General features: G+C 35.8%; 4 protein-coding genes across 4 annotated transcripts; 2 read left to right on the top strand and 2 right to left on the bottom strand.

The window, feature by feature from the left end:
* Positions 1-43,487: 43,487 nt before the first annotated feature.
* On the bottom strand, positions 43,488-44,372 carry LOC120625878 (ubiquitin carboxyl-terminal hydrolase-like). Its single transcript, XM_039893130.1, has one exon. The coding sequence runs from the start codon at positions 44,262-44,264 to the stop codon at positions 43,578-43,580; it is 687 nt and encodes a 228-aa protein (XP_039749064.1). The 5' UTR covers positions 44,265-44,372; the 3' UTR covers positions 43,488-43,577.
* A 7,167-nt stretch (positions 44,373-51,539) lies between these two features.
* LOC120625580 (dedicator of cytokinesis protein 3) lies at positions 51,540-136,504 on the bottom strand. Its single transcript, XM_039892639.1, has 35 exons — positions 136,351-136,504; positions 134,338-134,421; positions 132,885-133,078; positions 129,577-129,725; positions 86,580-86,694; positions 81,257-81,541; positions 79,453-79,659; positions 78,995-79,094; positions 78,150-78,385; positions 77,039-77,198; positions 75,973-76,096; positions 74,691-74,845; positions 73,657-73,825; positions 73,041-73,175; positions 71,888-72,134; positions 71,237-71,423; positions 70,091-70,338; positions 69,075-69,236; positions 67,893-68,021; positions 67,091-67,232; positions 65,826-66,066; positions 64,149-64,305; positions 63,233-63,346; positions 62,859-62,987; positions 61,669-61,863; positions 60,737-60,878; positions 59,169-59,329; positions 58,168-58,275; positions 56,842-57,155; positions 56,051-56,140; positions 55,867-55,966; positions 55,392-55,567; positions 54,648-54,742; positions 53,562-53,696; positions 51,540-52,494 (listed from the first exon to the last, which is right to left on the bottom strand). Exons 1-35 carry the CDS (start codon positions 136,385-136,387, stop codon positions 52,328-52,330), a joined length of 5,589 nt encoding a protein of 1,862 aa, XP_039748573.1. The 5' UTR covers positions 136,388-136,504; the 3' UTR covers positions 51,540-52,327.
* Positions 98,448-128,041, top strand: LOC120625579 (innexin inx3). Its single transcript, XM_039892638.1, has 9 exons — positions 98,448-98,728; positions 108,538-108,719; positions 122,450-122,646; positions 123,511-123,633; positions 124,613-124,708; positions 125,019-125,129; positions 125,328-125,464; positions 125,744-125,891; positions 126,239-128,041. Exons 2-9 carry the CDS (start codon positions 108,557-108,559, stop codon positions 126,422-126,424), a joined length of 1,161 nt encoding a protein of 386 aa, XP_039748572.1. The 5' UTR covers positions 98,448-98,728; positions 108,538-108,556; the 3' UTR covers positions 126,425-128,041.
* A 1,213-nt stretch (positions 136,505-137,717) lies between the features above and the next one.
* Positions 137,718-140,221, top strand: LOC120626100. The gene is made up of 2 exons (XM_039893394.1): positions 137,718-138,054; positions 138,724-140,221. Exons 1-2 carry the CDS (start codon positions 137,881-137,883, stop codon positions 138,796-138,798), a joined length of 249 nt encoding a protein of 82 aa, XP_039749328.1. The 5' UTR covers positions 137,718-137,880; the 3' UTR covers positions 138,799-140,221.
* Positions 140,222-144,179: the final 3,958 nt, after the last annotated feature.

Genomic DNA, 144,179 nt, shown 5'->3' with positions numbered 1-144,179 from the left:
ATTGTATACAATTTCCTTTAAATGAATTGCTTATTTTGTGTAGTCTAGTGTACTGCACTGCAAGTTTATTTTTGCTTCTAACGTTCAAATTATTGCAGTCACATTTTCTTTTAAATTTTGATATATTTTTGTGAACATACATTAAATTTTCAAATATGTATTGGCTATAGAGTGTCATTATTTTAACATCTTTAAATTTATCTTTCAATGACTCTCTCGGACCCATTTTATAGATCGCACGAACAGCCTTCTTCTGCAGCACGAAAATAGTGCCAATATCAGCAGCATTACCCCATAGTAAAATTCCATATGACATAATGCTGTGAAAGTAACTAAAATAGACTAGCCTAGCAGTTTCTATGTCTGTCAGGTGGCGTATCTTCTTTACTGCATAGGCAGCAGAACTAAGCCTGTTCGATAAATTATTTACATGCGGGCCCCATTGAAGTTTAGCATCTAACGTTATTCCTAGAAATACTGTTGTATCCACCAGATTCAATTCCTCATTATTAAGTAGTATAGTGGTTTTTACATGTTTAACATTTGGTAATGTGAATTTTATGCACTTAGTTTTAGTTTCATTTAAAACCAAATTATTAGCTTCAAACCATTGTACTACTTTAGCGAGATAGTTGTTTACATCGTCTAAAGCTAATTCACGTCTCTTAATTTTGAACATAAGTGATGTATCATCAGCAAACAATACTATCCCGTGATTGTCCTTAACAAGGTAAGGCAGGTCATTAATGTAAATAAGGAATAGAAAAGGTCCTAATATAGAACCCTGTGGAACACCAATTTTCACAAATGACCCATTAGACCGCTTTCCATTAACGTCTACCATTTGCACCCTATCACGCAAGTAGTAACTAATCAAGTCGAGAGCTACACCCTGAATTCCATAGTGGTGTAGTTTTCTGACTAACGTTTCATGTACAACACAATCAAACACCTTAGACAAATCACAGAACACACCAAGTGCATCATGTGACTCCTCCCAAGCTTCAAATATATTATGTATTAGCTCAACACCAGCGTCGATAGTTGAGCGACCCCGTGTAAAACCAAATTGTTTAACGTGGAGTAAATCATACTTATGAAAATAGGAAAGTAACTGATTTAAAATAAGTTTTTCAAAAATTTTACTGAAAGTGGGCAGTACTGATATTGGTCTGAAGTTAGTGGGGTCAGAAGTACTACCCGATTTAAACAAAGGAACTATTTTACTATGTTTCATTAAGTCAGGAAACACACCACAATCTATACAGTTATTAAATATTAATGCTAAATCGGGTGCAACGATATCAATTAGTGATTTGAGAACTTCAACGGAAATGCCCCACAAGTCATTTGTTTTTTTATTATTTAATAATTTAAAGGCTTTAATAACGTCAGAGCCACTAACATGGCTGAATTTAAAAGCGTTTTTACACTCGGGCACGTTATTCTTCAATAGAGAGAGAGCAATATCTGGTGAAGAGTTCAATGATTTAGTGGTGGAGATAGGAATGTTAGTAAAAAAGTTTTCAAAAGCAGTAGCCACCTCGAAATCAGATGATAAGTCTTTATTATCTACATTAAGTTTAAAGTTACTATGCCGCGGTGGTACTCTTCCCGTCTCCTCATTAATTATTTTCCAAGTAGTTTTGATTACGTTATTGCTATTTTTTATTTTATTCTGTATGTATCGGGACTTTTCCAAGAAGCAATCGCGTTCAAAACTACTGGAACATAATTTAACACAATCTCTAAACTCAGCATCAGTATTGTATTGACGTTCTGCATAAAGTTCGTACATTTTTTGCCTACTCTTATGCAGTTCAATTGATGCCCACTCACTAAAAACTAAAGCATCAGTCACCACAACCGACTTACTAGTGAATATAGAATTAAATAGTCGTTGAAACGTGTTGAAAAAACAGCTGTACATCTCATTCGGACTTGTCCCCGATTGTAAGAACGGGAGGTCTTTGAGGCTAGTTCTCATTTTCTCTATGCGGTTTGATGTCACTGGTACAAAAGTAATTTTATGTTTGGAGACATTTTTCTTCACATTTTCAAATTGAATTAATTGACCACAATGATCAGAATCTAATTTATTAATTATGTGTTTACTTATTGGAATTATATTCGTAAAAATGTTATCCAAACATGTGGCGCTAGTGGCAGTAATTCTTGTTGGTTCCATGAACATATTTGTAAGATTGTATGTTTTAAATAAATTTAATAAATTAACACTTAAACAATTACGTTCTGAGAAGTTTACATTAAAGTCTCCGCAAACTATTAACTTTTTATTTGACTTTGATATTTTAAATAACACTTCATCCATTACCTTTTCAAAAAGTTCAAAGTTAGACAAGGGTGGTCTATATACAGTGACAATTATTAATTGCTCTAATTCGACCGAGGCTAGCTCTATTGTCCGTTCAACCGACAGGCTCACAATATCATTTCTGTTTTTAAATTTTAAATTTTTATTTAATAGTAGTATAAGTGCGTACTGCCAGTTGATGACTTACGGATCCGAAACTTGGTCGCAAACTATGGGCCTCATAAAAAGGCTCAGAGTCACATGGTAAGAGCTATGCTAGGAGTATCTCTACGTGATCAAATCAGAAATGAGGAGATCCGTAGAAGAACTAGAGTTACCGTCATAGTTCAGCGAGCTGCGAAGTTTATCAATGGCCGGGGTTCATAGCTTGGAGAACCGATTGACGTTGGGGTCTTAAGTTCCTGGAATGGCGACCCGGAATCGGTAAACGCAGGGAAGGTTGGCCCCCAACGAGGCAGACAGACGACATCAGGCGAGTCGCTGGGAGCCGCTGGAGGCAAGTGGCCAAGAACCGTGGATTGTGGAACTCCCTACAAAAGACCAATGTCCAGTAGTGGACGTCATATCGTATCGTTTGTTGCCGTTTGGTGATGGTAGATCAGAATTCAGTTGTCACCACCGTTTCTCTTCCCGCTAGTGTCGTACAAGGCGACTAAGAAAATAAAATAGAATATGGGCAGCAAAGTTCTCAGTGCAACTAATACTACGTTCTGCCATCATCAACCCGTCTGCCATTATGGGCAAATCCTTCCATAGAAACAGGCCGTTAGTCCAGCTGTGGACTGTAATAGGCTATTGATGATGACGATGTTTTATCTTCTATCAACCTAAGGCATCGGTATTAAGCTTGATATGCCTGTCAATACATCAGGAATCATGCCCTTCAAACTGGAACACAGCATTGCATCACTGCTGCTAAGTGGCAAAAATAAGCATGGGGGTAGAACTACCTCGGAGTTATTTATAAATAAAATTTTAAAAAGGTCCCTTTCCAAAGTTACGCTCAGGAGCTAGAGCAATATAATCTGGGTTGAAAGCGTCATACATAAAATGGCCTGATGTGGTAGTTGATTAAAGAAAACACCTCAACTCCTAGCCTGGAAACCCCTAAATACCACCCTGGTAATAGTGGATATATAACCAAGATTAGATCGAACAAGAAAGTGAAGTCTAGCTTTTTTATGAATTGTTTTTCAAACCTAAAATACTAAATTGTTAACAGTGAAGGAAATATCGTAAAGAAACAACCTGCCAGAAGGCGCCAGAGAGTTCTCTTTAATGTTCTCAAAAGCGAGGGAATGCTACCAATTTTTACTGGCTTATCTACCAATCTGTCCATCATGGTGGGTGGACTACGGCCTAAACCCATCTCATTCTGAGAGGAGACCCGTGCCCTATTCTAAGCCGGTAATTGATTGATAATGATGAAACATAAAAAGTTCAGTACAAAAGATACACAGTTCATGAAGTGCTAGATAGATTTTGAAACACAAACACAACACACAGCCTATATCATGGAATCCTTCAAATGCAATTATAGATTCTGAACACAGCAAAAACTTATTGCCTACATCAAACATCTATCAAAATATCATTATGAAAATTTTGAGCACCAAAAAGCGCCGGGGCATAACGCTTACGCGGCCACGACCGCCGGGCTCGCTGCGTGGCTAGCATTCCCGCCTTTTTGCCCACTACCAGACACGAATTCTTCGAGACAACAATCTTTAGACAGCATTTGATTCTATGAAAACTATCAAAATTTTTGAACATCTACACTACAAGCGCCGGAGACTAACACCTGCGCTATCTCGCTCTTTTACTGTCCACCAGAGAGTATTTGTTTGATCTCATTAAATTTTTGTCTGTGACGGAAATTTACTAATCACCTGAAGCATAACTTTTGAGTACATCCATAGACCAAATACATCAAGACATTAATTTTGGGACGGCCTCAAAACTGCTTTCAAATATATATTTTTTACTTTCCACCAGAGACTAATGTTTTATTTCGCTGTTTCTGGTACGAAATTTTAATATTTAACTCAAGCTGACTGACTTCACGATTCCTATTGACAATGACTTTAATCCCGAAAATTCTTAAAACAATTTTTACAGTATATAGTTTTAAAAATGTGACGTAATAATAAAATTCATGTCTGAGTTATTATAGAGTTTCATTGGGAGGCCAAGGATAATTTATAAGATACAACTTCATGGAAATGATTTTAATCTAAGAGAGCAAGCATTTCCAAAAAGTTTCAAAAAACTATTTTCTAATTGGCATTGTCACTTGCCGATATGTACCTATCATATGTACTATGCCGTGCCTGATCCGGTGACCCTAACGTGCGAGTACGATTTATAGGACCGTCGTCAAAGGATCTGATCCTATAATTTAGTTTTGTATGATTTTAGTAAGACTATCCCCCGACACTAAACAATTAACAGTGCAAGTCTAGAAAAATCCAGCCAGTTACAATGTCTACATCATACATCCCATTATTGGGCGCAGCCTTCCTTATAAGAGTGGTGGGTTGAAGCTCCAAATAAGGTCTGAACCATTAAGTTGCTTCAATGGGTATTGACGGATTATGTGTCAATGTTAATCAAGTTAATTTTCATCGTCTATTATCAAAGCAAAAAACGTTTTAGATGTGGTACTTTATAATGGTTATTCTTTTGAAATCGGTGGCGATACAGAATAATACATAGTACAAAGCGAAGGCGCGGGAACCATCAGAAGGAATAAATTTTATAAATATTTATCAGCACGCATTATGCCACTGCAGCATCGCGGCCGCAGCACCGCCCGGCGTCTAGAGGCAAAACGACAACGACACAAATACAGCATTCTGGACCGACATAATTGTTTTTGCAGATGCCCCGAAATCTTATCGTCAGAACTGCACACCGCGAGTGCCAGTTTTGAGAGCGAATGATTTATTCAGCCGGCCCGATGTCCTACTTTTTCGATGATTCCCTGTCAATAAAGGATGTTTTATATCCCCAGAACAAAGTAAAGTAGGTGAGAGTTCCCACTAACTTATTGTTATTCCATTACGGTGCATGACTGAGGACGGTGGAGGGTGGATGCTGCTCTGTTGGCGAGTAACTAATAAAATGCATTTTCGTTTTTGTTTCGGTCCATTTACTAACGTGATTGAACGAACGAATGTGGCCAAAATACTGTCTCCCAGAATCAGCCCTCGGTCACACGGATAATTTGTTGAGGTATCTACAGAATCCAGAACGCCATTTGTAAACCTGAACTAATAAGACTATATTCGGGATTCGAAAAAAGAGCAAGCGCTTAATGACACTGTGAACTGGATTTCGTATAGTTACTTATCGCAAGTAAATAATGCCAATCGATCTTGATAAGTCATTTAAGGTGTACTAAATTTACTAATTTAAATTGAAATGTGATTAAGTTTCAATGGTTCGCCTCGAAGTCGTATTAAGGGAAATATTTGTACACGTAACGCCATCTTGTTGTCACGTCATGTTCCTATCTTATCTTTGAATTCAATATTACTATTTGATAATATCTATTGATATTGGTCGTTTAACTAGATAGTATTATGATTTATATTACTTTAAGAAACAATATGGATTTAATACTGTTTTTTTACTTTTTTAATAGATCTCATTCTATACACACTCGATTTGAGCACTTTTAATAATGTGTAATGTTTCGGTATTACCAGCTTTTTGGGACTACAAATAGATCCTTTTGTGTTAATTTCACCTCGTTACTCCTTTCTGATTATGGCAGAAGCAGATAACAATAGGTAACGATTATTAAATAACAGTTTCAGGATATGACACTAAAATCTCGAATCGTGCAAAACACAATCTGTCTTCATCAACTGGAATTATTTCCACGACTTTCAATAACCACAGATTGTCTGAACATGATCCTTGCTGTAACAATTCTCCAACAATCCGCGAATCGACCGAACATGAGGCATTGTCAGCGGAGTCGCAATAAATCAACGCATTGCTCTATCCGTCCGTCGTGTCGCTTCGGTCGCAGGCGCCCTGCTGTTTAACCGCACAAATTTACGAGCACCTCTAAACATTACCCCGGCCCAGCACCGCAAGATGCCGATCAATTCCGCCGCGTTATTTTCAACAAAATATCGTGATTTATACAAAACTGCACGACTGACATCGACATTCGAACTTATGCTTTGCTTATCAGCTGCATGCACATCCTTTTACTCAAAATATGCTTTATTCAAGCCCTTTTGAATCGTCAAATGTCTCTCATGGGCATACTATGTTCCCGTGATTATAATTCAGCACGGTCTGCTTATTATTACAACGCATATGTGACAGACTTCCAGTTTTTGCATGAACCGATTGCCATCTGACTTCCGTACCCCGTTAATGATGAACCAGTCAGACGGGCTTAGAATAATTTTCATGTAGCATTTACGATGATTATCGGATAATAACCGCGACCAACAGTTTAACGCGCACTCTGTTGCTCAGAGATAAGTAAATGGCTATTTTTTGCCCCACCAATGTTTGATTATCCAGTTACTTGCTCAGATCAACATCTTGCATCAAACTATACAAAAGCTGCCAAAAGTTTATTTTTTTAGTCTGTAGTTGAACATGCATTTTAGATAGATACCTAAAGTAGTTTCTACAATCTGAGTTGGCCAGCTAGGCCATATAAAAAAGAAAATGAAAAGAGAGATCTTCAGTTATCTCTGAATGATTGCTCTTTGCGATCTGGTGATATACAATACCGTTCGGAAACAGAATACAGCTAAAGCAAGAATGTGAGAATGTTCACAATAAGCATCCAAAACCGAGGATTTCACGACGTCCTACACGAATAAATATTTCTTTTATTCCAATTTGTCAGCTAAGCCACTCTCAGCGGCGACTTATCTCCGTATTCCAAGGTAAGCTCCCGCCAAAACAATACGGCAGTATCGTTAAAAAACGTGCCCGAATACAGCATTTATCATCGTTGATTAAATACCATTGTTTTGTATCGGACGGAGTCGGGGACTCCGCATCTCTTCGTCCTTTTGCATCTTCCAGCGTCTCGCAATATGGCTGCCCGGAGACAATAAGTCTGTTAAATTGGCCTCCTCTATATAATGCTTGTCTGTGTATTTATTCTTGTGCAGGACGCGTGTTCGCTTGGTCGCTTTCGTCTTGTGAATTCTTTTGTTGATGAAAATTTGTTGTCCTAAAATAAACTTACAATGGAGCATTATCCAATTTTATTATTTCAATTTGTTACCATTGGTTTACTGTACCTTATTGATCAAGTAAAAATTACGCTTGACTATGAATAACTGCACTGATCCCCGGGTGAGGCTTCAAAATTTAGAGGTCTCAATACCTCGAATTTGTAGCCTTTTCAGGAACAAAATTCTCATTCAATACTAACTCGGAGTTAGAATATTGGCAATATCCATCGTACAGAAAATGCATGTTATAAAGTCGCTCCTCTAACCACTCACTAACCATAAGGCTCATAAATTCTCTATAGCTGATAGAAAAACGTAAATGTCACATCGCTAAGAAAAAAACTTTAACCCTACCCTATACTCTACCCCTACTCAGTAAGGACACCACACGTTTTACAAAGATGCAATCGTCAAAAATACTAAACTCACGTGCGTTTGAAGTACACCGACAACCACCGAGTCGTCACGTACTCGCCTCGTACGGTTTATTCTTGAAATAATGCCCAGTTTTAAGAACAGTGCCTATTCATTTTTCAATCTAGATATTCTTGTACGTGTTGTTGCGTTTTATTACAATGCACCATACTTAAACTCAGACATAATCAGATGAAGTATTTAAGTAAATTGAGAAATAGGCACGTTTTAGCAAATGTTGTACCAACGGTCCAATTGAATGGGGAAGAAAGTTCCAAAATACATCATCAAAACGTGTAGTATCTACAGAAAAGTCTTTTTATTTACGTTGTACATCTATTTCTATTTATAACTTTAACCACCCTCTCTCTTAAACTAACTAATAAAAAAAACACCTGAAGGAACTAAAAACTCATGAGTTCTAGCAACTAAGTTCTAAACGTCTTTTATTTATCCATAAGTGATGCACGGCAACCATACTTAATAAATACATAACACTGGCTAAATGACTCAAAGGTTAATATAACCTCTGTTAGAAAATTGCATGAAACGAAGTATAACGACGTACACTATTAATTCTTATTGCGAAAAAATATGTTATTCTTGATCATATTTCTAGCTTAATATTGTATATTATAATCTACTTGTGCATATATTTATATATATAATGTATGTTATATATTTATATATGTTGTGCCCAGGAGGATTTAAAACTTCCACCCACCACGCCGTTCTAATTGGCTAGCGAATGGCGGGCGTTGGCTCTCTGAGTCACAGTTAATGCTAAGTACTAACTCCAAGATATAGCATAGAATTTTATGACAGAAAAAATGAACCTCTATATTAAAATTAACTAGTTGACCCTGCCACGCGTTACTGTGGTTTTCTTGTATTTCGTTCAATTATTACGTACCTATTGGTAGGTATTAAGTAGGTAAGTGATCGGTAAAGAATGATGCACAGTTCAAAATATTGCAATTATAAATTAGTAGGAACAAGAGAAATTTCAAAGATAATGAGTTCATCCCGGACAAACATCGTGACACTGTAATTATATATAATCGATCGTCATCTAACCCCAAAGTAAGCGTAGCTTGTCTTGATGAATATTGTTATGAATAACATTCATGTTCATCACCCAAACATTTTTCACTTGTGGGAATCGAACCCACAGCCTGGACTCAGATAGCAGGGTCGCTGCCCACTGCGCCAATCGGCCGTACAATTTATTTTATGGCCCGGGAATCAACTCCTCTAGATCTTTAGTCAAACATGCTCACCGCTAAGCCAACGAAGCATTCTGATTTTTCTTATGTAGTACCTACCTTACTAAATAAATAAAACATTAACATGTAAGGACTGCTAAGATAGGTATCCGGATTAGAGGTTAATTACAAATAATATCCATAACATTGCTTTAATTAGTCGTTATATGAACCTTTCGAGTCCAAGGCAAGAAGCGATTGTCGAAATTCATTCAGGTATGTAGCCAACAATGTTTCAGACGCACCCGGCAAAACCTGCCCTTCAATGCCTTTACATTAATAAAGCGGAGATATCAAAATAAGAAAATATGACATAAATTATAACGAAATTCGGCACCGGTTTAATTATTAAAATATTAATGTTCATCATAACATGGTCCCAATTAGTGGTTCATCGCGATTCTCATTATAATTTTAATATTTTAATTATAAAATATTATATGAACTGCCTCGTTGGCCAAGTGGTTAGATACGTGCCCCGGGTTGGCTAAAAATTGTTGGACGTACACAGGGTTTTTTATCAGTGGAAAAATGGCGTAAGATGAAAAAAAAGCCGCCTCCTATACAAGTAGTAAAAAATATATATATTTATTTTTTAGGAAAGCAAACAGCTATAACATTTTACATCCTTTTTTTAACTTTAGTTTAGATAATTCCAATAAGCCAGTAAAGTTCTTACAAAAATGTAGATACTTATTTCGGGGGATGGTACATTCCCTAATCAGTTGTGCTTATTTTGGCTCGTGTACATTATTTGGGCAGACAGTGCTTTTATGCATGTATGAAATGCACGCCACTGCTCGTCATTCACGCCAGTGCCTCGGGAAGTATTTAGTATTTAGCATCGGCTTGTTTATTATCAGTCACATAAAATAAAAAAAAACATGTAATAATAATTGTCAAAACCCTCAAAGCCGCAATGAAAGAGCTTATAGAGTCATACAGTTAAATCTCTCTTTTATCTATTTAAGGAGACTTGTGCCCAGCGGTGGTAGAATAGCCTGATGATGACAATTATTGTTATTATAATTATTTAACTCTTTATTTTTACACCACTATGAAGTTAGGAAAATGAAAAAAAAAACAATAGAAATACAAAGACAGAAGTAGAATACAAAAGGCGGATCTCTGCCAAGCAACCTTTGGATTGGGACAAGATGAGCGAGAGCGGACAGGTGGTGTGAAATTATTATAAACCTACATTCAAATAGCTAAATACAAATATATAAACAAAATATAATAAATAAATATAAAATAATAAACTAATATATGTAAAGAACTCTTTTCTCGAGTTCATATATCGAACCTTTTCTGAAAGTCACCCATGTTTTTTACTGTGATAAGTGACATTTAAAAAAAGATGTTTAAGAGTTTATTTTTAAGAAGAAATTATTTTGATTTTAAAGACCTGAAGGCCCTTTGCTTGAAGTAAGGGCTTTAAATGTTGTTTCTTGTATTTCACAGAAACGCAATTTCGTCTTTATTTCAACTAACCATTGAAGGGAGTATTATAAACATTATTATATATATACTCAATCATACATACATACTTAAGAACATATAGATATTAAAAATAGATATAACCAAGATACTTAAAGTCGTCATTATTGTGCAAGATAATATGCTTTCACCGCGTTTTTAAATGTTTCAAGCGATTTTGCCTCACGTATATTTAGTGGACAATGAGGATACAAACGAAATTGCGCGTCGTATGTACTATGTACGTCGCGCGTCGTTTGCAGACCACCAAGCCATCCAGCAATAAGGGAGAATGCTGGCGCAATAAAAATGTATTACAGAAATAAAAACGTATGGGGCAGTAGAAAAACCGGAATCCGCTCATGCGTCGTATGAACATGGTTAATTAATTTATTAATTAGCATCAATTAATCGTAATACGGCGGCGCAAAGGGCCCCTTAGTCGCGCTTCAATAGGCTTTCCGGGGAAAGGTTTTTTGACGAGCGTAAGTCTGACGTTTAGGTATTATTAGAATGAGATTATAACGTAGTTGCGGGCATAAACGTTTGAGCGAGGTTTATTATACGCGATCGGTTATTGCAGAAAAAGCATGCTGCGACCGAGACGGCAACTAGCGTGCGGGCATTCCTTTGATTTCTTATTGCGCAATTCTGGAAACAATCATACAGGCATGCGATGCGATGGGATGGAATCAGCTTTGTTGGGCCGGGTCGTACAACTTTCTTATGTAAATTCGAATATTTGTCGATGATGCTTCGACTCTGGACGCGTTGTGGACGTTGATAAATAAACAGCTGTCAGTAGGCTGTCCAAGCGGCGGCGAAATTCGAAAATGGTTCGTATTCATTAATAACCGGAATGGATAGTGTGTCGCGAGCGAGATGATGCGATACGCTACCTGTGTTCGTGATTAGCCGGCGAGCTTCGGGTACCGCGGTTTGCTGGACCGGTCCTTGCCTGCGGAAAAAATAATAGAATAACTATTCTATTTTTAAAATCGGTACAGAGAACGAGAAACGCTGGTAGGTTATATGTCTACGCCACAGAATTAAGAACACACAGAATCCTCATTCAGCCATCATTCAATGCAGTGCATGGTTTCCAAAAACAGAGGAAGACGTTCCGTACACGGCACCCTTCGCACCCGCGGAATGTGCTAGCTCAAAAAACTTTTCCCATTTTCCTCCTTTTATGATAAACTTTTAGAACATCATAGTTAAAATAATTACTGTGGGCTGCTAAATAGTATGAAGTGACTAACATGTACACGGTTTCTGTATGCTCTTAATTCTGTGGATCGCAGGATGCTGAGTTCGACTCTTGGGTTAGGTTAGGCCATCCCGATCATTAGAGCAGTTTCCAAGATTTCAAGAGAGGATTTTTTTGGTATAGTTATGCGTATATAAGGAATTACGTATTAAATAAATTTAAGAAGCAAAACTAATCTAAGTAAACAATTTATTCAGATCGTTGGGGCCGTTTCCGAGATCAACATCTTCATCATAACAACCCATTTCCGGTCCACTCTCTCTCGGTCGGCACGGGTCTCTTCCCACAATGAGTGGGCCGTTAAAGGCCGTAGTCCACCACGCTGGCCCAGTGCGGATTGATGGACTCCACACACCTTTAAGAATAGTATGGAGAACTCTCAGGCATGCAGGTTGCCTCACGATGTTTTCCTTCACCGTTGAAGCAAGTGATATTTTAATTGCTTAAAACGCACTTAATTTAGAAAAGTTACAGGTGCGTGCCGGGATTCGAACTCGCCCCCTCGAGAGTGAAGTCGAAGTCCTACCAACTGGGCTATCACCGCTTCCGAGATACACGTAATATTATGTGTACCAGCTAAATACCGACATGATGTACCGGTTTACATGGTGATTGGCTTGGGGGAATCAGGCTTCGATTTCTGGCACGCACCTCTATTTTCCAGAACTATGTACGCTTTTTAATGTATGCAATTTAAACCCCGTAATGTGTTGATATAGCTAGGCGGCGCAGATGTGTTTTTGTAAATCAATCTCACTAAGATTGTGAAGATGAGAAAAAGTTACAACAACCAACTAATAACTAACCAATATTAATTGACCAAAGCCCACTAGAATACACAGTTAAATAAATCTAGTTTGGAAAGACAATGCCCACAAGGCAAGCCAAAGAGAGAGACAGTGGGAGACCACTATTTCTCTTTTCGACGGGAGGACGAGAACCAAATAGCCAGCCTAAACTGGGCTCAATCAGCCAATGACAGAGAAAAGTAGATAATGTTGGAGCCTAGAGGAGGCTTTTACCCAATCTAATGTTTTTTCAATTATCTATAATTCCTATTCTTATTTAAGTAAACTTCTAAAATAAGTAGACTAGCTTATGTAAATGTCATATGTAAATTAAGTTGCAAAAATAAAAGGCATTTTTATTTTTATTTAAAGGGCTGATAATGATGTTGATGGTTCAAGAAATACCGGTTTATACATGACACAAGTATTTTTTTATAAAGAGACAGTCGACAGATTATGTTTAATAGCAGTTAGGCGCTTACTTGTGCTTGATTTAAAAAAAATATGCTATTCTTACTCAATCGTATGAAATTAAGCAACTAATATTCAACAAGAATACCATAAATAGAGTCCAGAACAACATCAGCATAAATAAACGTACGTAAGTCGGTATCCACTCGTAGGTACGTGATACTTACAAAGTATGTTCTCCAATGATACAGGGAGAGTTATTAATCGGCCATTATTCATAATGCCCGTGCAATTTAAGTAATGAAAATGCAAACTGGCCAACATTATTAAATAATTATCTTTAAATGTTTTTTTGTAGCTATCATAATTGACGGGCCAAGCAAGGCCTGCATAAATGGGAAACCATGGCGAAGTGATGCCCTACGTCCACTGACCTAAAGCGTAGGTGTGATGCTTTATTTGCCTGTAATCTATATATATAAAAGAGAAAGTATGTGGGTATGTTCCGTATAGGCTCCGAAACGGCTGGACAGATTTCAATGAAACTTTCAGGGAATCTCCGGATTGACGTGGCGAGTAATCCTGTAAAGTTTGGTGACGATCGGAGCAATCCTATTTTTGAACTGTCAAACTGTCAAATACAGCTTATATTTACTGTGGTGATATTCTATTGTTGGGTGTACATGGGTGTAGATAATGATCTACACCCGCTCGAGAAGAGAATAGAAGAGAAATAAATGATTTAATATATTATGAGACTTAAATTAAAAACTAAATGATGTAAGTTTATTGTTTAAATAAAATAAAGTAAAATCTAGCACGGCGAAGCGGGCTGGGTTAGCTAGTTAAGTATAAATATAATTCATCATCATCATCAATAAATATACAATAAATAAATAAATATACTACGACAATACACACATCGCCACCTAGTCCCAAAGTAAGCGTAGCTTGTGTTATGGGTACTAAGATAACTGATGAATAATTTTTATGAATAATTTACATAAATACTTATAATATATAGATAAACACCCAGACACTGAAAACATTCATGTTCATCACACAAATATTGACCAGTTGTGGGAATCGAACCCACGGCCTTGGACTCGTCGTCAGGGTCAAACAGGGTCGCTGGCCACTGCGCCAATCGGCCGTCAATAATTAAAGGATATTATTTTAATTTCTTTTTCTTCTTAGCTAATAGCTTTTGCCAATTCCACGCCATCAAAATTTACGCTTTTCGTTTTTCTTATATTGGCCTATTTTTAAAATTGATTTGGTAATTTTGCAAATACTACATCTTCTGGAAATTTATTCTACAGGTATGTAAATATAAACTGAGATAGTTCTATCAAGGATTTGACGACGCTCCAAATTTAAATTTTTTGAACTTTAATATCATAGACTCTTCTTCTTTCAAATTTGAAACATTACAGAAGTTTTTATTATTTTATAAGTTTCTTTATGCGGGTGAATAAATGAATGAATGAATGAATACACTTTTATTGTACACCATATAAAAATACAGGAAAAAATATAAAAAAACTAGTTTAAACACGATGTATATAATTAGGCGGATTTTTCTTTTATTGTACACCGAAGAAAAAAAGTAGTTACAGAGATATAAACATAGGCCAAGAGAGTACAATTTGGTAGCCTTATCGCTAGATAGCGATAGCGGGTGCCTGGTCTTTATGAATAATATCGGATTGATCACTTCGTCAGTAACATGCACGTATTTTAAAATAGTCTCAATAGTGCAATTGAAGTAGTATAGAAGCAAAACGCAGCACTCTTCCACGCTAAATCTAGCATGTGGTAACTGGCCGCAGCGGGACGTCAAACAAGTTCACCGTTTTATTATATTTTTATAGACGATTAGCATAAAGTTTTGCCAGACGTATGTACCATTAAGTTTTATTGTGGTATTTTATGTTAAGCGCTGTTAATATTGGCAGTTTCTTCCTCTTTAATATCTGAGACTATTAAAAGTCGCGAGCACATATGCGGTGCGGCACGCATAGCGTAGCATAATAAAAATACTCATGTTTTTTACTTTTATATTATCAATATCGGATACCTATGTCTATTGCCTGTTACTTTATTTCGCAATTGCTGACTTTTTGTTGTTTTAGTAAAAAATGAATGTTGGAATCAATTTATAGGCATATTTTCGCTACTTTAAGGATTCTAGTCTTAGAATGTCTCTATAAAAATAAATATAAGTAGAATATTCAAGAAGATTAGTAACCATTGAAGATGGAGTCGTGTGGTGGGTGAATGGCGAACTGCCAAACGAACGTTGGCATAACCAGCACAAGGGTGTACAAGGGTCAAGGGTTTACTGTGGAAATAGGGATTCCTTTTTAGACACCTTGAACCAGTATTGGCTGTCCCTCGGCTAAAACAACGATGACAACAAGACGTTCTCCCGTATCGCTGCGGTTAAGTAATGGATGTGTTCTAACCATTAGGGCTTCAGCGGCGGCATTTTGTCGACTCATTTATGGGTCGTATACTTGCTTTACTGGGGTCGTTCTAGATAACAGTATTGACGGCTTTTAGATTAGACTACCGATCAACGTTACGCGTCCACTCTTTCATAAATTTAGCACGCATGTTTTCAGTGGTATTAAGTTTTATTTACAAATACTTAGAGACACTCGGTGATGAAGTGGTGATAACCGTAGGACTCGAATCCCAGCAAGCACCTCTACCTTTTCTAAGTAATGTGCGTTTTTAAGTGATATAAAGTTAAACCGCGTCATAGTTACCACTTTAAGGTAAAAACTCGTAAATATTTCCAAAACTATTTGTTGTTATGAATTCTAGTGTAAAAAAAGTACGGTAATATCTAAATCTATCACTTGTAAGTAATTTAATACAAAACAAAAATTACCATATTATATATTCTATTTATCAATTTTATATTATGATCTGTAAGAAGGTATTCAGAAACTATTTTTGAATATAGAGATGAAATATTTATCAAATTTAGCGATAAGCCATGTTTACATTATGTTAGTAGCATTTTAGTCCAGCTATCTGACTATCGCTGAATATATAAATACTACTTTTTAACAGTAAGTATAAGTAATTCATTGTGAATTTTAGCCCAACATATGGATTCAATACTTTTCATCACGCGAAACGATATGCACTGGATTATACTCTATTCGACCAATCTATGCACTTTACTACATTTGTAAATAAAATTGACTTAATTACTTAAATTTTCCAACAGCGGCTTTCAAAAGTTTATAGTACGTACGTTCTTGAGATTTTCCAAGTGTCTTTCTGATTGTCTTCTATGTTTTATTTGCATTACACTAAGAATAAGAACAATAGACAATTAGGATAGCTATAAATCATTAGAACAATATAATCGATGCCAGTTATTCTAGTCCAGCGATGGTGAGATCTGAAAATGGATCCAGCTACTGGAATAATGTAAACCGGCTATTAGTTACGTCGACTTTGTTTGTCTAGCTAAGTACATACATTCTTCAAAACGTTTGAAACCCACACGAGTATTCATCTTTCACTTAATGGCAGATATAAAAAGTTTTGACGCGAAATATTTTTAAATGTCATCTTAATGATTATCAGTTCGGTATTTGATAGATGTACATATATAAGGGCGGCATTAGACGGTTCATTATACGTTTCATTTTGGATACGGCCGGAAGATTTTATTTAACCTTTATGAGTTACAGACTTGTGTTTCAATGGCGTCAAGATTACGGATTTTGCATTTATACATTTCAAAATTCGTGACACATACTGTTTTTTTTTTGAGTGGTAACGAATTTTATGTAGTTGAGATTCGGTCATTGATTATATAACGATAAAGCTGAACACAATAAAAAATATTTACTTGAGTGGAACCGTCTAATTGCGCCTTAATACGTGGCTACTGTGGCTTACGAGAACCAGTAGCTGGTTTACTATCTAACCCATTACTTATCTTTTATCTAACCAAAACGAAACTCTCATCATTTTGTCGATGGTTAATATACTGGCTGCTTATTTTTTATGTGAGAAGTCGAAAAAGGTCCAATATCTTTAGTTTTAATCTATGGTCGTTACTAGAGGTTAGAATTCGAGGATTCCATAAATACACGGGGATGCCTCGGATGCTTTCAATGGTATTATGAGTAGTCTGATTGGAAATGATTGATTCTGTAGATAGTCGAGTTACCTGCCTACTCATTGTGTAATGTATAGGAATGCATATGTTCGTACTAAGTTACAGAAAATAAATCATTAAGAAAGTATTTTTACCTGATTGCACTGAGAAAGGCCATAGCGCGCACAAGGTTTTTGACCAGGGTAGGCACTACCTACAAGTAGCTTATAAAAGAGTACGTTCTTCATGTTCCGTAAACACACTGTAGCTAGTTAACTCTAATAGCGTTAGACTCCTGTTAGCACTTTAAAAATAATACAAAAAATCCTTCTCTAATGAGTATAGGTTCTATTCCTTATAAGTATTAACTTTATGTATACCTATGTATATATATGTTTATTTAGGTTTAAAGGCATTTATTCCTATAAAAAGACCTAAGTCACTTACATAGGATACTTAATTTTCTATAATAAATTAAAACACTTCGCCATTAGACTAAACTAAATTCAATTGAACTATTATCTACCCATACAATGTATTCGTCTTTAAATTTACTTATTACATCGGAAGCTAGTTAGCTAGAAACTAGAAGCATAGTTTTGAATACATTGAATGAGTTTATATTTTTTATAGGTATAGGTATTTTATTATAAACTTTGGCGCCTTCAAAGGTAAGGGATTTTTTATTATAATTTGTTCTAGTTTTAGGTAAGGTAAGGAAACTGGCTCGACGGGTTTTATTTATCTTTTTTGTAAAAGTGATATTTAAAGATGGTAGTTGCTTTTTCCCTACATACCTACTTTTTTTTGTTATGTGCAATTTACAGTTATCCTACTTCTAGTAGGTACGTGTGTAGGCTGCGTAGTCTTTGAGCTCATGCTTATACTCGTCTTGGTTTCGACAGAATAATATCAGCTCTCAGGTTTTCATTTAAAAAAGATGCAGCAGTATGCTATGAGTGGCAACCATTTTGTTTTATCGGTCTTTGAAATTTAAAAGGTGCTATCAGATGAAGTGGAACAGAAAACTGCATAACTATTCCGATTGTTTGGAATTGGTCAGTAGGCGGAGTCCACGCTGTGTCGATCAACGTACCTCGGATAGCACTTTAAACGTTAATATGGTAGTATGGTAGCTACCATGTAAACGATTACGTCCTTTATGTGACGGCCGACTGGCGCAGTGGGCAGCGACCCTGCTTTCTGTGTCCAAGGTCGTGGATTCGATTCCCACAACTGGAAATTGTTCGTGTGATGAACATGAACGTTTTTCAGTGTCTAGGTGTTTATCTGTATATTATAAGTATTTATGTGTATTATATTCATAAAAAAATATTCATCAGCTATCTTAGTACCCATAACACAAGCTACGCTTACTTTGGGGCTAGATGGCGATGTGTTTATTGTCGTAGTATATTTATAAATAAAAAAATATAAAAAAGTAAACTACTAGGTACGGCTATGATATTTCCAAACGGGTTGGTGTGGATAATTAGAAATGTTTATAAGGGATATTAATGGCCAAATGACAGGGGACCAGCAGGGGACCCACTACCGGCAGAGTGGACGACCCCCTGGTAGGACATCCTGAGATTTGTTTTATTGTACCTTCACTGTATGGTAAACAAACAATTGGTTAGGCATTCTTATTTTCTTAAGCTACTTTTTAAAATAATACTGCTATAAGCGATAAGGTAAGCTCTAATAATTCTGATATAATTTATTTTTCATCATCTGATGATTGTTATGATCATCATCACCGTAATTATAAACTCATTACCCACACTAAATATCTCCTTAGAAGGGTTAAGGCAGAAGTCCACCACGTTGGCTACGCGCGGGTTGGAATGTTTGGGGGTTCACATTCCATTGAGAACATTATGGAGATCTCCTATGTTTACCTTTACTGCTGAAGCCTGATTCCTAAAAATCAGAGGTCCGTGCCGAGTATCGAACTCTTCTCCTCGGAATGGAGCCTGAACTAACCACCACTTCTGTATACTTTTCATAGTAGTATTATGATCTTTTCTGAATTTCAAAACAGATACATCGTAAAACACTTTACAAATAAACATAGTATATACTACGACAATACACACATCGTCATCTAGCCCCAAAAACACTTATGTTATGGGTACCGAGATTATTATTTTTATGAATAAAATATGCAAATAAAGACCCAGACAATGAAAAACATTAATGTTCACCACGCAAAAATTTGGTATGAACATAGTGAAGTTGTGAGAATCGAACCCACAGCCTTGGACTTAGAAAGCAGGGTCGGCTCAGAAACCACTGCGCCAACCGGCCTTCGTAAAATGTCCACACTGTGTTCGAATGGGCAAAAACTTTATTGTGATTTATTGTCTTACACGGTGGCAAGAAACGAGAACACCTCCCAGGATCGCGCTCGCCAACCCAAGTAGTCCACATAATTACAATTGTTCATTTAAATACAAAGCCTAATTTAATAAGTCCGACTCCGAAATGTCAAAGTCGTTCAAATAAAAAATCACAAAAGGCATAAAGAAGGATGGCGTTTGGACGACGGCGAACGCCCAGACCGATGACATAGTTTACCAACCATACAGTTGGCCAAAAACATTATCTTTGGCGAACGACAAGATTTTTGTCAGATTTTTAACACGTTTAAACACTTTCACGGCCGTTTTGCAAGCTAAAAGTCGACTTTATAAAATGCAAATAGTAGCAACGACTTCCATACGTCGTTGCTTTCCTTAATTATATTGGTTGTCCAACTGTACGGTTAACAAACTGTGCCGGTGTCATGGAAAATGGGACTGTTTATACTTCAAATAAATTGGAAGTCATTTTTTAAAGAGACATTTTTTATATTGTTTGGGTATTGAGAAGTACAATGGGTGGACAAGAACGGCTGTTAGGTAACATTTTTAACATCATTATAAGTGAAAAGCAGTGACTGATGATGTCCCGGCGACGCTCGTTACATCGGAAGGCTTATGGATACTTCCAAGAACGTTCACGTAGGTGGCTATATGTACGGATAGTCTTTTTGTAATAGTGCAATATTCATAATGGATCCTCAGGTCGGAATATTAAGTGGGAGCCATTCGTTTTACTGCCTTTTAAAACCACCAAGCCTCACCTTCACCTACGTACATATGAGTGAGTCTATTTATATATTGAAACAACGCTTTAAATATTGAATAATAATAATATTATTTATCTAAAAAAAACTGTTCTAAATAAATAGGAGTGTACCTACTAATATAAATTAAGTATTAATAATACTTTTCAGTAGAATCTTGGCCTTGTACCCCCTTTATCTAATATTATTTATTTATCTATTATTTACTATGTATTTAATTTGTAAGTATATTAAATCGTTAATATTTGTTATTTTAATATAGTGTTTAGGTAATAAAGGAAAGGTAAAACACTTTACTTTATGCACGATACACTATCCACCTTATTACATTAGATTTGAAACTGCCTTTTTTTAAAGATGCCTTGTTTTTATTCGCATCCTAACAATAGTTACTTCCTATTTTTGTTTTCTTTCTTGCGTTTTTGTAGTAATAAGTAAGCCTGTGAATATGAGTACCTATTTCAAAACAAGTTATTTAAGTGGAATTTCTCTTATAAAAAATATTGTTTTTATTCCACTTCAAGTTAACCCGTGACTGCATTCTCGCCTGATGGTAAATGGTGATGGTCTTAGATCGTAGCGGGCTAACCTGTAGGGATTATGGCAGTTATATTAACCAATACGGTTTCTACGCTACATTGTACCGGAACGCTAAATCGCTTAGCGGCACTTCTTTGTCAGTAAGGTAACTAGCCACGACCGAATCCTCCCACCAGAACAAAGTAGAGAAAATTCAGTAATAAAAAATTTCGAACCCGGGACCTCCTACGTAAAACCACAGCGCTCACTTCTGCGCTATGAAGGTCGTCAAAAACCTCTCCATGGGAATGTGTCAAGGCGAATGAAATAAGGTTATTCAAATCTCTACAAGTTTTAAGTCTGCCTGGCTACCTTTATAATCCCTATCCCTATCCCTACTTCCCTACTTCCCTAGTAATATTATAAATGTCAATGTAAGTTTGTTTGTTACGCTTTCACGCAAAAACTACTTAACCGATCCTCATGAAACTTTGTACATATATTCCTGGAAGTGTTAGTAGTAATATAGAATACTTTTTATCACGATATTAAGCTCGGTTCCTTTGGGAGAGGGGATGAAAGTGTTTGACGATTTTACACCATAACTCCGACAAATTATGACCGATTTAAATAATTATTTTGTACTCTAGAGGTTATAATATGTATTTAATTTTGCCCAAACTTTGTGTAGATCTGATGAATGTCGTTGGAGATAGAGGACCGAACTCCTCAGCGGACAGCAGCAAATGCCTCATTTAAGGCTTAGCGATACTGAATACTTTAATTTTTTTTAGAATTACTACTTAATTGAATGCCACATCAAAAAACAAAATCAAACGCAGACGAAGTCGCGGGTAACAGCTAGTCGTTTATAAAATTGATGGATTGATTTGAATACTGTTTTTTATATCATGTAGGTACAACTTTACATACTTTTCTTTCTTTATCATTTCTGGAAAGGTTCTTGAATTTAGTTTTACGGATATAGACTTTGAAGGAGAGAGAGACTCCTATTATTTTTTTTTCTCAAAAGTAATTAGGTTCAACTCATATTTAAGTATATATGGTTTATTATGATATGTATTAGTATATTTATTTTTTATATTTATCAATAGTATTTTTTTATTTGTGTAGTCTGGTTTATGTATTAGTATGTAGATATTCGTATGTATGTACTAAACAGTGTACCCCACCTATTTGTTTTCTTTTTAGTTTTCCTAATCCTAAGGTTGCCTGGCAGAGATCGCTACTTAGCAATAAGGCCGCCATCCTGCTACATTCTTCATGTGTTTGTTCTTTTTTTGTCTCATTTTTCTCGAGTGGTGTACAAATAAAGAGTAGGAATAAATAAATAAACTACACTAGTTTATGTTTTAGCATGAAGTTATTCGCATGTATGTATTTTAATATTTTTACCACCAGCAGTCTATTCTCCTCTTCTTTTTTTTTCTTATTCAAAGGAATTGCCTGGCAGAGATCGCTATTAAGCGATAAGGACGCCTTTTGTGTTACTACTTCTTTCGATATGTTTCTGTTTTTGTTATATTTTATATATGTTAATGTTGTGGTATACGAATAAAGAGTTTAATAATAATAATAATAAATTAAAATCATCATCCACAGCCTATTACAGTCTAAAGGCCTCTCTCAGAATGAGGATTTGCCCATAATCTCCACGATGGACAGGCGGGTTGGTGATCGCAGTAGACAGTAGTAGTACCACAGCCCGCTCTCCGTTAAATTCTCTTAGTCGCCTCGTACGACACCCCCAGGAAGAAGCGGGGTGGTGACAACTGTAGTCATTGAGAGATAAATTTAAAGATTTTAAAATAATAATACAGTACATATTTGAAAATTTAATGTACGTTCATAAAAACATTTAAAAATTTAAGAAAAAATGTGACTGCAATAATTTATACATTAGAAGTAAGAATAAACTTACAGTGCAATATACTAAGTTACATAAAATTCATAATTCGTTTAAAGGAAATTGCATACAATTCTACAATAAACTACCAATTGACATCTTGGAGATGTCTCTTAAAAAGTTCAAAGTTTGTATTAAACGTAAGCTTATAGAAAAGTCCTATTATAGTATAAAGGACTACGTAATCGATAAAAAAGCTTGGGTGTGAATTATTACTCTAACGGGGTTGCTCTTCTAATAATTTTAAATTACATTGTGAGATGGTGATAACAAAAAAAAAACACCCGGCTAAGTTTGTTGGAACCCTCGTAGCTTTAGTTTTAAGTTTACGAATGTGATTATCGCCATCATCTCACTACCGTGTAGTTCTTATGTACGCATCAAAAGTGCCACCTATGGGCCTACTTGAATAAAGATATTTTAGACTTCGACTTTGATCTTCCGTCACCACACGGCAAGGTTTATATATTTTCACTAGGTATATTAATTAGTTTCTAAGTATATTCACACGACAATACAAAACTCCACAAATCTCACCCTTGATATCTATCGCCAAGATGAAAAAAATCGTTAGAAACTTTTTCTGTCACTATACTAATGTTTCCCACGCGGCGAAAACCATACCCAACGATTTATGTCGTGAACAATAAACGTTTTATAGACAACAGACACACTCGTTTATTTTATTCTATTAGATACGGTATAATAAATATGGCCCTCGTGATATATTTAAGTAGCTACCTTCTTGAAACCAACAGTCTGTCAAATATTGTTTGGTTTTGTTCTCGTTGACTCGCGATGGTGATGATCATTGCGATAACGACTGTTTTAGTGACCGTGGGATGACGGTGACCACGACGGTGACCACGGCTGCGACCACGCGGACGACAATAAGTAACTAAATATTATTATTATAAAATCATAATATCTTTGTTGCACACACAAAAACAAAATACAAATAAAAGAAAAGATTAACAAAACTAGTTTAGGTGAGCAAAGGCGGTCTTATCGCTAAAGCCAAACAACCTTTGGCGAAAGCAATTCTTATAAGGAACGGGTTGGAGAGTCAATAAGAAAGTTTGGCAATAAATAAAAATATTGCAAAATATACTACATAGTTATAAATTCTAATACTACACACACATATATATTATATATATAATACATATTGTTTATACATCTAACCAGTATAAACTATATACCTACTATAAGAAAGAGGCAAGGATTTTGACGTACCTATGTCAGCAGCTAGGGAATTCGAGTCTGACACAATTAACCGCAAAAGAGTTACTATAATATTTCGTGCGATTGTATGGAACCCGTAGTTTGTTGTATATTATGTTAGCACTAGATGTATGTAGCTTATTACGGGATCTATTCGCAGGACATGCGAAGACCCGTCCTACATAGGGCTGCCCTGTGTCTATCAACTTGAAGCGTCGGCGCTAAGTTTTATGTACCCGTAATGACACGGGCATTCAGACCCTTCAGGCCGAGACACAGCAATGCTTTGCAATGTTTGGAGGCAGAAATAAACATGGCGGTAGTAACCCGAACGAGCTCTGTCAGCAAAAGCTGCACTACTGCTTGCTTACATTCATGCGCACAGTGGCGTGCACTGGGTTTCTTACCAGGGTATTCCTACAGTAGGAAAATTGCATGAAACGGCAAAAAAATCCCCTCCAATATGACTCATATAAAATAATTTGGGTATGCAGTGCTTTTTGGATGTATGAAGTGCACGCCACTGCATGGGCAAGACCAGACGCAGTGTTGTAAGAATACTCTCAGCTTTAGTCATATTGCCCGAGGATTGCTCAGTAATCTGGACGCACCGTACCTGGACGACTATAATATAAGCTATAGTAATAGGCAAAGTAAATGAAAGTAAAAGCTCATACGGCTGAATATCTTTCTACTAATTGGACGAAATAAAGTCGAGCTACTAAAGCTACACTGGAATCCAAAAGCGACCTTCAGTAATAAATAATACGACAAAAAGAACATAAAAATAATATTTGTTTTATGTTGAGCATTAGATAAAGATATGGATACATGAAAGTGGTTTCAAATATTATGTGGGCCCAGCCTTAACGTAACCAGTAGCATCTGATATGCTTCGGAAGCCTCACTTACTTAGAAATCATTAGCACTATAACCTTATAGGCGACACTTTAAAGGTATTTTTTAGCAGTGCGGCATTGTTTATATTAATTAAAATATACCGTACAGATAGGTAGGTATCAAATTTAGAAAAAACAACATATAAACAATTGAATTAAGAGTCGAAATGCAAAATAATCTATTTTTAAATAACTTGTACTACTAACGATGTCTACTGTGATTAAATCAGGAGTGCAGAGACGACCTTTATAATATATGAGAAGCTAAAATGGCAATTGGCAGATTACGTATAGCTTGGAGGATTTGAGGATTGATGGACGTTGGATTTCCAAGACTGTAGAATAACAATCACGCACTAACGCTGCGTTGGAATACTTCCCATTGGGTGGACATCCAAGTGGCTGACATAGACAGACACAATCTGCACTGGCGTAACTGTTCAATCAAGGGTGTCAACCCCGCTCAAAATTGAAATTGGGATCCATTTAAACTAAATATTAAAACTAAAAATCTCCGCCATCAGCCCTCAGGGCTGCTGAGTTAGAAATGGTGTTGTCCCACCCTGTTTCTCAGAGAGCAGGTTAAGATTTATGTCCAGCTGTGGGACTGATTGCTAATAGGCTGTGGACGAAAGATGAACTTTCAATTTTAATTTATTCAGCACAATACATAATGTTACTTTTATAATACAATATTTAAAATAAATGTAATTATATAATGTAACTTATGTAGGTGCATTCAGTTTGGGCGCAGCCATATTTTTTTGATTAGATAGTAAGATATCGTATAGTAGGGAAACCGATTTTATTGGGGAGGCTCGAGATAAAAAAAAAACATTTACGGAATAAAAGCATTGCTCTGTGAGGTATTTTTTTTTTCATTCTCAGTGTTCCTAACAAAAATTGCCAAATTTAATGAATTAAGGTACCTACACATACTACTTAAAATAATTTAAGGTTGCAAAAGCATTTCAAATTTTTGTTATTTCAGTTGAAACCATTCGAACTTTATATATCAAGGGCCAAAAAGTTGAAAGTCCATTAACTTTTTCGAGCTTATGGTATCCGGGGTACTACTACCCTGCCCTAGGGTGGTATCGCAAAACTGTGGGTTGTTTTAATTTCTGCAAAAACCTATGTCCAGCAGTGGACGACCATTCCGTTGAGTTTAGTGCTGTCTCTGTACTTCCAAAATACACCTTAACTTACATATTATGGGTTGTCGTAGTTGGTGTATTCAATCAGCGTCATACATCGAAGTTCGATACGAATCAATCGATCTTGGCCACCGAATCGAGCGATTGTGTCCGCTTTCGATAACATTCGGTAATGAGCGCTATGATGAATGATGCTACTACGATAGCTTCCATTTTTCTATCTATTATTTATATTTACACCAATTACTTTGTTCGAACAGCAGTAGGTACCCAGGCTTAGTCGCCTGTACCAAACATTGTTTTCATTCCACTATAGTTATCCCGTAATATACTATAGTAGATCAGTAAGGATGCAATCTAAGATGGTATTGGGCTAACCTGTCAGTCAGTGGCGTGCAATAAAGGGTAAGCACAGGGTATGCAGATGATATAAAATGAGTTAAATTAATCCGGCTTTTTATAACTCTGACAATGCCTATCCTTAAGTTTTTTATTACTCGTACTGGATTTTTTTTTCATTTTTCATAATCGGAATACCATCTTATCATTTTATATAATCTGTATACCTTGTGCATACCCTCTATGCACGCCACTGCTGTCAGAGGTATGGTTATTTCAAACCTATACCTCCAATGGGTTTGTACGGGGCAAATGACCAGGTAGCGGAACACTAAACGCTTGGCAGAACGTTTTTGTCGGTAGCTTGGTAAACTAGCCACGATACACTTACACCAGGTCAGACATAAGTAAATTCAAAATTTATAAATTTCTAAACTTTCCCCACTCACTCCACTTAGGGAATACCGATTTTTCAGTATTTTCGTAATCACTTAAGCCACACCGTCAAACAATCAGATATACAAACATACAAAACTTTTGAGCATGTGTCTGGGACAATTAAAACAGATCGTTCCAATAATCCTCATATTACATGGACACCTATCAAAATAAGAGTCCACTCATTTCGCAATCATAGATGGACGCTTTAAATTAATCATTTATATATATGTGCCTAAAGTACATGTTTAAATACCACCGGCTTTAGCAAAATCATTGGTAGCTACCTAAAAAAAGATTGAAATTATTAATCAGTAGCACTAAGATCGTATCGTGTCGTAACTCCAAAGCCATTCAATATTTTGAGTATACCATTAAATACACGATTGCTATGACAGTCACCGTCAGTATTAAACAATGAAGCCTGTATGTGGGAGACATAAGCCCGTTTCACACATGCTCGTAATAAGGTTTTTGGTTTTAAGTCTTCTTTGTATAAATTTATGATAATTGAGACGCCTATAGCCTAATTGCTTGTGAGAAACACAAAGTGTTGTTATTGCTTTACCCTCGAAGGTAAAATCAAACGTTGGGCGTTTTGCTAACATAGCTCAGCGAGTCACAGAGCTAAACTAGTAATGGGCGGGTCACATAGCTCGGAGAACCGATGGATGTTGGGTCTTAAGGCGCTGGAAGGAAGACTCCGGTAAATGCAGCGTATAACGGCCCCAAGTGAGTTGGTGGTGGAAACAAGCGGCTCAAGACCGTAGATTGTGGAACTCCCTACAAAACACCTATCTCCAGCAGTGGACGTGAATCATTTGAATTATTTATTTATTAACTCATCACACGTAATATTTGACGGCTGATTGGCGCAGTGGGCAGCGACCCTGCTTTCTGAGTCCAAGGCCGTGGGTTCCATTCCCACAACTGGAAAATGTTTCTGTGATGAACATGAATGTTTTAAGTGTCTGGATGTTTATCTGTATTTTATAAGTATTTATGTATTCTTAAAGTTATTCATCAGTCATCTTAGTACCCATAACACAAGCTACGCTTACGTTGGGGCTATATGACGATGTGTGTATTGTCGTAGTATATTTATATTATATACATCACCGGTATTAATTTATAGGTACAACCATAAACTCAAAAGAATTTTTCCGTACTCCAAATCGTTGACAAATTTTTGCTTGGTTAATCTAGTATAATTGATGATGAGATGGGCATTCTGCTTGGCCAGCTGTTAGTGGGATTAATGGTATACGCATACAGATTTCTGATGTCAGACAATTACTATCAAAGTACCCAACTATGTTAACTAACCTAACTGTTGGCATGCGAGCTATGTGCCAAACTTTGATGAATCTGTTTATAATTTTTTTTTAGCTCACACAGCTCACCCAAGTTCGATATTAACTTGCTTCTGTTCGAAATCAGCTTCTAGTAGCAGGAGACTTCACTTGCATGCACTTCTATCTTTTCTAAGTTATTTGCGTTTTAAGTAATTGAAATTTTCTTGCTTCGACGGTGAAAGAAAACGTCGTGAAAATCCCTCCATACCTGAGAATTTTCCATGATGTTCTCAGCGGCGGAGACTCCACAATGCGCAATTGCCAACGCGGTGGACCGTTGCCTGAATCCTTCTCATTGTGGAAGGAGACCTGAGCCCCGTAGTGGGCCAGAAGTGGGTTGAAATAATGATTTGACTTATCCTAAATGCTTTTTTAGTTATATGACTTAATAGCAATTTGCTAGATGCTGGCCAGTAGAGTCAGATACTTAAGCTCGATTGGATCTGTCGTGCTTCTGTGCGAGCTACTACTATGTGTACCACGGGCTTTAAACAATGCAGCTTCTATGTAGGGGACACACGGATAACTGATGTCCGACATTAATCCTAATGTACCGATCTACTGGCTAAACGTCGCTTAATCTAAACAAAAATATTTCAATGCACCCAATAAAACTATGGCAGAGAAAAAAAGGTGGAATGGTGCACGGTGCTCGTAAGGTATTCGATGAGTATGACTTCTGGGAAGCAATGCCGTCCAATGTCATATCACGACGGGTAGTGTTGTGCGCCAGTCTGGAAAATAAAATGTGTTTATCGATGTTTATTTGATATAATATTTGTATTTTATTAAACAAACCTGTTAACCGTTCACTAGTAGTTTTAACCTTTATTGTTAATGAGTTATATATTTTTTTTTAAATAGATAAACAAGCTTGTATTTTTGTCACAATATTATAAGTCCTAGGTCAATGGATCCACGGTACTAATTAGCCTACAACCTGTCTTCTACATTACCAGACGGTAACATGTTAATACATTGTCAAATAAGTAATTTATTGGCTACCTAAATATATTACAAAATGTTTCTGTCATATAATATGCTTACACAGGGCTACAATGTAAGAAAAAAGCAGAATATATAACAAACTATTTTCATTGTGTATCTTTGTGCCGGTTTATTCATACCTTGTAATCTTCGAAACGGCTAAACCGAATTTGATGGTAACGCTATGCTTCAAAAAAAATAAACTTGCTTAATAAATTGGTTGAACTTTGTAGAACTTTTATGTACCTATAATATAAATAATTTAAGTTTACAAAATGAAACATATAAGTTTCCAATTGGATGAGTTTTGTACAATTATATATCGATATTTGGATCCATAGGTCGATAATAGAACATCTAACATCGATACGAATAAAAGGTTCCCGTCACTATACCTGCAGCGCAGGCGCACGACAGATGATCAGTCATGGCCCAGATGTTGCGATAAGCCAGCGGTAGCTGCTCATTAATCTACCCACTCTCCCCTTTCCCTCCACCAAACACCACTTCAATAATTAACTGGACATACACGGATTCTACGAATCTCAACCGGTGCTATCCGAATTTCTATGTAGTAACAGATACCTACTTGTCATGCCTTCCGATCAGATGAAAGTTTAATCCGTACGAGAGCGTTCACGGTGGCTTATGTCAACGAATGGCCGGGTTATGTAATAAAACTCTTCATCGATAATATTAAAATAATTTATTTTAAGCTTCAAACGGACTTGGCAAAGCGAAACTGGTTCTCGCTCTATAAGAACACGTCATAGGGTTGACGACACTGTTCAACAAAACAATTACATATTAGAAACTTTTATATTAGTTTCAGGAACCTAAATAGATCATAAAAACTTTCCGGTCGTGAAAATTATCTGACTTATTTTTAATTTTATTAATTTGCTACTGGTATTCGAGTTTGGAATCTTAGTTACTGATATTACCGTTAAATAACAATAAATAACAGTATCCACGATACCTTAACTACATTAACTCACATTAGAGCCAACTTGTGAATCCAAACTCTATTACCCACTCTTTTATGTATGAGAAGGCTTATGTATACGTATATCCAGCAGTCGCAGTCTCACTGCTGGATATAAGCTACTACGCTAATAACGCTTATAACCAATATTGATGGTTTATCACGAAATGAATTTATTCAACATTAAATATTTTATTAGAAGATTTAAGTTTAAGCTGTACTTGGCAAAGTCAGTTTCTTCTCTATAAGAACATGTGAAAGTGTTTACATTTACCACGTTTTATAAGTTTACAATAATATATAGAAAATTCTTAGAGAAATTCACAAGATAATTTCAGATGCATTAATTTATCAATGATAATATATAGAATATTAAAAGAATCAAATCAAAAGTCATGATTACAAACCGAAATAAATTATATTAAATTGTACTTTATTCAATATATTTTCTTATTTGTAACTGAAAATAGCTCTAAAAATAAAATAAGAATTTTGGTTTTTTCTTAAGCATTAGGTACCTTTTACCTTGTACTATTTTTTTTCTCATCGCGAGTGTCAACCCTATCTTATAAAAACCGCACTGATATTGCGGAGCTTAGCAGCCTACATAGTAACGCGATTTAAATGCCAAAAGCTGCAATTTCAGAGTAAGAATCGTAATAACCGATAGACTAAGAGCGCGACGGAAAAGTATTGAGGTGTTTGCGTGTAGCGCCTCAAGTAATGAAGGGCCTACGTTTCCTCTTAGTAAAGCAATAACGAATGTATTCAGAGTTCTACTAATATGCTTAAGAAGTACCTACAGTAGGTATAATCGACGAAAACCGTAGTAAGTAATTCTCCATAGCAGTATGGACAGAGAACTCTACTTATCTTAAGGAGAACAGTAACGTTGACGTTAACCTATAGGTAGTTACTAATTCTCTAAGTTGCTAGCTAGTCCATACTGTTATGGACGGTGAGCTGCAGGGACTCGCTCTCCAAAGCTTTATAGTGTAGACAGAGAGTTTTACTAAATGGTACAAAATAGAGATACTGCACTTAAAATTATATGCGACAACTCATTGGATCCGGAATCTATCCGGATCTATTAGCACATAAAAAATTGCAAAAGTTATAAAGAATTAAAGATGAAAAAAATTGGCATTTCGTTTTTTGCTAAGCTATTTAAGAAATTTCAAAAAAAGATTCTGAAAGAGGAGGAAACTCCCAACCCCCGGAACTCCGGGGGCGGAGAAGGAGTTCCGGGGGGAATTTATAATTATGAATTAAACTTGTCGACTAGACTACAAAGCATAAGTAGATATGTATAATTTATCTACGTCGCGGAGTGCACACAGATGTCAATGCGATACCAATATCGATGAATCTACAATTTTTTGCATCACTGTTGAGAACAGTGAATAAATAAGTAATTTCTAAAATCAAAGCAATGGGTTTAGTGAAGATAGAACTGTACCTATTAATTCTCTAAAGTGTTATGGTATGGACTGAGAACTGCACTAATTAAGCAAAGAAGAATAATATTATGAACATAGATACTTGTAAATTATTAGTGGTAAGAGATAATTATAATTCAGTTCAATTACTTTAAATTTTCACTCGTAAGCAGTCTTTCTTTTGGCGGCCGACTGGCGCAGTGGGCAGCGAACCTGCTTTCTGAGCCGTGGCCGTGGGTTCGATTCCCACAACTGGAAAATGTTTGTGTGATGAACATGAATGTTTTTCAGTGTCTGGGTGTTTATCTGTATATTATAAGTAATTATGTGTATTATATTTATAGAAATATTCATCAGTCATCTTAGTACCCATAACACAAGCTACGCTTACTTTGGGGCTATGTGGCGATGTGTGTAATGTCGTAGTATATTTATTTATTTATTTATTTATTTATTTATTTATTTTATTTCAATCAAGCCCGATATAAATAATCAATCTCATCAGATGGCAGATTTCATAGTTTCAAGTAGTGCCATAATCCTTCACCGTGAAGCAGTCATAGCGGATAAAGTAGGAGCTCGACTTCCACAACCGGTTTTAAGTAATAAAAATATCACTTGCTTCAACGGTGAAGGAAAACATCGTGAGGAAATCTGCATGCCTGTGGGTTCTACATAATGTTCACAAAGGTGTGCGGAGTCCACCAATCCGCACTGGGCCCGCAGGGGGGACTACGGCCTTAACTCCTTCTCATCTTGGGAGGAGATCCGTGCTCGGTAGTGGGCCGGTAATAGGTTGATGTGATGGTGATGATCATGATCCTTATCACTAATAAATTCAATCTGCTATCTGAGGATTCGGGATTAGATTGTTTTTTTTTTTATTAATTTCGGGTTTTATACAGCAAGCTCTTAGTCTGCGAAGACTCAAAGCATTTCGATGGAGAACTTTATGAGCATTGCAGGGGTAATGTCTATGTCATAAGGTTGTATTAAGGGCCTCCATCGAGCGCTAATTAAAGGAGTTAACGCACGACGGGCGGCCGCTGCCGTATTCACCCTTAACTGTTATTTGATTTTTATTTCTGAACTGGACGCTTACTATAAATTATCAGCGTGTTTAGGATTTTTTAAGATAATAATATTTTAACTTGTTAGTTAAAAGGTAGGTTTATTTCACAGCAGATTACGAGGACCTGAATTCGATTATCGGGTCAAGCCAAATATTAATTTTTTTTAAAGGTTGTATTATGTTTGTATTTAGTTTGCCGATAGGTTAGTTTAATTCATTAGGGATCGCGATTCCCTCAGTTCGATTCCCGGGTTGGACCATAGAGGTATAGGAAATACAATTCTTCTTTTCAGAAATTCTCAGTGACGCTGCTCTTACATAAGTATATCGTTGAGGTACGGTAGCTACCTAAGTAGAGTATGTAATCAGTTCTCTCCACCAATTATAATAGAAGACAGTACTCTAGAAAAAGCCCTCCTCTCAAATAGGAGAAAGCGGGTTAAATCATTCAAATGTGATATGGTGGGCCTAATACCTAATAATCTTGTATAAGCAAGCATATACGCGAGTACAAGTACCTACGCGACGCAAACTCACACACGCACAATCATACACTCAATCATCGAGACAACAATTATTTAAGGCGAGCACTGTAATACAACTTTTTACCTAAATAAGGGACAGTAGATTTTAAATTGCACCATTACATACACACCAATATAAGTTGTGAGGTACGCATTTGTTTGTATAATTATTATAATTACTTTACGTTACTTTACTTGTACATGTACCTACCTTCCTATGATTAATAAATAAATAAATAATAATCACTTTGACGGCCGAGTGGCGCAGTGGGCAGCGACCCTGCTTTCTGAGTCCAAGGCCGTGGGTTCGATTCCCACAACTGGAAAATGTTGGTGTGATGAACATGAATGTTTTTCAGTGTCTGGGTGTTTATCTGTATATTATAAGTATTTATGTGTATTATATTCATAAAAAAATATTCATCAGCTATCTCAGTACCCATAACACAAGCTTACTTTGGGGCTAGATGGTGATGTGTGTGTATTGTCGTTGTTTATTTATTTATTTATTCATTAAAGGCAACCAACACACATTATAAACGAACACACTATCACATGTTTTTAATTATACCGGGTGCGAAGACTTCACGTGCTCTTTGAGGCACCAGGTGGAAAATCCCAATTCGCTGACCATTCCTAACGATTTTAAGTATAAGTCTGACCTTGAATCAAACCCAGGAAATGTTCCCTAGTCGAGTTTGAATGAATGAATGAATGAATGAATACACTTTTATTGTACACCAAAGAAAAAAAGTTACAGAGTTATAAATACAGGGCAAGAGAATACAATTTGGTGGCCTTATCGCTACATAGCGATTTCTTACAGGCAACCAAAGGCGTAACAGGAAAAAACATAGAAAAGAGGTAGGTAGAAGTTATACAAATATATAACTATGATGTATATATAAAAACTAGCTGTTGCCCGCGACTTCGGCGGCTTTTGTTTTTCGAAAGACATGTGCCTCATAAATATGGCAGCACTTTATATATTTAGGATAGCCTGGTTTAAAATCGTCAAACACTTTCGTTCCCGCTTCCAAGAGAACTGAGCTTAATTTCGGGATAAAAATCAACCTATATTACTTCTAATACCTTCAGGAATATGTGTAAGTACAAATATAAATACAAATAAGATACAAACATACATGAAATTACCCATAATTAATGTAAACTACTAAAAATCATATACATCAAATTCAACTTATATAAATATGTAAATATATAACATAAATACTTATATCTTGACTATATTTTACCTACTACTTATACTTATATCGAGTTTGCTAAGTTTTAAACCAAAAAGCCAGTTATTATTTAATTTAGTGTTGATAACAGTTTATCAATTGTGCGTGTATCAAAACTACAACAATCCAGTAGGGCAAACATGGTCGCCACGATATAATAATGTCCACCATTTTCTCGATCTATTTATATGAGAAAAGACGAGATAATTATTTTCGTTGACCTGCCTGGCGCAGTGATCGGCGCTGGGGTCTTATGAGATGGAGGTCCCGTTCTCGATCCCCGGCGGACACAATTTGTGAATATATATTTTCTCAATATCCCTGATCTAACTACGTCCACTTTCTACTCAACCGATAAACAGGAAGGTATCGCCAAGCAGAGAAACCGTAGGAGTATTGGTGCCATATTACTTTAACAGGTTAGCCCGCTACCATCTTAGACTGACCATCATCACTTAACAGTTAAAGGTAAGATTCTATTAAACTACAAGTTAGCCCTTGACTGCAATCTCACCCGGTGGTAAGTTATGACGCAGTCGAAAATGTTAGCGGGCTAACCTGGAGTATTGCGCTTATATTAAGCCCCCCCTATTAACCCCTATTTATTATAACCCCTTATTGGTTTCTACGCGACATCATACCAGAACGCTTAATTGCTAAGCGGCACATATTATTCGTTAGGGTGGCGAATAACCACGGCCGAAGCCTCCAACCAGACCAGACCAGAGGAAATTCGGAAATAATAAGTTTCTAAATAGCCCCTCCCGGAATTGAATCCGGGACCTCGAACTTAAAGCCACAACCACTCACTCACTCACTCAAGATACCCGTGACTCGTATCTTTAGGTACAGTACCACGTGATCCGTTCCTAATCGTTCCTTCTAACTACCACTCGTAGACTCACAAAGCAGTTATTATTTAAATCCATGTTTAAATTAAGTGATACATAACAATGTGTTTTAGGTTAGAAAAATTACAAGAAGTGTCTTCACGATTCAGTGATTAACCGGCATGGAATGTCCATCTAGCATGTTTTACGACTTCCTACGTTAAGAGATATTCCTTTCAGACAACATCAATTCCGAGGCAGGTCACGAGTGCCACTCGAGTGGTCTCCAGCATCCACCTAATTTAATTTAGACAATTTACCGTTTTCATTGTCGTATCTTAGTACCAAACCACACTGGCGACAAGCGCAATGATTTGCCGCGATAAATAATATACACTCTTCTATGGAAACTGTCCCTGTAATTTTTTTTTTTTTTTAATATTAGATAGAAGCAGGCGTTACTTTGCGGAAATCCATGATATATTATGAAAATTAAGCTTAATTTTCTACACTCCGCGAAAAGCAGGAGAATCTGTGTGGTGAAATTTATAATTTCTTCAATCCTTATACTCCACACCTAACAGATCTTCGCACGTTTCGCTCCGAAACTGGAGCATCGTCAGGAGTTGTTGACTTTACAATGAAAAATTTTGAGGAGAAAACTTCGCCAAATGTGTCGCCTTTTTTTACCTGTGGCGTACAAAACATTTAAAAAGCAACATGGAAGCGGTCTCTGGAAGCGGAAATGAAGGCTTCCAATTTATCTTGAACTACGCTAAGTATGCAGCTCGGGATAAAAAAAGTAGTCTCGGCCCTGTGCACCACCAGGCAATGGCCAGGGTTTTTGACCAGGGAAAAAAAAATTGCATAAAGAAGGAAGATGCCATAAAATGGGAAAATCCTTCGAGTTATACAAAAATTTTAGGGTAGGCATTGCTTTTGTAGATGTATGAAGTGCACGCCAGTAGGTATTGAAGGACTAAAGGAAGGAGAACACAAAAAAAATATGCAAAACTTTACTTAACTACTGCGCCCGTTTTCACTAACGACGAACAAGACAATGCCTAAGTAAGAAACGCTTGATCTAAGGAGATTCCTAGACATACGAAAACCGTTCACGAATAGTTATCACCTAAGAGTTGGTGAAATGTTTTTTTTTCTATAAACATCACCTAAATGGTTAACCATTCGATTAGGGCGACGCCCAGGTTTAGTTGAAACGGAAATTGTCCGTCTAGTGCGTGATGCCAGTGACAATTTATGGCTCCGAAACATGGTCGCTAACTATGGGAATCATAAGAAGGCTTAGAGTAACTCAGCAAAGAGGACGCGGCGAGAGAGCTATGCTTATGTAGAACGTGTATCGCTTAAAATGCTAAATAGCATTACTGCCAAATGGCACTGTGGTGTAAGATTCTGACACTTATTTTTTCGAAAAGAGATGGGCAAAAAGTTGTGAAAAAGAAAGTCTCCATTCTGATCTCATACTAATCGGTAGTATCTTATAAGATGCTTCTTCTTGGAAATCGTAAAGGCTCCGTGGACGCAGGTCGCAAGGATCTTGTAGATATCATTCTGCTTTCTACGTAATGACGCCTACTCATTTTAGTAATTTTTTTTTATCGCTTGTGGGTTGGCGATCTTTTGATGGCCCTGACGATTAACATTGAACGCGTTAACATGTGCTTAGTTTTTTTTTTTTTTAGACAGTCTTGCGCTATTAACTATTATGCCTGACGGAACCGCTTAAGTACCGGCACGGGTCTCCTCTAATAAGAAGGGTCTCTGTAGTAGACACTGCACTGGCCAAGTGTGGATTGGTAGACTTCACACGCCGAGAACAAAACTATAAACACTATGTAAGTAAGAAACTCTATTTCTCTACTTATATTATGAAAATTAAGCTTAATTTGCTATACTCCGCTAAGCAGGAGAATCTGATTGGTGTAATTTATAACTTCATCAATCCTTACACTCCACACAAAACAGATCTTCGGCAATGTACCCTCTACGCAAGTTTCGCTCCGAATTCAAATTCAAATTCAAATTCATTTATTTCAAGTAGGCCTACTTTATAAGCACTTTTGAAACGTCAAGTATGCATGTTTGTGTGACTCTACCACCGGTTCGGAAAGCAGATTCTACCGAGAAGAGCCGGCAAGAAACTCAGTAGTTGCTCTTTTCCAACATCAATATTTACAATCATTTTGCTATCTTGCGGGAGATGAGAGCGAGGCTGGCTGCTTCCATTCTACCTTGTCATTGAGGAATTCATCAAATGTATAGTAACCTCGCTGTACTAGATGCGTTTTTACACATTTTTTAAATGTATGCATTGGTAGGTCAAGAATTTCCTTAGGAATCATGTTGTAAAAGCGTATACTCAACCCCACAAAGGAGTTCTGCACCTTACGCAGACGATATGCAGATATCACTAATTTATGACCGTTTCTGGTAAGTCGATTGTTAATTTCAGCTTTTGATTTATAAAGAGTAATATTTTGCCTCACAAAGACTATATTATTATAAATGTATTGCGAAGCTACTGTAAGAATACCTATTTGTTTAAATTTTTCACGAAGCGATTCGCGTGATCCAAGTTTATATATTGATCGTACGGCTCTTTTCTGTAGTATAAATATACTTTCAATATCTGCAGCTTTTCCCCACAGCAAGATCCCATAGGACATAATACTGTGAAAGTATGCGAAATAAACAAGCCTAGCTGTTTCAACATCGGTAAGCTGTCTAATTTTCCTGATTGCATATGCAGCTGAGCTGAGTTTACTCGCTAGGCTTTCTATATGGGTACCCCACTGTAGCTTACAATCTAAGGTCACTCCTAGAAAAACAGTGGAGTTTTCTATTTTAAGTGTTTCTCCATTTATTATGATGTTTTTATCAATTTTTTTTACGTTAGGCAAAACAAATTCCGAACACTTGGTTTTTTTTGCATTTAAAAGTAAGTTATTAACAGTAAACCAGTCTGACACATGTGACAAAGCACGGTTTACGTCGTCAAAATTATCTTTGTTTCTATCAGTCTTAAAAATGAGAGATGTATCATCTGCGAACAGTACAATCTCACAAGTGCCCCTGACATGGTGTGGCAGATCATTTATATACACCAGAAACAATAAGGGACCCAAAATTGAGCCTTGTGGGACACCCATTAAGGCAGATGATCCCTTAGACTTTATGTCTTTTACGCATACCCTTTGAACTCTATCACTAAGATAAGAGGCAATCAAATTGAGTGAAACTTTTTTGATGCCATAGTGGCTTAGTTTTAATAACAACGTTTTGTGTTCAACGCAATCGAATGCTTTGGACAGATCACAGAAAACACCAATGGCATTCTGCGAACGTTCCCAGGCATCGTAAATATGCTTTATGAGTCTTGCGCCTGCATCCGTTGTAGTACGACCTTTAGTGAAGCCGTACTGCTCCGGATGAAGTAAGTTATTTACATTAAAATGATTTAAAAGTTGATAAAGTATAATTTTTTCAAAGACCTTGCTAAGAGTTTGCAAGATTGAAATAGGCCTGTAATTGTTAAGGTCATTTTTATGACCGGATTTTAAAAGGGGTATTAATTTACTACATTTCATTAGGTTCGGAAAAATACCCATATCAACACATTCATTAAAAATTACGGCTAGATAAGGGGCAATAACGTCAATAATGTTAGAAATGACCATCACCGACATACCCCACAGATCACCGGTTTTTTTCAACTTTAATAACCTGAAATTCTTTACAATATCTATTGCAGATATATGTTTAAAATTAAATAAAACATTGCACTCTTTAACATTATCTCTCAATATACGCTGAGCTGCTATTGGTGAAGAGCTTAGAGAATCTGTTAACAAAATGGGAACATTCTGAAAGAAGTTTTGAAAGTATTAGCAACCTCCCTGTCAGACGTCACTTTATTGTTATCAACAAAACCGAAACCGGAGCATCATCAGAAGATGTTGAATTTACAATGAATAATGGTTTACTATTATTTAAATTACTTATAAATGTCACCATATAGATTCTTTTCGAGGAGTATACCAAATTGAGCTTAATTTCATAATTTATCATGGATTTCCGCAAAATAACGCCTTTTCTCTACCTCTGATCTTTGCTTCAAGCCCCAATCGTTTAATCTTATTTGGTGTTTTTTACTCATCTTAATTAACCTCAGGCATTAGGAATTGTAATAGTGTAGGTAAGTCCCTCTAGTTACTAACACGAAGAAATAAATCAACAAAGTCTAAGCTAAGACCACGGCTAAACGCCACTCTATTTCCATCTCATTAAATAAGTCCCTTCTAATTGGATCCGCTTTATTTTCTGGCAAATCAACAAGCATATCTATCCACGCTGAGGTTTGTAGCATTGTCGATATAATATAAATGTAGAAGCATGGAAATAAAGTAAAGTATTCGGCCAAGTCAGCATTAAGTAGATACGTAGAACGAAAAATTCTTGTTAAAATTAAGAAAATTAAGCTTAATTTGCTATACTCCGCGAACAGCAGGAGAATCTGTATGGTATAATTTATAATTTCTTCAAACCGTATACTCCACACCAAAAAGTAAAGGCAATTAATCATTGTAAAGTAAACATCTCCTGAAGATGCTCCGGTTTCGGAGCGAAAAGTGCGTAGAGGGTACATTGCCGAGGAACTGTTTTTGGATTGAAGAAATTATAAATAACACCATACAGATTCTCCTGCTGTTCGCGGAGTATGGCAAATTAAGCTTAATTTTCATAATATATTATGAATTTCCGCAAAGTAACGCCTGCTTCTATCCAATATCTTGTTAAAAATGTTTATGCTGGGCAGTGGCTGTATACATGTATGCATGTACATAGGTAGGTAAGTAAATCATTACGGGATAGTTACAGATAGGCACCAACGGCGAAAAATTTTCGCATTCTTCGGCATTAAATAGAATGAATGAATACTTACACATTTTTTTGTACACCAGAAAAATAACGTAATACGGCCAATATCTTTTGGCCGTATACGAGTATACGAGTAGGTACCAATAATCCACATAAACTAAGTAAAATGGTAAATTGTACATTGTAGCATTATATTATTGTACCTATCAGCCGATAGTATTAGGTACCTGTGCTACGCTACAGGTCTCTGCTATAGGTTACAATATCTTAATATTGTATCAAGCGACCTATAGCTGTATTGATTGATTTTATTTCTGATCCGCGTCTCTACATGTTGCCAATAAGGTCATAAGTTTATGTTACACAATAAACTTCTTGAAGATTGACAGTTCATCTGCAAACATGCAAACAAACAAAGCAGATATGTATTCTGACTAGCTATGGCCCACGACTTCGGTCGACTTTTCGGTCCTCTAAATTACTCCAGTCGTTTCCGCATCCATCTTTTTATCCGGTCCTCACTCTTACTTAAACCGCACTACGGATTTTGAACAATTTTCACCATCGTTAAAATAATTTATCACAGATATGTATAATTTAAAGAAAATCTCATTATACAGAAAATAATTTAACAAATAAATTACAAAAAATGGACAAAACATAAATTTACAATTACATGGCATTAGGTAGGTAACTTCCCTGTTTTTTATAATTTAAATCAGTGCGAAGCCGGGCCGGGTTGCTTTTTTATAATAATAGTTTAATAGTTGCATTCGTTGCGTTTAAACTTAGCAGGTCTCAAGTGGAACAAGTTAAGCATGGATGCAGTGCAATGCAGTGTTGAATAGACAGATTATTAATATCATCCGCCGGTCAAAAGTTAATCGGGTTTAAGTCGCTCGCATCGCCCACGAAGATCCATCACACTCGTCATTATTCACACACAAATTATGTAATTTCAATAAATGGAACTTATTGAATAGTGATGAACGTCGGTAGGCCGCCGTGGCACCCCCGTCGTGATCCCCCCAACCACTCATCATTTAAACACTCAAACATATCCCAACATCGAAATTGATCACCGTACATTACTTGTTCCCCAGTACCTTTCTAGAATGAAGTGAAACCAACGCGCAATGTATTTTTATTTTTCGTTAAGACTAGCAAATTGTCTGTAGTAAGAGGCAATCTCCAATAAGCACTTAGGTCCTCATTGTCTAAAATAAATGTATTTTGTTTGAATAAATCGAACTCTCGGATGGAGGTCGCGACGGGTGTTAATGAATCTTATCGTAATGGTAGGTAGGTACTGAGTATAGTAGGTACTGAGTATAGTATGTACTGAGTATAGTAGGTACTGAGTATAGTAGGTACTCAAGGAAAAAATACGTGCTAATAATGAATGGGGAGGTTTAGGAATCCAAAGAAACACGATCTCAGGAAATCGGGTACCTACCTATCTTACTACGAGATGCCAATTCTATCAAACAAAAAAAAATATTAATTACTTTGTTTTTAATTTTTTATATTCTATCTAAAAGATATCTGTAAATATACAAGCATGTAGCAACTTTCAATTGCAGAAATTGTACTAGGTTTACGATTGCAAATTTGAAAGCAACGCTTTCCGAGTGGGTAGATAGTATTTTAATATCTTAATGTAAGATTTATAAGATTTCAAATGTACGTACAACAATTGCAAGGTGAAACCTTGGCTGTGGCAACAGTCTAAGAATTGTAAGTGAATGTAAGCACGTATTGCACATAGATAAGTTCTCGGTACCTTCGTACCTGTTCGTACCTTTGAAGATAATTTATCAATACCGTAAAGAAAGGTACAATAATAGAGCGTTAAGCGGACTCGCCACACGTCCGTAATTGATTTATAGGCAAATATTAAATCTGTTCTCACCAGCCCCGCTGTGAGTAATGACCGTACCCAATGCTGTTTGAGGTTTTGTTGGACACTCGCTTCAATGTTGTGATTGACAGTGCATTTCGTATTTGAATAATGAGCATCGAAAAAAAAATGCAATCTAAAAGGATTTACTCAAATTAATTGACCCCCGAATCGATCATCTGTGTAGGGTAAATATAAACTGTCAACAAAACGTCTAAATTGAAAAGCATCACACTTATCAAAACAATACAAAATGCGGGATGTTATCGATAATGATCACGGGCACGACAAGGCTCTAAGTCCATTTTTTGTGGGTTGACATCGCGCTAATAATACTCATGAGAAAAATGCGCGCCGGACCCCCGTCATCCTCCTTTTGTTTTTAATTTCTACCTCAGTGGCACCGATTTAATTGGGCTCAAGTCGAGCGCGCGCACCTTCGTATTTCACCTCGGCTCGCTTCATTTGAATATTTAAAGCATTTCGGGTTCCCGTCGCATTATTTTGTTTATTTACACAAATACAATATTATATATTTATTTCAGGGCCGTCGTCATTTATTAGGTGACGTGACTTACCGATGTCGCGTCCTTCCCAGTATCGGCATAGTTAACGCGGTGGACCCACTCGCGTTCCATTTAAAAGTTTGAGGTTGTTTGTTTGAGTTTGTCTTTTTGTCCGTTCGCATCGCGGACGCGTGTGGCGAGTTGTACTCTTCGTTGTTTTCTCGCCAGTGCTTATCTTGGACAAGATTGCTCGTTTATAAATGAAGTTATATCGTCCCAATTGAACACAGAGCTACGGCGGCGAGGCGAATTTTTAATTAGTTTCCGAAGATAGGGGATTTTAAGAAGGCATGCGGGAGCGGTGTTCGGAGTGTTCGCCGATATCTTAATTGAGACGTAGACGTTGCGATGCTGGCGAAGAAAGACGATTTTTTCGTAAGCCGATTACGAAATTATTTTCATTTTCATCCTATCTATTATAGATACCCTGTGGTTGTCCCTGTCGTTGGCATTATTAAGGGGAAAAGGTCTAACATCTAAATTCCACGGCCTAACGATTAAAAGGCCTAAAGTTCTCGCTTAAGAAAGCTTATTTTCTTAATCATGGCTATCAATTAACTACTATTACTAATTTATTAATAGAAAAACCTAATAATTTTTGGCCTTTCATTCGGCATTCAAATCCAGGATCTCATGTTTGATGTTACGCAGCCAAACATGCTAATCAAAGCAGCTTTCAAAATAATTTACCAAGCCATTATTTATTTAGTTTTAAATTGGTTAGTAAAAAACATATAATGCCTTTAATAAGATGAGAAAACAAAAAGTATAATGAAAACATTTAAGTAAAGAAAAATTTTATAGGTAGGTTTTATCTATGTACATGGAAGCTATTGTATAGGAACAAGCGCTACCACATTAAAACCAATATTATCTGGTTCACGAGCGATGAAATCACGGCATATTTTTGCAGCGTCTTCCAGAAGACGTTCAGCAGTCGTCGGTCCATGGTTAATAGGCGAAGACTTACGCCCATCCAATTCGTAAAGATTTCCGTCTCTATGAATAAATGTTACAAAGTGATAATTAACCGGTTCATTTTCTTCTTCTATTGTCTTATCAGCTGACTCTGCAGCTTCCTTATAAGCTTGCAAAATATTTGCGGAATTCTCCAAAAGAGCTCCTTTGCCCGCAGCATCAAGACTTTTGGCGTCGTTTATATAATTCTTCAAAAGCCCATCTTCGAGGTCGATCTTGTTGGTGTTATTAGCGACGCTATGTACCAACGCTATGGCTCCGCAAACGTTGCTGAGGACTTGCTTCAAGTAAAAGACATCTTTGGGGGCTTCATTGCCTTTTTTCAGCAACTCACTCTCTTGCTGAGCACGATGTTGTTCGTAATTTGGGGAGAGCGGAAAGAGGAGTATCACGGCTAGTACGGGACGCGGTACCCAGCTTAAGGCGTCCTCCTCTAGACCCACAACGTCTACCATACGCCATTTACTTGGAACACCTAATTTTTGTAAGTATCGGTTCATAGTCTCGGGGTTAGACTCCATTGGTAATGCGACAGCCATTTTGTCTTCAGAGTGTAATAATAATAATCACAAAAACCGAAATGCGATGTGGGATATCGCCTCTCTCGTAGATAAATCAGGAAAATGAAACTCCAATAAATTCAGCGAACAATTTGTTGCTTTGACAAATGATTGACATTTACGAAGAAAGTACTGTCTTGGCACTGTCATATTAACTTTTTTAGCGGTTAACGTAAAAGTTTAATATTATACGTTAAATATAATTATAAAACTACATACTTACTTTTATATTTAAGTACCTGCGTATTTTGTGCATTCAACACAAAATATTTTTACTGCTAGTTAGCTTATATTATTTGAATAGCTTAATTTATATTAAAAACTAGTAACTCTGGCAATAAAGAGGCCTATTTAACAATAAGTGCTAAGCATTATAGGTTACTTGTGCACGCGCAGTGCCGTCGGCGCGATGTCATGTAAACCGATGATTTTATAATTAATTATAAAAAACATTTGGAAATAATAACGATAATAACGATAAAAAAGACCTTAAGACCAAAGTATAATAGTAAAATTTCAAAAATGCTTCTAAGTATTAAGAATATCTATAATTTAGGACTTCTCATTTACAAAAAAAAACTAACAATTATCTGCCTCACTAGTCTAGTAGCATGATCTTCTGCAATTCACGAGGGATTAAATGTTACGGTTGTTATTGTTAGGTTTTAGTCAAGATAATCTAAGTACCATCGGTTTTATGGTGTTGCCCATCCCGGTGCCCTTAGAGAGCACGTTTTGTTGGAGCCACCTCCGTCTTAAGCTCAAACGTTGCCGGGGTGCGAAAAAACAGCCTCAGCTTCTATAGTAAAACAATCCGTATGACAAATATGAAACTTACTATGCCCGCAGTACCACTCGCCTGGGGCAGCTAGCTCCTTACAAACTCCAGATCCCAAAACCCGCATGACGACCGGTGTTTAAATCTTCTACGCCCTCATAGATCTTCTAGTTTAACTTCCATCATTTTATTGGATTGAGGCATTTATACTCAAATAGACATAGAAAAAAGGACATCCTTTACTATGTTAAAAAAATAAAACAAATGAAAATTTCCATCTAAATATTTATTTCGCTCATTTGCATTAACATTTTGATTAAAATTGCATACTGTTTACATAGTCTATTCAGCGATTCACTTCCTACGGCTAACATCTAACCGCTTTTCTTTGTACTTAACGATTTCTTTTGGCGGCCATCTATTCTTTGTATTGTCAGTGATTAACAACGTTGTTTTTTTCAAACTATTAGGTACTACTCTACTAGAATTCACAACTTAGCTGGGAAAAGCCCGAAAGGTAAAAGGAAACGGGACCAAAAGCCCTGCGCAGCGTCTTTTGTGATATCTCATCATTTGTACAAGGTCACAACGTACAAAAAGGGAAACGTTAACGAGAGCATATTCGTTGAGGTTGTAATTGACTGAAAATCCTAGAACTTCGGAAGATGTATTGACCGTTGTAACTTTATCGTCTATGGCCCACACATAATCGGACTAATCAATCAGATCGAGGGTTAAAGTTAGTCGAAATGTCTCAAGAGAGAACATTGAGGAAAGGAAAACACGGCTAAATTGAACATAGTTCAACGGGTTCATGGATCCATGCAACTGGGTCGAAATATCGAAAAATCCAAAATATTATCGTGGTATGTACCCGGTGAACTATATTTAAGAAATGTTGATTAACCTCGAAAATCTTAGTTTAAAATCTTTAACTTATTAAAATCTTTTGTTACACTTATTAAATTTGTTTTATTTATTTAGTTAAGGCATATACCCAGAAAAATAAAACGCACTAACTAAAAGAAATGCACGACGATAATCACAGTAGTTATCTATATTGAGTTACGAAAGAACGTTAAATCCCCAATGATTTTCGCACTAAGAGGACTGGGTTGTTGGAAGGAAGTCAACACGTACTTTATGTGTTGTATCACATGTTAACTTGCGTGTACACATGTACTTGTTAACTTCTTTCTAACAACCCAGTCCTCTTAGTGTTTAACACTACTGTAAAATTTCTCAGGACGACTTAATGCACAAGATACGAAAGAGTGCGTTTCCACAAATCGTGGGAATTAAAAGGGGTTAGTAATCTGCTTAGGGTCAAGGTTAAGAAGAGCTCAATCATTATCATCCTAAATCTCCCACGTCTCTAGCTTGATTTGAACCTCCATTTCAACACCGACTTTGGAAAATCCAAAGTAAGACACATCATTCTTACATGTGAAGTGAGTTGACTTTTTAACTAACTTGCTTGCAACAGTTGGAATTGGCTCAAATCACATAACATTTATTTGCTATTCACTGACAATACATCACAAACATTCACGTACAATAACAAACATAGCAGAGTACAAATTGAGCCTTGCATGTTTTTTGTTTTATAATAATAATAATATTATTTTATGTAATGACGAAATAAATAAACAATTATCATACAATTCCATTTGAGATTATACGTTATAAAAATAGTCGAAAAAATTTTTGGTAGGATTACAAATTACATTAAATCGTATCGTATTGTTTTAATCGACTTAAAACTAGTGAGAACTATTCACGGAACGTATAGTTACGATGTCACAATGAAAAGTATAGGTAAATTTAATAATTAACTTTAGTATAATATTTATTATCAGTCAAAATGCTTAGGTAACTCAACACTGTAGTGTAGCAGACACTTATTTGGAAATATAAAAAAATGAAAAATTGTAAGAAAAAGTATTTAAAAATAAAAAGAGCACTCACTATGACGACGTCAATATATCATTATACACCATTGGCAACTTTACAATATAAATGGATTAAACTTTTACACACATCTGTAAAATAAATATATGTAAGCAATGCTTTGTTAATTGGGCCTTCTTGGAATAATGGTTGATAATAATGCGTGTTCTGGTGTACGAATTATAGACAATTATTTTTGTTGTACAACAATAACCCAGTTAATCTCTCAGTTAGTAGTTAATGTCTACTTGATATCTATTGGTACAAACATAAAGAAAATTAAATTAAAAGTTTGGTGTTTAAGAAGCATCCTTTATAAAATGTGTGCGGCGCGGTGAGGCAGCGGTATCAATTCATAAAATTTCGATAGTTTCAAGCAACAGAAAAAAAATCAGCTTGGTAGGTACTCAATTTTATTAGCTTGTTGCTTTGTAAAGGCAGAAAGAAGTAATGTTTTAATTTTGTATCACCGATTTAGAAAACTTCAATTATTTTGATTATTGCTTAGAGTTACAGTTGATCGTATAGATTAAAAGGGTACGATATACATGTATATTATTTATAAACAAATTCCCATTATTCGAAGGTAAGCTTCGTTATTCTATTTTATGTTTCCAAACAGTGTCCTGCTTCACAACCCCATCAAAACGTAACTGCACGATTAAAATACAAATGTAAACAAGCCCTAATGATAGTAACTAGTAGGTTAATACGATTAAACATTAAAGATAATAGCTAAAAACATTAAAGAAATTGTTCGTTGGAAATGTGACTTTATCACCTACGATTTAAGATCTATTTTATAGTAATTTTAAAAAGTTTACGTGTAAAATTGAAAAATATCACTTGGTTATTGGAAAGACTTGTATGAAAGACAACATCCGGAATAAAGGAGCCCTAAATCTATATTTTATTTTAGTATTTATTATAAACGTCTTATAATAATAGCAAAGAAAAGTTTTGACGAATACGTTGTGTATTTAGTATTGTGTTTTAATTTTTTTTTATTGCATTGTAATTTAAACCAAGAGACCATAGAGTTAAAGCCATATTTCTAAAAAAAATAGCACTGCATTTAAAAGCTTGCAAAGAGATAATACAATAAAATAAAATTACAATAATAGAATGAACGATAAAATTCTTAATTAAAATTGCACTTCTATAATTAAACTAAAATTACATCAGAATCTGCAAAATCGGTTAGGCAAAGACTGTAAAATCAGCCTCATTAAAAATGTTTTATGATACACTGGATAAATAAGATTAATTACTGTTATAAAATCATAAATAATACATAGTTGTTAGTACTATCAGAGTGTTAAAATTATCCTCAATTATTGTTAATAATATTTTTTAACTCTTTAGTAAAGGAAACTTAAATTGCATATAAAATGTTGAAGTCAATGACATAGCACGCATAAAAAAAGTTTCTGTAGTCATACGCGAATGGTGAAAATTTTCAACCGTAAACAAAAATGGTGCCAGTGAGAATCCGAAATCAAATAAGTCATAGGCATCAGCTAGTCTATACACCAAAGCAACTACAAATACATATCATCTGAATAGGTTGTAGAACATGATAACTTTATGCCATGTGCTCTTTTCAAATTTTTAATAAATTAACTTAGCGCAGGTTTATTAAACAGGAATTATTTTAACGACCCTATTAAATGAACAGGGTATTTTCGGAGGTAATTTTTTGACTCGCATTTTTTATATTATTTGAATACCCATCAATGTAGTGATGAATGGCTATGGCATTCATACGGACGGACAAACTTGAGTCTCCTTGAGGCTTCTTGTTTGACTACAGTAACCAAAAAAAAGTAATTTAAACTGTGCTTGACATGACACCAGTATTTAAAATGACTTCGAGCAATAAGATACGAAGCAAATTGTTATCAAAAATTAACACTCGCCAAAAAAGCTTGTGTTTCTAAAAATACTTTAAAAAAATAAAGAATACTTCACGTTTTAAAACTTTAAATATCGCGACTCACTAAATTACATTCATTACAGACTTAAAAAGTTTCATGAAAATCCCAAAACAAATAAATCGAATAAGGAGATATTGAAAAAAAAATTAATCCTATAAATAATACTATATAATAATCAAAGGATTTCACGAAAATAAAACTTTGTTTATGATTTGACACACAATTATCACCGATTTCAAGTATTTTAAATAAAACACGTTATCAAAAAAATATATATAACGTTTAGACGTTAGACACAAGAGTAAAGCACGACGATTCGACGAATGAAAAACTAAATGTAGCAGATATCTTCTGACGCTAACAACGGTTAAAGAAGTGTACACTGCAATTCTCACAAGCATAGATCGTTTTCGAGTAAGTATCGATACTCTGTTAGTGGATGTTCTAGGACTGATTTATCAATCGACAAATATCTCATCTGAACCATTAAATTGATAGACATACAGTAAGTTATCAAAAATTCGTTTTTTTTTTCTTTAGTTGACGATTATCAGGCGATTGAAACCTCGAACGCTTATTCTATCCCCACGTTATTAAATTATTTAAGTGTTAAAAGGCGTAGAGCATGATCGCTCGCTTGTTGTAAACGTCGTTGGATAGGGCGAACAGCTGCCTAGAGCGTTCTTGCTTGTTCTTGCGTGCTCGCTCCACGAAACGGTCTCTTCAAAGCGTTCTTATGTTCTAGCAATAAGCATTCGTTCGGCTGATTCGACATTTGTCCAAGAATTCTAGTTCTTAGTTCTTATTCTTGATCGTTGTTATTTTGGTAAAAACTCTTGCATATCAACACTCACTAAAAGTTCAAGAAAGAATGCTCTTTTCTAGTTCTGGCTTTTTTTCGTTTGGTGTAGATGCACCTTAAGTTGAATATTCCTCACTAACCATTCAAAAACTTACCGTTCCTCTAAAAGCAACAAAGCCTCGAAATAAAGCATTCTATCAAGAAGCATTAGGTGCTTTACCGAGTGTTAGTGTTTAGATTAGATCTTCCATCTGTAATGTACTAGATAATATGCTGCCAATCGTAAAAATGCCTCCGAGAAAAATAAATTTTAGCTTTTACAATTTTTCACGATATCACAGTAGCGTCCGAAGGAGCACAAATGTAATATATTTAAAGGTATATTCAATATTTATAATGCAGACATAAAAATCATGTTTCAACTATGAAGATATTTATCTTAAATTGAATATTTGAAGTATTCGATACTTAAAGCCTATCGACACTTGTGAGACGTTCTTTGTATTGACTATATATTTCATGTAAATTCTACGGATGCTTTCGGTTGTCACTCGATAACTTGTCTAACACTAACTAAAACATTTATCACCTGTTATATGGCCCCGATGTAAAACTAAATGCTTGAAGAAATCATATAATAATAAAATCATTAATTCGTCAATATTCACGAGTATCCTTACAATAACTTAACCTATTACCTATATAAATGAAATGATATGCAATTTAACGCGCAAAATAATATAGTATTCCTAAAAATTGCCTTTATTTATTGTTACAGCATTTTGTTTTAACAGATTACTTGCTACAACATTTCGGCAGGCGTTCGGAACAATCTAAGATCAGAAAAAGCGATTTACACAATCAACTTCATAAAAGAAGCCTCCTTCTTGAGGTAAAAGTAGAATTACGTGGGTAGTGACCGATGCGACAGTCGCAGCAGACAACATTACAATTTTTTTAAATGGTGCATCGTTATCACCAGTCGCGCCATTATTTTCAAGTATATTCGCATGTTAAGTAATATCGCATCAAACGCGGCGCGACCGTCGCAATACTTCTTTTCGGACCCAAAAAGGCCCACCTTGAACACAAATAAAATTGACACAACACGACCATTGTTTATATATGGATCAAATTTCGAGTATAAAGTCAACTTAGGTACAAATATACTATTTCAACCTATTTTAAAAGCACATAATGTAACTGACATGTCAATTACGAAATGTGAGAGTGTAAATCCTCTTTTTTGTTCAAATTCTTAGGCAAAATAAGTTTAATTTTTGCTTGCACTATTTTCTATATGCAGCAAATTATTATTACATAATGCGTCATCTAAACTTCTAAAGCAGTTTCTCTGAACTTTAATGTTCAGACATTGGAAGTCATACAGGAATTATTTTATTAATTACTATACGCGTTTATTTAAACAAGAGTTGTCTACCACTATAAAAATATAGATGCCACTATTCGGGTACTTTCATGTACTTATAAAAATTATACGTTCGTAATTCAACTAATAAAGAAGATGAATAATGTTTTTTTTTAAACTAAAGCTTCTGGTCGGATACACTTTGACGCAATACATAATTATCGACACAGTATTGGTTAGAAGCAGACATTACTTTGCGGAAATCCATGATATATTATGAAAATTAAGCTTCATTTGCTATATTTGACACATTGCCGAATATCTGTTTGGTGTGGAGTATAAGGATTGAAGGAATTATAAACAACATTAATACACATTCTCCTGCTTTTCAGAGAGTAAAGCAAATTAAGCTTAATTTTCATAATATATCGACACAGTTTATAAAATACCGACCCGTAAGGAACAGTCCCTGCACCCGTTAGGCACAACATTCTGAACTGATAGTCATAAGTATATAGTAATAAGTCTTTTAAAACTTCTGGTAACAATATTGGAGTATGAATACTAAAATTGGTCAATTTAGCCAAATATTCGCGTAATAATTCGAGCAGAGTAGAAACTACTCGAAATATTAATAATAAAACAGTATATACACGATTGTATTGATGAACCTTTCGAATTGTCGTAATTATCAACTAAAAATCCGTTGGTCATAATAAACGCGATTATGCTGTTTTCATGTTGATAATTGTTCTTAGTGGACTATTTTGCAGCGATAGGCTAAATTCTGTATAAAATAATACTTATGCTCGTTTTCACTAAACTTAGGAAACGCTTAAATCGGATGTCTAATGATTTGGGTGATGCATAGTGAACGTTTTACCAACTCTTACATTTTCGATGACAAGCAACGTAAGGCGCCATCTAAAGTCACAAAACCGATTCTTTATATAAAATAAATATAACTTCGTAAATGAAAACTATGATAATACAAACACAGAATACCCCACTTTGTGAAAATCAGTTGATGGAAGGTAAATGTATGTCTAGGAATCTTCTTCGATAAGGCGTTACATACTTAGGCATTGCATTGTTTGTCGTTAGTGAAAACGGGCATTAGTGTTCTTATTAAAAGTCCAATACAAAATATTGCGTCAGAGTGCATCTGACCCATTCGTCACGAAAGTAAACGCGCGTGGGTAATTGCTAGCAATGTGACTCGCCGTTCTCATGATGGCCGGAGTCGAAGCTGCTGAGGTGTCCGAGCCCCTTCGGTGGGATGGGCGGTGGCATTTCCTCTTCATCCACGCGTAAGGGCTCCGACATCATTGAGATTATCTCCTCGTAGCGCAGCGATTCTACCAGCTCCAAATCTAGAACAATGGATTCCAAATGTATGATGGTTGATGGTTTAATGAATATGTTTATATATATTTGCTTTAGAATAATACTAGAATATGAATCAATTAAAGTGAGCGTATTGTCAGTTATTTTATCCAAAAGGTTCTTCCTAGAATTGGAATATAATCCCTATCCCTATCCCTACTAATGTTATAAATGTCAATGTAAGTTTGTTTGTTACGCTTTTACGCAAAAACTACTTAACCGATCCTCACGAAGCTTTGTACACATTTTCTTGGAAGTATTAGAAGTAATATAGGATACTTTTGATCCCGACATTAAGCTCGGTTCCTTTGGGAGAGGGGATGAGTGTTTGACGATTTTACACCATAACTCTGATAAATTATAACCGATTTAAATAAATATTTTGTACTATAGAGTTTAATTTAGCCCAAACTGTGGTTGGAGATAGAGGACAGAACTCCTAAGTGGACAGCAGCAAAGCCCTCATTTAAGGCTTAGCGATACTGAATACTTTAATTTTTTTTTAGATCTACAACTAAATCTAATGCCACATCAAAAAACAAAATCAAACGCAGACGACACGGGCAACAGCTAGTAAACTTTAAATCTCTTAGTCGAGTAACTAACCATCTTTTGGATGCCCGAGGTAACAGAAGTAAAATTATGCTGACTTTGATTTCCTAAAACTTGTAAAGACATCTGGTGTTCGGACACAGTAAAAGCGGTGAAAGACAGCGGGTAGGATTTCGACATCACCCTACAGACCGACAGGGTCCATACAATAAATAAACAAAAGTGACGTTTGACAGCAGTGATGGCAAGATTTACGCCGGTCGCGAGATACGTAATCAGTAATCACCCTGCCGAACACAGCAATAAAAAACTGCCTAGCTACTGTAATAAGCATAGTGGCAGTTCTTCCACGGACGAGCTTTGTCATAAAAAGCTGTACTACTACCAAGTGTTAACAACTGCTAAAAGATTGAGACCAAGTCCAGAAACCCAGTTCTAGCAAAGTGAAAAAGTCGCTATTTTTATCATGCCCAGGTCTGACGTCAAGTTTAAGCATACATACCGTGGTTGTGTCTATGGTCGTCCGCGTTGGTGTAGTGATGTGCATCCACACTGACCCCCGAATCACGTTCTTCACAGGCCCCCCGACCGGCGCGTCTCGGTACTGCGGGCGCTTCGCCCCACGAACGTTTATCGCCTGGTAACAATTATTTTAAAATTTAGATTATGAAAATTAAGCTTAATTTGCTATACTCCGCGAACAGCAGGAGAATTTGTATGGTGTAATTTATAATTTCTTCAATCCGTACACTCCACACCAAACAGATCTTCGGCAATGTACCCTCTACGCACGTTTCGCTCCGAAACCGGGAGATGTTGACTTCACAATTATTCATTGGGATTGAAGAAATTATAAATTAAACCATACAAATTCTCCTGCTGTTCGCGGAGTATAGCTTAATTTTCATAATATATTATGGATTTCTGCAAAGTAACGCCTGCTTCTATCCAATATTTAAATTTTAGCGCGACAAATCTTCATACTCAAAATGTATTTAATTAGCGCTTTTATTTTTTAAATTATATTTGGCTTTAAGTTCTAAATAAAGAATGTCTGTTATGTTATGAATGCTGAGTTATCCTTTAAGTGGGGTGTACCAAAATATAAAACATTGTTAAATGTTTCCATATGTTTATTTATTTATTTATATTCTTATTATAACACTTATCATTACAGAATACTTAAACCTAATGCGATAGTGTAGCTTTTAAGAATAATTATCTTAATATCCTTATGCTATTGAATTATCTATTCCCGTAACAAAATAACCCACATTGCGATCCTTGTGAATTCACTCAGAGCGCAACAATACAAATCGCATTAATCTGATATAAACTTGAGTATACGGAGCGCTCAAAAAAGGTACTTTCAAAAGTAAAAACTTATTTTTTTCAATAGGCTATCATCCTTCCTTTCTGTCTCCTAAATCCTCGCATTATTTTTGTTTATAACTTCCAGATGTTTCTAGATTAGTTTGAACGAAAATTGGAGTAAGAAGCTTTACTAATCTGGATATTAATTTATACATTGCAGAGGATACGCTATTAGTTACTTATATATATATCGATAAAGGTCAAGGTCATTTACCAGAGACACGTGGAGGCAACGGCGGGGCGTCCCCTGGTTCACTCCATGAAGCACGACTGTGGCGCCGGGTCTCAACTTCTTCATCCACCACGTCTCTGCAATATAAAGTAGTTCATCCGCTTTTAGTTTCGGAATGTCTTTTTATCGGAATAAACCATAGTGGATTATATTTAAGATCATTTTTCCATATTTGCGTGTTGGTATAAAGTAACTATACTTATTGCCTGTGAAGAGTGTGCAATGTGACATATCCATTTGAATATTCATTTTGTGGTTTAATTCCGTGAGCCTTTTGTCGAGCTCCCTGGCGCAGCGATAAGAGCCGTTGTTTTTAGTTGGAGGTCCCGGATCCGATCCCCGGAAGGGGAGATTTGGGAATTTATTATTTCCGAATTTTGTCTGGTCTGGTCTGGTGGGAGGCTTCTGCAATGGCTTACTGACAAAGACGTAGAAAGGTAAATAAATAAATATACTAAGACAATACACACATCGCCATCTAGCCTCAAAGTAAGCGGAGCTTGTGTTTTATGGATGCTAAGATGACTGATGAATATTTTTATGAATAATATACATAAATACTTATAAAATACAGATACAACACCCAGACACCGAAGAACATTCATGATCATAACAAAAATATTTTCCAGTAGTGGAAATCGAACCCACGGCCTTGGACTCAGAAGGCAGGGTCGCTGCCCACTGCGCCAATCGGCCGTCAAGATGTAAAATAAATAAATATCTTACCGGTACTTTTCCAAAGGTGGTCGAGTTGGACTTCTCGGATCCCCAGACTTGGGACGACAAGGCAACGGCGGTGCCGACTTGATCATGGAATTGTCGTCGGGACAATCTCTATTATCGGTCACGGGTAGACTGCTTGACATTATGCTTTGCTGATCCAAATTGTCTTCTAAGGAATACTGAAATAAATTGAGATATCAGTACACCTTACCAGTTCGGACTTACAGTTCACGAAATCAAGGAAATAACTGTTGTTCTTTTATAGGTTATAAAAAAGTCGTTCTACAATTTTACTATAGTTTAATATTCATTATATCCCCCAGTGCCTGAAGACTAAAGTCTTCGAACAGTGCGTGTTGCCAGTGATGACTTACGGATCTGAGACATGGAGATTTTCCTCATTTTATATAAACTGCATACCCTTTGTGCACGCCACTGCTATCAAGGACTTAAAATTACAAAGTATGTTTGTACTTACAATCGGCTTGTTGTAAAGATGCCCTTCTTCATAATATCCGTCACTTTGTTGCACACTCAGCGACCGTTTGTCCAACGCTGGGACTGGAGGCAATGGTGTACTGAAAAAATACAGCTTTTATATAACTGGCCTCAAAATATTTCTAATGGCATTTTAACAATGATATAGTTAATTTTCGACTTACTTGACGATACTTTCAGATAGCTGACGTCGAGCACGCGCCAAGCCAGGTCCGAGATTCTGCCTTAGCTGGGTGAAACGTTCTACTAGTCGCCTGAAATACAAGTAACAGTTTTTAATAATCTCAAGGACGAAAATACTGTTTGCTATTGGAGATAAGACAAGAGTTTTATTGCGTAAGCAGTCATTCTGACACTGACAGATTTTGTGAAAAGTGTAGGTAGCATATTTTTACCACAAATCACGTATTATAGGGTAAGACAATCCCCTATCATCATGATTAGCGTTTATTGTATCTACTTTCTTGCGTATGTTATGTAGATACATAGTAGATACATGCAATTTGCCTGCAAAGTATCTACTAAATATGAACGATTGGTAACTTACCAATACAAAGGCTTATCTTACCTATAAACGATTGGTAACTTACCTACGCAACAGCTTAATTTGGCTATAAGCGACTGGTAACTTACCTATGTAACGGCTTCACTTATTTTTTAACGACTGGTAACTTACTTATAAAACGGCTTTACTTACCTATGCAACGGCTTAACCTAACTATAAGCGACTGATAGCTTACCTATGCAACGGCTTAACTTACCTATTATCGACTGGTGACTTACTTATAAAACGGCGTAACCTACCTATTAATAACTGGTAATGTACCTATGCAACGGCTTCACTTACCTATAAACTATCGGTAACTTACCTATGCAACGGCTTATCTTACCTATTAACGATTGGTAACTTACCTATGCGACAGCTTAACTTACCCATAAATTACTGGTAACTTACCTATGCAACGGTTTAACTTCCTCCGGTGCTAACCGACCGTGCAAAGTAAGTCCCGCTTCCACAACAGCTAGTTGAGAAGCCACCAGCCTCCTCAATTTGGCCGCAGCAGCCGCTTCCCTAGGGGTAGCGTTTCTACTGAAGTCAGCAGTCAAGAACGCTTGTTCGTATTTCGTTATACCGCCTTGTACGTTTGCGTCTATCGTGCCTTGAAGTCGCATCGAGAAGGGGTTTATGTTTTGTGTAGGGTCCGCGGTGTATTGGGATATGAGACTGCGGAGTTCACGTTCTGTTGCTTCCATGGTCTCGCAGGCGAACTACAAATAAATATCTCTTATAATAATTTCCATAATGAGGTGGCAATTACTAAGGCTATAATAAGAAAAACGTGACACATACAGAGCACAAACAGATGACACACGAGCACACGTGACAAAAACAGATTATTAAGGAGGTCCTTGATAATCTGTTTTAATTTAAAAAAAGTATTTTAGGTATTTTTGAAGTAAAGCTTCGATAGGTGCGACTAGGGAGTAACTCAGATTTTTTTCTGACGGAAGTAACGCTGACGTCAGACGTGTGCGTAGTTTCCGCTATTCAAAAATAAATTTGGATTGGTCATAAGTATTTGTGATATACTCCACACTTCTTGACTTGTACGCCAGCTAATAGCAAATATCATAATCAGTTAGGATTATTTATTTCCAATACTTTCAAACGGATCAATTGTGAATAGCCAAGTGAATAAAAATGCAACAGTTTTAAAAAATATATTTTAAATTTAAATTGCAAAGTTTTTAGAAAATCTCTAAATATACTTGTTTATTTATTACTTTTGTAATAAATAAATTATTAATAAATTTTCGGACGACTGCGACATTCTATAATATTCAATGACAAAATTTAGATCAGCACATGTCAATATATGACATTTGCTTATCTAAATTTTCTACCCTCAATTATTCTATTGAACAAATGAAAATATTTATAGAATGTGAAAGTTATAATGAATTTGATATAGATTATAAAATGAAATAGTAAATATATTTAAGGAAATGGCGGAGTCCCAGGAACATTTTACTCTTTATTTAATCATGAATAAATAATAATAAAAGTTCTACTTCAACCGCGCGTAAAGGTTACACGCACACACTTCTTTTTCTCGTACCCGTCTTATAATGTATGTTAATCATCTTTTTGTTACTTCCTTGTGTAAAGTTCAATTTGAATAGTTAAGACGATATCGTTTTATTTTATATTTTTAAAACATACTTTGCACTAAAAAGTAATGAAAAGATAAGAAAAGTTGGAAAAATGAAGTGTACGTACTTCAACTGGAGGTATTTCTTCCATAGATCTGGATATGACTTCTGACCATCTCAATATGCCTGGTAGCGTATTCTCCGTCACTAAGGTTGTTCGTTCTATCCATAGACTCTGTAAAATAAATAAATATTGAACTAAACCAGTGCATCCGGGTTTCATTTTTTATTCGCATGTTTTTGTTAAGTACTTCGAAACATTGCCCGTTACATAACCAAGACAAGTAATAAAATAGCCTTTTTTGTGTGCTTCTTTGCTTTCCTCACGATAATGCGTAGAATTCTTTGGAAACTCACTGGACAATGGAGATTTTTGATTTATTTATTTATAAGTATCGCAGATATATAAAACCCATATCCCTAATCAGTATCTACAGATCATCGTATCGAAACGCGAAATCGCTTGGCAGTACGTCTTTGGAAATAAAAGAATCTCACCAAAAAACATTAGAGAAAGCGATTTTCGAGTGAGGATATAGCCAAAACAGAGGATCTTTAGAGAAGTAAGACTAGATTGTCTATTATAATGATACATTTCACGTTTTTGACGGTCTATTGGTAGTCGTTATATTTTTTAACGGCCGATTGGCGCAGCGACCCTGCTTCCTGAGTCCAAGACTGTGGTTTCGACTTCCACAACTCGCAAATGTTGGCTTATCTGTATGTTATAAACATGTGCGTGCATACAGGGTATGCACTAACCGGGCAGATGATATAACATGGAAAAGTATCCAGTACGGGTTATAAAAACTTAAGTGTAGACTTTAGAAATTGACTAAAGATTTTTTTCCATGTTATATCATAAGCCCGCTTAGTCCATACACTAACCTTTATGGACGCTACTGGCTTATAAGAATTTATATATATTATTCACTAAAATATTTATAAAGATATTCATTTTAGTACCCATAACACAAGCTACGCTAACTTTGGGGCTAGATGGCGATGTGTGTATTGTCGTAGTACATTTATTTATAATTTTATTTATTTACATTTCGTGTCAAATACCTTAAACTCGTTTTCTTTGTCGATGGGCGGTTTGTGCAAAGGGCGGTCGCAGAGGAATGTATCAACGTCGTTGCAAGCGTAGAAGCGTTTAACTTGCTCAGGTGCGCCTGAAGGCCAGTTGCGGCGCGACGTCACCGGTTTCACGTTGCAAATTTGGATATCTGTGACCAATTTGATAGTTGTCCCTAATTTTGCTGTTAAAAATCGTAGAGCATGTATCCAGTCAGTTCGCGTTTAAAAATTATGACTCGTCAGTACAAAAAAGAGTAAAGTGTATACACAGTAAAGAAAACATTTTGTTATGTAAAACAAAAGATTAGGTTATTTTTGGATAATAATCAACTTCATCATCATCGTATCAACCAATAACCGGCCCTTTACAGTGCACGGGTCTCCTTCCACAATGAGAAGGGGTTAAAGCCGATGTCCACCACGCTGGACCGGTGCGGATTGGTGAACTCCAAACATGGAGAACTCTCAAGATAAATAGATAAATAAAACACTTTATTGCACACAAAAAAACCAAAAACAACATTAAGACAACTTTCTGAGTCGTGGCCGTGGGTTCGATTCCCACAACTGGAAAATGTTTGTGTGATGCATATGAATGTTTTTCAGTGTCTGGGTGTTTATCTGTATATTATAAGTATTTATGTGTATTATTCATATAATTATTCATCAGTCATCTTAGTACTCATAACACAAGCTATGCTTACTTTGGGGCTAGGTGGCGATGTGTGTAATGTTGTAGTATATTTATTTATTTATTTATTTATAATAAATTAAAAAAATATTGGTAAGCAAAGGCGGTCCTACTTTTGAAACACTCTCTCGCATACAAACCACGGAGAAAGTAAATAGAGGTATTAAGTAAAAGGGTAGCGGTGCAATATCTAAATACTAATGCATACTAAAATAATGCATATAAGTTAAAGCCACTGAGGCTTTTAGACAAATAAAATTATTTAAACCGACATTTAAAAATATTCAGATTTCTTTCTGAGCTTAAAACTTCTTTTGACAGAGAATTCCATAACATTCAGAATGCAAGTTTCTTCAGGATGTATTAAAATTTAAAAAAAACGCACATAACCTTGAAATAATAGAAGTGCGTGCCGGGGATCGAAATCGGGCCCCCGCAACGGTATCCGAACCCTTACCCACTAGGCTATCCATACTACACTTGGCTATCACACTGCCAATTAATATAATAAAAAATAAACTCCGATGTCTTATCTTTTTGATCAAAAGAAACGTATGTAAATCTGCTCAGATTGTATTGCGAATATACCAATACAATTTCGGATTTGAAATATTTGTTTTTATTTATTCTAACAAACATAATAAAGTAAGCACAATATTTTACAGATAACACATAAAGTAGTGGTTTCCACACTAGGATACCGTGTCGTGGAATGTGGATTACACAATTAATATCCATTCTATATTCACTCTATCCGCAATATATCGTATCCGTACAATTTTTAACAAATCAACTACTTTGCTAAGCAAATCATTACCAGATTACGGATAGATTGAATATAGATAACGGACACAAGTATACTTACACTGGCCATCCGCAGCGATGATGGAGTCATCAGGGGGCGTATTCCGCATTAGGATGTGCGCTGAAACGTACTCCGATTGCAAGCGCTGAGTGAACGCGCCTATACGCTCGTAATCCTGACCGCGGTACACGAACAGCTTGTTCTGAATGATAAAGGATTTTATTAATGTTTTTTCGGACGGACCGCAACTCAAAACCACTATTATCTTTCATTCCACTACAAGTTAGCATCTCACCTGATAGGTTCCGGGCTAAACTGTTAGTGATATGGCAGTCAAAGTAAAATAGTTCTTTATTCAAATAGACACGTCGATGATTCTTTTGATATATGCATTACATACAAGATTTGTACATAAAAGTGAGTAGTGATGGCAGTTATACGCCTTATCCCTAATCGTTTTCTATGCGACATCGTATTAGAACTCTTAATCGCTTAGCGGCACGTCTTTGTCGGTAAAGTGGTAACTACACGGCCGAAGCCGCCCGACAGACTACCTCAAAATTGGTCCCGTAGAACAGAACAAGATGCCGAGGCCGACCAACCCTTCCCGCATTTCAAATACTGACCACAGATAACAACAGATCGTAATTAGTTGTAAAAAGGAAAGGGCCTTTGCCCTTTTGCCCAACAATGGGACACATCAATTTTATTAATCTTTAAAAAATTAACAGTGAAAATAATCAGTATAAGATTTTTTTTTTTTTTTTGATTTTAGTGTGTGTGTATACCCAAGAAAAGTTTTTTTTCTTTCTTTCTTACATCAGGTTGCATATAATAATAAAAAAGGAATGAAAAGCTATTTATACTCGTCTTATTCAAAAATTCAATCAAAAAGAATCTGTGAACCGCACAATTCGAATTATTTGTATATATTATTTGTATAAGTTTCCTATAAAATTAGAAACATTAGAGAAATAATTAAATCTACTTACCCTTACAAACAAAGGGCAACCTTTTCCGTAGAATCCCACTCTAAAGTACTCCGGTTCGAGTCTCAATTGCTGCAACACAGAATCGAGGAAAGTGGCGTGCATCCGTAGGCAATGCGCCAAGCGTGCGTAATCGCAAAGTTTCACTTCGTACAAAGTTGCTAATTCACGAAGCAGGGGTAATCCTTTTTCCCAGCACTGCAATTTAATTAATTAAAATATTAAATATCAAAACTTACTCTACATTATATTGTCAAAACGATAAATAACTATGTGTATTTTTATAACTCCAAACTCTAAGTCTCTCTAAGTTCTCTTGCTGTAAGTCCTTTACAAAGGTTGCGTGTAAGAGATTGCTTGCAGCAATGAGGCCGCCATTGCATGCCTACATTGTGTACTGTATACTCCTTACTGTTTCTTTTCCTGTATGTTATACGATATTATTCTTTTCTTAATAGTTTAGGTTAATTTCCATACGCATTTATAAACGTTACTTTTAATTTTATTGCCTTCGACAGCACAGTATACAGTGTCCAAATAAAAAAATAATACAATATTGTGAATATGAAGTTTTTTTCCAGTAGTCGTTTTTTTTTATAGAGCTCGCATGAGGAAGTATGACGCCGTGCTTGTATCGCCGTGGTTTCCGTTGAAATAACAATCGCTTGAGACAACACATATTGATAAGGTTGATGGAAATAGGACGGCACTTTGTAGGTTGTGTTACGTGCATTCCCTGCGAAGAGTTGCTCTGTTTACACGCGATGGTTTAAAGTCAAAGTCAAAGTCAGAAATATCTTTATTCAAGTAGACCCATAGATGGCGATTATGATGCGTATAATAATGAGAATTATACATGGTAGTGAGATAATGGCGAAACCATGTTCGTAAAATTAAAACTAAAGCTACGGGCACAACAAACTTAGCCGGGTGTTCTTTTTTGCTATCTCACATTGTTATTTAAAATTATTAGAAGAGCCCAGGTGGCTCTTCTAATAATTTTAAATTTTTAGTAGTTGGAGCAATAATTCTCACCCAAACATTTTTAACGATTACGTTATCCTTTATACTATACTATATTAGGACATTTCTATAAGCTTACGCTTAAAACAAACTGAACTTTTAAAACGACATCTCCAAGATGTCAACGGGTACTTGTCCAAGATGTCTTACAATGGATTCTATGTGTTTACCTTTCCACGATCAAAATATTGGAGCACTTGGTTGTAGAGAGCCTCTTTACGCTTCCACTCCACAGCCTCGGGATGTTCTGGATCCACGCCGACTTGATCACTATCCCAACTTAACGATTCCGCGTACAGCTGAAATATTTTAATTATTTTTTTAATGTTATATTGTTATGGACCTAAAATGTAGGGCAATTTCTGCAACCGCCTGTTGTACTTGTTCTAGATATGGATAATCGTACACACCTCTTGCACAAATACATTGCTTAATTTACTAATAAAAGAAAATTTAAAAAATGATCTTTAAATACATACTATAAGTGTTATTTTCTTTACCTACTACTACTTATTTATAAATATATTTAAAAGTGTGTACTCACCAAAAGGGTACACCCAGCTTCTACCCAGTTATCGGAAGCTATGTGAAGATCGTGCAATTTGTAAACGTAACGCAAATACATCTCTTTGCGATCGATCTCGTTTTTGTAGAAATTCTGAAAGTTTTATACAATTTCAAACTTTAGCATACTACATTGTCACTATAGATGCAAATGTAAAATTCTCTTGCCAATCTATGCCTTGAAAATTTTGTTATATGATTCTATAAAAAGTTCTTTCTTTTTATGTTTATTATTTGCGAAAGATACTGAAATGCTGGGCCTTAATGGCTTCTAATCTCCCATAAAAGATAAAGTTTACTTAAGTAGTCAAAATGTGGATCTAGCTTTTCTTATTTTATTAACACTCCAATAGATAATGATTTCTGGCGAGTCTGAAATCCCGCGGGAACTGTTTCTTTCCATAAAAGTAACCCATGTCCGAAACTTGGGTGCAAACTGCAAGGTATATTAATCTAATATGTTGTCATCGTCGGTTTTGCCGCAAAGCCATAAATAGGCAGGTTATTTTATGGGTCGCGAGCGGTCATACGTTAAGTAGCAGTTCACCTCACCGCCTCTTATTACGACTTTCAAAGGCTTCTTGCTTTAGCAACATTTTCCGGACTTTGGTACATGAGGTACGGGGATCATTTTCTCCCGGGACGAACTAATAAGCGTTGTGAACCGGCGCGTTCTTAGGATATCCTGGAGCCTCCCGTATGTTGCTGCTGAGGTTGGCTAGCGAGGAGGTTTGTAATTGTTAGAAATCACACAAATAACTCGATCTCTCTCTTAGATAATCTTTTCTAGAATACTTGTTATTTTGTTTTAATTTCGCGAGAATAATGTTCGTTCAAGATCGGTGAAACAATCAAGATACACTTTCTCATTTATAATATAGACAGCATAGACTTACCAGTAGGTTGACAGTGGCAGCCATGCGTTTGTCCCTATGTTCAGCGCCCTGCATTACGGCGCGATAGTCCAAGAGTCGCTCTAACAATCTAGTTACACATCCAACAAACGCCGCGCCGGCTTCCCGCCAACCCTCAGTCGATACACGTTCCATTAGACTGTCAAGTTTTAAAACACAACAATGATGTCGAATCTGTCGTAAATAAATCTATTAACTAAATTGACAGGTGTTAAAGTAGTACCATCCTATTTTTTCATAGCAATAGCCAGATATTGCCTGCGTAGTTCGTCCGCAATTACTACGGTTTTTTGAAAATCGCGTGGGAACTTCTTGTTTTTCTGGGATAAAAAGTAGCCTACGTCACTCTTCGTATTTACAGCTAGCTCTATGCCAATTCAAGCTGATTGATTGCATAGTTATGAAAGAAGGAAAAAAATAAACACACTACTATTTGGAAAACTATCGCCTATACAGAGCAACGCATTGCAGAGTATGCAAGCAACACACCCTACAAATGGCCGCCCAGTGTCCATCAATATGAGGCATAGGTGCTAAGTCTGTAATTACACCAGCAATCACAGTGTTCAGACCGGAACACTGCAATGCTAATTGGCGGCTGACATAAGCAAGACGCTATTTCAACGCACGAGTTCTGTCACAGAAATTTTCTACAACTCTTAACTATGTTATTTGATGAAGGAGAGCACTATTTTAAGACAGGTAAATTTAGTTTATTTAAGAGAATTACTTAAAACAGAAATCGCACCTATTTATGCATACATTATGCATTACATACATATATTATATATACTCTGCATTTGTTGAAAGAATTCTAATTTAAAATTACTGAACTGCACGATGGACTATCAGTACAAATTTCTTAGAATTTCCATTTTACGTTTGTAAAACAGAATAAAATGTATTTGTAATTAAATCCACGACGTCTTCGACATAAGTATACTTATCGATCAAACTATTGTATAGCAATAGAAACATAAGGGCTATCGTACTTACACAGAACTCAAATGCTCCCTGGTTTGCGTGAACATTAATTAAAATAATGATGTAAATTTTTATCCATAAAAAATTCACGGCACGTGAATTAAGTAAAAATTATATACATTTTTACTTAATCCACGTGCAATTATATACAATTTAAAGTTACAAAAATATTCCAATTTTTAAGTTATGTTTACCTTTTCGCAAACCTGTATGCCGACAATTGCGTCTAATGGAAATATATTGTCAATGTACCGAACAAATCCTCATGTTCGTAGACCGTAAAATGTATAGCGGATCTGAATTTTGTCGAACTTTATACACTACTTACGACTACCTATAATAGACCCCATCTCAGAATTATGGGGGTTAGGATGTAGTCCGCCACACTGACCAAGTGCGAATTGATAAGAGTACACACAACTTTGAGCTGGTTTCGTCACGGTGTTTACCTTCACCGTTACAGCAGCATATTTTAAATTCCTTGAATTAAAAACGCCCATAACTCCGCAAAGTTTGTGGTGCGTGCCCGGGATCGAACTCGGTAACCTTGAAGGCCGAAGCTCTAACCACAAGCCAATCACAGCTTTTCACTACGTATGTACATGACAAAATGATCGCACACTTGTAGAATCATAAAAATACAGCTAATAGAAACATATTATGCAAACAACTTACACAGTGTCGAAGAGTCTTCGGTAATGATCATCTGCCTTATTATCGGCGACTAACGAGTCCAACTTGTCAACCAATGCGGCTTCAGTTCGTCTAGCTGAACCAGTAGCGGCCCTTTCAGCTGCCATCAGCGCTACTAAAGCACCTAAAGCTGCTCTACGGAGTTCAGGCACGAGAGTAACTTCGAGAAGGGCCCCTACTGCCGGTCCTATTAGTTGGAGTTGTGCCGCTCCTGATAATGCACCTAATTATGTAAGTATTTAAAATGTATTAACAACTACAAACACTATTGGATGGAAGCAGGCGTTACTTTGCGGAATTCCATTATATGTAAAAAAAAAGCTTAATTTTCTACATTACGCGATAAGCAGGAGAATCTGTATGGTGTAATTGATAATTTAAGATTCTTCTGCTTTTCGCGGAGTAGAGCAAAGTAAACTACAAGCACTAATACGTCGTTTTTTAACTTTAAATTAAATGGAAAGATGATCTTTACGAACAGCTGATAGTTAATAATATGTAAGTTTAACTCAATTAGTCCCTAACTTTAACATCTATAAAGTAAGAGGACATGTTATCAGTTTTAATTTTAACTATTCGAAAAAGACTATCATTCCTAGCCCAATGCAAATTGGAAGACGAGAGTTCTCCATATCTTGATAAAGACTCTCAGGCATGCAGGTTCTAACACGATTTTTTCCTTCACAGTAAAAGCAAGTAAATTGTAATTACTTAAAACTCGTATAACTCCACAAAGTAAGAGTACCGGATATAGTTCTCGAATCCTACATGCCGGTTAAAGCCCAAAAAACTCTTAAGTCTCTTAAGGCTCACATGTCATACTTTCTAAGGGCTGGATAAAATGTCAAAGAGTGGCATGCAATCGTTTCAGTACTTTTTTAATAGAGTTAGAGAGTGGTAACTTAACGTCTGACATTCGATAATAAATAGCCAGAGAAATTTTATGCACCACCAAGAAAGTTGTCAAATTGTGTGTTCAAGGTCAATTAATAATCCTAACTATTATTTTAAGAGTAGATGATTCTGTCTAATCAACGCACACGTCTTAACCAACCGATTATCATGAAATTTGCATAAACTTTGTCAAAGGAGGAACAGAAAAACGTACTTTTTCCTAGGAAATGGTACGAAATTACGGGATGATAAACAATAAATAAAAGCTGAACAATAAAAAAAACCTGAATCGACTGACAAAAATCTACATAAACTTGAGCACAAGTATTTAATGGAATTATATTAAAGAGTACCTAGTCTAGTCCATACAGCAAGTAGATGCAAAGCGGCAGCAGCCCGCATACTAGCCCTTTCAGGCCCACGCGCCCATCTCTCGGCTTGAAGCGCACTCGCTGTCACTAAGGCCACACCTAACTCCAAGTAGCCCGACCATAACTGCAATAAACCAATCGAATTAGCATCGGAAATAGACATGCTGTCATACTGCAACTGGCAGGACCTTTCAAATGAACAAGCTCTCCATAACTAGCCCGTCGTGACACCACGTTTTGATGAGGCTTTAAACATATTTATTACAACCGTAGCTGGGCCGGAAATATAACAATGAATTTATGGGAAATAATCAATCAATTTTGTATATCTACAAATTATGGTATAACAAATACTTGATATAATATATCACATAATTATAAATATACGTCGACAATACACACATTTAGCCCCAAAGTAAGCGTAGCTTGTGTTATTGGTACTAAGATGACTAATGAATATTTTTATGGAAAATATACATAAATACTTAGAATATACAGAACCCCGACACTGAAAAACTTTCATTTTGTGTTATGACATTTATCAGTTGTGGGAATCGAACCTTGGACTTAGAAATTCCATACTGCGCCAATCGGCCGTCAATATAATATAAAATATCAGTTGTAAAACTAATTTATCTACGTGAGGATGGGACTGGGTTCGTATGAACCTTAAAAATGCTGACATTTTCTTTATAATTTTATGGTTATAAAGAATACTTTATAAAGATATTAACTTCTGAATGCTCGATAAATGTATCAATTCACACTGAAATTTCACACTTACCTGAGAATCGAACTGCGGTGGTTCATCACCTAGGAACCTTTCCAATAACGGCTTCGCTAAGTCTTGTAATGCCGACAATAGTACTTTGCAACTCTGAACTCTTAATACCATCCAATCTGAAGGAAATACCTGACAAAACGAAATTAATATTATTTTCACAAAAATAGAAAAGCATACAATAATAAGTTGATGTTTCAGTTTACAAATAAACACTTTTAAAACTAGTATTAAGAACTGGTTCACGTAATCTTTAAAACCGTATACATAATGTTCTATTAATGCATATAAATTGAAGATAAAGTAACCCAATAACACTAAACTGTATTTATAGACACAGACTAAATGTGCAAGATTAATGTTGTTTTCCATATTTTTGATATCATCATCTTCAAGCAGTGGATTGCTGGACATAGGACTCTCGTAGATACATATCCCACAGTCTTGTGCCGCTTGTGTCCACCGTGACGACCAACCCGTGACCGTGACGACAAGACCGTGACGCTCGATTGATGTAGTATTTCCGCCTTCCATATACCAACGCAACGTTTACCAGTGCTAGGTCACCATTCCAGCACCTTGGGACTCCAAGTTACTCGAGCTAAGTGCCTATTACCACTTCAGCGACTCGTTGTTCCATGTCGGTAACTCTGGTTCTTCTATGGATCTCCTCATTACTGATTTGATCACGTAGATATACTCCGAGCATAGATACCTCCATCACCATCTGTGTGACTCTGAGCGTTCTTAGCGACCACGTTTGTTCGACAGGTGCGTAACGCGCACTTTTCAAAGATATATTTGATATATTTGGTGTTACTGAAGCTAATCTATATCTTTAATCAACTAGAGACGCTGGACAAGGACGATGGAGGGGCTAGGTTATCTATCTCACGGTTGGGCCAACCCCGACTAGGTGGACAGATGACATCAAGAGAGCTGCAGGGACGGATACCGCAGGACAGATATAAAAATGAAGAATTTAGAATTCCCAATTTAAAAAAAAATCTTGTTAAGCAGTCGGACGGCAATCGAGATAATAATAATGATGATGATGAAAAAGTTGATGATAGTTTAACCATTTTGTATGATGCTGTAGCTGCGGCTAGTCACAATCAAAAACAAGCAACGCGGGAATGAATTAAGAAGATATTATTATTTTTACTAAGTCTATCATATACTTACATCTTGTTCTATCAAATGTCTGAAAACAAGGAAAGCTCGCATCAGGAAGTCTTTCAAGGGCTTCCGATCGTGTGGATGCGGCGCCAGGTGACTCCAGAGACGCTGGTAGTGTGCGGGCTTTAAGAGTTCCATTACTCCAAGAAGACCAGCTACCATTGAACCCTAGAAATAAAATAAAAACCTTTACAGTATGCTCAATATTATACACTTTAAAGATAATTTCGTTTGTATTGGGTTAATAACACTTTTAAAGGTCCGCAAGCCTTGGACGGTGCGTGATGAAAACAAAACGTGAAATGCACCTTCTGATGTCAATGGCGCTCTCTGGGTCAAGAAGGCAATCTCTGGGCAAGCACTTATTTTGTGCCTAAAAGACGATTTTGTGCTCGTAGAATATCATTGATTACTGCTAGGGTTAATTTCAATTGACTAGAAAACGCCAATTCCCTCTTGCCTTGAAGAAATACCAAATATACAATATGTTACAATATGATGGGTAACGTCCAATTATTTGAACCTGAAACCAAGGACATCCAGAAAGACGTTACTTCATTTAATCATGTCCTTCTTTTCGGATATTGTTCGGATCCCAATGAAATCTTTAGCGCTAACGGAGGTCAGTATAACAGAGCACTGATATGGGCTTCTAAATTAGGTCTTTTAATTGTCAAGTTCTACTGTAACGCTTTTAATTAATGCAGGAGTATTATTAACGAGTATATTCTTCTTCCTGCCCTTTTGGGTATGTGAGGTCGGCTCAATATGTCTATGGCTTGTCGTTTTAGTTTTAGACATATTCAATAACAATATGTCTAACTATTTGTAATGTATGAGTATAATAATATAAGTACACAAAATAAATGTCAAATAAAGTCAGTCTAACTTTTGGTTTTGTCTAACTAATATTGTCCTTTACAGAACAGTGCGAGGAGCATAAACAAGTCGTAATTTTGACACCAAAGTGATTGTCAAAGATACAATAGATTCAGCAAGTTAGTAATGTATAAAACACTCACCAGCACAGGCGAATTCCCTCCGATCAGATGTAAAACAACCTCAACCAACACATCTAACGTGTTCAAACACAAAACATCGACGTCCGGATCCAGTTCATCGTCATCCACTGGCTGGTCAGGATCTTCCTTCTTCCACAGTAATGTCACTAATTCGCCGAGCATGTCTGCGCATTGGGACAGTTCGTCTCTACGTGCGAGGTGCACTCGCAAATGGTGGCACGCTGTTGTCAGGACGATGTTTCGCGCTTCTATAATTAAAATTCAGTGTTTTGTCAAGCAAATATTGGATTACATATTTTTTTGCCCTCAAAAGTATGTGTTATTTTTAGGTCGTGATCGAATGGATGATGTAACTTCGAATTTGCGTAGAATTTGAATTAACTGACTAACGAATGTTTTTTATCATTATATCACCTTGGGAACCATTTTATAATTATGCGCTTATCATATTGTGCTTCTACAAAGATTAATTCAACTGTTTACTATTGTTTTATACGACCAACTGATATAAGCCATGATCGCATTGTTTAAGCGGCCGAACTATAGTCCCAGTTTGCATGTTGTTTATGAGATATATTAATGGCAGATGTAGTCATCTTATCCCATAACCTAAATATCCAGTCCACATTACCGTACTCAGAAGCTTATTAAATTGTATTTTGTTTTTCTTGCTACAGTCTACTGGGAATTATCGTTCAATGCGACTTAAAGATGTCGTAAAGGACAAGATTTGTATATTGTATCCGAATGGTGGCTTAAAGTTCTAGAGAGAGAAAAAAAACTACTTGACTATTGCTTATTATAATAAGGTTGATTTCAGCTTGAAGGTTGTGGATAGTTTAAAGGAAAATACGTATGCACTTTGCCAAGGTTATTAGTATTGCACATAATTTAATTAAGATTGTGCGCTGCGTATGTATAATAGGAGAATGTTTGTATGCGTGTTAGCTGAAATAATGAGAGAAGACGTTTAAGTTGTACAATTGTATATTATGTATGTCTCTTTGACACAGATTTAGTATTTAGCCTTTTTTGATTTAAACAACTACGTTATTTTCTACGAATTTATATATTTGCCAAGGTAAAATCTGAAGTTATCACAATTATGGTAAATATAGGTTATTTATTTATTAGCTAAAACCATACCAGGGTCTTGACCAAGAGGTCCGTCCAGTATATCCTGGGCAGCTTGCAGTCTTGCCTTGGCCAGTGCCGGAGGGGCATTGGCTGCAGGTGCATCTAACATAGCCGCAGTTATACGACCAGCTTCAACGGGTCCCAGCGCTGCAGCCACTTCCTTGGCTACGCTGGCCCATGAGGTCATTAGGGCCACCTGAAATATTATTAAGATATTTTTTTGGTATGAGAAAGATAATGGGATAACCGCCCATTATCTGAGGCCGATTTTCCAACTATCGGAAATGTCATCTGAGGAATAAAATTTATTTATACACAACATAAAAAAAATCAACAATTTTTTAATTCCTTAAGTAAATTTTTTGAGTTTCCCCAAAGTCCAGATGCAACAACGCCACTGCATCTTTTGACTTGTAATATTTTGTACTACGAATTCATTACGCCAGAATCCTTTTGCCCAGCAAATTCAATATATATATATTTTTTAATCTTTTATCTATCCAATATGCTATGCGCATTTGGGCAGTTAGCTTTCTTTACGTGCCCTTTAGTTTTGTGTTTTATGAGCCATTTAAGAATTTATTTTAATAAAAACTTATTAGTTTTTTTTTCAAGTCCAATGAACGCCACGCTGGAGATGAGATAGAGAAGTAAACTTACTTGGGCAGGAGCGAGATGTTCTCTATGGGGATGTTGAGCTAACGCTTTCAAGGCATGCAGAGCTGCTCTGACATCTCTCCGAAAGCTATCTTCATACTGGCCACCAGTGGCTCGGGCAAACAAGCATCGAGAACGGACTGCTAGGCGGAATACTGCGCCCAAAGAGCGCAGGCACTTCCGAATTGGCTCTTGACCTTCCGCACCCGCTGCCCATTCTGCGCAATGTTGCACTGAGGATAGCAAGCCCCTGCGAATGCAAATAAAACACGTAATTGATATCTTGCCAAACTTTCGTCAACCTTCCTGTTGCAGTGGTGTGATCTGGGTGGGGATAAATAGGATGTCTCAGGTTAGATCAAAAAATTGGGAATTTTTAATTTCAGATTTTTGGTCTGATGTTTTCGGAGGCTGTTTACCACAATACGGGCAAAGACTTGACGCTTAGGAAATTAGGGTTTTTAAACGATACCGCGTAGAAACCAATTAGAGAAATGAGTTAAATGTAACTACTATACCCCTAACCTGTGAGGGGTTACAGGTTAGCCCGCTAACATCTTAAGACTGCATAATAGCATAAGCATCTGTTAGAATAAATCACATATCTAATAGAATAAATAATATAAAAATATAAAGAATAATATAAAAAAGGGAGTTAACATAACGTCGTTACATTTTAGAAGCTTTTATCCATATTCCATATTTATAGTTACAATGCATAACGTCTTTATTTGTTACCATTGTTTCGCTTAACCAGTGCACCTCATACAGGATACGGACACGAAAGAGCGCCATTTAGTGTCAATACAGATTCCCAGTACTTAAACTAGATGGCGCTTATTCGATTACGTACTAATCGTACTTAACTTTCACACGATCGTTAAATAATTGTAGAAGATTTAATTCATATTCCATATTTATAGTTACAATGCATAACGTCTTTATTTGTTACCATTGTTTCGCTTAACCAGTGCACCTCATACAGGATACGGACACGAAAGAGCGCCATCTAGTGACAATACAGATTCCCAGTACTTAAACTAGATGGCGCTTATTCGATTACGTACTAATCATACTTAACGTTCACCCGATCGAATAGGTAGACGTAGGTAGAAAATCTCACACTAGGCATTCAGCTAGTCAAATTTATACGTACTTATATACCAGAGCAGCTGAGAAATGTTCTTCAATATAAACGTCTAAAACTGGTCGAAAGTGCTGAAACCGTGTTTCGTCCAACAAACTGCATATTGACACTAAGACCAGAAACACCGTTCCGGAATGTGGAGTACTGTAAAAAAAATAGATAAAATTCATTCTGTAGAAGTGAGGCGTTCTTTGCGGAAGTAGTAGAAAGTTCTCACTTCATTAAATGAAATAAGTTTCATAATGTTACATACTATATTTTACCTACTTATCGCACACTGGGCGGTTAAGTTAGCTCTCAGAAAAGTGTATTAAACTAAAATTTTAATGTTTAACTTTGAAATGAAGATAAAATTACGATTTTTGATTATTGAAATTTTGACAACCCTACTTGGTTTTCGGTGATTTTTGGTTTGTTTACATAAATTCTACATCGAGTTTGGCTGTAGTATAGTTATGTTACCAGGTATGCTAATATTCTTGAAATCATAAGAATAATTTTTACGACTCTTTTTAATTAATTATTTTCAACAGGTTTGCATTGCTAGCGTGCTTGAGAATATTTATTCACGCGTCCCAAGTAATCCTAATAATTGAATTAATTATTATTGGATATAATACCGCACCTGTTTCCATCTTCAGTAGAAAACAAAGCGAATAGGGCATCCAACACGTCGCGTAGAAACTTGATAAGTTCTTCGCAACTCAGCCCGTCTCCTAGCCTCAATACTCGTAATAATGTTTCTTGCACTTTCTCTGGGCGAGCACGCCATTGCAATAGTGCTAATAGGTCCTCTGTAAATGTTATATTTAAGAATCAAATCTTTATTATTATTATTACATAAAATAAAATAGGCAATAGATTACAAATTTAGCATTTTAAGTGAATTTCGTTAATTATTGTATTGAACGAAATGAATATAACTCAAAAAGAATATTGTTTCCACGTTGCTCATGTTGGTGAGCGCTGTGTTCTTATAAATGGGGGTCCTGAATTTGATTCCCAGAGGAGGAAATTTGGGAATTTTAAATTACTACATTTTTTGTCTGGCCTGTTGGGAGGCTTCGGGCAGTGGCTAGTTACCACCCTACGAACAAAGACGTTCCGATACGATCTCGCTTAGAAAGCTATTAGGGATACGTGTTTAACATAAACCGCCGTACACGTAACAGGTTAGCCCGCTTGGTAGCGGGCTAACCTGTTACGTGACTGTTGTCTTAGACTTATTATCGCTTACCACAAGGTGAGATAGCAGTCCAGGGCTAACTTGTAGAGGAATAAAAAAAGGAAAGGTCTTTAGTCTTCCGCGGAATTATGGAGCTGAGACTTTATGAGTGATGATCGTCATCATTTCAGCCTGACGAACATAGATCATCCTAAAAACCGGTACCATTCACGGTACTCATCCATCCGCCTTCCTAATCCATCCGCCCCTCTTTATATGGGGTTATTATGGTGCGATGGATCCAGCGACTACCTGCCACGCGCTTAATGTCGTCTGTCCACTTCGTTGGGGGTCAACCAACGCTGCGCTTACCAGTTCGGGGCTGCCATTCCAGCACCTTGGGATCCCAACGTCCATCCTTATATTATATTATATTATCTGACGAAATCAAAATGAAGCTCTGCGGCACAAGAAATATTAAAAAGATGACTCACCGTTTTGAGTAAGCTTAGTGGAACATAGCAAAGTACTAATAATACAATTTTCTTTGGTGCTTCTTTGGAATGTCGCCAGTATGCCATTTGTCGTGGGAGACCGACCCGTATCGCTGGCACATGCAGGTAGAGCTAAATAACTAGCTGATAATAATCTGGAACAACACAAAATGAAATCTTGTGAAAGAGATACGTTAGTATTTTTCATAATTAACAAAATTAAATGCAGCGCCTTACAATATTTATTAGCAAAATGGAACATGAAATTGATCCATATTAACTCAAGATAATTTAAACTAAAGATTAAATCAGCTCATCAGTAGAGATTTTGACAATTTAAAACATATAAAGTTTTTTGGGTCTATAAACTTTAACAATTTAAATTTACACACAGTTTAAACTGCGTAACGGGTTGAACCTTAAAACTTATTTCAACATGCTAATATTATAAAAGTATGAGCGTGTCCGTTTATTTTTTCGTTACCTAATTTCGGCTTAACTATGCTAATATGGCAGAAAAAATTTGAAATACGCATTTTATAATTGATAGTCCTGGTTAATAAAAGAGACTACAAAATCTTTGGGAATAACACAGGTTGTTCTACAAATGATAATGATGTTTTAATTTTGTCTCTATTTGAAGCGCTAAAAGTGGCATACGACTGTCTCTGGAGCGAACAATAGTGTTTCTAATCATTCCTTTTTTAGTTCCTTAGACACTTGTTTTTCAGTGTCAAACTAACAGTGCCAAAATGGCGTCAATCAATTTGAGACAACAACATAATGTCATATAAAGATGCTATGTGTGAGATTTATTGATTATTTGATCTTTTAAAAGTTATCTATGATTTAAAGGTATCGAAAGAGCAGCGCCTACATACAATAAATAATCGCACATCGCCATTTAGCCCCAAAGTAAGCGTAGCTCGTGTTTTTTTTTTATGTATTTATATACACATAAATACATATAATAAACAGATAAACGCCCAGACACTGAAAAACATTAATGTTGATCACACAAACATTTTTCTTGTTGTGGGAATCGAGCCCACGACCTTGGTCGCAGAAAGCAGGGTCGCAGCCCACTGCCTAACCGGCTTCTAAATACTAACAACACTGGAAAAAGGCTTGTCACTAGTTGGCTCTCTTTTAATTGAAAAAGTAACAGTGGATTTAAAATCTCACACTGCCTCCAGCTTGTAAAATGGTATGGTATGGCAAAAATAAAATGGTAAATAGTAGAGGTCAGTGATCGTAATAGATTAAAATGAAAAGTACTTACTTAGATGGATCATCGCATTTGTAAACGTATAAATCGTGTGCACCGTCCCTCAAAGTCGCGCCACTTGGTTCCATGAGCCTTGCGAACGCAAAACCAAAAAGCTTTCTCTCGTTCTTGTCTCGAGCTGTAACCAAAATCGTTGCATTTGGAGATCTCAAACCGTCAAGTTACTTTTTTATTCCACTACAAGTCAGCCCTTGACTGCAATCTCACCTGGTGGTAAGTTATGATGCAGTCTAAGATGGTAGCGGGCTAACCTTCTAGGGAGTACGATAGTCATACCCTAAACGGTTTCTACACAACATCGCACTGGAACACTTAATCGCTTTGCGACATCTCTTTGTCGGTAGGGTAACTAGCCACGACCGAAGCCTCCCACCAGACAAAACAAATAGTTTTTTCGTATTAAAAACCTGAAGAAAGTTATTATGTACAATGTGGAACAGAGATGTTCTATTCGCAACTGTTTCAAATGAAGATACAATATATATATTTGCTGCATTTCTGGAGCATATGTCGATGTTGTTTTTTTTTTTCATAGTAATAGTTGAATGACCAAGCAGATGGCCCACTGATGGTTAGTGGAAGACCATCGATAGCAGCATGTACGCAGTGGCGTGCATTTCATACAGGCACAAAAGCACTGCATACCCAAATTATTTTATATAACTCATATTAGAGGGGAATTTTCACATTTTATGCCATGTACCGATGTTAACCCTCATGTGACTGTTATTACACCAGCATTGCAACAATGCTGCTTAGCGGCAGAAATAAGAATGGCTATAGTACTTCCCCGGACGAGCTCTGTCACAAAAGGATCTACCACTGAAACATACTTACTAATATTGTTTTCAGAACTTGATAAAAAAAAAAATTCATAAGCCACATTCATAGTCAATCACTTATTGTGTGCCATTTGAAGCCAAAGAGTCTTAGATAGAAAGGGTAACATTATTTGCAAGAAAATACTCTTCTTTTGATGGGGGATTCAATAGAATCATAACTTGATTTGAATGGTTTTGATTTAAAGGAATAGTTATGTAGGGTATTCAATGGTACTTACTGGAGCAATGTCGGAATTCTATACGGACGTGAGCGTGCGTAAATGTTTCCAACGGCACGGTGAGTCGCAGTTGTTCACCCCAGGCGGGACTGTTGTTGTGGTAAAGCACTAGCGACTCGTATGACGTCGATCCAATACCGCTGGCTCCCCAAACACATTCCTGAAAATCAAGAATGCGCCAAATTATAAGTGAGCATGAGTTAGATCACCTTTAACTATTCGGATAAATCTATCTTAAACGAGCAATTCTTGGATATATGTAGTTATATACAACGTGTTACCGAATTACAAAATAATGTTGATCGATGCATAAGTATTAGGATTGTCATAATTAAACATTTAAACATTTTAAATGTTTACTTATGACAATCCTATTGAAGATGAAAGACCAACACGTACATAGACGACATACGAGTCGCGTAAATAATAGGGTGGCTGGAGTCACATTATTTTTTTTTTTTTTAGTTAAAACTATGGCAGTGGTTTACTTTAAAACTTTTAGGTTTTTGGTTTCACATATAAGTCTCAGAGACAGTACATAATTTACCTCTGAAGCCAATGAAGTATTATTTCGATATTTATTTACACGTTGTATATAATATTAATATCAAAAATGGCTCCAACGATTGGCATGAAATTTCGTATGCAAGGGGTTGTGGGGGCAATATCGATCGAGCCTTTATTGCTAGAAAACTCCGTTTTCCGTGTTCCGTGCTTTCAGGCAATGAAAAAATGCCAGCCTTTTACTCCCCCCCCTCTTTTTTTTTTTTTTCAAGAAACCAGGAGACACTGGTTCGGGTCCAGATGATTTAGTTCCGTTTTTTTTATACCGGTCATTCATTTAGGTTCTTCGCATTTTAGGCAATCAAATATCACTTCCTTTATCGGTTCGGTATCGGTGCCAGAGGGTTCTCCATAATGTTTTCAAAGGTATATGAAGTCTGGCAATAAGGATGGTTTGACGTTTGAGCTACACAACACAATATAAATTATACTATATGCTTTTATCGTGCAATATATAACAAGAATTAACATAGTAAAACCAGTATCGTCTATGTTTCACAAACCATCAGCGTTTTCTCATGACATAATAATACCTTGTAATACTCACATTAATAACTTGTCCAGTGCTGTCGTGCACACTTACAGTCGCCAACACATTCTTTGCCGTACTTTTACCACCCCTCTCGAACTCAGCTCTTTCTAAAGTAAGGTAGAGGTCATTGCGCACATCGCCCGGCATTATGACGTCGGGGAAACCCCGTTTTGCTGTCACCGTCGCCCCAGATGCAACTGCTTCTGAGATGCTGCCAGTGTTAGTTAGAAGTCTGAGCGCTACGACTATACCTGAAGCAAAATAAATGGCAATAGTAAAACAATGAGTCTAAGGATTATTGAGGTTTTTTTTAAACCTCTTAAACACTACAGTGCCAACCCACCAGAAAATATTGAGAGGTTTCGCGACGTCATAAGAACTCATCGATGTCTCTCATGCAATCAACCTAACGGAACTTCTACCTCGTGCGTATTGCTGCAAAGGAAACCACTCACAGGAGAGACGATTTTACAGCATTGACCCACCATGCTGCTCCAATGCGGGTTGGTGGGCTTTAACAACTGTTGTCACAAGTTAGTGATAATAACCGAGAAGCACGGGGATTGACACTGCCATTTTCCTAACCCCAGACTGGTACTGAAAATTGTTTGACAGTAAAAACACGATACATAACAATTTTGGGCCTGATCCGGGATTCGAACACGGGACCTCGTAATCCGTGGTTAAACATGAACTAAAGACCAACGAGTACAGTACCCAATAATCACGAAAATTAAACAATATAGAGCTTTAATTGACACTATTTCTTTTACACTTTCCTACACAAACTATTAGGTATATTATATATTTTCGGATCTCTAATTATAGCTTTATTAGATTACTTATTTATAGTTTCTTACCATAATTCGGTTGTCCAGGTAAAATATTGCACTTGTTTGTTTGTTTCCGTATCAACATATCATGCAACTGATGGAAATCCTTTTCTTCACATTGATACACCTGAAAACGCATTAATTAATTAACTATCCAAGCAGGCTTTATAACAGCTGAATCATTAAGACACTTGAGTACTGCGGGCAGATTCACAATCTCAGTTGACACCAAGTTTAGTTGGCAACTATAAAAATCAGCCACCAAATAATCTGTTAAACCATAGCATAAGCATTCTGAAACTTTCTGCTCGGTTGCAGGTACAATTTGATAATGTACCTATAGTTAATAATGCTTTGGGCGTTATTTGATGGTATCTTTCCACAGTAACTAGCTAAATTTGGAGAAAAATTGTGAATCGGCCTGATGGTTCTTCTCCCCAAATGTAATTAATACCATTCCCACACAGGAATAAAGCTTATTTTACCTTGAATGTATACTCCTTTTCAATAGTTTGAGGCTCGGGTTGTCTTAGGAAGTCAGCAAGTGGTAATACACCGGCGCCAAGGGGCCTCCTCGCAACGGGCCCTCGCCTCTCCCCCGTCCCACTTCCACCTGCACCCGCCCACCTCCCCACTCTTATAACCCACGCGACTAGCCATAGCTCGCGAGAGAGATCCGTACTTGATAAGTCCTGTGAATATAAGAGTTACAGCATTTTCTAAGTTTTGATCATAACTTTTGAACGAAATAAAAATATTTAGTAGACATATTTAGCGCAGTTAATTTCTATTTTCATGACAGGAAGGATAATTTATAGAATCATAATCCTGAATCTGCCTTGACGATAATTGCGAAAGTGTGTTTATCCTTCCTTCACGCCTAAACTGCGCAACCAATCAACATGTTTTTAGGAATAGAGTTAGTTAAACGGATGGAGAGTATCATATGTTTTTAGGAAACCAAACATTTCCCACGGGATTAGTAAAGAACCGTAATAAACGCGGGCAACAGCAAGTACAATATAATTTAATGAGGTGATAAATGAATTTATGTATAAGTTTCATACTAAAATGTACTATACAATTCTTCCATTAAGTTAATTTTATTATGATTAACATTGCGTAGTAGGTAGGATAAGTAGATACGTACCGATACTAACCACAACGTGGTAACCTATTGTTAGTAATGCAATGTTGCAAGCAAATTCTGATGTTGGCTTCTACAAATTACTTTTGCAATTTTAATACATTTGCATTCTGAAAATTCCTCCATTGCTTTACATAAGTACATTACTCAAAGCATCCATGGCTTCTACCGGAACAATTTTAAAGAAAATGACTTATTTTCAACCGATCGAGCTGCATCTCCAAGTGGGTAGGTACATATACAAGACATACCTACCTACGTAAAATCGCACATTGTGGGATCTGGGAGAGGCAAAACAAGTCTTCAGGACTTGTTTTGCCTCTCCCAGATCCCACAATGCAAACGTGGAATTTGATGTTAAAACAGGCAAAATGAATTTAACCACCTAACTCCATGTCAACTTCTTCTTAACGTCATGACCCCAAATCAACAGTCCCGCTTCATCTTTTGAGCAGGAGACAAAAATTATATCTCCCGACTATATCCCCTGACAGGGGATATGAATAACGTGTCCACCTGCTAAAGCACGGGAACATGGAATAGGAGAGGTTTACGCCCGTTTATTATTACACATATGTTATTTGGATATTATTTCCACTAGTGCGAGAAAGAGTAAGTATTCCGAGAGTTGATAAAGCTGCGGGAGAAGATATATTTTTATCCTTTCCTCGGGGATTTAATTGTCTCCTGCCCATGCTAGCCGTGCACGGGTAAGACCAATGCATACTGCACATGATGTAGTGTAAGTGGTCCTGTGAACTGTTTGTCCTATAACCAAATCGATGTTGGGTACTACTTACCGCAAAAGCGTGCTATTGGCGTGCAATCTATCCACGTACCTAGGAAACCCATCTCTTGTTTTCCGCATTTTGGGGATTAACCCCAGAGATCCGAAGAAAAAGGTTGCATGTTTCTTACAACAGTTCTGCCACGTCAACACTAGCGGTAAGGCCAAAGCATACTTCACATGATGCAATGTGAGTGGTCCTGTGAGCTACAACCACTTGTTTTGGTTAATGCTTACCGCAAAAAGATTGCTATCTATCCACGTAGTTCGAAAATCCATCTCTCGCTATCCGCACTCTGAACCTCTCGGACAAAGGTTTCGTGAACTATAACCACTTGTTTTGGTCAATACTTACCGCAAAAAGAGTGCTATTAGCGTGCAATCTATCCACGTAGTTCGAAAACCCATCTCTCGCTATCCGCACTCTGAACCTCTCGGACAAAGGTTGCGCTCGCCTCGCATCGTGGAGCCATAACAACAGTTCTGCTTCGTCCCCACCAGCGGTATGACCAAAGTCCCGCATACTGCACATGAGGTAGTGGGACTGGACCGGTGGTGTAGTAATATTGGAACTGTTTGTCAGAGTTCCTGAGTTGAAACTGCTGCCCGAGCCACATGCTCGGCGCAAAGTCCCACGCCACTGGAAGAAAAGAAAACTTAGTTAAGAAATTTGTTTTATTAGTCCACTAGTTGAACTATCTATAAGAATCTTAATATATAAGAATCCATACCAATAATATATTTGTATGTTACTCGTTCCTATGTTCGGCTCAACAACTGCACTGATCTTGATAAAGTTTGGCAGGTAAATTGCACCGAGAGGATCAAAATTAAATTAGTTCTATCCCGGAAAGACACCTAAACTGATCTTGTTGAATTTTGCATTGGGTAGGTACGGGATACAACTATTAATCATATTTTTCTTGTCACATTTCGTAACTGGAAACATACCAAAAATGTTGAGCTTATATCGCATTACAAGAGCTGCAAGAAAATGTCACAAAGTATGAAATTTTTGAACGGCTGAATAGTGACTTTGGTAATTATTTAGGCACTCCACGGTGGTCTTGTACCGCTTGTGCCCAGCGGCTTTCTACAACTAGCTTGATGTCGCCTGTCCATCGAATAGAGGATTTGTCAACGTGGATTTTTCGGTATGGAATCGCTATTCCAGCACCTCTGTACCCTAACCTCATCGTATTGGATAGAAGCAGGCGTTACTTTGCGGAAATCCACAATAAATTATGAAAATTAAGTTTAATAAATACTCAACAATTATTCATTGTAAAGTCAACATCTCCTGAGGATGCTCCGGTTTCGGAGCGAAACGTGCGTAGAGGATACATTACCGAGGATCTGTTTGGTGTGGAGCATAGGTATTTAAGTAATAAATAAATTACACCATACAGATTCTCCTGCTGTTCGCGGAGTATAGCAATTTAGGCTTAGTTCTCATAATACCTAACCTCATCGGTCATGGACCTATTATAGTATGACATGACTACTCATGTCTCATAGTTACAAAATAAACGATCTTAATCTAAGAAAAAAATAGTGTTGTAAATAAAAAAAAATATAAAGTTCCGTTTATTGCACTGCATGACACAGATCGCGGGTGGCATTAAGACATACGACCTCTTGTACCGTGCATTATATAAAAGGTCCACAAAAGGCGTAATGCTGTATCACTGAGCGAGACTTGCCACGTCAATGTAAAAGGATATTGCCAATCAAATCAGTGCTCGAATAAAAAGAGCAAAGTCTACTCGGGTGAAAGAAACCTTTTTAAGTCATTAGGCGCTTTTAAGATATAGGTACTTCGCTAAAGTAGCGTTTCTGAACTACTTAGGTAGGTACTTACTATTTTCCTACTATTCTGCAGTCCGCTTATTTCTTTAAGAAATTAAACTTTAGATATATTCGTTACTCATGCTTGGTAACTTTACTTCGAAACTTTATGCCCTAAAAACCTCGCGATATTGTAATTCTCGCGAAATTAATGTACTTTCATATGTACATATTAAATAAATTAACTCCATCTTTTTGGCAATAGCTGTAAAATAAATAAAATAATTTAAACCAGACGCTTTTGTATTTAGTAGGTAGGTACTACTAGCTTTTATTAAATTAAATTGGAGTCTACTTTATTTATCTTACAATACCTCCGTTGTTTAGGCGAATACATACATCTGCCGGATATCATATTACCATGCGAGGGTTGAAAGACAATTCACATAAAGGCACAGAAGATAAAAAGGGAATTTTAAGTGGCTATCGGTCGTACCACTGACCTACAGATTTTAATATAATAAATGTTTATGTATGCTACTTTGGACCATAGTTATACAATTTCTAAACTAAAGACAGACGGTACATTAGTGTACTAGTGCAATTACTTTCCACAGGAAGTGAGTAAAAAGTACACATAAAATATTGAAATCATCAGCATCAGTGATAATAAATCCTATTATATACTAGCTTAAAAGAAGTTCTTAAAGTACTAAGACTCTTGTAGTCCTTTTCTGCGGGCAAATCTGACCAAGACTGGACCAAGCAGACCTCCTATACGACCTGCATTTTACTACCTAAAAGTGCTGAGAGTCTAGTATTGAAGAAACTTATAGGCCATCCATATTATCAAATCTCTTTTGTAACAATTTAAAACTCACGATACGTGACTAGAACATAAATTACTATTTAAATAAATATATATGGACACTGGTGCTCATGACCTTTGTATCGTACCATTCGTACCTACATATGTAGATACACATACAGTTCATCATAACATACTTCAATAAAAGAGTACAGATTTCTAATTCGATTGACGAGTTGAGCATGGTACAAAATAGAGATACTGCTCTTAAAATTATGTGCGATAGCTCATTGGATCCGGAATGGCGCCTAAAAAATGTGCCAAAAACGTGTATAAGCACATAAAAGTTGCGAAAGTTATAAACAATTAAAGATAAAAAAAAATGGAATTTCGTCTTTTGCCAATATTTCATAAGTTATTAACAATTAAGAAATTTCAAAAAAGACTCCCGAATTCCCGAAACTCTATCCCAATTACCATTTTCAACTTGTCGACTAGACTACTTGTTTCACTATTATTTGCATGTATGCGCACTAAAGAAATGAATTTGGTTCAAAGGGTGGTCCCACAATTTACATATATGCACGCTGACGAAACGAATTTGTTCAAAGGGTGGGTTAAAGGTGTAAGCACTACTCCCAACATAGCGAGGTTGTTTGTTCTGCGAGGTATGCGCATTATACTATTAAAAAATAGAGGATGTGGTATTAATTCAACAACTTCTCAAAAGATAACAAGAATCTTATCTAAATATATAAAAGAGAAAGTGTGTGGGTATGTTCCGTATAGGCTTCGAAACGGCTGGACCGATTTCAATGAAACTTTCAGGGAACCTCCGGATTGACCTGAAGTTTGGTGAAGATCGGAGCACTCCTATTTTTGAACTGTCAAACTGTCAAATACAGCTTTTATTTACTATGATGATATTCTATTGTTGGGTGTACATGGTTGTAGATAATGATCTTCACCCGCTCGAGAAGAGAATGAATACGGAGAGAAATAAATGATTTAATATAGTTTATTGTTTAAATAAAATAAAGCAAAATCTAGCCCGGCGAAGCGGGCTGGGTACGCTAGTATTAGATAAAAGCAGAACAATAATACCTTCTCCTCAGTATCTAAAAGCTTTAAAATAAGAAATAAGATGACTAAGACGTTGGTTGGGTTAGTTTTAAAATCATGAAAGAAGATGACTAAGACGTTGGTTGGGTTAGTTTTAAAATCATCCTGTCTAACTAGTGAGGTGTTTGAGGCTACACGGCACCGGAACACTGCCAATCCTTAGCATTCCAGCGCGATGTCGTGTAAAAGGCAATCGATGGTGATTTTTATAAAACCTTTTAATATTAGTAACAACCTTCTAAAATTTAATCATCTATATCTATGCTCGATTTGAACGGAGGAGAGAGTTCTTGTTTTTTTTTCCACAATAAGAGATGACAAGAGAAAGGAGGGCCAATGTCAAAATTAAAAACCAGATAACCAAAAACAACCGTTTCAAAATATTTCTAAGTATATGGATGAACGGTAAATGTAGTGATATGTAAAATTCGGAACCAGATAATTTGGAATTTCATTTGACACAAAAAAACCTGTTTTCTTTAGTACCCATACATAAAATGTATATGTCCCATCAGCCATATTAGATTTATCATTACGTATCACATCACGCGGGCCGCAAAGATGAATTACGAATTCATCAACATTTGTTAAAATCAAAACAAAATCATCTATTTACCTACTTATACAAATAGGTACTGCATGTATGTACCTCCAATAAAAGCTGTGATAAATAGCTTAAAGAACAATACGGCAAAACAGGTTTCCCGCGGACTAAATCCCGGGATAGAAGGCGATGTACGATGCCTCAAGGCCCCGTTCCTCTCGGAGTAAACCCATATGCACATTTTACGGTACACTACAAGAGTCTTAGTACCTACACGATTTGCTCGCTTGATTCGTTTTCGCAACTCAAACTCCGTACCGTCAAAGTAAAATGGACCTAATAGCACTTGTTTCAGAGTCGCAATTCCTGTACTTCTTATTTTTGTTTTGCAAGCATTCTGTCAAAAGGCCATTCTAAAGAATTGCAGGCAGATTGGTGCTTTAACCCAGTGCAAATAAAATCCATTTCACTACGAGGTTCAAGTATTTACATACTCGAAAAGGTCTCCTCGATTGCGAGCAAACAAATCATATACTAAGGGTACTGTTCGTGCAACTATTTACTACGTAACACCAGGCTCCACACTAATACAGCTTTTAACACATTTATGAAGCGAAAATTTCACGAGCTATAGATATAGTCCTTTGTATACATCAATGTACGCAACCAGACTACAAAAATCAAACATTGAATTCATAAGTACAACTTATGAGTTTACAACAGTTGGAGTTGGTCTGGTGGGAGGCTTTGGCCGTGGCTAGTTACATCCCTACCAACAAATACATGCCGCTAAGCGATTTAATGTTCCGGTGCGATGTCACGTAGAAACCTATCAGGGGTATGACTAGCATACACCCTAACAGGTTAGCCCGCTACCTTCTTAGACTGCAGACAACGGCTGACTTGTGAAAAAAAACTGCCAAGTTACTCGTAAGCTGCAGTCATAATGCATCTATGAACGTGCAGCAGCGACTTCTGTGCAACTATTCTGTATCTACTGCGATCACCAATCCGTCTGCTCAGCGTAGTGATTATGGAAAATTGGTGCTATAACGTTTTAATTAAAACTTAAGATTCACTGAGTGAGCGTTAATTTCGTTGCCATTCCCGAAGCAGGTGACGGCCTGTCTGACCTAAAATACTATGAACACGAGTATGCATAGGATGAATAGGAAATAATTTACAAGTCTTGCAACGAAGACGGAGTTTTGAGAAGTTTTACATTTACTTATTTACAGTTTGTATACACCAACAGCTACCAAAAGTATTCATTACAACAACAGAAATGTATTTGCAAATTTTATCTTCCATCTTTCTTCCTATTGCGGTTCATGAACTACAGCCCGAAGAGAGACGGTCGGAAGACTAAGCTTAACTTAGTTAAAAAAAAAAAGTTAAAAGCATTGAAGGCCTTACTGCTGCGGCTCGTTCGGCGCTCTCCGCGTGCACCCTATACAAGTCGACAAGGCTCGTGTCCTCCGGGTCAACGGCTTCGGCGCCGCGCCGTGGCACCAGTTCTAGGCCGAGCTTTCTGCAACAAGGAAAATAAAACGTTTGTAATATCTGGCTGGGAGTGAGTCAATACTTTTTATTGACCACAGTGAATAAACACCACAGATAAACTCGCAATAAAGCAAGTTAAATTACAAAGGTACAAATGTGGGGAGCTTTTATGAGGTTGCCACATTTGTACCTTACATCTTGTCCTAGATGTTGCCCGTGTTCTTCGCCCGATTTTGTTACGGTTTTTCAATAAATCCCGTGAGAAACATTTGTTAATCTGGGATAAAAAATTCACCTATAATAATAATTTCTTGTATATACATTTATACCGGTAGGTATTATAGTAGTGATTATGTAAATATAGTATGTTTGTTCATGAAAGTTTATTTTATTCTTTGTAACATACTTTATTCATCATCCACTTGCCACTTTTTTATCGGCTTCGCACGCTAAGGGCATGGGGAAACGCACCGGATTGCAGTATTCTCTCCGGATCCGGATCTGCTTTGGACTACGCTACGCTACTGGGATGTAGGGATATTTCCAAGCGACGGACCGAAGTCTTCCAGGCAACTAAAGATAAGGCCAAAATGAGGCGTTTACACTACATCTGTTCAAGTTTGAATGTAGCTTGCGACCAATTAGAAGAAACACGTGTTCGAGTGGCAGTCTTGTGATTGGTTGACCGCAGGACGCCGTGTAGTGACAGACCAGTGTTAGATAACTTAGCAATAGCCATTTCTGTCCAATTCTGTCTGCGAAATAATTGTCACGTTGCACGTTGCAGCGTGCACTCTCCTTCAAAGCCGCGCTACAGATTTATTGTAGTACACCATGCTTATTTCTACCGCTAAGCAACATTGTTACAGCTGTCTTACAATTCCGGTCTGAAGGGCGAGGTTGCTAGTGTAATTTTAGGCAAATGAGGCTTACTACCTACGCCTCATGTCGATGGACTTGCTTAAAACGCACACAACTTAGAAAAGTTAGAGGTGCGTGCTGGGATTCGAACTCGGCCCTCCGTAAGTAAAGTCGAATTCCTATCCACTAGGCTATCACCGCTTCAGACTTCATATGAATATGTATTCCTGAGTGTCTGACTGTATATTAAAAGTATTTATGTGTGTTTTAAAGTATTAGTGGAATAAAAAAACCATACTTTGGATACATTTTTTAAACGATGACTAGGCAAATATTAGCGTGATGACGAAATTATATTCGACGCGGGTAAAAATTTACTTAATTGCCAAACCGTGTCAAAACAAACGTGTGACAGGTCAAAGAAGTAAATACCCATTTCAAGTTCCAAAAAGGAAAACCGCAATGCCGCAAAGGCTTACATGCTTATAAAATGCAAAAACATAATGCCTTGACGACATGATTCTAATATTATTGAAATTTATGCGTAACCGTTGACTTATAGGTAGGTAAAATGTGACTTTTTGAGACGGGCATACCATACGTTATAATCTCTAAACAGAGATTAAAGATAGAAAGATTTGCTCTTTGTTATTTGTCTCAATTATTTGAAACGTGCAGTCACGGTTTGAAAAAAATAGTCAATCAATACTCTTAACATAGCCTAAAACTAAAATAAAAATTATTCATGGCATGTTTGGTTCCTGAATATTCAATATTATGGTATATACTGTGATTATTAGATCTCTATGATTTGGTGAAACTGAAAATGGATTTTGAATATATTATAATAGTACCTAATAATTTTTTTTATTGTAACCATTGACGAACAAATGAGGTAGCCCTCCTGATACACAGACTGGAACACAGCAATGCTTAACAAGCTAGCTAGACCGAAATAAGCTTGCTATCACAAGAAGCTTTACTACTATACTCATTTGTGAGCTTCTTGACACTGGCAAAGTACATTGTGCTGCATTGTGCTACGAAAAGCCATAAATCAAAAGAAGAGGAAGAAGATACTCATTTTTGAGCTTTACATCAGAAACTACGAATTGAAGACTGTCTTCTACAAGTATTTCAAGCAAAAACAATCTGACCCAAGAAACATTACGCTGAGTTTTTCCAAATTTAAAAATTCGTATGCAATTTTGGAGTCAAAATAAATTTGAATACATTCAACTTTAAAAACGTATTAACGTTTAATTCCAAGTAAAAAAAAAACGAAGCCTTGCAAATGGGTACCAACACGATGTGAATATTTTATAATATGAATCAGATGGATTCTCAGAATCCTAAAAACGTTGCACTAAGACACGTCAATGTCTTTATTTTAGTGAAAACTTGACTACGATCACGTTTTTACGTTGGTGAGATTGTTTTATGTTGGGATCTGAGGGATTCACATCCTATTTTAAATCATCATTATCAAACCATTTACCAGGGCATGTGTCTTCGCGCAGAATGAGAAGGGTTTAAACTGTAGTCCACAAACCTAGGTGACTGCCGACGGTTAGACTTCTCGCGCCTTCGGAGAACTCTCAGGCACGCACATGATTGCTTACTTCAACGTTAAAATAACATCGAGTGACGGCCGAGTGGCGCAGTGGGCAGTGGGTTCGATTCCCACAACTGGAGAGTGTTTGTGTGATGAACATGAATGTTTTTCAGTGTCTGGGTGTTTATCTGTATATTATAAGTATTTATGTGTATTATATTAATAAAAAAATATTCATCAGCTATCTCAGTACCCATAACACAAGCTACGCTTACTTTGGGGCTAGATGGCGATGTGTGTATTGTCGTAGTATATTTATTTATTAAAAAAAAAAAAAAAAAAATCTACGACAATACACACATCGCCATCTAGCTTGTGTTATGGGTACTAACAAAAAAAAATTTATAAAAAATTGGTTGCCTGTAAAGTCGGTATACGAACGAAAGTTTTACGTGACAACGACTTTGAGTGGTAAAATAATTTTAATGTGAATATTCATTCGTATAGTAGGAAGAAGGATGAAATAATAGTAACAATTTAAAACATTTATTTATACAAAGAATTATATTTAAAACATTAATTTATACAAAGAATCTCGCACTGAATTTCATATTAACAAAATTTTATTTTTACCTTTACACATACATACGTATTTATATACAAATATACATACAATAACTTGCAATACATTTGCGTACAATGAAACAGCGTTTACTACAAAGGGACGCGTGCCTTTCACTTTTTATGTCTGTCTCTCTCGCTCTTAGGCGGGCTAACCATGCCCGAGTGGAAGGGACGCGTGCCTCTCAGTCGCTCTCATTGTGAGCGCATAACGTGAGCGGAGCGTAACGCAGTTTCTTGAAGTGTCACCCGGCAAACCAATTTATAAGACGTTGTCACGTCAAAAAAAAAAATCATATTTTAATTGCTTCAATTAATAACGCACAAAACTTTGAAAGGTTATTTACACACTTGGAACTTTTCAGAGTAAGTATATCATTCTGATAATAGATTGATACATGCCCATCATCAACATTAACATTAACTAATAATTTGGCTAGACCGGGGATTCGAACCCAGGACCTCGTTATCCGTTGTTGAACACGCTAACCACGCAAACAACGAGGCAGATGAAAATTATAGTAGTTTATTATAACAATGTTTGTAATTATGAATGCTACGCCGCTACTTGTTTCTGAGCAATTCTGTCCTGGAACGTACAAACCACAAAACTTGCAGTAAGGTTTGCCGATAAAGGGGAACTTCTGGCAAGCCAATACTATAGTACCTATTAGATCATACGAAAACCTTAGCCAATTCAGAAATATATTTCTCTTGCATCGCAGCGGGATTTACCTGAGCAATTATAGCTATTCTTAAGTGTTCTCCTCGAAAGTTGTATTTAAGATTTATTTAATTGTCAGGGTTCTGTAGTTATAAAATGATAAATTTAAATTCAACATCCATTTATTTAAATACATGTATGTAGGCCTAATGTTAAGCACTTTTGAAACGTCAATTATGTCTGTTTGTAGTGACTCTCATGTGAACACAGATTCTACCGAGACGAAGTCGGCAAGAAACTCAGCAGTTCCTCTTTTCCAACATCATTTTGCAATTTAACAATCATTGTTCTATCTATACTGAGATTGGAGCGAAACAACCCTGCTGCCAAACAACCCTGTCATTAAAAATCGACCTTCTCGTTAAAAAATTAACCTGTATCATACGATATTCATCTGCCATAGTTTTATTTGGACTTTGCTGATTTCTAATGTCACTTATCTTTTAACTGTAAACTTCGAAAAGCGAAAAGCTTTGATAAAAGTTTAACTTGCTTAGGTATAACAGGGAACTAAAATGATGACTTAACAATTATTCATTGTAAAGTCAACATCTCCTGAGGATGCTCCGGTTTCGGAGCGAAACGTGCGTAGAGAGTATATTGCCGAAGATCTGTTTGGTGTGGAGTATAAGGATTGAAGAAATTATAAATTACACCACACAGATTCTCCTACTTTTCGCGGAGTATAGCAAATTAAGCTTAATTTTGATAACTAAAAAGATTACTTAAGCATCGTTTTATTTACGTAACAACAAAAATCCTTTACAAACTTATTACATAAGATAACCTACTTGTAAAGTATTATTAAGCGTTTTCGTTTCAGAACAAAAGAAATTTTGTTTTGAGCTGGTCGATTAAATTTATTTAACTCAATAACCAAACATTTGTAAAGAACCCTAGGTGAGTTAAATCAATTCGGACTTGGTAGTCTTTTTTTTTAGCATTGGTACGAAATTTTCTTGTCAAATTCTCCCTTGTGACTCTAGCGCCGAAATTCAAATAATGATATGTTAGAGAGATACACCAGTTTAGATGTCAAATTGGACTATAAGATGATAATCGATCACGTAACCGCCATTGTAGAATTAGCTTTCAATCAAGTCACGTAGAAACACACAAATATGCATAAAAGTATAGACAACGAAATACAATCCTTACAATAGAAGCCTGATCGTTAAAATTCTCTTGGCAGCGATAAACTCTCGAAGACATTTTTACATTAAACGGGACAAGCGTTTAAAACGTAACTTATAAAGAAAGGTATATAATGTGAAACCTGAATTCTTTGGCAACGTTTCGCAACGCAAAAGTTCTTTTTACAAGGCAAGTAGACTCTTGCCAATTGCAATGTTTTGACTCGATAGTTACCTACCTAGTCTTGAGATAACGGCAAATAAATTATAAATTATTTGTGTACTACATGTCCTTTTTGCAATGACTCTTTTAAGCCGCGACTCCGTGTGCAGTTTATTCAAAATACTGCAATAATGCACCAGTTAAAATATATAAAAAATGAATGTCTCTAAAGACTTTTTTACCGTGGGGACAACCCGGGTTGCGAAGATTACGTCAGAATCTTACTAGCTAAACATAATACCTACCTAAACTATTCTTTTTCCATCCTGTAGTAAGTTATAATGTAAACAATATTTTCATTACTTTATTCTGAAAGGGGTTAACCCGAAGGTCCTAATTTACTTCGAATTAGGTCCCCATTAGTTCCACAGATTAGGCTGTCCGGGTTCCAAATGAGCGAAGTTGAATTGTAGGATCATAGAAGGTCATCACGTTAAGACCTAATTAGGACAGATTTGTCCTACTTAGGCCTGTATGAAAAACGAATCTTAATTTCAGGTCGGGTCATTGCCATAGACAATTGAATCGCGCGGGTTTTTGAACAGCCTCGAGAAGTGATGCCCCTTTTGCCCAATTGCTTATTTTGCTTACGGGCTAATCTGGACCTGCGGCGATATCATTATACAAGTTCGAACTCCGTCACGCACCTCTAACATATGTGCGCTATAAGCAAATTATTATCACTTGAAGTTGAAGGAAAACATCGTGAGGAAACATGCATGCCTCCATCATGTTGTTAAAGGCGTGTGAAGTCCAACAATCCTGGTCCTGCTTGGTGTCTCTGTAGTGGGCCTGTAATGATTTGATATGATGATGATTATGACTTTATTCATATTAAAACACTTATCTGCAATACGTAAGAGGTTATATTATAAAGTTTAACGTGCAAGTTGCAGCAGAAAGGTGACCAAAGTTGCCGAACCAGTTTCAAGCGACACTACTTGATGTCTCGGCTGCCCCGAATCGGACGTTCTACGTAATAGACTTGGATTTATTCGATTTATGATGTAACATTGATAAGAATTCAAGTTAAAAACGTCATCATATAATCCATTAAGAAATTAGAATAATTAAAAAAACACGACTGCACACACTTTATATTTTTAAATTGCGCCATACAGCCAGAATTTTTATTTTATTCTTTAATTTTGATGAGTGTTTATGGTGGAATAAATAAATCCTTGATAACTTTAGGTAGGTACGCTCTTTTTTAACAGTTGTGTATAAATAAACAGTAAACACTGTAGTATTCAAGTGAGTTGAGTGAAAATTGTGTTATCGACATCGGTATGCCTTGTGATTCTTTCAGAAATGGGATCACAGGAGCAAATTAGCGCTCATTGCGAGAAGTCAAGATACTAATGTTGCGGTTTATAATTCGACTTGGTAACTAGGCTTTGGAAATGTTACAATTGGACGTTAAGTTCATATTAGCGAGAATCTGCATACTATCAACCTCTGTATAACCGCAGCCACTCGCAACATACCTCTGTCCAATCAACATATTCGTACTAGAGTACCTAAATGCAAGAACACACTCACAAATAGCTACAATGAAATCATTATTTTTGTCTTAGTGGGAGGCTTTGGCCGTGGCTAGTTTGGTAACTAGCCACGGCCAAAGCCTCCTACCGACAAAGACGTGCCGCTTAGCGATGTAGTGTTCTGGTGCGATGTCGCGTAGAAACCAATTAGGGAGTATAACTAACATATACCCTAACAGGTTAGCCCGCTAACAACTTAGACTGCATCATTACTTAACACCAGGTGAGATTGCAGCCAAGGGCTAGGTTATAGTGGTACAAAAAAAAACCGTGTCTATAAGCGTTTCAAAATGTGAAATTTCACCAATTTAATAGGTAATTGCATTTTTCGTCCCGCGTGCAGCAAAGAAGTACCCAAACCAGTTTCGCCATGTAATACCGGTGCCTGACGTAGACTTTTTTGCAATATTAATATGGAGTGATTAAGACACGTTTGGCAATTAAACATGTATAAAGCAACACGTGCTTTTATATGTCGGATGTATATTTTTAGAAAGCATCGTCGTACGGCTTACAATAAAAGTGCCAAGAACTGTTTCTAACCAATGCAACTCCACAGGTTGATGTCGCACAGCTGCGTTTGAGATGTAACTGCATTTCCGTGCAGCTTTTTAAAGTATGGTAGGAACCAGATTCTAAAGTTCACGTGACTTAGAGCTTAACAGGAAGCAATTTACTCGCGGGTTCAAATTTCGCAATTGTGTTTCATACGAGTACAGTCCGTCTACCCGCAGACGGGAGAATCGCGAGCAGAATCGCCAAGACCTTCGCTCGCGCCAGTAGGTACGGTTTCCCATTATTATTACTAGGTGGCGCTCGTTCGATGCCATATAAATCGTAGTTAACTTTTACACTATTGAATAGTTAAACGAAGGTAGAAGATCTCACACTTGGTACTTGAGTTCACTCGGTGCAATGCGATAGTTGCAACGAGTGGACTGAATCCGTCCTAACCACTGACTCCATTACAGCTGGACAGGCTGCTATCACCTTTTTTGTGTCTCCAATTATGGATTGACGCCGTTTTGTACGTGTGACTCAGTTAAACGAGGAATTAATAGAATTTTCTAAGGCCACTATATTATTAGTTCCAGAGACACTCGTATGTCAAATAGCGCTTAAAAATGAACATTCCAGCTGTCATTGTCATTGAAGGACTGACAGTTTAGTGGTAATAATAGAATCCCCAGGTTAGTGGTCCTAACGAACTTGGGAGTAAAATGGGACTCAAACGCCTGTAAACTTAACATTCTATTGCTTATGCTCAACAAATTTGAATATTCTCAGTACATTTTATTAGACCTCTCTATACAAAATCGAAAAATTTAATAACGAGAGAAGAGAAACTGTTTAGTTTCTTATATAAAAGCACTCGAAACGCGGAATCTAGACATGCTAAGGGCAAAAATTTTGAAATTCTCAATACTCCTTAACAGACTTATACAAGATCACTAATTCAATAACTAAATTTAACTTCACTGCACCGTTTATTATTTAAGATAGGTAACCAACCTATCTTGAAGAATAGACAGTGCAGCGTGTTATTATTCTGAATGGAAATCAGAAAACGAGAAGAGTGTAGAGGCCAGTGGATTGAGCACATTGCTCTGAGACCTGATGGACTTTTGGATTGGTCCTTTTACTGGGCGACATTTAACTAGGCGAGTCACCGGAGAAAAAGGGCAGAAGACCTTGAAGTTTGGAAAGCCTTATAAAAGACCTACCTAAGCTCAGCAGTAAATGTTGCTAAATGGGACAATACAATTCATTCATTTATTCATTTCATGATGGTGAGTTATTAACTATCAAAGCTGTTGGAAATGTATATAGACATCGGTAATAATAATACTTTTTATAAAGAAATTAAGGTACAATAAAAAAATAATCTAATAAAACTAAAATTTTCATATGACAGACAGTCAGATAAGATAAGACAGATTAAATTAAATAGCGCTATCATTTTCTTTCCATTCCCTGTAAATAAGGGTAGCAAAACTTAATTCAGCCTGCTATTTGTATCTTTAAGATCAAATGGATTATTAACTTCGGGCGTACATAAATACATCCATATGTACATAAATTAAAAAAAAAAACCGAGTGTATACTTATGCACACGCGTTAGAACTTATACTTCTTTTGCGTAACAAGATAGAAATCTTTTCAAAAATTTTTAAAAATAGTAAACGTAATTAAATTTGGAATATAATCATTATCGGACAAATAAGTTTCAGTCAACATTACAATTTTGTACAATTGAATCAATTAAATCACCGGAATGGACTCGTAGACTTTGACAATTGAAAGTAAACTGTCAATCCTTACAGCTAACGTCGATTTTTGAGACGTTGTGCGCGCGCGCGCATCGCAAAAATTTACTCTCATCATTTTTGCAGCATAATTCGATATTATTTCAGATTGATGCTAAAGAAATAATAATTTAGGATGAGTATTTAAAATTTTATCCAATCGTAATAGTTTTCTATAATTTTTTTCTTAGACTAACAATCAAAATTAAAAAATCAAAATAACAATAACTTACATACAAATACAATTTGTTAAACTTAAGAGACGAATTTAAATTAAAACGCTCGGGACCTTATAATTTTAAACTTCCAGCATCGCTAAGGCAGCTTTAGGTGAAAAGTTTGTTCTTACATAACATCGTGTTTCAAATCTGAGATAAGGCTAGTCAGACGTCTAGATTGCACGACAGTGGGAACTGGTAAATCAAGTTTTGGTAGCGTTTAAGCACATTGAACTTCGGATGATTACGGCCATTAGTTAATAGGTATTTGTCTAAGATCAGCTTCAAAGTCGCACTAGTGTCGGTATGTCTTTAATTATGATCTCATATTTCACCGAAGTATCCGAAGTTGTATAGATAACAGGTAAATTATGATTAAATTGGCAGATGAAAGTGCCTATATTATTTTAGTCTTTCAATTGCACAGAATAACTTATTATTTATTAACTTTGACTACAGAGTACCTAGAGCACTGCTAGTAAGATTTTTCAATTATCAAAGATATAATGAACGTCAGTTTAAAAAAAATCAATGCTACAAACTAGTAAACGGTTTTTTATTAATCCTTACCGATATTTGCAAGTTCTCCTAATTCTTGTTTTCCCGCATTGGATTATTTTACTCCGGGTTTCAGTCTTAAATATAGCTATCCACTAATTCTGTATTTACTCGGTACCTTATTGGCTAAGAATTATGTTCGCTTTCAGATATATATATAAATTAATAATATATATTTTTACCTTTTTTACCGTATTTCCAATAAATCGGAGTAAAAGGGTAATAAAAACTCATTAAGTCATACATACACAGCTAAGATTTTAGTGAAACTTTACCCACATATAGATACCACGTTCTAAATCAGTCCATAAAATATTACTAAATTCACTAGGGCGAAACAAACTCTTAAGTAAAAAAAGAACTAGTTCTATCTTTAGGTGCCCTATGTAATAAACACCTAAAGATAATATGAAACAAGTTATGCGGGACGGAACCTTAAATAAAATGAGCCGTACGATTTCCTTTTTTTTGTTCAAAAGAAACATTTAGAGCACAGGTAGAGCGGTCAAAATGCCTATCCAATGACAGTGCAACAGCTGACCTCAGATCCAGACAAGACCTCTTTGGAGAGATGATTATTGTTAATTGTGATCGCATGTTCGCATCGTAAGAGAGCGAGAATGCACACTTGTATTCATTAAGTTTATTTAATACCTTCTGCATTTATGATAAGGATTCTGAAGAGCTAAGACGTATGTGGTAATAAATCGTGAATTGTTTTGATGATAAAAAGTATTAATCACAATAATTATTTTAACTTGCAATTAGAATTATATACCTACCTACCGACGACGTAAAAGGCTGTTAGTACGTTAATCTAATTGCAGGTTATTGTATTTACAGTGTAACATTTAATCGTAGGTATTTTACATTTTATATATCTTGTAATTTGTGACCTGATCATAGAACAGGTTTTCTTAGAAATGAAACATTTGTTTAAATACTAACTTGTTTTGACAGTTCAATGAGTTATGACGGTAGTGTAAAAGAAAATACTTATCACAAATAAAATAAAAATCAATAATATACAGAAGCAAAATAGAAATAGCATCAAAAAATCAAAAATCAAGACGATCTTTTGCAGCCTGGTGGCCTATTACTAAATCGCTCTGTTACTTGTTTAACACACAAAAAAAAAACATTAAAACAAACCCAGTAGTTTTTAAGTAGATGATAACATAATTAAAAAAAAACAACACGATTAAAGTACTAAAACAAAAATCACCATTGAATTCGTTAAATCTATTTTAGCGTTTCGATGACAAAGACAACTAGAGCGATCAAACTTATAACACCCCTCTTTTTACGTTACAAGTAAAAACATGAAGTAGAATTATAAGTAGGAATGAATTTATTAAACAAGGTAGAGATTGAAAGGTTATCCTAAGAGTCAATAAATAGCCGCCTTTTATAGGCGGAAAATAATGATCACATGATTAATTACTCAATACTGAGTAGTTGAGAGTAAGCGTTTTATTTGTTAGGACTTGAAATTAATTAAAAAGAAGAAGAAGAAGTTAGACAGCAAATGAATGATAATTATAGCACTAAACTTTACAGATTGAAGTTATCGTCCAGAACAGTAGGCGTAAAATAATATGGTTAGTTGTTACTAAAGAAGTACAGGGTGAAAAAATTTAAAGTCTAACCGTATAAACATCTCAAAAGAAGGCAATATTTTTAAAAGCTGAAGTAGGTGCGAACAAATTAAGAAGAAAAATAGAATTAATATTTCACTCTGACATAATAATAGGAGAGACCAATGTATTAATTAAAAGCCGCGAGCAATTTTCACCCGTTGCAATCAGTAATCATATTCATAACCGCTTTAAATTGGCGTACAAAACTTTGAAGCATCCGACACGGTGAAAACGCAAGAAGTCGAGATGGACAGAACTCGTTCCCCGGTGGATTCTCGAGACCGACTACTGTGCATTTACTCAGGTTTGGGGGAAGGGAGACGGCTGACGCGGATACCGTTTCAGCCGTAGGTGCGAAAGGGACGGCATTCGGTGCGCACACGCTGCCGTTCAGTAGTGATACAGGCGCGAGTCGACGCTCGAGTCGACGAAGTGCGCTTTCCAGTTCGCGTTCCCGACCCATGAGCAGCTGGTGTGCAGCGTGGCGGCCGCTTTTGCCACTCGTTTTACTCCAATAATTTAGCTTCACTTAACTTATCGTATCCCGAATAATATGACGTAAAGCTGACGAGACAACGTGTAATCGTACGTGCCGCTGTGTTTGTTGTGTTGTGATACGAGAGGAGGTGTGCGTTTTACGAAATCTCAGCGGGTAAAATAACAGTTACTTTTTAAAAAGGTAAGCTATGTTACAAAAGCTCAGAATGTATTGAGACACGCTTAGCCGCTATCGACGACGGTGGAATGCAGTTTGACGGCATACATATGAGCATGTGCAGGAACAAAAGCTTCGTGCACAGTCATCGAGGCTTTTTTATTTGCCCCGCTTTCTTGTGAGGGGCGGCTGGTTAGAACATGACAGATGAAGATGACGTATAGTATACTGGTTATGAATCAAACAAGTTACGAGGTGTTAAGTCTCCCACAGGTAGCGGCTGCACTCATTTACCTGAAGAATGGGGATGGGACGCTGCGCACCTTTACCGAGAACTTTGTGAATAGAATAGACAACGTAAATAATACAGTTTGAAAAATCTTCCAGAATCTTTAAACGTCTAGGATATAAGGCAGTGAATCTCAATATTTACGCTATCAAAATTAACAAGTGACCTAATGATCGTCATTAGAAATAGTGCATTACTTATTTCTAATCATTTATAAATGGTGGTAGGTTATTCATGTGAAATTACTCTTCCTAATTTCGTCATCTATCGTAATTACCTATTATTAAATGATTCTCCTTAATACCTTGTCTGTCTTTATCGTATTTTTTGTTAAACATTTGCAACAACTTATGCTTGATCTTAATTTTTACGCTTTTCTTCTACATAACAATAATTATTTATGTTTGAAATCAAATTGCGCCGTAAAATTAAGACGCTACTTGGGTGCGATTCATAAATTTAATTACTTCCATAGACAAAGCCCAAGGGAGGATAAAGATACTTGGTTTACGTTAGTACCGAATAACTAACCCGGATATATTAACTACTTGAAGTTAAAATAATACTTTGGAATGAAGAAAAAACATAAAGCGCGTAACTAAAACAACAAAAATATAAGCCGTTGCCTTGTTAATCGTTTTTCTACTGATTTTTCAATGTCAATGCACAGGGCTGTGAACGCAACTTATATAGAAAATAAACAATTACGATCTGTATCACTATTTTATCTTCTAAAGATGTTATAAAAAACTGGGTGTCCTTGAGTGACAAACAGTTTAATAGGGGGTGTGAGGTTGAGTTAGATTTCACAATCTCAGAACTTTGATATTCTCAAAAGTATTATAGTCTTCATCCAGTCACTAGAGGACCACGAATAACGTTTAAGAATGTGCCATGTGCTTAGATACTTTTCCCACGATCAAGTTCACCGTAGTTTATCCATAAAGACCTTGCTACGTGTTCATTGTTTTTGAACGTTATCTATTCAAATGCCCTCAGAGTAAAAACTACGAATTCCCGAAACTTATTTAAATAACAAATTACAATAAGACGCGACTGGAAAACAATGTGGATGTTTCAGAACCTTTCCCATACTAATAGTGAGTGACTTTTATGACTTTCTTTATATTATTAAAGGAGCTTAGTTTCGTATTTAAGGTTAGCTTATTTGTTATCAGGTAGGCTTAGGTAAGTATTGCTAGAGATTAAAATAGTGATACAGTGAATTCCGGAGCTCGTACGATATCTAGATACTATTTCGATTTAAATTCGTCATCATCTCACGGAGGGACGTTCATAGCTGGACACGAATTCATACACCAGTCTTGTGCAGTTTTAGTTTAGTGGCAGGGTGCCACTGTTACTTGTAAGGGTGTCTCGGTTACAGTAACTATTAGGTTAGTCTAGCAATACTGCGATTCAAAGATTGGGTTTGCGTAGAGTAGTGATTACCTACTTATCTATTTGTTTGTTTTGTTGATATGGACCACGACCTGATATGGCATGATTTGGAACGCAATTATTAAAAGCATATAAAGTTTATTTTGTTGATATGGAAAATGACCTAATTTGACATGATTCTAAACGTTACTATCTTTTATATTCAAGTTTACAAATACAAGTATTATCACACACAGACACCACAACAGATCGCAACTATGGAAAAATATTTATAAACGACTCAAAAGAGCATATCAAAATTTAAATATTTAAATAAAGATATTTCTGATTCGAGTAAAATCTGACAAAATTCTTAATTGAGCATTATAAACTTAAAGTATGTACCTAGTTTAGTATGATTGATGTTATATGTAAACGTTTGAAAGCGTGAAACGTTGAATAAGTAGGTATGAAAAATACTTATCTGAACTAATATGAATACTTTATACATTTAGAATGTAGTTCATCGCACGGGCAATGAGCATATCTTAAACAGGTCACAAACAAGGGATTCTTGTCACGGGCCGTGCGCGCCACCTGCATAACGATCCCGACAACACGATAACCCATACACTACATCAAGATCTATTTGAGCATAACGATCCTCATAAATTATTGAAAGAAAAAGGTCTTTTATGTGCCGATAAGCAATTGGTATGAAAGAAAAACCTATAAAGGCCTTTATGTTAAGCTACATCGCGATCGTCTCTAATAAATATATTTAAAAAATACTATCGAAATCTGATTATATTTTCAATCGCGATTTTACTTAAAAGTCTTTTGAGTAAAATCTCGAGAGTAAAATAATAATAAATTTACCGGACCTATCTAACTCTTTTTAAATATCGGTAGAAAATGTACACAGTTAAAAATCTGGCAGATAGAAAATACAAAAAGACAACAAATGCCATCTTAAATAGTATATACAATAGTATTTTCTTTATGTACATGTAACAAACTGAATAAATTTCTAGTGTCTAAAGATCAACCTCTATAATCAATATGTAAAAATCGCAGTTATAGTATTAACAAATTATGACCTTAGTACTCACAAAATTTTTTAAAATATTGAAATCTTAACTGCGTTAAACAGTATTTACAATGTTATTTTCGAGTCCAGCCTCGAGTAAACGCACATGCTCAGCAAAGCTTAATTCAGAAAGTCAACGACTAACACCAAACCGATCATCATCATAAAAGTTTGCTTAATGTCGTCAAGGGTACAGAAAAGGATAAGCGTAAGGTTTCACCCAGCAAAAGTTGTAGTTCCCGAAAGATATAAAAAAACTCTCTTAGAAAACAGCAATCCGAACTGATTGACAAAATCTATGCTAAAGCGAGCAAAGCCGCGGTAAAAGCTAGTATAATTATAATTTCAAATTTGACATAATACATATTAATTTTAGTCGAGTTTTATGAAATTGGCTTACAGAAATCAAATTCAGGGTCCAGTGACGAGAGAGTTATAATGTAACTTTATTATTAAAGGTAATGACCATGTTGTTTTAGTGAAATCTTTTAATTTAATATTAATAAATTAAAAATCAACTTTAATTACAAATTTTATTTTACTTAAATTAAATTTCACTTATTTGTTTTACAATGAGACTGGTTAAGTAACCTTTTCACCGGTAATCTGTTACAAAACCTGTTATTATCGATTTGAAATTTATAGCTGATCACTGATCAGCAAACTCGATCGATTCCTAACAACAGTTACGTAAAATCGAAAGGCTGCTGATGCTTCTAAGAAATAATGCAACGATACGTTTGACACTATTAAAATTATAAATACACGTTTTACGTTATTCCTAAATATGGACGGTTCTGACACGATTGTTTTTTGAAACATAAGTAGGTACGTTGCACGTGTGATACGGAGCCATGGCCAGTAGTCGGTCCTACGTTCATTAAGATGGTTCTACTGTTATGTTTACTCATTAGCTTAATCCACTACGTCATCCAGAGCCATACTTTTACTGTTAATCAGCTTAGCTTTAGAGTGAAATAATTTTGTCTAATTACATTAATAAAGTAGATGTAACGTTAGTGCACATGTAAACTATAATTTATTTCGACTAGTAAGAACTAATTCTTGACATATTCGATGTTAGATTGCGGTTCGGCTTCCATTTCTGCGCGACAGAAGTCGATCCCCGCCAGGAACCTCTATTTTTCGAATTTCAGCCCGCTTAACGCTAAACTTAAGTAATTCAATAGTTATCACTTGCTTCAATGGTGAAGGGAAACATCACGATGTTACCGCACTTGGCCAGAGTGGTACACAAAAGTATAAAATTCTTCTCATTCTGAGAAGAAGAAACACAATGGGTTGATACTTGATAATGATAATTCGATGTTAAGGGCATTTCTACCTAAGTACGATGACTTTACCTATTTTTAACTTCTCTCTGTCTCTCTCAGTCTACACTTAGATCTAGAGCCCTAAAGCTTAGGCCCACCACGCGACTCACACACGCGTTCAATGTATAAACAAGTACCAAAAATGTATAAGAGATGTAAGAACTAATATAAAATATTTCACATTTAATTGAAAATTTTACGTTCTTTGTTGACAAAATGAGTCACGGTATAAATTCATAGTTACTTCCAAAACTGATACATTGCTTACTCACTATTTTGTACCTACACGCCCAAGTAGTTTGTCGTGGGTTCAAGTTTTTCAATACGCGACTACATTAGTTTGATCGACTCATACGTAAATAAGACCTTTGCCATTTGTTATAGCATATATAAAATATAATATATGTATTAAATAGATAATATTCATCTCATGGACATGTATAACAAATACACAATTTGTTTGTTTTTGATTACCAACTAGACAAAACGTCTTTTAAAAATTTAAAAAAAATATACGTTGCGGGACACCATATGCGTCGCAAAGCCAACAGCCTAGTCGGTCAGACCCGCCGCTTTTGTATACCACTTGAAAAATAAATCGGTTAATATTTTGACAAAGATATGAAGTATTACCCCATCTTTCTTATACATATAACCGGTTAAAAAGCAAAGGATAGTTACGGCCGCAGCCTGATATTCTATACGATGGAAATATATCGCGCATGATAACTCATCGCCTCTTAACATGCTTCGTGTAACCCAAGACCTTATAATGCAACCGCAATCTAGGTTTCGAAGCCCATTTCCGTATATTTATACGAGATATCTCGAAAACCCGTGTCATGACGAAGGACGACGGATGCGATGACTGGTCGGTGGCTATCGTGGTTTATCTTTTCGCACCCATTCGATGAAAATTATGAATCGTTTACATATTGATGATTTTTATCAAACACTTGAAGTACATAAATATTAGCACGGTTCACCGAATACCCAAATGATTTTTTTTTAATATGATTTCACATTATAAACTTTAATATAATTTTTCGTAACTGGACGGAATTATGTACATAACGGCGTATAAAATATAAATAGTAAAACAGTATCATAGGATACCTATGAGACCGCGTTAAGATAAAGCCCGAAAAAACGCGTAAGCAGAGGGAGATCTCTCCTATGAGAGAGGTGGTTTGTGGCCAGCATTAATAGACTAAGGATGCTTAGCTTTAGCCGGCCACACGTTTCTGGGGCTTCAAACTGATAACAATTTACCACCGTACCGACAAAGACGTGCGATGTCGCGTAGAAACTGATTAGGGGTATGACTACCATACTCCGAAACAGGTTAGCCCATAACATCATAGACTGCATAAGCACTTACTACCAGGTAAGATTGCAGTCAAGGGCTAACTTATAGTGAAATAATATCCATACCGTATCCTATTGCTGAACACTACTACTATATAGCGTTAAGCGGTATTAAACTAGTAGTTAGGATGTCGGTCTTTTTTCGGGATGTTCGAGTTCGAACCCCGGCATCCGAACCTCAAATTTTTCGGAATTTAAGCCAAGTAAGTTTTAAGAAATTGAATGTCTTTTGCTTAAACGGGGAAGAAAAACGTTATTAGGAAACTGCATGCTTCGGAATTTTCCATATTGCCCATAAAGAGTGTCTACCCCTTCCTGGAATAGGACATAGGGTAGGTACTTTTTATGTCGGACCAACATCGGTTTTAAACACTTTCAGAGGATTTAAATGTCATAATTTCATAATGAACGACGGATGACCTATGATACTTACCCAAAATAAGTCTCAAGTGAAAACTAACTCTAGAGTTAAAACAAAAAAACGGAAAACAAACGCTGACTACATCATGTGCAACAGCGACTTTTCTATAATTTGATGAATGAATAATATATCTTTTATAAAACATGAAGTTTTATATATTTTTATCAAAAAGGTTTTATATTACTTTATAATAATCCCTGAGCAGGGTCTACGGATCAGCTTATCATGCAACACTTTTCTATACCTAAGCCCGTAATAAATTGACCGTAATGAATCGTTTAATTGCATCAATAAACTGATTATAACCTAAATCTCTAAGTACCATTACTTATGAGATATTATGATTACTCTTATGATTACTTAGATATGCGTAGTTCATGGTTTTCGTCACATAATATACATATCTGTTTAAATCATTCTGCTAGTTGGTATAAGTACAATCTAGAAAGCGTAAATTACATCCCTTTACTTGAATTTTTGTAAAATTACAATAACTTACTAGCAGCGTTAAAGGTAATTAAGTAACTCGTATCGCATCTTCGATAAAAGGAAATCAGTGATAGCCCAGTGGGAGGCCTTCGACTCCACTTTCGAGGGGGTAATAAGTTTAGCATTTCCGAAGATTCGCGAGAATAGTCAAGTTTTTTTAAATTGTATGTTATTTTGGATGATGTTACAGTTCTAAGAATCATATAAGTGTAAAACTTTCGTTGGTATCACGGGTTTCGCTAACGTTTCTACAAAGGCGACCAATGTGAACCGATGCAACAGTCAATGGAGCTAATTGTGTCGGACATCACGAGACGTCATCGTCCGCTGCCTTTACTGAGATCACGTTGATTGCACACAATCCGCCATTCACCTACAATACTACATCTTTTAACCAAATGACAACATTTCTCTTTGGCAATACTCAAATGAAAAACTTATAAAAGCAAAGACCTAGTTTGTCTCACTTTCATAAACCCAAACTCCAAAATATCGTGACATTTTGACGTGACGTAATTAACGCCCATTACTTTGACTATTTATTTAGTTATTAAGTTTATCTTTACACGCGATTTCAATGTTTCCTTTTTATTACATTATATTAGACATTAACTTCGTGTAATGAATAATTGTAGTCACAATTATTTAAAAAAAAAACATCGACTGATGATAAATTTTCTGGTTATATAATTATGTATGAATTTTAGATTTGCAAATTAAATTTTGTAGATTCGTCTCTTAAGTCAACGTATCTTAAAACTCTTCATAGTTTTAAATAAATCGATACAAGTCAAAGTGGTCTATATTGACCCCTGTGACGGATCATGGAGTCCATTTACAAATCAAAACATGGGGGTCAATGTTATGTAAATAAAAATGCAAAAAATTCATTAAGCTGATCTGTGACTAGTAATCTATCTATAACCGAAAAAACATGACAAGTAGTCAACGAGACAAAATGTGGGAAACTAATTTAGATCATCACGTATGCACAATTAAAGCTATACATCAAAAGCGTGTTTAAACAAATTATTAACATCTATTTATTTATACAGATAAGTTCGGATGCACATTTGTTTCTTCCATAGTACGTCACGGGCACTGGCACCTCGAAAATGTTTGAACAAAATTCGCAATAGGGATTTTCCGTGCCCACAACTCGACATTCGGAATAGCGTCTTTAAGTTACAATTTATAATCACGATTGTCAAGCCTTCCGAAGCGTTCAATGGTCTTTCACACACGGAAACCAATTACGGACATAAATGGGTATACGGAGATTCTTTCCCACGAGCGAGTTGTGTATTATGAGGCGTTGTTCGTGCGGACGTCTCGTCTCCCGCAATTAGTATTAGAGAGCAAACGCGTGCCAGGGCAGCTGTGAACGCACGCCTAAATAACAGACGGTATATGGTATCATTAAGCTACTTTATCGGCATCCGAAACGTAATACTGATATGTGAACGATCAGTTGAAGAGAACCAGTTAATTACCAGATGACTTGACGATGAGTAAGATGGCTACTATCTATATCAATGAAAGTTAAATACGTAGTGTATGACAAAACATTTTTATTTTTAGTCTAAAATCTTTTAAGGACTAGAAATGAGTCTTAAGTATGTATAGTTTAAGAAATGAAACTTAAAAGATTGAAACGGAGATAGTTGTAAGATGTCTGCTTTGGAACTAGAATCGTGCGCCCGCGCAGGTTTTCGGAAATCGTGGAATATGTATTACGCGTCCCCTCCAATATGTAGGTACTACTTTATCATTCAATACAAACAAGACTTAAACTGCTTGTACTAGCTGATACTTACAGCCTATAGGCTCGTCGTGCTTGTACTCGTATATTATTGAAACTCATACACAATTTCTGAAATTCCTTTAGTCACTTTTCTTGCAATAGGTACCTAAATAATTCGCGTTAGTAAACTTGGTTGTCGTTTTTATTAAACCTGTAAATTGTATCCATGCAAATAAGGCAACTGAATAATCGTGACCGTGGATAATCTTACGAAAAAAAAAAACTACAGGTAAATCACTACGCGACAATGGCGTTCGAAACGGGGAATATTGTCGCTACCCGGACTGGTAAACTGGTTTCCGCGTAAAATTCGCGTTGCCACGCGATGCATCAGTCTGGACCGAGGGAGGTATGGCAAAGAGAGGGGGGAGTAAGTTGGAAACGCAGGAGGCGAACCGCGGCCGGTCGACGACCCGCAGGCCCTGCGCCGGCGCACCATTTGCCTTTACCGCAACCGAGACAAATCCTAACACGATTATTAGACTGAAATAGCGAAATGTACAGAAATAAAATATTTTCATGACATTACGAGCTATTATGAGTACCAGTTTACGCAAGCCAAATGATTATATATACTATATTTTTTTTTTCTAAATTAAATTTGTGACGAGCAATATCAGCTTACGTAGTTTCCTAGTTATTGAGCATAATGGGTGCTGAGTTAATGGATGCAATTGAAGACGACACCAATATTAATATTCGTTCCCTCGACAACGCCTTAACTAATATATCTTAGACACACGACACCGCGTAGGAACGAGATCAAGAAGTCGTCAAGGTTGGATCCATTTGTGATGAATTGCCACTTATGATTGTTACTACCGATGTATGTACGTAGTGTTCATTCAAACCTGTATTCAAATCGTAGATACTGACTGCCAGTAATAGGTATCATTAAACGAATGCTGAGAGTGAAAAAATAAGAAGTCATAAAAACAAACGAACTCGAATATTGGGCGTAGGCGAGAAGTGGCTGAGATTTTATTATATGAGAGGTCAATGATTTACAAAGACAGTACTTGATGAAACGTGCATTATAGATAGGAATTTAACGGTTTGATACGCATTTCCGTTTATAGGTATGGAAAACTTCCAAATGCGCATAAAATTCTTATATCACAAAACTGGGACAAGTAAACATTGATATGTCCGAATCTATTCCAGACGTTAATGGAATAAGGAATGTGTTAACAGACTATAAAGTTTACAGTTTAAATTTTTATTAGTAGGGACAGCGTATGGCACTTATTTTTCGTTTTATTTATAGAGACTATTGTTTTTGGGTCTTCAGATTGTATTTATAGAAGTTTCTAAATATTGAACATACGGAGAAGTTTAAGGCAAGGTTCACATTCGACCAGGAACAATCTATGTTCATGCTTGATCCTGTATAATGTGTACAATCAACAGTCACATTGTTCGATTGAAATTAAGAAATCCTGTGTGCAGTGTGGTTTTACATTAAATAATGACTGCACATTTCTTCAGTATTTACCTGATAGGGGCTCTAGAACCAGGAATTATTTAAACAATTTGATTTACTGTATGTTGCACTGTGAGGTTTTATATAAATGTTGGTACTTAATAGTGTCAATGAAGAAAAAAGAAAACCAAAATTTCTTAATCTGAACTAACTAAACTTTTTTTTTGTTTTCCAGGATAAGACACTAAATCAAGATGGCGGTGTTCGGACTGGCGTCAGCGGTAGCGGGCTTTGTCAAAGTCCGCTACCTGATCGACAAGGCTGTCATCGACAACATGGTTTTCCGGATGCACTACAGAATAACTTCTGCTATTATGTTCCTGTGTTGTATCCTTGTCACGGCAAATAATCTTATTGGTAAGTCTCTTTTTGAAATTCAACAGTCTCAAGCTAAAATCTATAAAGGTGTTAAGGTGCCTTACTTAGATGTTTGGCATAACGTTTTAACACGAACTTTGAGTAAGCAAAGTCAAGGTAGCTCTATAGACCTATCTCAGCAACAAAACCTTTGTGAAAAGAAAAGAAATTGAAATAATACTTAACATATATAAAATTATCGTTAACTTGCATATATCAGGCACTGCTAGTCAGATTAAAAAAAAACGCTTGTTTGTTCAGAAATATTTTAGGATAAATAGTTTTGTTTTAACTTGACGGGGTTGAAACTTCGGGGCACAACTCTTTATATCATCTAAGCGTGTAAAGTAATGAGTAATTTAGTGGTCTAATTTCCACATTCCTTCACGTTTCGTTACGAGCACAGTCGCAAATAACTCCTAGCATAATTAAACAAAGATTCATGAATAATAACAAACGCTGCATTAAAAATGCAGTCCTGCACATCGTAAAGTGTTGAGTTTATAAAATGACTTTTTTCCTTACGTCTGTATGTAAAAGCTTTATATGGTAATTATAACCGATTCTACTGACCTATAAACCTTAGACCAAGTAATCCAAATACCTGGAAATAACAGTAAGTTTGACCATTCGTTAAACAACTTGCGGTAAAATTGAGTCAGAAACAGTTCATTGTTCAACAAGACATCTGTGAGCATGTAACAGTTACCCAAATTTAGACGTCATAAGCAAATTGGTTGAGCATACAAATATTGGAGGTGTGTACTAACTTGATAAGGTTAAAGTCATTGAAGCAAGTCGTGCCACTGAACTATTATTTTCATAAAGAATTCTTTAAAATCGTAAGGTTCCCTTTAGTATCTTTTTCCTAAAATGTTAATATAACTCGGGTTATACAGCTAAGCATATTAATATTTACTTAACTGTAAGATATTTCTGAATCTTCTAATTTGAACTTTTAAATAACTTTTTGAATTATATTTGCTTACGAAAGTTCTATTAAGGTACCAGAAATATACACACGTACTTACACTTCCCTCAAGTACACTAAAAACCAACGGTTTATAAATCTGTAGGACTCAACGATTGCTCCGTATTGCAACATTAATAAAGAAAAAATACTCTTACTTATCCTGACCAATAGAAAATAACTGCGGGTCAGTAAAAAAAATGATTAAAGAACTGTCAAGACAGCAATAAATTAAAAAGTTCATAATAATAAATAGGAGGGAAAGGTCAATTGTAACAAAAACCGGGGTGGCATAGCTTGGAAATTAAAGTTTATAGATGAGAATATTTAGACAACAAGTTTCGATAAATTTCGATTGCAGGAGCAATTTTTAATAACATCCTCGGATAAAGGTTAATTAAAATTGCTCTACGCCATAATGGCTCTTAAATGTCTTCGTGTCCTTAATTCGCTTTAAGTCCAAGAGGAAATTCATAATACGATGTCATTTAAAAAAATTTGTAAATCAAGAGATATAATGGTTTATTTATCTTATTTTGCAAACGTAATAGTTTAGTTAATACGTAAGACACAAAATAAACATAAATAAATAAGTATATTCAGTAGCAAACTAATCATTTTTATTTTGAGCCTCGTGGTTTGGTTTAATTTTATATTCGTCTGTAAAAACGTTTTTGTGCAGATAGATGACTTATTAATCTTGTAATTGTGTAACGACAAAACGTTATAATCATGGTTATCATGTGGCCCCTCTAGAGTTGCAGACATAAATAGACATAACTACGTCAGGAGAGAAGAGACTATATCCTTATAATAAATGGTTTATCTATTTATAATTCTCAATAAACTATTTTAGAACAAGTTAGTATTGTATTCATATAGAAAGGTTTAATCAAAATGAATTGTGACAGACAACGAAACAGTTACTCACAAGTATACGAGATATTGGTGTAAATATGTTTAGAACAACTGAATTTAACACCGCACCGTAGATATAACGATATCTACTCTCTGATTTATTATGTGTTGTTTTAAAATATAAGCAATAATAATTATGATGTTTCCAAGAATACTTAAAATACATCTATGTTTAAACACGCTTTTAATATTTGATAATAAATAAAAAATAACACAGCGTCTCTTATACGCATATCTTGCTTTACTCTTGGTAAAACCACACATCCGGTTGATCTAGGTGCATTAACTAAATATGAAGAGGCTGAGAAAACTACCCTGTTTACCCCCATTATGTAGAAGACTATTCTATCGCGTGAATATCTTTGTCACAATTTATTCGCCCTCTTCTATTGTGACTGATGATGTTGAGGATTTAAAATAAAAAATAAGAAAACCGTGAGACGTCGTTTTAAAGCGGCGACAAATCTAATAGCGTCATAACAAACTGTTAACGAGGGCGTTATCGCGTGCTACTCATTTGAAAGAGGTACCGACTTTTAAACAAACACTTAAGGCTCGCATAACGGTGACGGATACTGTCGAATTAGTAGATTATGTATGGAACCCACGTACAATTTAAGCATGCAGCGCAAAACATTATACACATAATTAAAAAAAATATGAAGAAGTGTGTAAGAAAGAAAACATAAACAGAGTAAGTCCCGTTTTAAGTTTTAAATTAAAGTATTTGGCGAAATTCAATATTTTGAAATGTAACTTTTAGTGAAAATATTTCTAACAGCCTTTTTATCTACTGCTCACTTCGATCTCACTTCTTTTTATATCATTGGAGATGTAAAAACAAAGTAAGTTCTTCGTATACCCGTTTGTTTGCATATGCGCGTTTTTTATTAAACAAAACCACCTATTCTTTTATTCTTTCTAGAAAAATAGAATGTAGACACATTCTATTTTTTTAGTTTAAGAAGATTTCTATTTTCACATTCTATTTAAGAAGTTTAAGAAAAATTATATTATTAACAGGCATTTGAAGTCGTTTTTTTTATACATACACATTATTTATTCCTATTTGTCGTACAACGACACTCATTCGCACGTTGATATGCATTAAGCAACATAAATTCTTATACACATAAACTTATTTTCCGCAGAATGATTTTTGTCGTTTTAAATTATGTATCATTATCTATTTCATTATTCTTCTAATTATATTTTTCCTTTCTCCTGCAACTGAGCGTAAAGCTTTGGCAAGGAATGAGAACTACGATTAATTATTATCTGTCTCATTTATGCGTTTTTTTAATGTTTCTAGTTATTCGCTTCTGCAGAGGTCACGTTCTAAATCGTAAACAATATACTAAAAGTATAAGTAAATAAAAAGAGTCAAGGAAAGGCTTGTTGCTGCTATATTTTTAATGTCCATTACTTAAACATCAGCATAGAAAAACCAAGTGTCAAGTGCGTGTCGGACCACGCGCTGTGTGGTGTTGTTCTGCAGTTGCCCGTCACATTATCAGCTATTTAGTACTAAGAATTTCTGAGCAGCGGACGGGCAGACATGAACTTTAATGGTTCCTTGTCGACTACGAAAACCATATTTTTATTTTTGACTTGAACTCATTAAAAGAAGCCCCGTTGATAAGTAGCACACCTTAGGAACGAAAATACGCCACGCCGATCAATGCATATAAGAATTTCTTACATTTCTTTCATCTATCAGCAAACTGAACCTAAACTTCTGTAATAAGAAAGTCGGATGTAGTAATTCGATGGATTCGCCTCGTAGACCAAAAGGTACCTTATAATTATAATCAAATATAAGTGTTAATAATTGGGACGGGACTGATGCCTTAACATGCTTTTAGAAGTGCACCCGTCCGTAATGTCTGATTTGGCTCAATGTTGCTTAACCAGTGCTATTAAATTTACTCCCACGAACCCATGACTTTGACTTTGAATAAGCACACGGCGATCATTAAGCCAACTTGTATATTCGATGCCGAGCCCCTGAATACGGAACGAGGTTTTTTTTCCAAACCATGGGCGTAGATTTTTTAACCAAGATGTTTTTTTTCGCCCCACGCTTTGTTTGCTTTGGATCTAGCCCTGTATGATAAGTTGTAGCATGTGGGTGATAATAGGAAGTCATATAAATTTTTCAGCCCATATCTTTACTAGATCAATTATTTATACCATTACTCCGTGGATTTACCTCATACGACATAACGTGACACGCCCATTGATGTTACGGTAGGTAATAAATAAATGAGCTATTTCGATACTGCCATTCTAAATACGTCACTATTATTAACATACGCTTAAGTCTGCAGCTGATTATGAACGAGAACTCTTCGTTACATGAATCATTTCAAGGCTCGACCAAGTTAACTGTAGTTTCTACTACGTCACATGCGGAACTTAGATTTCTACCTATTTTTCTGATTCATCCGTGTAGCCATTTTCACATGTACAAAGAACTATGTTGGTAGGAATGTCTTCATCATTGTTCATCACGATATTACCCAGTGCTGGGCAAAGGGCACCTCACTTATAGGATAAAGTGGGTCTTCTTAGTCATTTGAGTATATTTGCAGCCTTTTACAGAAACTCAAGCGACTATTAAATGCTTCTAGCTTTTGGGATGTGATTTGGTGAGAGGTGATAATAGCAAACGGGCCGAGGATAGAGATAAAGGCTTGGGGGAAATAAACTCAGCGTTCGCAATAGTAGTTATTTCCGAAAATGTGTTCGAAGATTAATTATCTTAGATAATTATCTTAGATTAAACATCACAATAAACAATGGAAATACATACTTAATAAAGACTTGTAGTAGAAAGGTTTAGTAGTTTGTAAAGCGTTTGTAAGTACTTTTTATGGGCGGCGATCAGATACCCCCCTTACCCAATAGCCCGGTTTTTTAGGTCAACTCTCAAAGTAACATAATTTCTTAACAAGCCTATTCAATAATAACGAAGTAAGCAGAGTTAGTACCTACTTAAAGTGTATGTTTTAGTAAATCTATATTGCATGGTATCACAATTCGTAAACATGGATTCAGCTGAACTTTATTAAGGCAGAAACACTCTCAACAAATCGCTCCAGCACGAGCCACGCGATCTCTTGGAATCCAATCAATGCTTTATTTTTATAAATTGTAGAAATCTTAATAAAAAAAGTTATAACCTGTTTGAACATAACTTATATATGAACTTTGTTCTTTAATAAAATACAAAACTAAGCAACTGAGAACCTACTGTAAACTATTTAGGTACTGTTGAGGAATACCGTCAAAAAACTTCATACGAAACTGGAATATACGTTAGATGATTAACTTCTATGGAGTCCTTATATAAATCATTTCAAGCGGTAAAAAAATATAGATTCATGATATTACATAAGACATACCAAAAAAACAACTCAATTTATTAATAAAAAAATCATAAAAGTAACGTAATAAAAACGCAGATACGGTTCGGTGTAGCAGGTTTACAATAACAGGATTTTGACTGACCCAACATTTGTCGCGTGGAATATAGTTTTTGTGGCGTTTTATTAGTGTGCTGTTGTCATTACTGTCAGCATCAGTTCACATTTAGTGCAACGTTCGCAGTGCGTGATTTACCGTGCTATGAGCAATCACTTTTCAAGCCAGGTGCTGGTAATCGAAACCTATGCACAAAATGACAACACCTGTGGATATAACCAAAGGTAGGTACTATAGCAATGATAAAAATTTACCGATAGTTCGCTTTACATACTCGTAGGTGCATTTTCTCCTTCTTTAGTCCATGTTTATTGCAAGTAATTGTGTTTATTACTTCACCCTGATCCAATTAGTTACAATTTTTATACGTTTCATATATGCGAAATTCTTTCATCAGTTATTTTTTTAAATTTCATTACCACTCAACGACGACCAGACTCGAAATGGGAATGTGACTGGGGTTCAGGACTGGTACTGAAAAATCCTTTACAGAAAACCCCCCTGACAAATTTCGACTCGAAACCCAGGAAAACGTTGTGCGCAGTAGAACTTTAAACCACTATACCAAGAAGGCAGTACGGCAATATTCAATGCCTACTAAATAATGGGTTACCTACTCACCTTACCACATTTGTGTGAATTCATTGTTTTATGATAATTTACGCTTAGCATACTTACCTACACACATTTCATAAGTAAAGGTTATCAAAGTCATATCTTTTACAATGAGACCATTAAAGATAATATCTTCATTTTCAACGTGTTAGTACCTTCTACCTACCCTAATGAGTAAAGGTAAACATTTTTTTTCCAATTATAAGCACCTATATCACTGACTCATGCTCCTCTAAGACTTTCTTTTTAAAACACATTAAAATAATTATGTAGATACTAAGAAACCTGGTAACACATAAAAACGTTTTCTAAATAAACTGACTTATTATATGTTATATTTATTTAATTATAGATTTCCTTAATATCAATTAGGTTAGAGATGGTTTTAAATACAAGTAAATGTATTTCCTTACCTTCGTATTTTATCTGTAACCTTTCTTTATGTAAACTAACTCTTATCGGATAAACCGTTCCGAACAAGCAAAAAGAGTGCCCAATAAATGATAAAACGCTATAAACCAGTGTGACTTTGATCACATCATTGACTAAATATAAATTATATATCATATAATAAAATAATGTTATGAACCGTTAAAGTAACATTTATATACGGACTAACTGCGTTTATAAACCAACGGACTAGCAGTTGCGCGCGTCGTTCGTTCGAGTTTATTGGGGTTTTTTTTTAATAATCCATTGGAAGTTTGATCTCCAGCGATAAAAAGTTGCCAATGCTACTAACTCTACGTCCTTTCGAATAACTCTATGCCAAAAATCAAGTTGATTGCTAACATAGGGCGCGAATAAAGGGAACCAACGAAGGGCAACCAACCCCATCTTCAAATTTATAACATCAATAAGTAAGATATCAGTCGAATAGTTTTCTGCTTAAAATTACGGCTGTACGCTATAAAGTTCACCAAACAATCATTAAATATTATCGGCATTGTTAATAGGTACTTAACGATTAGGATATTAGTTGTTTAGTCACAAGATAAAAGCAATTTTATTAACGTGATAAACCAAGACCCTTCCGCTTTGTTATTATATTATTTCCGTTCCAGTGGGAACTTTATATACCTACCTAACAAGTATATTTAAAATACATATGCAAATTTCTCGTAAGCGCAGCCACCCCCAACGAGGTGGAGAGACGACATTAAGCGCGTCGCAGGTAGCCGCTGGATCCAAGCGTCACAAAACCGTGGAATTTCGACTCTAAAACTCCTAATAAAAGACCTAAGTCCAGCAGTGGACGTCTATCGGTTGATATGATCATGATTTGCCAATTTCGCGGATATTCGTAAGTTACATTTAAATATAAATAAATATATTGATAACGTTATCATTTTACACGAAAAGTTAATTTAACAAATTTGTGCCATATGGATATTATTGTGTAGTAAAGAACAAATATCAGTTATATTTTATTATGTATTGTAGTTACCACACAACAGGTGACTATAATCTCAGACGGTCCGAAGTTTACCGTGACCTAGAATAGGACTAGACTAACAGCTTGCAATATTACCAAATACGGCAACAAAGCACATTTAATACATTCATTTCGCGGTGTGGGTAAGGGATTATATCATTGGTAAGGTATACCTTAGGCACTTTCAGGGTTGTATTGATTAGGGCACGTTTACATTGGTCGATTACTTGGTCGGTAGATCGCATGGGCATGTAAGGCTAGCATGCTTGCCACGAGATATTAACTCTAACCGTTACTCGTATTTTATGAGAAAGACGAGACTAAATAATTTTCTCGTGGTACGCATGCTAGGTAGTTCAGTTTTTGAATTTCGTTTGCAATATACATCGTAGCTACCTACCTGCATCCTTAGCGGCGTTCAAGTTACTGTCTTGCGGGCGACCAATCATAAGACGCGCCCGTTTGAGCAAGTCTTCTTATTGGTCGCACGTAGGATGCAAACTTAAACGTCGCTAAACATGCAAGTTGAACACAACAGTAAGACCTTACATATAAAGAAAGGCTTAATTTGCCATTATTCACGATAGCCTGACCAGTCCGTATGGTGTAAATAATAAATTCTTCACTTATAATTTTCATTTGTGTAAGATTAAATATTGAATCCTTGTATGCAATTTACTTAGTCATAATTCTGCCCTGTGTTGAGGTCGTAAAAGTTTGTATAAACAAACGGCTAACGATTTCTTATCACATGCTGCCTATAGTAACTGCATACGCATCGATTATGACCATAGCAAAGTTGACTTGGCCTCTTTTATTAATTATACCTACTGCAGTTGCAGTCATTTTCTTAACACAGATGAATCTTGACATTAATGTTTGCATTCTTATTATCAAGTCGTCCTGTTTTGATATTTAAAAAAAACTGTTAAAGTTACAATTTATAATTTCATTTCAGAAGTGGGATTCAAGTAGTTTTTAAACAAAGCTCTCAAATAACAATTGAGCATAGTAGTAACTTGATTGTTCTGCTACTGTTTAATTTTAAACATAGAATCGATATGGAACAAATAGTAGTGTAGACTATACAGCAGTAAAAAATCGCATGGATTAATGTTGTCTTAACATCACACCTACGACTATATCAATATCTTAATCGTCACAAACATAGGCCTACATATTGCAATAAACCTGAATAAACGGAGTTTTATTACTTGTCGCCCGTATCAAAGTACCTATACCTGTATAGTGCAGAGTGACCTGGTTTCACATATTGGTTTGACTTCTCTACGCTGAATTTGTAAATATTTGCAACATGAAGGTCTATTGCTTCAAATAACTATCGTTCAGCATGACATCAATTTGTAGTTGCCATATTGTGTTTTGTAGTCGGATCAAAATGCCATAGTACCTATACCCATTTTAGTAATTTATTAAATGCAAATTTAGAACAAATGACCTTATTCATTACAAGAAGAACATAGTGATAATAAGAAGCGTTAATCATTTATCTAAGATAGACTTAGTATGGTAAGAATAACTAAACATCCCTTGGCTAGACACTTTAGCGGGGCGATGTATATGGAAATATAATTTTTCTTCGTTAAACGTGAACATTTCATGTGAAAAGATTCTGTATGAGTATATACACTATTTACTTTGTTATCTCCGTCATTGAAGGTCGAATCGCCTAGACTGTATCGTGGTAAGATTCACGGTTTTATGGGCTTACATAAATGTTAATATATTCCAGCAGGCAATTATTTGTTAATCGCCAGTACAACCAGTAATAAAATAATATAAAAAAATAAAACTGTCAGTGCTTTCCCTAATTTCAATCAGAAAGACAAATTAATTAAATTACCTCCAAACAGTTAATTTCCTTAATTGAGTTACCTTCACACATCTGATAGCTTCTTTTAAAGTTAACATGTTTTAGTGTCTAATAAAATTGTTAAGTACTCGACAGTCTGGCTATAAGTATGTGCACCATTCAGCGATAAGTGAAGAAGAAGTTTAAGAATACTTATGTCCTATTAAAATTTTGATTTTCAGTTAAATAGTTCAGAATCTTCTTAATCTTCATTCAATATAGGGCTGGGTTTCTGAAAGAAATCTCTTTAGAGATAAGTTTTCTTTGTGCACGTAAAATAAATAGCTACGCATGCCTACTAATAAATTTTATGATAACCTAAACATTATAACAATCATAGGTACTATATTTTAATTTACAGGCACTTATGTTGTTCATTATATATCTTAACTAAACTCCCGGCAATGTGGGAAAATGAGAATACTTATTTACTGGCCACACTGATAACGCACTAAATTGTTTTCAAACAAAAAAAAAATCCCAAGAAAAATACGTATATTGTGAACTTTTAAAGTAGCACTATATGTTCTGTTCACTAGCATTGCATTGGTAATAAATTTGGATGATGAATGCTCCAACAATGCTAAGTGCTCGTTATAGGGCAATTAGTAACTGCGCGACTTGCTTCAATTGGCACTAATCTTCTAAGTATTTCATACAGTACATGTAAACAGATGCTGCTTATCACATTTCAATATTTCGTGTGCAAATAAAAAAGGTGTCACAAAGATCATTGTTACTTGTGACTTGTTCTACTTTCTTATCTTTTGTTTCAATTTCGAGGAATGTTTGCTTTTGTTTGAATCTGACCAATGTCCCACAGCTGGGCAAAGGCCCCTCTACACCGGTCTTTTGCTGATTGGCGCGGCTTTAACGTGCACTAAGCTAATTTCGGCCTGGTACGAACTGACTGAGGATCTCTACACAACAAGACCCAATATTCTTGGCAGTAGAATTTAGCATAATAGTAGACAGCTTAAACTTGAAATACAACGTACTGTAGGTCTTTGAAATGGTTATACTTTTAGATATGTTAAGTTATGGAGTAGGAACTATTAAACAAAAAATTATTTTCTAATTTGTTTTATCGAGATGGCTTGGACTACTTATGTTATCATGTATGTTTCCAATCTCCAGACACTTAATTGCTTTTTAAACTGGTACCTTCACTGGTATGTCGTTATATAATACTAGCTGTTGCACACGACTTCGTCTGCGTTTTTTTCCGGGTTTTTTTATAACCCCGCAGGAACCGTGAGATTCCCGGGACACAAAGTATCATTTAAATCCATCACCAGTACCAATTCTATTTATTATATGCAGAATGGAGGTGCAAACTAAATATTGAGATGTAAGTATTATGTGCAAAATTACAAAAAATTGTAGAGGTTGAGCCTAACATATTATATAAAAACATGAAACAAACAGACACACTTTCGCATTCATATTAGGTACTAGTGTAGTATGGAAGTATTGATAAGTAAAACCCATTTAGGCATTACCCGCATGTCACGTATACAGAGCCTATTTATATGCATTCACAAATTACATTTGGTTCAATGTCACATTACAGTTTACAATAGATACAAAGATGTGGATGTTGCGTAACAGTTAAACTACGTTAAACCATTATAACAGCAAGCTATTTTATGATTACGTATACTTATGTTAATGGATAATAAAGACCATGTAAAGTAAGAGGTGTTGTTGCTCATATCTTGTCAATGTATGATTGTTTTTACTAATAAATTACAAATATCAATCCATTATCGGCCCTGTGCAGGGTTAGGCCGTAGTCTGGCACTCTGGCACAATGCAAATTGCTAGACTTTACACGCCGCCTCAGTGTCCTCATGATGTTTTTCTTCACCGCTATGCCAGTAATGTTAAGTTATGTTATTTATTTAAGGGCAGCTAAAGTCCTAACCACTAGAACGTTTCACATTTAAAGCCCGACTGGCGCAGTGAGCAGCGACCCTGCTTTCCTAGTTTCGAGGGTTCGATTTCTACAAATGGAAAATGTTTGTGTCATAAACATGATTTTTTTTCAGTTTCTGGGTGTTTATCGAGATGTTATAAGTATTCATGTGTATTTTATTTATAAAAATATTCATCAGCTATCTGGGTACTACCATAACACATGCTACGCTTACTTTGGGGCTGGATGGCGATGTGTGTATTGTTGTAGTATATTTATTTATATGTACCTATCAACTGATAAAGTGCTACATTAAATGAGAGAGCGGAATTAAGACAACTTGGTGGGTCATTCAACACAAAACACAACTAGGGTAGTAAACATTACCGACAATATCCTCATTTTCCAGACCGCAAGAGTGTGCATTATATTCCAGCTCATTCATAATATACTTAATTTAGTATTTACGATGGGAGTTAATAAGCCATGTTGAATAATGCGCAAACATTTCTGGGAATTCGGCGGACGTGATTACATTATGAAATTCTAGAGAAACCGAGTTAAATGACTCCATCGCGTTAAAAACCATTGCAGTTGCTAAAAAAACCTGTCGTTAAAAGAAGGTACTTACCTACTTAGTTATCATCGGACATGGACGATTGAACATTATAAATTTTACCGTTACGATAGCAATCAACGGACTTCTGATGTTTTGCGGCAAAAGGACGACAACCTGATATTATGTTACCTATCTCGAGAGCATACTTTTTAAGGAAAAAGTTGTTTTAAAGACGCGCGACGTAGATAAAATCGCCTTAGGGACGAAACTTTGTTTGTTTGATGCTGTTCGTTGAAAAGGATATATCGTAAAATTGATCATTCAACTCATATTAGGAGAAACATCGCAAAAAACAAAACTGTATATCGAATTGAACCAAAGGAGGTTATCGGGCTGATAAAAAACTACAGAACGCTAATAAACGAATTAATTTTTACTATTTGACCATAAAAGAAGAAAATTTAACTATGTGGTCATCCACATCTTTTAGGGAAGTGTGGTGCAAATAAAGTTGCATCATTACTAACCATTGCAGTCAGCGCTGATCCACATATTGAAAAAAATTACAGAAACTAAAGCAGCTAGTTCCAAAAAAAACCACAAGTCTATTAGAAGCTTGTTGTGTATGCGTAGAAAGCACTTGTTTTAGTCGTACAATACGTAAGCAAAGTAAATATGCACGTGTAAAGCCCACATGACGGGCAAGGTGATCGAGTCACGGCCGATACAATTGCAGCAGGTAGGGACCAGCTGTACTATTAAACTCAACATTAGTGGCATCCGCATTACACAACACAATGTCGAGGACGCGTGAGAAATTGCCAATAGCAAAATAGCCTTAGTATATAGTCTAAGAAGACAGTGAAAAAACGAAACTTCTAAAATTAGTTATTAAACAACAGTTTAATTTAAATGACTGTTGACGTCGAGGATGCTCGAGAAATTGAAGATACCATATTAGCTTTAATAAATAATCTAAGAAGACAAATCAATAAAACTTTTAAAATAACTGATTATGAAACCGATTAGTTTCACTGTTTAAAACTATTGATAGGCTGAGGCGCTTCAGAAATTGTCGATAGCAAAATAGTCTAAGGAGACAAAAAATAATATTTCTAGAATTAGTCATTATGTAATAGTTATGTTTGGCTGTTATGACGAGGCCGCGTGAGAAATTGCCTATTGCAAAATATTCTAAGAATAAACTACTTAAACCACTAATTTTATTATGAAACATATTAGTTTCACTGCTAATGACTATGAATAGTCATCTAGTAATATAAGGTTAACTTCCGATTCCGAGTGAAAGTTCTGAAATATTACAAGATATTTTAATTGGCAAATCTAAAGAGATTTAATACAGGGAATTTATTTAAGCACTTACGAGAAATATACTTACTAAATATCTAGACTTCTAACATAACTTAGCTGCGATTTATTGCGAATAAAATAAATAACTTAACAATATTTGGTCAGCATTTATTCATTTCGGAAATGACATATTTATTTTGGCGTTTTAGGGAAACATATTTTAATCTCATATAATTTGGATTGTGGCCTTAATTAATAATAACAATACCTACCCTATACCTTATCAGAAAGCCCAAAAAATAGGCACTGTGGACTTAATTACCTCCTATTTTCCTTTGAGGAGTTCCAACTTTTATCTTTGAAGACCTAAGTGTCGGTTAGTGCTACCCTCTTAGGATTTGATTGTCACTTTCCCACATCTACAGTAAAAATAGTACGTACGTACTACGTAAATAGATTCACGAAACTAAAACTCAGTGAAGTCCTTTTCCGCAGACAATATATAATACAGACAGTGAAAAGGATGACACTAATTTCATCAATTTAGTGTGCATCATAATTGATGTCAACGTCTGTATGGCTATTGAAATGAAAAAATCGTTTGAATGGACGAGTTTAATAATGTTCCTACATTTGTCATTCCAGGTGATCCGATCTCATGCATCAGCGACGGCGCAGTTCCTGGGCACATCCTAAACACGTATTGCTGGATTACTTACACGTTCACTCTGCCCTACAGTGGCCATAAAGGTGTTGCACATCCTGGTCTTGGCAACGATTATGAAGAAGAGAAACGTATCCATTCCTACTATCAGTGGGTGCCGTTCATGCTGTTCTTCCAGGTGAATTGATTTTAAATACATTAACGCAAAAAATATTCAAGTACTAGATTTATCTAAGTTTGCCTATAGTAGGAAATTGCGAAGGATTAGCAGTGACTTTTTGTCCATCTGACCTAGATATGTGTCCAACGCCTACATTCATTATTAAAACAATCAATTATACGATACATTAGGAGACAACGATGATGATGTATCCCAGTTCCGCAAATTCGACAGCTGTTTTAAAACTGTATCAACTTTTTTTGCAGTTAAATGAGCAAATTACTGATACGCCCACCAACTCTAAGCGGATCCTATGCATTCATTTGATTCTTCGCATACAAAATACAAAAAATATTTGCATGAAAACCAGTCTATTTCTGCACTATGCTGAGCTGGTATATTTTTCCAGGCACACATAACATAAGTTGGCATTTTAATGTGTGAACTTCTTCTTTCTATCTTTTCGTCAAAATTAAACTGACCCGATAGCAACTTAAGGTAAATCATAAAAGGCTCTGGAAAGTGGTAATATAAACGGATATGAGAAATCCAAAAGAGTGTATGATTCTTTGTTTATTTGTTTCTTACCTATATTAAACTGAATCGTTGGGCTGGTCTCAAATTAGGCACTGAGATAGCTTATATCCTAAGGACGGACCATAGCACTATTTATTCGTTAATAGAAATAGAGAACCATCTCCAAGAAATTTAAAATTATAGCCTTTGCTACCTATCTCCGCTTAATAAACAGATCTTGACGAAATTTTGTATAGAACACACCGTATACTTATATCCAGCTAAAAAAACGGTGCAAAATCCAGTTGACAGTAAACCTGAATATTATTTTCGTAAATCCAAAAGCTACAATCTTTATAATTACAGGGTCTCCTGTTCTACATTCCCCACTGGATCTGGAAGAACTGGGAAGAAGGCAAAGTACGCATGATATCCGATGGAATGAGAGGAACAACTGCCATTATTGCTGATGACAAGACAAACCGACAGGTAAAACATTCACATACATCGATTTTCTACAGAACAATAGCACAATTCAACATCTTACTAGATATTCTAAAATCTTATGCAACACGTGAAAAGAGTATATAAAGTATCATGTTCTACTGCTGAGCATAGATTTCCTCTGTCACAGGAAAGAGGGTTTAAGAGCGTAGGCATTTAAAGTAATTATGAGGCTAGACTGTGCTCTACGAGGCACGAGGATCGACAGATTTAATTTTCTTACTCTGCGTTTTTATATTATTATTATAATCCTTTATATATTGTGCCTTTTCTTTCTTTATTTCAATTGTTTTTTTTTTTTTTTATTGCTTTGTCTTTGGTGTACAATAAAGTGTATTTGATTAGATCATTATTTAGGTACGTCCTTGAGTAGTCTGCAATCTTTTTGGCCGCCGTGAACTCCGAGTAAGATCACTTCAGGGTGGCTGAAAAGTTCCCAGACTACTGGACAATGTACATACCTTGTCACCTCTTAAATAATACTATTTTTGAGCTAAAGTCAGTGAGCAAAAGGAACCGAAAATCGAAGTAAAGGTTATACCATTCGACTAGTGCATTTAATTAGAACATGCTATCGTGCACATCACGAATATTGTTGTTAAACAATATAATTTGTTACGCATTGCCAGGTGAATAGACAAAAGTATCATTATACATACGAGTATCGTTTGTGATGATATTACTCCTTAATCATGAGCGTAAAGACCAGCTACATCAATTGGTACAATTAAGATAAGGCGCACTAATAAAACTCGATGTCCCTCATAATTGACCTCAGCCTCATTGTTACGTAATGCAATCGATACTAATAACAAATCGGAATTTTAATTATATAAAATCAAGTCTTGTGCTATATTCTACATCACCAGGCAAAGTCGAAACGCACTCAAAAGCGGGCTGTTTGGGCACTATAATATCAAGTAAATGCGTAAGAACGTGAAAGTAATATATTTTTTTTTTCCAGAACCGTTTGGTCCAGTATCTTCTTGACACCCTTCACATGCACAACACCTACTCATTTGGATATTTCTTCTGTGAATTTCTAAACTTCGTCAATGTAGTAAGTGTTGCTCAAATGCTATTATACCCAGCTAGTGCCTTTAAGCTATTCAATATCACTGTCTATAACGATATAGAAAAAAAATCGTGAGGAGACTTACATGCCTGGGATTTCTCCATAATGTTATCAATGGCGTTCAAGTTTACCACTCCATACTCTGCCAGCGTAGTGGACTACGACTAAAATTCTATTAATGTCCCACCACTAGGCTCAGTGGTGGGACATTAATAGAAAAACTTATCTGAGAGAAAAGGAGTTTTCAGAGCATAGACCCAAAAAAATACTTGTTTCATACAAATTTTTTTTTTAGGTGGGCAACATTTTCTTCCTGGACACTTTCCTAGGCGGAGCTTTCTTGTCTTATGGAACTGATGTAGTCAAATTCTCTAACATGAATCAGGAACAACGCACGGATCCTATGGTAAAAATTGTTCATATAATAATAGTGAAGTTTATAGGTCCTAAGAAGATAGATATAGCAATATCTCAGATTCAGCATTTTAAACAGTGCAGATGAACGTTATTGGGAACCAGTAGTGAAAGAAATATTTGCTCAAATACAGCGTTTTTTGGTACTCCATTTCAAGTACTTTATTGTAATTTCCATTTTTTTCTTCAGATTGAGGTGTTCCCGAGGGTAACGAAATGTACATTCCACAAATACGGAGCTTCTGGAACGATCCAGAAACACGACGCGCTCTGTGTCCTTGCTCTAAACATCCTTAACGAGAAAATATTCATTTTCTTGTGGTTTTGGTGAGTATACCCGCGTTTATAGCTTGGTTTTTTATCCTTGAATTTAGATTAAAATTATAAAATTGTTGCATCTTGTTTTATGACCTAAGCGCAAATTATAAATAACCTTGAATCGGTGAATGAACTTATTTTGGAGCAAATTTTGTTACGTTTTATTCGACCCAAACCTTCCACCAAAGCGATTAAAATTAATAAAAGTTTCTTATAGAAAATATTTAGCTACACTGCAGCTGCACTTTAAAAATGAACAGTAATTTCAAGATCTTTAAATATTTTCAGGTTTATCATCCTCTCAGTTGTCTCTGGTTTGGCTCTCGTATATTCGGCAGCTGTCATTCTTTTACCGAGCACCCGGGAGACTATTCTCAAACGCCGTTTCCGTTTCGGATCGCCAAACGGAGTAGAAGCTCTCGTTAGAAAGACTCAGGTAAATCTACTATATGTTACTTGAAGTTCCATCATCTATAACTGCTGTTAGAATACGGTTAAATTCTGGCCTGCCATCCATTTCTTTTCTTAGTGTCTCAGCTCAGGCAGTACTCTCTATAAATTATAGTCAAGCTGTATCTCTGCTCATAAAGACACGGTCAATTATGACGACTAAACCAAGGCGACGAAAGTTTTAAAACAGCGAAGGTTTCGCTTATTGATTTCATTGCACTTAAAACTAGGCAAACTTATAGCTATTCTTACCGGAAACAAACCATAAAACCGTTTAAAAATACTTATTGAAGAAAAAAGAAACTAGGTATATGTCTAAATGTTTTTTTCCAGGTTGGCGACTTCCTCCTCCTACATTTGCTTGGACAAAACATCTCGCTTCGTGTGTTCGGCGAAGTACTAGATGAACTAGGTCGTCACCTTCACCTCGGATCTAACCCACCATCGGCCCCTTCTACTCTAGAAATGGCACCTATTTACCCTGACATCGATAAGTTCTCTAAGGAGACGGAGACATAAGCTATTTATATCTCTTAAAAGACAAGCAATATATCCTCTCAAAACAAAGAAAAACATTGATATAAATTAATGGCTCCAGCACATTTTTCGAAAGAACCTCGTATAAATTTTAAGGTAGCAAGTATTGATATTTTTTAGTCTTCTCAATTTCTGTGTTCGAGCCGTAATTTTACACTCAATAGAGGACGTTATTGCTTTTAAAATAGTTCATTTATACACTGATAAGATTGACTATATTGATATTTTTCAGTATGCGAATTTTTAAAGTTCATGACATTCCTTATTTTTTACTAAAGGCAATTTTGTTAATCATGCAAAACCGCCGCAATTGCCTTGCTTAATAAAGCTTGAGCTTTAAACGATAAGGTCTCAATAATATTTAAGACATTTTGATAAACTAACATTAGTAAAAGGTTTGTGTTAGGAAACAAATTGTAGGTGTGATGAATTTGAAATGTTTTGGATTAATTTATCGTTGTTACAATTTCTGATTGCCCAAGACTGTTTTTGTAGAAACAATTGGTTCAAACACGACAACGTCGATATTTAAATCTTAAAGGTTAAACTGTTTAGTGGATTAATACGGATATAAAAAGTATAACGAAACATGAAGTATATGAATGTTCCATATACATATTAAATAATAAAAAACTTGTGATTACTTTAAAACTTGGAATTGTAGCGTTAGTGTTTCTAAACATATCACCAGCTCAAACGTTTTCATATTAAAATATTATTAATAAATGTAACAAAATGCAGTGAGCGATATTTGAATATACATTTTCCTAGATATTATATTTCCTTTGTTAAAAAGACAATAAAAATATTTTGAAGGCGTTATTATTACCGTTTGTATTTTACAAACGGTTTTTTAATGTGTAGACAAATAACAGTTTTACTTGCCTTTAAAGATTTTTTTTTTCATTATTAGATTAGTTGTAGGATAAGAAATTTGGTGCAAAAGACAAGGTGTTTATTATCTAGAAGATATTATTATACTCATGTAATTTACTCAAAATATTGTGCCATTTAACAGGTATTTTTGGAATTGTAACACCAGAATTGCATTTTTTCTAGAAAATGTCTCCAATTTGTTGATTTTATCATTCCGTCATAAATTGTATATCTCCTATTTAAGTTAGTGTACATTTAAGTGGTTAGCAGTTACAGTCAATTTAGCCATATTCATTAGGTTAAAGATTTATGATCTAACTATACTGGACTTCCATGAATCTCGACTAAAGCATCTTCCAATAGTAGCATAATAAGACCCAGTACATTTATACATTATTTTGTAATTTTTGGACTTAGTATTATATTTGTACTACAATTAAAAAAAAAAACTTGCATAACTATTGCAGTATCTTTATTCCTTATTTGCCTAGTTTTAATATGAAGTCTATGTCTGGTTTGTATAACTATATTTACACAGCATTTGTTCTGTAAACACGATATCATTTTACAGAGGAATCAACGCTGAAGAACGCTGACGAAATCATTTATCATTCCAATAGTAACTTTTTACTATTAGGCTGATTGTTCTTTTGACGTTTTATTCGAATAGTTTCATAGTAATTTTGGTTATATTCTTCTTCGAAATAAACATATCAAAAATAATAAAGTTGTTTTATTTCATACCATAACCTTTACAATAAGAATATAAATAAATAAATAAACAGTTAAACCAATAATAATTAATAATCACCCGTGAGTAAATACCTCATAACAACAGAAAATATAATGATATTCTAATTACATATTGACAGCCGATTGGCGCAGTGGGCAGCAACCGTGCTTTCTGAGTCCAAGGCCGTGGGTTCGATTCCCACAACTGGAAAATGTTTGTGTGATGAACATGAATGTTTTTCAGTGTCTGGGCGTTATCTGCATTGTATAAGTATTTATGTAAATTATTCATAAAAATATTCACTCAGTCATCTTAGCACCCATAACACTAGCTACGCTTACTTTGGTGCTAGATGACTATGTGTCTATTGTCGTAGTATATTTATATTTATATCATTACATACCTAAGTGAGTCATTTATATGTATAACATTTAAGTCTATTATTTTCGTTTTCAAATTAAAAGGTTTTCGCAGCAGCAGGAATTCCAATTTCAATATTTATTTAGATTTCCTGACTATATACTAAATAGACTCTTTCTTTCCTGTATCTAACTTCGATTTCACACCGCTTCAATACTGTGGCAGTTAAATGAAAGCCCGAGGGCCGAACAGATTATTCCTGTACTACTTTAGACTCTTTCATCAAGTTATGATTGCAGTTAACCCAAAGAGATTGGCGCTAAGGCTAACTTCTAATAACCTTTTTAAAAAGTTGAAGTGAATTATAAGAAATTATTTAGGTACCGTCGATAAGAAAATATCTATAAAACATGTAAGTCTCGTGTGTATTGATGAAAAGTCTTGCCATAACTGTAAACAAAGCTATTTGCAACGCACCAAAAAGGAAAACCATGTAGTCGGCGGTAACAATACCAAGTTATGTAACAACCATCAGAAGTGGGATTCCCAGCGCCGATCGTACGTTAAGTCTATACATCCATGTTAAATACATAAGAAAAATCCAGACTAATTTACTGACTGAGTACTCATCAATGACATCACAAACTCTTGAATTGAAAAAGTTAAATTTTACTGAGATGCTCTTTATAATGCCAACACCCTCTGCCATTGAGGGGTACATGCCTCCTCTTTGGAGACCTCTCTCATAAGAGATATTTCCCAGATCCCAAAATTCTAGAGCCTTGATACGCTACGGTACATACATACGGTTATCATCAAACATTTTTCAGTAAAAAAGATAATTATCCCACAGTAAATCGGTTTTTTACACTGAATTAGAAGTTACTGCATAGAACTACACCCACCCGGATTACTACTACTACTATACTTATACTTTTACTTAATATACTAATAGTTCTCCCAAGAACCTATAAATATTATAGCCACAGCAAGTGTTTATAGACGCTCATAACTATTTTTTGGTATTTGTAACAGAATACCAAAAAAGTCCGACGACATTATGTTAAACAAATAGGTACTTCACGTCGGGTAGCATCGCTTGCCAGCGCCTAAAACCGTGGCTTAAATGGTGATTAGGCAAATCGAGCATTATAAAATCACTTACCGATTTCCCCAGTCTAGTTTGGCAACCAGTTTCAGGCGCAGAGCTCTGGTCTGGTCCTGTGTCAAGGTGCCCGCAAGAAGAGCTCGTCTACCAGCCAGAAGTTCGCGCATAACCTTCGCGACTGCACTGAATCTGTAGGTCTCCCGCTCCTAGAAACAAAGAATAGTTTAGTAAAGTGCATTTTATTGCTATTTACTTAAGCTTTTTAGGATTATTTTGTGCCTGTCTCTTTATTCGACCATGTGAAGTAAACAACCACGACAAACTCGTACATCCACTTTATTCGGACAGTATTTTTTTTATACGTCCCGTAATATGCAAAATTTAACTCACTACTTAACTGTTTTTTTGCTTAGTTTTGGCATTAAAAAGAAGTGGGTTTTAGAAATAATTTTAATGCTTATATACTCATTAGGTAATGGATCATTTTTGAACAATGGATTTTTAGAATTAAACTTGAATTCTTTGATTACTTTGCAGTATTTCATCAAATGGTGCGCTGTTTAATACTTCGTTGATTTAATAAACAATCATAATATTAACATTAAGCTCATATGAGTTTAGTGTAATCATCTTAACGAGCGATTCCTGCAATATTTAAATTCTCTTCGATCCGGAACAATGATACCTCATCATCATCATAATCTTCTCCTATTCCCATCCCATAGGACAGTTCTAGACTCCCACCATGCTGATTCAATGCGTGGTCATCATCAATTAAACTGATTGACGTCCACTGCTGGACATAGGTACTTTGTAGGGAGTTCCACGGTCCTGGACCACTTGATTCCAGCGGCTCCCCACGACTCGTTTGATGTCGTCTGTCCACCTTATTGGGGGGGACGGTCTACGCTGAGTTTCCTTGTACGGGGTCGTTTTTTGCCTTAACATGCTCTTTGAGACATGCGGGTTAACAAAGCCAAGCTAGTTTTGCTCCGGTTTGGTAGCGAGCCAGTTAATCCAATAGGTCTCATAACCGTAATAAACGTGCCATAACAACGGAATAGTTATGTACGTATGTAAACGGTATAGTATTCTGACATTTGTCACACTTTTTGAAAGTTACTGTCAGTTGGGCAGCAATTGTACACATTTTGTATATAATAACGCATCAAAAGTGCCATCTATGTGCCTATTTGAATAAAGAAATATTTGACTTTGACTTTGACTTTGACTTATGATATGTTAATTAAAAAGGCCCAATAGGTACAATTCGTGGCCCGACCCCGGACTCCACGACCACGTGATCTGAGTGAATTAGAGCTTGGAATAACATCAGTGACCAGTTAGTTCTTCAGAAATGCTTTCATAAAAAGCTTTACTACTGATAAAACCCTACCAAGCCAATTTATTTTCAATAGATTTAATTTCTAACCGAAAAAAACAGCTCGCGTTACCGAATCGTATGGTTACATAATGTCAAAACCGGCCTATTCATCGTTACGACTATAATAACCCAATTTTTCTGGGAGAGATCGCTTTAGCGATAAGACCGCCTTTTCACACCTAAACTAGTTTTTTATTATTTTTTATTTGTAAATGTGTTTCTTTGTATTTTGTTTTTGTGTGTGCAATAAAGAATTTAATAATAATAATAATGACCCAAGTTTCAACGTTCCCCATCTAGAGTATACATACATCATATCACTCACGTCCACTATAGAGAAAATGTATGAGATAACATGAATCACGAATAGACAGAGTTTGTTAAACTATTCAACTGTTTCCACATCCATAAGAGGTAGGACTGAGCATGATTCATGATACCAGTTAATATAACAAAGGAACTTACTAGTACACTTGTTACAAAGGTAATGATTCTTATGCCCGTTGTCACTAATCCTAGGAATCGCCTAAATCGAATGTCAAATGACTTAGGCGATGTCTATATAAAAAAAACCGTTGCACCAACTCTAAGGTGATAACTATTGATGAAAGGTCGATGTATGCCTAGGAATCTATCGAGATTGGGCGTTACTTTTTAAGGCATTTTCCCATTCGTCGTTAATGAAAATAGAAATTAATCTTATTCGGAGTTAAAATGACAAAAATATCGTTCAGAACCCGTACGCCTAACATGAGGTATTTGGCTGAATACAAAATATCAATTCAGTAACTCCTAAATATTATTTTTAACCGACTTCAAACACGGGTGGTATCGATTTGAAAGCCTTTTTATGTATGACGGGCACAACTCCGTCTTATATGAGACGGATTTGCAAAATTCTTTTTTTTCGAAATTTGTTCATTCTGAAAACGTCGCATTTAAATTTTATATAGATCTGAAGTGTAGAGATGCATTTCGCAGACATACAATCAAACTCTTTATGAAAATTAGAAGTCGTTAGTTGCATATTTTTCGCGACTTTGACGTCACAAGATTGTAAACAATTTGGTATTGCTATAATGTTAGAAAGAACGTTAATACTTAATATTTAAGGAATTTTTTGTTTTATCTCAAATCAACAGAATTATAGACACTTAGACAGTAGACTGGTCAAAATGGTAGAATTTAGAAAACTCCAAAGCAACTATAACTTACAAATAATTTCCACATGCACATAGACGCATTCAATTCATTCAAATATTTGATGACCGTCTGGCACATTGATGTTTGGTTGTCGCAGACAAGGTCTACGCGAGACTCGACATACAGGTTTATGTTACGAGTCTGCAACGCATTTTTTGTCTTGTTTCCTGTCTTTCTTGGAAAATCTCTCTCACAAGTTAAATATAATTTATGCATGCATATGTGTCGGCATCTAATCTCGTAAATCGGTAATCGAGCCCGTGCTCTAGAATTTTATTTACAAAACCCAAATATTTTTCAATTAAATTGAAAGAGTTCTTCACAATATTCTATTTTAGAGCGTTGTATTTTTAAAGTATTTAAAAGTTGCAAACCGCTAGAGCATCTGTTGTGCTCAAGTAAAGATTACAAGGCATTGCGTTGGATTCGCGGCATGGAAAAAATAAACACTTATAACACCCTGAGTAAAGGTTCAAAGCTAAGTTACCCACTCTAACGGTTTTCAGCTGATGTTAGATACACATAGGCGCCAGGAGTTACAACGTTAACAAACAAGTGCACCTCATGCTATCATGGAATGTAGATAATCAGTAGGTATTGCGGTTTGCACTCCATACACGCACAAAGCCACTGCCTTGCTAATTTTTTTATATCACTCGTCCTGCTTTATGCTTACCCTTGTGAAATACTCTCTGCACGCCACTCTATTTTTTCGGTTTTACTCAACAAGTCTCGGTGCCTGTATAAAGCATTTATCAACCTTACCTCTATAACTTACCACATAAAGTTTCTTCCACAACCGGGCCCATTCTCTCAAAACGCACGCTATCTCCCTTACTAAAGGATCGTCTTTTATTTCGGCGATGGCAGCAGCGCCACTTCCTTTGACAGTGCATGGTCGAATGGAGACGACACACGCGGGGAATATGCCCCATGCAGATCTGTTCTTTGTACTGAAGCCGCGAAACCAACCTGGAATAATCATTAAATACTTTTGATGATTCCGGAAGCTAAGCTAGTGGAGGATGTAGCGTAAAAGGCAACGGTGCGTAAATCAAATAGGTCGCAGCAGAGAAAGCTACACTGCTGGGGGACGTAACGTTAATGATGTAAATTTCCAAAAACACGGGGAATAAAGGCCTCGTTGATTGGGAATGCCTCTATTAAATATAAGGGGCGTAAGGAATAAGGGCTCTGGGCGTTTGCCTTACAATCTTCTTGATTGGTGGACGGTGCTGCGTTTCTCAGCAAGGTAGATAGATAATTAGAGATAGATGCCTTGCTGCTTATTGGTTTCCTTAAAGGTATGGATAAGGAAAGCTTCTTGAGTTAATTTCAATATAGAATAGAATAGAGAATAGAAAGTCTTTCGTGGTAAAATCCAGTACAATAATTCTTTGGAATCCTGACCTCTAAACCCACACCTCTAACTTGGCAGAGTTTTCAATTTATGCAATTAAATATCACTTGCTTTCGGAAAACATCGTAAGGAAACCCCCAAACCTGAATGTTCTCATATCTCGATCTCAAAGGCGTTCGAAGTCTACCATTCCACACCAGGCCATTCTGAGATAGGACCTATGCCCTGTACTAGGCTGGTAATGGTTGATAATTAAGAATAAAATCTATAAAGATTATTTTTCGATTAAAATAATAATATTTCTTATCTCATCTTATATCTTTAAACGAGTAATTCTTGTATATATATAATTGGAATCTAGGAATCGGCTCCAACGATTTTCATGAAATTTAGTATGCAGGGGGTTTCGGGGGCGATACATTTTTGGAAAATGTATATTTTTTTTTTTGCGTCAGCTAATAAGTATTATACGTTATTTTATTAAAACCATAGTGACGTTAGACAACCTAGATAATGAAGGTCAAATTAGAAATCCTAGTAGATAACTGTAATTGTATCTTACATTTTATAGTTGGTTTAGTACCTAGATATCTTGTAATAACATATTATTATTTCATAGTATTTTTCTGAAGCTTGGATAGATGGATATTGTAATTTTGGTAGATCTCTTTGATAGATTTGGTTGGTCGAGGCAGATTTTTAAAGCTCGCCGAAAGTTAAATTCAAAGTCAGTTTTGTTAATATACAATCCAGCATAGTCTGCATGTAATTACAAGTAAGACACTAAATTAGCTATCTTTTAGTGTTGTTTACCTTTGTTAATTTAAATATTAGCCAAATTTACAAGCAAATGCTTCAATTCTCTACTTACCTCCATTTTCTTCTAATATCTGGGTTGTCTCTCCAATTTCCAGTGGTAATCCTGATCGGACATCTCCCTTCCAGTTATATACGGCTGTAAAAAAGTGGAATGCTTAATATTATAAATGCGAAAATATCTATTTATTACTTAAACAATGACTGACAAGACAAAGACCACACAGCGTCGCATTGCCTACACAGGTAGGCAATGCGACGCTGTGGGTTGCTTTAAGATTGTTTTCTTAACTTCCACAAAGATTGAGCTATCAAGAAATGTTTAGATTTTTGAAAACCTTCAGTTATTCTGAAGATTACAACAATCAAACAAAAAAGTCTACAGCTTTATTACTAGTACAGATAATTCTGCATAGAGACAGCTTAATTCTTAGTGGACATCCTGTAGAGTACAGACATAGGATAATTTGGAAAAATATTCCTGTATTCCTGCAGGATATTTCAATAAATATGTATGTTACCTAAGCCTACTTATATTATTAAGCCTACATAACTCTTATCTCACAGCTTTAGGCACTGAAAAACAATTCTGTTCATCACAAAAACAATTTCTAGTTGTGGGAATCGAACCCACAGCCTTGGACTCAGAAATCAGGGTCGCTGCCCACTGGGCCAATCGGCCGTCGGCCCTTTGTTTTTGCATTGGGTAAAAAACAGAATCTATAGGATAATAAAGAGAGCCTAAGATGGAAAACAAATAAAAATTAAAACCTATTGATATATATACTAAATAAGACTTATTTTGCTTTGTTTTATGTTTTAAGTGGTTACACAGTTAAGTTAATATTTACTTCAAAAACTTGTACACAATATACCCAATCCAATGCATAAAATCATCATTCGACGGTGAAGGAAAACATTGCGAGGAAACCTGCATGGCTGAGAGTTCTACATAATATTCTCAAAGGCATATGGAGTCTACCAATCTGCACTGGGCCAGCATGGTGGTTATTTATTTATCTACTCTAACTCATATTTAAGTATTTATGGTATATTAAAGTATGTATTAGTATATTTATTTTTTATATTTATCAATAGTATTTGTGTAGTCTGGTTTATGTTTTAGTATGTACCCAACCTTTTTGTTTTTCTTTTAAGTTTTCCTAAACCTACAGTTGCCTGGCAGAGATTGCTACTTAGCAATAAGGCTGCCTCTTGTATCCTATTACATTCCTAAAGTGTTTGTTTTTTTTTTTTCTGAATGATGTGGTGCACAGATAAAGAGTATATAAATATAAATAAATAAATAAATAAATAGTGGAATTAGCCCATTCTCATTGTGGGAGGTGACCTGTGCCTTGTGGTGGGCCGGTAATGGGTTGATACGATGCTTTTGATTAATTAATATTTCATACTCGAACTTCAACACAATATACCCAACCCAATTCATACCATCACCTGCCTGCATTAGAGCAAGTTCGTCAAATTGTTGGAAAAGAGCAACAGCCAAGTTCCATTGCAAATTTCTTCTTGTCCTTCAAATAAAGTTATTTTGAATTGGAATTTAAAATTTTGTATGTATGTATATATATGACATAAAAATATTAAACTTAAATCTCCAGAAAGTTTATCTTATCGCTAAAGAGTTGTGCTGGTTAACACAAAGAGTGTTTCTTTGAATATGACAGACTACATTAAAACAAAGTATTTCCTGATTGTGTAGGTGTGTCTGTCTAGTGCAGTTTTCTAATTAGGTATATCCAGTATGAGCCTCATTAATTTTTTAATGAAAATGGATGTATGTTATTTTATTATACCTAATGTTTATGTACAAAGGAAAAATCATAAATATTCTGAATTCTATGCTTTCTAATCAGGATATAGTATATAAAACTATTTTCTTATCTAGCCAATACTGAGTATTGGCTAGATAAGAGGTATTTTCTCTCATTTCTAACATTTATTATATCGGAAATAAATAATAAAAATTCATAACATGTATTTACGTTTCCTGTATGTAATTATCTTGCAGGATGTATTGTCGATTGAAACAAAACGTCAAACTTACCGACAGCTAGTTTCGGAGATTTCGAAGGAATCCACATTTTATAATATCCTACAGCCGAATCGCAGTAATCACGTGAGAAATTCCTACTAAATCATTGTTTTGATTGCAAAAATAAAATACACCGCAACAAATTCCTCTGCACCCGAATAACATTGACAAATAACTAATTTTTTTAATCTGGAAGTAGTATTTATTGAAATATTGCTTTTGAATCTAGTCTTTTGAATTCGGTAGTGGAGCAAAGAGAATATTAAATCCTCTGCCTACTTTTTAAATGGAGGTAAAACGTCATGATTACAATAATCATTAACGGTAATAAAATAATATTTTTATGGATATCCTCAAATCGTTCATCTTCATAAGCTTAGATGATCTATAAAGCTTGCTTAGCTTTATCTCAGTTAAATAAGAAAAAGTTAAAACAAGACCAACTAATTATGCGACTGACTTACATGAAACTTTTTATATCTATACGTTTGTTAATAATAAGTTGGTAATGAAACTAATGGATAAAGTGGTAGGTAATTCTGAGAGTGAGATAAGACTCAGAGTAATACTAGATTTGCATTTTATATTTTACTGGGGTTGATGTTGATGTTGGGTATGATAATATATCATGGTTGATTTAAAAGCTGTTTTAATTTTATTTCCATGATTTTGGGAGTGAACTTGCTCGCTGTTGAAAATAGGTGTTTATCTATAAGTAGTTCTCGAATACTTATTGGCCAAAAACAAAACGTAGTTTAAAGTTATTTACTGGCTATATAGCCAGTAAGAATTACGTATTTGCCAAATAGTTTTACGTCAGACTATACGTCGCCTCATGTAAATTATAAGCACTAACATGGCACTGACTTCTTCAATAGTAATATAGAACTTAAATCAATGTTTAAAATAAATTAGAGGTAATATTATCGGTCAATTCAGTAGTGCTAGTAATTATACTGTTGTACATAAATTTCTTAATTAAATAATTGGCATGTTTCAAATTGTGCTATTTTATTATGAGATACAATGAAAAGGATAGCCCATTTTAAAGCTGTGTAATAAACATTCAGTAAACTAAACATCAGAATCGGCACCAGTCATTATTTAAGTCTGCTTTTGTTTTGCCGTTTAGCTTGTAGCTCAGATGTGCTAAAACGTGGTGAATACAATCAAAATAATGATTATTCATCACTACTGGGAGTAGACGCTGGGCCTAAAAAGCGAGACCTCCGACCGCCGACGTCCACTTCAATTCAATTCTTGTTTATGGCTTTTGTCTGTGCCAACTGGGCACAAGGTACCGACGTCCACTTGTTCTTGCTTTTTGGCAAATCTGATCTGTGAATTAAATGTCAGTTTTTATGACATTTGACAGTATCTACCAAGTGTTGAGTGAAGCCTTATAGCGAAGTGATAGCATTAAATCATGTCAGAAAGCGTCAAAAACAAAATAATTTAAGTTTTAGTGGGAACGAAGTCGATTTTTAAATGGTATTTAATTTCCAATAAATACAATACAAGCAACTTCAGATTACTTACGATATGGCGGATGATTTCATTCCACTTAACCAAAGTACGCCCGTACAAGGAAGATGGCAAAGTAAAAATCAACATAATCAAAATGGATATCAAAACAATTGGCAACAGAGGAACCAGCGGCGGCGAGGACAACACAACCGATGGGGCAATAATTCACAACATAGCAATAGCTTTGGGGTGAGTAGGTAAACTGCAAAAAGAAACCAAAAGAGTTACCGAGAACATGTCTCGCAACTATCTCTAATGATGAAATAGATACGTACACTCCATTCTTACTAACTCGTCTTAAAACAATCTTCTCATTACTTTTAAGTATAATGTTTTATTTAAAAACAAATGCATTAAAAGCAAACGCTCTTCTTAACAATTTTATAATCAAACTTTATGCTAAAAGTAACAAAAGATTGCGTAAATAAGACAAAAAAAAAAGACTACCCTTTGTTTTCTATCCACTGCATTCATATTACTGCCATTTTATGGATAGTAAAATAATTTTAAAAGTATGCCTACCCTAATCTTTAGTAATAGAAAAATAAATGTTGAAAAAATATTAAATCTGCATTCAAAGATAGCTGACAACAACATTTACTTGGCATAAATGTCAATAGTTGGCTGTAAATGCTCTAGATGCTCCCAACTGCTTGTCTCGCGACAGACTGCAGAGAGACAAAAATTCAACTAACCGTGTGTTTTTCTAAGCAAAAACTCACCATTCTAAACTTCTGGGGTGTAATATGTTTCATTTATTTTTGCTGAGCTGATGAGTGATTATCTGTAGGTGTATCATAGATTAATAATATATCATTGCTTACAGTATAATGACTTCAAGTTATTATCTTTTGTCAGAGTGACTGCAACAGCAGCTATGGCCGTGACAACAAGAGCAACATTGATGTGTACCTTCATCCCTCCATGTTGTAAGACCCGTGGGAACATCTAAGACAACAGAATGTATGACAGCCAATCAAATCTTTTGCAAATTAACATTAATAAGAACTGGGGCTTACTATCATCACTTATAGTAGGTAGTGTTGCACAGGTCTTTTGACCAGGGAAGGCAGAGAACAAGAATATGAAAAAAAAAATTGGATAAATACTTCTCCTATATGAGTTGTTTACATTTTTTAAGGTAGGTAGTGCTTTTGTGCTTGCATGAATTACATACCATACCACTGGCTTATAGCAATATTATTGAAAAAATTAAGGTTTTGCATTATATCTTGACTTAACTAAATCAGGTGATAGGAGTATGGATAAAGACTTAGATACTTATCATCCAAAATCCATCCAAATCATCCATCACAAGTTTAAAAGGTTTTTGGTCTGATATTTGTCAGAAAATATGATTAAATAAAAATTATGATTAAATATTATGATTATGACCTTAGCTTAGTGTTATGATGTAAAATTGTTTCCAGGTTTCAAAATAGTTTAGTGTACAACTTTTATAGGATCACTAATAATTTATAAATAACAGAAATTATATAAATTTGTGAACAACTTCCCAGGGTTGCCAAATGCCATGTTCTTTTAAATGTATAATTTGTTACTAATGTTAAATAATTAGGTACCTATTTACCCTTTTATATTAAGTTATTAATTATTAAGTTATTGTCAAGTCAAAAAATAATTATGTAATAACAATCAGTAGCTGTACTTATGACTGTTCTTTAAATAAAATAATTATTAATTGTAATTAATGTAATTGTAAAATTTTTTCTTGTTAATTGTTATAATGTATGTTTTTATTATCATCATTTGAGGTCCACTGATGGACGGACTTAGGTCTATTGTAGGGAGTTCCAAGTCCACAGTCTTGGCTTGCTAGTTTCCAGCGGTTAGCAACTTGTTTGATGTTATAGTTGTAAGTAATATTTGGGAAAGGAATAATAAAAACATCCATGTAAAATGATTGTTGAATAAATGAGTAGAAAAATTTCAGGAAACAAATTGTCATTTCATTAGACATCATTAAGACAATAAGCTATTATTCATCCAGCTATCCATGACTATGTTTACAAACCTCTTTAATACAAGGTCATCCATCCATAAACTAACTTCAGTCAACGTTGCTTACCTTATCCAGAACAATTGACTATTTAGGGTAATGCCTTCTAAAAACACTTCTCAGGAAATGAACAATGTGATAAGTAAGTATGATACTGTGATACTGTGCTTAGGAGAACGAGACAGATGAAGTAGCGATCAGCAGATAGTTGGAACTATATCTAAAGACAGATAAATTAAAATGGCGTCTCTATATACGCTGCGCGAGACGCCCTTGGCCTTAGGAAGACGTTCCTCTCGATGTTCGGGCCCAGGGCTCAAATTCTGGCGACAGTTCAGGGCCGAATCTGACGAGACCCGAATCTGTTCAATATCTCATACCCCATAAAGGTTACGCCGAACCCCGATGATGTCGCACCACCTTTCTGATACAAGCTAAACACATCCAAAAATTGAATAAAATAAAAATGAAGGTGTTCAGAGTTTAGAGTTTTTTTATAAAACCTATTAGTTTTAATTTCATTTTAGTTTGATAATTTCACAGTTTCCTATTAAAAACGCAATGTAGAAGTCAATCAAGTTACAAAATGACATTTGGATTGGCCAATTATATGGGTGCTGACTTTTTTAGGGGTCGCCCATTGAATAATAATGTTCTGACGGGTCGCCGCCGGTCGGTTTAGTTTTGTTTCATATTCATCATGCATTCCAAACCTGTTAATGTCCAGATTCCCCGGCGGAGTGATAAATTTTTTTTATTTTAATTTAAATTTTTAAGGTTACTAATGATTATGACACGGTTTAGCGTGCTCTGTTTACTTCTCTTGACCTCAGCAGTTTGTCAATAATCAAAACTAAAGAAAGAAAAGTTAGTAACGTGAAAAGTTTCGCTCCATCCAGTAAGCCCGATGAGAACTCGATCGTTCCTACATAGTACCTACCTAAAATTTGGAGTGATAAGCTTAGGAAGACATCGATTGAAATTATAAGTGGGAACATCTAGTTAAGAAGAAACTAGGTACCTACTAGGACAGCACACACAAACTGCTCGCCAGCTGCAAAATTAGGATTTGAATGCAGTTTTGATGCGATTAGCATTACTCCATCAAACAACTGCAAACCGTCTGCGTAGTTCTATCGGTGTGCATTCTAGACTGCACGTTTATTGCATCCTATTTTCTTGCTTGCTTCATATACCAACTCACTGGTAAGAAATGGGCATAATCACCGCCCTTACACGTGGCGGCGAAATCCTTGACAAATGAAGATGTATGACAAATGAAGATGTATGTATGTATATTAGAATATACGCAAAAAAATAAACTTTAATACGCAAACGACTTATATTCAGTTCTTAAATTTCGGTCACTGGGCTCATTGGAAAGAGTCCAAGTATTATAATACTTTTTATATCTACCTACTACATAGTTACAAATACGAATTATTGGCATAAGTTTTGTTAGATTGTAGCTTCCAAGGAAGTGCACAAAGTTGATATTATGTAGGTACCTTACCTACGAACTTTAATCTACTCTGAATCGGTAAGTAGATAGAGGAACATTAAACGATTGAAAACAGCCAGCGTCGTTGCTTTGTTTTTAGGATTTATGTTTGAACTCGATCATTGTCAAAATCTGTTTCGCTACCGATGTGTTCACACGTTTACCTATATAATAAATCGCAAGTAAATGAGATAGGTAGGTTAAAGGAGTGTTTCCACCAAAGCCGCCGACCCGCCGAGAAAGTCCGGGGACTTGATGTCCTCGTCACAAGTTTGAAGACTGGCGATGGCACGAAATGAACAAATCAATGATATAAAGCAGCCGCCGAAACCAAGCTGCCTGAAGGGCTGTGCTAGCGAGCTTGGTGTGTTCCTAAACTCCCATAAGTGTACAGACTACAGATAATATACTTTTTATTACAATAAAATTGACAAGTTATAGCCTATCTACTTGCATGGTAATGGATTGCATGTTTGAATAGCTTGAATCATTGGATAGAAAAAGGCGTTACGTTAAGTCTGTCCGTCTGTCACCAGGCTGTATATCATGAATCGTGATAGTTGACAGTTGTTATTTCCACAGAATATATCTACATTTCTGTTGCCACTGTTAGAACAAATACTTAGGTACTGAAAAAATTTAATTAGGTAAATATTTATGGGGGCTCCCATACAACAGACATGTTTTTTTTGTAATTTTTATGGTTCCGCATTTTGTTCGTCATCATCATCATCATCACTTCAACCCATTACAGGCCCACTACAGAGCACGGGTTTCCTCCCACAACGAGAAGGTGTTAAAGCTCCACCACGCTGGCCCAGTGCGGAGTGGTGGACGCCACACACCTTTTGGAACATTATGTAGAATTCTCAGGCATGCAGGTTTCCTCACGATATTTTCCTTCGTTGAAGCAAGGATATTTGATTTACTTGAATACATTACCTGCCTAATTAGTAAGTTTTCCATAGGCTCCATAAACATTAACTTATTGGGTTAAAGTAAAAATCGTATACAAGAATTTCAAGAGATTAGTTGACTTTTAGCTAGTAGGTAGGTACCTACTCTAGCCCATTTAAAATGGTGCCCCATATTCCCTTAAACAACGTTTAACTATATTTCTATTAGGTGTACTATTTCATTTTACTGCAAAATGAAATAGTACACCGATCCCTCTTACAAATAGGGAGCGGTGTTCCTAGGTAATTACCCGGTATGTTAATTTCATGCGGAGGCGAACTTGCTAAATGGTTTCAAAGTGCGTTTCGCAACTATGTTCACTATTCGTGTGGCTTCGACAAGCCGTTGTGTAGTCCTGTAACATTCCCCCTTCAGTACAACTTTACTTTAATATCTGCACGTACACATCCTACGGACATACCTACTAACGGCCGATTGGCGCAGTGGGCAGCGACCCTGCTTTCCGAGTCGAAGGCCGTGGTTTCGATTGCCACAACTCGAAAATGTTTGTGTGATGAATATGATTTTTTGTCCGTGTTATTTTATTCATTAAAATATTTATCAGTCATATTATTACCCTTAACAGAAGCTACGCTTACTTTGGGGCTGGATGGCGAAGTATGTATTGTCGTACTATATTTATTTATTTTTTATTTATTTATTCTATGAAGGGGTTTTGACCATGGAAATTTTAGTAAGAAGACACTGGAAATGTTGTGTAGGTAGGCGTCATACTGTCGCGCGAGCGAGACTTAGAACACACGAATTTTAACAAAACATTTGTAAAACGTTAGTCTTTTCATTGCCTCTTACGCTAAAATAAATTAACTGTTGACTGCCATGCGTGTGCGTTCGTATAGCGGAGTGGTGGACTACGGCCCAGCCAGTCTGCGACTCTTACAACTTCTAAGTTTTTGTAATCAACGAGCGTACCCAGCCAGCTTCGCCGGGCTAGATTTTGCTTTATTTTATTTAAACAATAAACTTACATCATTAAATTTTTAATTTAAGTCTCATAATATATTAAATAATTTATTTCTCTCCGTATTCATTCTCTTCTATTCTCTTCTCGAGCGGGTGAAGATCATTATCTACACCCATGTACACCCAACAATAGAATATCATCAGAGTAAATTAAAGCTGTACCTATTTGACAGTTTGACAGTTCAAAAATAGGAGTGCTCCGATCGTCACCAAACTTTACAGGATTACTCGCCAGGTCAATCCGGAGATTCCCTAAAAGTTTCATTGAAATCGGTCCAGCTGTTTCGGTGCCTATACGGAACATACCCACACAAATTCTCTTTTTTATATATAGATAGAAGATTAATCATAAACTTACCTCAAACGAATGCATTTTGCCTTCTTATAATATTCCATGTGGAAGAAGCTGGCACTATTTACATACTAGGTATACGATGTAACAATATTTAGACTTACGTAAAATCAGAATTAGAACCATTGTTTGTGGTATTAAATGGGTAGGTTTTACAAAGTTCTTTTTAGAACTGCGATCCTTTTTCGCATAGCTCTGCCATTGCGGTTTGCAGAGTTTTAAAAGTTTAGAGAAATTATTGCATTTGCTGACAACTCCTGAACCGATGCGATACCTCATTCGGCGAAATATTTTGGGTACCTACCTACCTACATACCTATGCTGTGTCACAACCAAAAATTTACTTGCAACACAATAGATCTTTTAACATGATTAGGACTAACTAAATCATGACCATGGAAAAACCATAAAAAATATCTAAAGACACATCTATGTACCTACGTAGGTACAAGTAGGTAACCAGTTACCATGTAACCTGTAACCAGCAATCTTGAAAATAG

The sequence above is a fragment of the Pararge aegeria genome, chromosome 8 (assembly GCF_905163445.1).
Source record: "Pararge aegeria chromosome 8, ilParAegt1.1, whole genome shotgun sequence".
In the NCBI taxonomy this organism is placed as follows: domain Eukaryota; kingdom Metazoa; phylum Arthropoda; class Insecta; order Lepidoptera; family Nymphalidae; genus Pararge; species Pararge aegeria.
This window is presented reverse-complemented; position numbering and strand designations above follow the sequence as displayed.

Coding starts and splice junctions, on each gene's coding strand:
- LOC120625878 (XM_039893130.1), bottom strand. CDS start 44,264: ATGGCTGTCGCATTACCAATGGAGTCTAACCCCGAGACTATGAACCGA.
- LOC120625579 (XM_039892638.1), top strand. CDS start 108,557: ATGGCGGTGTTCGGACTGGCGTCAGCGGTAGCGGGCTTTGTCAAAGTC. Junction 108,720..122,449: donor CACGGCAAATAATCTTATTG/GTAAGTCTCTTT, acceptor TTGTCATTCCAG/GTGATCCGATCTCATGCATC. Junction 122,647..123,510: donor CGTTCATGCTGTTCTTCCAG/GTGAATTGATTT, acceptor TTATAATTACAG/GGTCTCCTGTTCTACATTCC.
- LOC120625580 (XM_039892639.1), bottom strand. CDS start 136,387: ATGTGGATTCCTTCGAAATCTCCGAAACTAGCTGTCG. Junction 133,079..134,337: donor GATATTAGAAGAAAATGGAG/GTAAGTAGAGAA, acceptor TGATTATTCCAG/GTTGGTTTCGCGGCTTCAGT. Junction 76,097..77,038: donor AGAATTCCGACATTGCTCCA/GTAAGTACCATT, acceptor TTTTGGTTACAG/CTCGAGACAAGAACGAGAGA.
- LOC120626100 (XM_039893394.1), top strand. CDS start 137,881: ATGGCGGATGATTTCATTCCACTTAACCAAAGTACGCCCGTACAAGGA. Junction 138,055..138,723: donor AACATAGCAATAGCTTTGGG/GTGAGTAGGTAA, acceptor ATCTTTTGTCAG/AGTGACTGCAACAGCAGCTA.